General features: G+C 48.7%; 3 protein-coding genes across 4 annotated transcripts; 2 read left to right on the forward strand and 1 right to left on the reverse strand.

Annotated features, from left to right (window-relative positions):
* Positions 1–36,706: 36,706 nt before the first annotated feature.
* CHRNB4 (cholinergic receptor nicotinic beta 4 subunit) lies at positions 36,707–52,953 on the forward strand. Its single transcript, XM_019460523.2, is given in 9 exon segments — positions 36,707–36,866; positions 40,767–40,915; positions 47,200–47,229; positions 47,231–47,245; positions 47,348–47,395; positions 47,398–47,421; positions 47,423–47,460; positions 48,741–49,689; positions 52,589–52,953. Coding segments are annotated over 9 exon segments (1,449 nt in total). The 5' UTR covers positions 36,707–36,811; the 3' UTR covers positions 52,730–52,953.
* A 2,408-nt stretch (positions 52,954–55,361) lies between these two features.
* CHRNA3 (cholinergic receptor nicotinic alpha 3 subunit) lies at positions 55,362–73,614 on the forward strand. The gene is made up of 6 exons (XM_019460522.2): positions 55,362–55,546; positions 56,964–57,103; positions 57,217–57,261; positions 58,367–58,476; positions 63,535–64,546; positions 70,295–73,614. Exons 1-6 carry the CDS (start codon positions 55,438–55,440, stop codon positions 70,421–70,423), a joined length of 1,545 nt encoding a protein of 514 aa, XP_019316067.2. The 5' UTR covers positions 55,362–55,437; the 3' UTR covers positions 70,424–73,614.
* Positions 72,743–120,726, reverse strand: CHRNA5 (cholinergic receptor nicotinic alpha 5 subunit). 2 transcript variants are annotated; one of them, XM_053888587.1, is made up of 7 exons: positions 120,388–120,726; positions 85,829–85,980; positions 80,541–80,585; positions 79,325–79,434; positions 76,663–77,494; positions 74,293–74,322; positions 72,743–74,011 (listed from the first exon to the last, which is right to left on the reverse strand). In XM_053888587.1, exons 1-7 carry the CDS (start codon positions 120,512–120,514, stop codon positions 73,979–73,981), a joined length of 1,329 nt encoding a protein of 442 aa, XP_053744562.1. In that variant the 5' UTR covers positions 120,515–120,726; the 3' UTR covers positions 72,743–73,978. The 2 variants fall into 2 exon arrangements, with proteins under 2 accessions (XP_053744562.1, XP_053744563.1); XM_053888588.1 differs by lacking the exons at positions 72,743–74,011; positions 74,293–74,322 and having other exon boundaries at positions 76,964–77,072; positions 77,201–77,494.
* Positions 120,727–122,047: the final 1,321 nt, after the last annotated feature.

Here is a 122,047-nt window from a genome sequence, read left to right on the forward strand (position 1 = left end):
ATGACAGCCCCCCAAACCCACCCCACCAGCTTCCCAACTGCCGCCTGAGCCAGCCCCTCCCACCCTACGCCAGGCCCGCTGCTTAAGACCCACTGATCCTGTCACCACGTATCTCATGACCCCTCTCGTATCCCCCCATCCCTCCCGCATGAATGTCCTTCCTGACTCCGTTCTCCAGCTTCTCTCTCTCCACATGTCACCAGACGTGTGCTTCTCACACACAGATCACCTACTTTCACCTCAAAAACTTCCCCATTGCCTATAGAATAAAGTCCACCTTTTTTCTTTCTTTTTTTTTTTTTTTTTATTTTTATTTTTATTTTTATTTTTGGGACAGAGAGAGACAGAGCATGAACGGGGGAGGGGCAGAGAGAGAGGGAGACACAGAATCGGAAACAGGCTCCAGGCTCCGAGCCATCAGCCCAGAGCCTGACGCGGGGCTCGAACTCACGGACCGCGAGATCGTGACCTGGCTGAAGTCGGACGCTTAACCGACTGCGCCACCCAGGCGCCCCCACCTTTTTTTCTTTAATGTTTATTTATTTTTGAGAGAGTGTGAACAGGGGAGGGGCAGAGACAGGGGGAACCCTGAATCCAAAGCAGGCTCCAGGCTCTGAGCTGTCAGCACAGAACCCAACACGGGGCTTGAACTCATGAACCGTGAGATCATGACCTGAGCAGGAGTCGGAAGTTTAACCGACCGAGCCTCGCAGGCGCCCCATACATAAAGTCTTAACGAGGCTCCCGGGACTTGTATTTGGGTTTGTTTGCTCATTTGTTTTGTTTTTAAGTACGCTTCACACCCAACATGGACCCCAACTCAGGGCTTGAGCTCACAACCCCGAGATCAAGATTCAGACGCTTAATTCACTGAGCCACCCAGGCGCCCCTCCAAGGGCTTGTTCTAATCGCATGCACAACGTACAAGAAGCCCATTCCCTGGCCCTCAGCCCGACGGCTCCAGACACTAGGCCCGCCTTCCCCGACTCCCTTCCTCTTGACACCCCCTGTTCCAGGCTGCGCAACACCCCCTCCTGCAGCACAGTGCCCTGAGGGGTGAGGGGCAGCGGGTTCCTCCTGCCATCGCCCCTCGCCGGTGTCTCCATTTCAGAGTGTCTTTCATTGCCCTGGGCAGCAAGGGCAACAGCGGCAGCCAACATATATTAAACATTTACGCTTGTTCCAGGTGCTGGCCAGGTGCATTTACACGCAGGATCGCACTTAACCCGCACGGCCGGGGGAGGCAGTTTTCTCTCCATCTTGTAGTCGGAGAAGTGATCTGCCCAAGCAGGTGACAGAGCAGCTCCACTCTACGCCTTCTGACCCCGCGTCCAGGGCCGTTTCTCCTCCACTTCCTTGGCGAGGCAGCTCCGAGTGGTGAACCCTCTGGAAACACATCTGTCCTCTGCTTTACTGAAAGGGTCCTTGAGTCCAAAGCCAGAGGGCAGAGCACACACCCGGGATCGCTGATCCGCACTTGTCCATCCGCCCAGCCCCTGCCTTCCCCGTGCCCACTGGGAACAGGGCCCGGGTTCACGAGTCAGCAGGTCGACATCATTTCCTGAATGTCACCAACGGCATCTGTCGCCCCCAGCTTCCCAAAGGGCACCCGGGGAGGCTCTGAGCCATCTGGCCGGGGAGCCCCGCTGTGGAATCCCATTACCCCATTCAGCTAATTGGCTTCAAGGCAGCAAAGTAATTAGGGAGGGGGCTGCACACCTGTGTCCTCACAGGGACATGGGAGCACACTGGGCAGACGGGCTCTGATGGTGCCCTCATCTCTCTCCCCACGGGGAACTCCTCTCTTTCTAAATGCCTCCGGCCTCCTGCGGACTCGGCCGCCGTGGCAGAAGGGCAGCACCAGGAAGGATCCACACGCAGACGCACAGACGACTGTGGCAGGGAGCACATTTCGAGATGTTGACTCATGTTTCTGTCTCCCCTATTCCCCCATCATCCATGGGAGGGGTCTGGCAGAGTGGAGGACGAGCCCCCAACTTGCCTCTTCCACGGCCACACTGGGCTTGCCACGCACAGAAACGATGGATAGAGAAAATGCAGGTCTCGGTGGCAAACCGGGTGGAAAGGTGACTAAGGATAGATAGGTGTCTCCCCACCCAAGCCCCCTGACCTCACAACAGACCTCAAGACAGGGATGGGAAGTTGAGCTGTAGAACTCAAAGGCTGCCTTTGAGAAGATAAAGGCCAGTGATACTCTTGAGCACCTGAGACCTGGACTGGGATTCAAGGCCCATTGGGGAGCACCTACTGGGACCAGGGCCTCGTGTGAAGAGCTTCACATCCATTCTTAGTCCTCCCAGCAGCCCCCATGGCACAGATGGGTCCAAGGCCACGGTGAGGAGACGATGACGAAGGAGAAGCAGGCACCTGGAGCTGGAGGCTGGGCTGGGATCAGGCCAAGGACCTGTTCTGAGAGCCTCCCTCCCTCCCTCCTCCAAGGGCAGCACCAACCAGCATCCAAGAAGCCACCATGGGCCAGAGCTGGAAGAGTGGACACACAATCACACGCCCAAGGGCAGCACCAACCAGCATCCAAGAAGCCACCGTGGGCCAGAGCTGGAAGAGTGGACACACAATCACACGCCCTCCCCGGGTTCTGCGCCCTTGCCGGAAACTTCCCTTTGGAGGGACTTTTGTACCAAGTGCTTCCTTCTCCCGCGCTGGGCCTGACAGCACTTTCACTGGCCGTACCCTGCGATCATCATGCTGGCTTCAAGGATCAGGCCCACTTTCCAGTGTGTGCAAGGCAGACTTCGAGAAGATGTAGGAGCTCAGCCCCCGCAGAGCCCAAGGGGAGGGGTGTGAGGAGAGCCTCTGTTGAAGGCTGGCTGCCTCAGCTGGAGGATCAGGACCCAACTTCAAACAGGACCCTCTGAATGGGGCCACCCATCCAGGAGACCCCAGGGCTAGGAGAACAGAGCTGCAGGTCAGAGAAGTGATTTGAGAGCCTCCCACTGTAGAAGGTCTTACAAAGTGGTCAAGTCAACCCACAAAACAGGAAACCCAATATTCAGCTAATAAAGCAGAGACAAGACCTGCCAAAGACGTCTGTCCCTGAGTAATTCAAATGGAGCCAGGCCAACACATTACTTAAAAAAAAAGACAAAATCTCACTGCAAAAGCCCTGAAATGGAACATGAAGCATTAGTGGTGGTATCTTGGGGCTGTGGAGAAGGGGCTTACACAGCCCTTACATCATAGGACAAATGTCCCCAAGCACCCTCCAAGCACTTGTCCCTGCAATGTGTCCCTCCTGTCCTTGCCCAAATCCCTGTTACAGTTTTCTCTTGCTCCTTCCACACCCTGAGGCTGAAGCCTGCCCTTCCCCTCCCCCTCTCAGGGAGCCCCCTCCTCCCTCCAGGGGCTTCCCCATCTTTCCTCACGTGCATCCATGACTCTGCCTCTCGACCCTTCTCCCTTCATTACACAACTTTCCCAGGTAACCAAAAGCCCACAAGAGACCCTCCCTTTAGAGAGGGGCTGGGGGCGGGGGCGGGTGGGGTGGTGACTATAGATACATGGTTGTAACTGTCTTCCTTGAAGATCCTTTTTACACAGGCAGCACCGAGCCCCACCTGGTCCTGCAAAGATCCAGGACCAGCTCCTGGGGGGAGAGCGCAGGGACAAGCAAGGAGGGCCAGGGAGCCTTTGATGAGGACCTTGGCACCCCATTCTGCAGCCCAGCCATGCCCTGACCACTGTGCCTCCCTGTGCCCCCTCAGGCACTCCCTGTGTTGGCTTGCCCAGGGAGACCACTGCTGGAGGCCCCCGGAAGGCTCACCCAGAGCAGGCCTTATGACAGGAGATGGCTGGGCTTTGGGACCAGCCAGGAAGCTGATGTGGATGGGGTTGGCTCAGGGCTGAACGGTGGCCAAGCAGGCCGGGCCTGGAGCCCTCAGCGGTTCCCGCTCCCCATTCCTGCTTCCTCCTAGCATCTGGCCCCTAGGATCCCCCCTGCACAGGGCTGGGTCAATGGACTTCCGTGAGGGTGCTAGATGAGAGGTGCAGGGGCCTGGAGGTCATTGATGGGGTCCAACTTCTGTGCCTCAAGATGGAGATGCTGAGGCCCAAAGAGAGTCAGGGACTCTCAGAAGTCACAGAGCTTCTTTTTTTTTTTTTTTTTAATTTTTTTTTTTTGAAACGTTTATTTATTTTTGAGACAGAGAGAGACAGAGCATGAACACGGGAGGGGCAGAGAGAGAGGGAGACACAGAATCTGAAGCAGGCTCCAGGCTCTGAGCTGTCAGCACAGAGCCCGACACGGGGCTTGAACTCACGACCGTGAGATCATGACCTGAGCCGAAGTCGGACGCCCAACCGACCGAGCCACCCCGGCGCCCCAGAAGTCACAGAGCTTCTGACGGAAGGAGCTAGAACCTAGGTCTCCTGGCTGGCGGGCTAGTGGTTTCTGCACAACACAAAGGTATTCCCTGATTTCTACACTGGAGGGGGATGGGGAGCCGGTGTGTGGGAATGAATGAAGTTGAAAATGTAATTGCAGGTTCTCTTACAGTTATGTGCATTTTAAGTGGAACTCCAAGATGGGCAAACCCATGGGGACTGAGCCAGGACAGTGGTCGCCAGGGCCTCGGGGAAGGCGGTGGTGGCTCAGGACACGGCGAAGGTATGTAATGCCACGAAACTGTACATGTTAAAATGGCTAAGATGGTCAATTTTATGCGGCGTGTATTTTACTATAATTAACAAAATTTCTACTTGGCAGCGATAAACAGAACCTATGGCGAGGACAGCCAGGACCTTGTCTGGCTTCCTCCCTTCCCTTCTCCAGCCCTCCGGCGCCCGCCCTGTGCTGGGAGCCTCCCAGGCTGAGGGGCCACAGCGGTAAACAAAGAGAATTTCCCCGAGGATCATACGCTAAGAAACAGATGGAAGGAAATGAGAAAAGGAGGTGTTCCAGAAAAACCATCCAGGAACAGGGGAGACGGCAGAAATCAGACAAGCGGAGGGGGCCTGTGAGCCCCTGACGGCCAAGTGGGGACCCTGGCTCAGTGTGGAGACCAGCAAGGACTTCCTCACAGCCTCACAGCTACTCGGGAGCAGGCCACTCTGCCTGCGCCCCCGACCCTCCCCTGCTCACCCCTGTACTTCCCAGCCATACCCCTCTCTCCTCACCTCCTGAAGGCACTGCTTCCTCCTTCCTCACCAGCCCCGAAATAGAAAAACACCAGGAGCACGAAGTCTTTCACACATTTACTTGTTCTCTGTAAAGGTTTTCCTGGCAATTTCCCTCATCTCAACTCCTTTAAATGGCAAATATTCCTGTGGAGCCGGGGAGGGTGGGAGGGGTGCTTTTCTATTTAATCCCCTCACCGAACTGCCCACAGTGCCCAGGCCGTGTCCCGCACAGGCCAGGTGTGGGGGCTCTGAACCCCGCCCAGCCTGCTGAAATTGAGGCACCAGTGCAGGCAGAGGCCTCTCGTCACCCCCAAGCCGACCTCAGGGAAGCTCTGAAAATACCCCACAGGAAGGACTCCATCTGGGGGAAGGAGGGCAATGGGGTGATAGGTTTACTCCTTCCAGCTATGCTGGCCATCAGCTCTGGAGATCGGGGCCCTGAAGTCATGGGCAGGGCAGGGAGGTGGGGTGTCCACATCACCCCCAAAGCTACTATTTATTGGCTTTGCCAAGTCCTGGCCTCAAAGGCACTGATGTCCCCCCACCCCAGTCGGTGGGGCATTTTCTCCCTAAGACTCAGAGACGCACAGCATATGAAGTTGGGGGAGGGGTCTGAGGCCCAAGAGGGGAAGGAACAGGACGCGGCCCCCACAGCAAGCAGCCTGGCCCCCAAGGGTCTGTTTGCAGGACCGGTTCAGGGCAGTGCTGAGCCACCAAGGCCCCTCTGCTGCCCTGTGCGCCAGCTGTCGCGGTCTGGGATTCTGCAGCCAACAACTCTCAGCCCTGGAGATGGTGTATGAGTGTCCTGTGACTGCTGTAACAAATTAGCACAAACTTGAAACAACAGAAATTTGCTTACCATTCTGGAGGCCAGAGTCTGAAATCAAGGTGTCAGGACTACATTCCCTCCTGTGAGATAATAGGAAACATACGTGTCGGTTTCTGCCCCCAGCTCCCGACACAGGACTCCTGGAACCCTTGTGCTGTCCTGGGTGATAGGAGTGCCTTTTATTCTAACGAGATGACCCTGCTGGGCTCTGGATGGCTCCGGGCACCGGAAATAGCGAGCCTTGGTCACAAGTTTGGAATTTTCCGTCCTTCCTCCAAAAGGCTGGAAATGAAGGCTCCATAAAAAAAATCCCACTAGTGTGGCGTTCGGAGCACTTCCAGGTTGGTGAACACACCCATGTACCATGTACACCCCAAGTCCACGGGGATGGAAGCTCCTGTGCCCGGGACCCTCCCAGACCTCGCCCTCTGCCCTCCGCATCTCTGCATCTGGCAGTTCACCCGCACCCTTCAGCACACCCCTTAATAAACTGGTGAAAGTAAGTGTTTCCCTGAGCTCTGGGAGCTGCCCTAGCAAATAACCGAATTGAGGAGCAGGAGGTTATGGGAACATCCGATTTGCAGCAGTTGCGGGGAGCCTGGGGACCGCTGCTTGGACTGGTGTCTGAAGTGGGGACTGTGGCAGGAATGAGCCTCAGCCTGCGGGTGTGGTGCTCTCTCCAGGTAGGCGGTGTCAGGGGTTACTTGCAGGCCACCTGGCGGGCGAAAAATCCCCACGTCTGGTGACCAGAAATGGAACGCTCTGCAAAAAAGTACAGGAGACACACGGGAAAGGAGAGTCTCCCCCAATACGCCCTGAAGGACGTCTGGCTTCGGGCCGCCCTTGGCTTGTGGCTACATTACTCATGGTCATGTCGGTCATCTCGCTTTCCCTGTGTCTCTCAGGAGACATTGGATTTAGGGCCCGCCTGGATAACCGAGGATGATTCCATTGGGGGATCCTTAACTACCTGTACAAAGCCCCCCTTTCCAAATAAGGTCACGTTCACAGGCTCTGGGGCTGGGAAGGGGACGTGTCTCTGGGAGCCACCATGGAACCCACTGCATGTGCCACTGGGTTACCCGTTCCCCAAACTGCCATCCAGCCCCTGCTGTTTGCTCACTTTCAGTAGTAACAGCAATACTAACAGATAACATTTACTGAGGGCTTACTAAGTTCCAGGCACCATGATACTAACTCTTAATTGTCACCACGACCTTTCGAGGCACGTGCTGTCATCTTGAATTACAGATGGGAAGACTGAGGGTCTTCTAGGAGCACGCTGTAGATGACAGGCTGATCCAGCACGCAACCCCAGGGCTCCCCGAGGCCAGAGCGGACACAGAGAAGGGTAACAGAGTGGCTGCCCCCCTGCGCCGGACAGGGTGGGGAGCAGAGCAGGGTGTGGAGGGACTCTGGCAGACACTGTTCGGTCCCTCCAGCTGTGCTATCCCAGGCGGGGTCCTGGCTGACTTTGTGACCTTGAGAGTGGCTCTTCCTCGCTCAGCCAGCCATGGCTCAAGGACACTGGTCTTAACCCTAGATGCACGTTAGGATCCCTTGGGACCTTTTAAAACTCCTGAGGTCCAGACCGCCCCCGGCCAAGTACTGCAGCGTCTCTTGGAGGTGGGATCCAGGCACGGGTGGCCTTCACAGCCAAGGTGATTCCACCAGGCAGCCAGGTTCAGAACCCCTCCTCCAGTCTGTTCTGTCTCTGGCTCACCACGTCCACCAGGGACAAAGCTCTCCGTGACCTAGAAGTTCCGGGTGCAGGCGAGGGACTCTTGGAAGCAGCAGAATGGATGGGGTGGGGAGGGAGAATGTGAAATGGGTCCCTTGGGGTGGTGATGGATGCCTGTCAGACCCCTGGCATGAGCTCAGTTTCTATGGGCCTTTTGGGCTAGTCCCAGGAAGGGAAGCCTGAAGGCCTCACACATGACAAGTGTGAGGTCTCAGAGGGCAGGCAGGACACAGGACTCCCACCATGTGACCTCTGTGGTGAGGGGCAGACAGGAAACCCTGGGAGGATTCATGCTGATCGAGACCAGCCCTGACTGACCCGATCACTCAGGGCCACAGGGCCACCAGCCTGTCCACAGAAGCTCTGACAGGTCTGCAGGCCGACTCCCAGAAAACGCTGGCCCTGAGAATCTGTGTTGGGACTCGGGGCGGGGGGGGGGGGGGGGGGGGCAGCCTCACCGGACACAACTGACCCCCCAGCTCCATCCAAGACTGGACTTCTGTGCCCAGTGATGAGGTTTTGGGGGTGATAGTGGGCTTTGTGGGGTGTGGAATGGATGGCCAAGAATTCTTGAAGAGGTCTTTGGTACAAAAAGGTGATTTTATTAAAGCATGGGGATAGGACGCGTGGGCAGGAAATGCTGCCCCAGGACCATGAGGAGAGCCTGGGGGAGACAAAGTCCAGGGGAAGTTTCTGGTGAGATTTTCATGTGCTACACAACATTCCCAGGATCCTGGAGGCCTGGCCGTTGTCAAGGGAAGGTTGTTTTCCCTCCAGCAAAGCATCAACATTAGCAGGGAGTTCCTGGAGGAAGTTGACTCTGCCGGCCTCAAATATCTGTTAATGGGCTGCAGGGTATAAGGAAACTTAATTCTATCTGCCATTTCCTTCTGCCTTGTTCCTCACGTCACTACGGAGGGTGATGGAGACCCATGTCCTGGAGGCTTAGGTGCTGCGGGACTATGATCTCTAGCAGTTAACCATTTGGGTTTTTTGCCCCCTTTCCTTGTTTTTGGGCAGCCAGGAGTGCCTGAGGAATATCACACATAACCCACCTGGGGGTGGGGGTGGGGGTGGGTGTTCGCGGCCCATCAGCTTCCCTTACGCTCCGTCATCACCTGGGTTCCACTCTTCTCCAGAGGAAGTGCGGGCCCCCTCTGACTGGCCGGGAGCTGGGTTTGAGCCCAGGTTAGGGACTCTCAGTGATGAAAACAGAATGAAGGTTCTGATGCCGACAGTCACTAAGAGATAATAAAATTCAACACAGAAGGAAAGAAAGGTGCTCCTCGTCCTCCGCCTGAGAGCCTCTACCCACGCTGTCCTCTCAAGGACACGCTCGACCTTCCCCTCCCCAGCCACTGGCTGCACATCTGCCCTCCCCTGGTCCCTGTGACTGCCTCCACCTCTCTGGGGGACCTGTCTGCCTCCCCCTGCCCTCCATCTCTGTGTGCCCACGTCTCACGGGCTCCTTTTCTGTTCTCCTTCCCCGTCTCCCGTCTGAATCTCCTCTCCCCTCTTCAGATACCACTTTGCAGTGAATCTGTGGCTTCAGTGTCTCTCTCTCAGTCTCTCCGTCTTTCTTCCTGTTTCCCTAAGTTTGTCTATTTGGCTCACCGCCCTGCTCTGTCTCACTGTCTCTCTCTCTGCTGTTCCTCTGTGTTTCTGTTTTCTCTGTGTCTCTCGGCCTCACTCTCTGACTCCGTGTCACTGTGTCTGGCACCAAACTGCCACCCATTGCTGGAGGTCAGGATCATGGTGCCCCCTCTGGCCGGCAGAGGCCCAGCCCCACAGGGTGCCCTGCCCTTCCAGCCAGGGTCACAGCCTCCAGGCCCACGGCTCCGCCCTTCCAAGTCTTGTTTCTGGGAAGCCAGATTGAATTAGCTGCTAGACCCATCTGGACAGCCCTTGGCCTAATACCATTTGGCAGATGATACCTCAATGCCAAACCCAGCCCGTGGCCTCACGGCCAGAAATCTAATTTGCCACAGCTTAATTGAGCCCTGGACTCCCGGAGGCACTGGTCCTCGGGCCCTCCTGCCCAGCCAGCAGCAGATTTCCCGGTGATTAGAAGGAGGAAAAAAAAAGACCAGCAGGAGCCAATCTAATTTCAATTACCCTCATTTTTTCCCCTGGAGCAGCACAGACCCCTGGCTAAGTGCGTGTTTTTGTCCGCTGCAGTGGATGCTGGTAAGTGTTAAGTATTTTGAGCACTCGGGGTGCCCCAGACACCTCGCATTTACCGGCCAACTCTGTTCAGAGAGCTGACTGTGTCCCACCTGTTGACCCTCAGTATTTGGTCCCATTCTACAGAGCCCAGAGAAGCGAGCTCAGAGATGCCATCAACGCCCAAGCTGCTCTAGACCCGGGTTTGCCACAGTCACAGGCCTGTGTCTGCTTCTGATGGAACCAAAGACTGGGCTCCGGTAAGATGTTCCGACTCTGCTGCGAATCACCCCCTCTCCCTCCACCCCACCCCCACCCTCCCGGGAGCTCAGCCAGAACAGCCGCCTCTCCCAAGCTGGTCTCTTAGAAAGGAACGAGCTTGGCAGGAGACAGCCGCCTTTCCTATGCCTGGAGATGCCTAGGTCCACAGTGGGTCCCAAACTGTGTCCAGAGCTGCACTCTCAGTCCAACACTGAGGCCCAGAGACCGGAGGCCAGTTGTCCGAGGTCACACAGCAAGTCGGCGTGATTCCGGTGTTACTCCCCGTCTGACTGGGGAGCTAGCTGCTCCTGGGTGGGTCCCGCCCTCTGCGTGTACTCACTCGCCAGTCTCTGGGAGGAGTGGGCTCCAGTGAGGGGCAACCTCCGTGTCAGGCCAGGCCCACATATCCTAGCAGGTGGCTGCTTCCTGAACTCAGGAGCTAACAGGAACCTCCACATGCAGCTGTGGGGCCTCAGCGTCCACGCAGACACTCGCCATCTGCCAGGGTGGCCACTGGGCTCTGAGCACAACGACAAACACCAGGAGCCTCAGTCGGGAGTCCAGGAGGGTTCCAGAAGTGCAGCCCGTGAGATTTTGAGGCCAAACCAACGGAGAGTGGGAGCTGCCCGCAGGGCGGCAGCAGGCGGACCAGAGGCCCAAGTCACGAGCTGCCGGGTCCCCGGGGCTCCCGCCCCTTCTAGCCCAGAACTTCCCTGCTGGGGGCGGACTGGGATGACTGTCCATACTGGGCCTGGGGAGAGGGGCTCTGTCAGCGTCTGGTCCAGGGCCCGGGAAAGGAAGTAGGGCCTGAGAACAACATCAGGACAAGAGGAGGAGACAGGGGACACTTTGGCCACAGGTGCCACCTGACTCCTACCCACTGAGAGCGCTGGCGGGAGGCTGAAGGAGGTAATGAAATCTGCCCTGTGTCTGAACCTGCCAGGACTGGCCCAGACCCCAGCTTCATCAGGCTGCCTCTGGTCTGACAGTGGGCCAGGGGGCCTGGATCTTCAACAACGGGTGGGCCTGGCTGGAGCATCCTCCCCCACCCACAGCGGGTCCCCTGACCACCACCTCTGAGAGACCCCAAGGCAGCTGTCTCTCCCACAGGAAGACAGGCCAGCCCCAGGCGGCAGTGGTGCACTAAAAAATTACCGAGGATTTCACATGTGGAATCTAAAAAAGCCAAACTCAGAGAAACAGTCAGTAGAGTGGTGGCCCCCAGGGGCGGAGGGTGGGAGACGTGGGTCAAAGGGTACCAACCTCCAGATACAAGACTAAGTTTTGTGTATCTAATGTACAGCAAGGTAATTGTAGCCAATAATACTGTATCATCTACTTGAATGTTGCTAAGAGAGTAGATGCTAAATGTTCTCCCCACGAAAAAGAATGGTAATGATGTGACAGGATGGAGACATTGACCAATGCTACAGTGATAATCACTTTGTAATATACAAATGTATCAAATCAATATGTTGTATACCTTAAACTTATACAATATTATATGTCAATTATATATCAAAAAATCTGGGGAAAAAAACAATCGATTACAAAGAGGTTTTGTTTCTAAGAGATATTTCTGTTGATATTTACCATTTTCAATATTAAAACTGGTAAGTATTTGGGGCAGCTCAGTCAGTTGAGCATTGGACTCTTGGTTTCAGCTCAGGTCATGATCTCATACCCATGAGATTGAGCCCCGGCATGGAGACTACTTGGGATTTTCTCTCTCTCCTTCTACCCCTCTCCCCCACCTTCACTCTCTCTAAAATTAAAAAAAAAAAAAAAAAAAAACTAGGGGCACCTGGGTGGCCCAGTCAGTTAAGTCTTCAATTTTGGCTCAGGTCAAGATCTCGTGGTTCGTGAGTTCGAGCGCCAAGTCGGGCTCTGTGCTGACAGCTCAGAGCCTGGAGCCTGCTTCAGATTCTGTGTCTCTGTCTCTCTCTGCCCAACTCCTGCTCACTCACTCTCTCTCAAAAGTAAATAAACATTAAAACATTTAAAAAAAATAACAAACCACTATATGTGAATATAAAACATATTTTTATGCAAGCATATTTTCCAAAATAAGGACTGCCAGTTGTTTCCTGGAAAACAGTGGAGGCCACCCAACTTAAGTGCGGGCAGTCCTGAAGCACACGGCACATGGAGACACCCAGTGTTGCCCCCGGCCCAGCCTGTGGCAGATCTATTTCGGACACAGACCCAACGCAGGGAGATGCTGTCCCATATGCACCCTGTTTTTCGGGTGTTTTTAACACATCCACACAAATGAGTTCTCTGCACCTTTCTACGAGGTATGTGTGCAATTCTGGGCACACAGAGCAGGTCACCAAGATGTCCTGGTGGGAGACAATTCATCTGGCTTCTAGGACAGGATCAGTTATAGGGGACCAGGGAGACCCCTCCTCTGGTGATAGGACTATAGTCATCTGGAGTCTTGGGAACAAAGGCCCACCTGAGAGGGGAGGGAAGTAGGAGGACCGCCTGCTAACCAGCCTTCCTTGGCCCAGAGCAGGTGGGGGAGGGAGGGGGGAGCCAAGAGGATGAAGGACTTGCCAGCTGCCTGGGCACCAGCACTGCTGCCTCCATGGTGAGTGAGGGTCTAGCCAGGAGGGAGCTTGGACACCTGGCCTTCTGGAAGGGCTGAACGTGGGCTGTGCAGAAAGGAGCACGTACAGCCTGGGCTTGTTCTGACCTGTCCCTCTGCAGGCTCTGTGTGTTATCAGAGTGGGGTTGGGGGCTGGGGTGTCCCAGGAAACTGACACCATCCACAGACATTCTATACCAGGTACTAGGGGACTTCCCGAATCATAGCTCACGAAACAAGAAAAGACTGTGCTAAGGGTACAGGTGATCATGAAGGACAGAGGAGGGGCCAAACCCAGCCTGGCCGGCACTAAACGCTTTCCAGAAGAGGTGACCCCAGGGGGAAGAGCTCCCAGAAGAGCTCCCCCGGGGAAGTGGGTCATGAGGAGATGAGAGTCCTTCCACATTGAAGGAAGCACCAAGAGGGGACAGGAGTGTCCCTCCCCCAGCAGACAAATTTGAACCATCTGGGAATAGAAGGGGCGAAACCGCACGGCTCACTGAGAAGCTGCAAAGACATGAGGCTAGAGACACAGCAGAGTCCAGCTCACAAGGGCCTTGAGTGTCCCCTAAGCATCATAGATTTGATCCTGCTGGCCCTAAAGGTCAACTGAGGAGTTGACGCAGGGAAGCACCACGCTCAGATCCCTTTGGGAAGGTCACTCTGGCTGTGGCGGCGTGTGGTGGGGGAGGAGGGGCTGGGGGACAGAGCAGTGAGGCTGAGTGAGGGCAGTGGCTGTGGGAACGGGGGTGGGGGGCGGGGAGGCTAGAGGGCCCAACAGGTGGAGTCCCAGGTGGTACACAGAGAGTGGCCTCATGGAGCAGCCTGGTGATTGGCTGCTCAGGGGTTCAAAGCTGAGGCTAGTGTGGATCCCACCCCTGTGACAACCGGACAAGAGGTGGGTAAGGTCTCAGGACAGTCAGGGTCCAGTTCCAGGCACCGAGAAGTCACCTCATTCAAATGATGGATCAATGACCAAAAGGTTTAAACCCACAGCAACAAAAAGGACAGGAGGAGGCCAGAAGCACACAAGTGATCTCAGCACGGTTCTGGAAGATGAAGAGTAGGTGGGGGCCTTTGGGACAGAGGACGGGGAGCAGAAGTCCAGAAGCAGAGCCTCCGAGACCGGCACCACAGAGGGCCAGGAGGGAAGCAGGCTGGGCCAGACAGAGCCCATGAAGCTCCAAGTGCGGAGCTAATGCTGCCCCCACCCCCACTCGTGACACAGCCGGGTACTTACGCCCGAGGAAGAAATTCCCAGCTTCCTCTCTGAATAATTGAATAGGCTGCCCGGTGAGAGTGGGTATAGTGCTCTTGAAAACGTCCTGTGTGTGCTAGCATTTAGGGGCTCCCGGGTGTAACAACTGCCTCCCATCTGCTCACACGACCCCTGCCCACGCGCACTAAACCCCAGGCCTCCCTGTTCAAATAAGAAGGGACACCTGATAGCCCCACACATTTGACAAAAGCTTCCAACATGAAGGAGAAAGTAAAAGGAGTCCTCAGAAAAAACTCAGGGAATAAAAGATCACTTTAAAAAGAAAGAAAGGAAATCAGTGCCCCCAGGAGAGCTCAAGAAAATACCGCGTCGGAGAAAAAACAGGAGGTTAAGAAAAAAGGGAGCAATTAGAGAAAGGAATAACTTTTTAAAAACTGTGGTAAAATATTCATACTACCAAATTTACCATTTTAGCCATTTTTAAGCACACAGTTCAGTGGCATTGCATACTTTCCTACCGCTGTAAAACCATCACCCCCACCCATCACCAGAACTCTTTCCATCTTGCAAAACGCAACTCTGTATCCAACAAACACTTGCTCTCCATCCCCTCAGCCCTGGCACCACCATCGGCTTTCGGTCTGCAGGAACTCGACGACTCAGGCAAGTGGCGAGTGTCACAGCCTTGGTCCTTTTGTGACTGGCTTGTTCCTCGACCCTAATGTCTTCCAGCTTCATCCATGTTGTAGCAGGTGTCAGAATGCGCTACGGTTTTAAGACTGAAAAACGTTCCATTGACTCTATGTGCCATATTGCTGATGGACACTTGGGTTATTCCTACCTTTTGGCTACTGTGAATAATGCTGTTCTGACATGGATGTACAAATATAAAACAAATAATTTTTGAAATTAAAAAATAAACTTGCCACAGTAACTTTTAAGAGATGGTTTGGAAAATAAAGTTGGTGAAATCTCCAGAGTGTGGAACAAAATATCCAAAAGCAAAATACATGAGAGGAAAGATAATACTTAGAGGAATAATTCAAGAAGCTCAACATCCAATCAGTTGGAAATCTGGAAAGAGAGCAAAGGAAAATGAAGGGGATGGGTTATTGAAGGAGTGACAAAGCAAACTTCCTAGAGCCATGGTTGGCCACGTGGAGGCCCGATGTACGTTACGAATCATGCAGACCCTAGGGCTAAAAGTGACAGAGTCCTAGCTCATGGCCTTGAGGACCCTGGAGAAGAGAGAGGGAGGGAGAAACCGAGCAGCTGCATAAATTGATGTACAATTGCAACCTCTGGGATACGCCATGAAGGAGGCCGTGGAAGCTGAGATAGGGCAGGGCTTCTGAGACAGGGACGTCTCAGCCTAGAAGTAAGCAGCCAGGAGGGTTGGCAAAGGGGGTAAAGCCAAGGGGAACGCAATGAGGGTCTAAAAGAAGGCCCTGAATTCAGGCCCTGAATACTATATGACCTCTTCTTCCTAACGCCATTACTGATCTCAGGAGCAGGAAACATAATGGGTTTTTCTACCACAGAGAAGAAGGCACAGACTTAGACAAAATGTGAAGACAGACGAATTCGTCCCAAATGAAAGAACACGATAAGGTCAGGGCCAGAGATCTAAGTGAAACAGATATAAGTAATATGCCTGACGCAGAACTTAAAGCAATAATTCTAAGGATACTGCTGGGCTTGAGAAAAGAACGGAAGATTTCTGGGAGGTCCTTAACACAGAGGTAACAGAGTAAAAGACAATCAGGTGGAGCACGCGGGTGGCTCAGTCAGTTGAGTGTCTGACTCTTGATTTCGGCTCATCAGGTCATGATCCCAGGATTGTAGGATAGAACTGCATGTCAGGCTCCATGCTGAGTGTGGAGCCTGCTTAAACGTCTCTCTCTCTCTCTCTCTCTCTCTCTCTCTCTCTCCCCCTCTTCCCCACTTGTGTGCACACTCCCTGTCTCTCTCTCTCTCTAAAATTAAAAAAAAAAGACAATCAGGCAGAAATGAAAAATGTAATAAGTGAGATTTGAAACCAACTGGATGCAATGAACACAAGGATGGAAGAATAAGAGGAACAAATACTTGATACAGAAGATAAACTGTTGAAAAATAATGAGCAAAAGAGAGAAAGAACTATGGATCATGAGAATAGACTTAGGAAACCCAGTGATTCCATAAAACGTAATAACATTCATTCATATCCTAGGAGTCCCAGAAGAAGAGAGAGTAAAGAGGGCAGGTTTATTTGAGAAAATAATAGCTGAAAACTTCCCTATTTTGGAGAAGGAAACAGACATCCATATCCAGGAGGCACAGAAAATTCCCATCAAAATCAACAAAAGCAGGCCAACACCAAAACATATTGCCATTAAGTTTGCAAAATATCTCCATAAAGAAAAAATCCTACAAGCAGCAAGACAAAAGAAGTCCCCAACTTACAAGAGGAGACTCATAAGGCTGGCTGGAGATTTCTCAACAGAAACTCAGCAGGACAGAAGGAGTGGCATGATATATTCAGTGTGATGAATGGGAAAAATATGCAGTCAAGAATACTCTACCCAGCAAGGCTATCTTTCAGAATAGTAGGAGAGATAAAGAGTTTCACAGACAAACAAAAATTTAAGGACTTTGTGACCACTAAACCAGCCCTGCAAGAAATCTTAAAGGTGGCTCTTTGAGTGGAAAGAAAAGACCAAAAGTAGCAGAGGACAAGAAAGGAATGAAAGGGGCCTGTGTGGCTCAGTTGGTTAAGCATCTGACTCTTGATTTCAGCTCAGGTCATGATCTCACAGTTAGTGGGTTTGAGCCCCGTGCCTGGCTCTTCACTGACAGTGTGAAGCCTAATTGGGATTCTCTGTCTCCCTTCCCCTCCCTCACATACTCTCCCTCTCTCTCTCTCAAAATAAATAAATAAACTTTAAAAAAGAAGGAAAAAAAAGGAACAGAGAAAATCTCCAGAAACAATGACAAAACAACTAATAAAATGGTACTAAATACATATCTAGCAATAATCACTCTGAATGTAAATGGACTAAATGCTCCAATCAAAAGACAGAGGGTGTCAGAATGGATTAAAAAAAACCAAGACCCATCTATATGCTGCCTATAAGAGACTCATTTTGGATATATAGATACCTGCAGATTGAAAGTGGGGGGATGGGGATACATTTATCATGCAAACAGATGTCAAAAAAGGAGGTGGAGTAGCAATATTTACATCAGACAAATAAGATTTTATACCCAAGACTAACAAGAGATGAAGAAGGGCATTATATCATAATAAAGGGCTCTATCCAACAAGATCTAACAACTGTAAATATGTATGCACCCAACATGGAACACCTGAATATATAAATCAATTTATAACAAACATAAAGAAACTCATTGATAATAATACAGTAATAGTAGGGGGCTTTAACACCCCACTTACAACAATAGACAGATCGTCTAAGCAGAAAATCAACAAGGAAACAATGGCTTTGAATGACACATTGGACCAGATGGACTTAACAGATATATTCAGAACACTTCATTGTAAAGCAGGAGAATATACATCCTTTTTATGTCCACATGGAACATTCCCCAGAACAGATCACGTAATGGGTCACAAATCAGCTCTCAACAGGTACAAAAAGATTGAGACCATAGCATGCATATTTTCAGAACACAACACTATGAAATTTGAAGACAACCACAAGAACAAATTTGGGAAGCCCTCAAATACATGGAGGTTAAAGAACATCTTATGAAAGAATGAATGGGAGGAGCACCTGGGTGGCTCAGTCTGTTAAGCATCTGACTCTTGATTCTAGCTCAGGTCATGATCTCATGGTTGGTGAGTTCAAGCTCCATGTCAGGCTCCGCACTGGCAGTGGAGACCCTGCGTGAGATTCTCTGTCTCCCTCCCTCTCTGCCTCTCCCCTGCTCACTCTCTATCTTTCTCTCTCAAAATAAATAAACAAAAATTTAAAAAAGAATGAATGGGATAACCAGAAGATCAAAGAACACACTTTAAAAAATACATGGAAACAAATGAAAAGGAAAACACAACCGTCCAAAAACTTCAGGATGCAGCAAAAGCAGTTCTAAGAGGCAAGTATATAGCAATATAGGCCTACATAAAGAAGCAAGAAAAATCTCAAATAAACAACCTAACCTTACACCTAAAGGAGCTAGAAGAACAATAACAAATGAAGCCTAAAGCCAGCAGAAGGAGGGAAATAACAAAGATTAGGGCAGAAATAAATGATATAGTAACAGCAGCAGCAAAAACAATCAGTAGAACAGATCAATTTTCAAAACCAGTAGATTTTGATCTGATCTGATACCAAAACCAGACAAAGATTCCACTGAAAAAAAGAACTACAGGCTAGTACCCCTGATGAACACAGATGCAAAAATTCTCAATAAAATACTAGCAAAACGAACCCAACAATACATTAAAAGAATCATTCACCATGATCAAATGGGATTTATTCCTGGGTTGCAAGGGTGGTGCAAGACTCACAAATCAGCAAACATAATACACCACATGAGGAAAAGAAAAGAACCATATGATCCCTTCAACAGGTTCAAAAAAAGCATTTGACAAAAGTTTAAAATCCATTCATGATAAAAACCCTCAACAAAGTAGGGTTAGAGGGAACATACTTCCACATAATAAAGGCCATATACAAAAGCCACAGCTAATATCATCCTCAATGGGGATAGGAGCTTTTCCTCTATGCTCATGAACAAGACGGATGTCCACTCTCACCACTGTTATTTAACACAGTACCGCAAGTCCTAGCCTCAGCAGACAACACAAAGAAATAAAAGGCATCCAAATCAGCAAGGAAGAAGTCAAACTTTCCCTATTTGCAGATGACACAATACTCTATGTAGAAAACCCAGAAGACTCCACCTCAAAATTGCCGGGATTGATAGACAAATTCAGTCAAGTCTCGGGATACAAACTCAATGTACAGAAATCTGTAGCAGATTTGAATGAAGCAGCAGAAAGATTAATCAAGGAATCAATCTTTTACAATTGCACCAAAACCCACAAGATACCTAGGAATCAACCTAACCAAAGAGGTGAAAGATCTGTACTCTGAAACCTGTAAAATACTGATGAAAGAGATTGAAGGAGACACCAAGAAATAGAAAAACATTCCATGCTCATGGGTTGGAAGAACAAATATTATTAAAATGTCTATATTACCCAATGAAATCTACACATTGAATGCAACTCCTATCAAAATACCAACAGCATTTTTTAAATGGTTTATTGTCACATTAGCTAACATACAGTGTATACAGTGTAGTCTTGGTTTTGGGAGTAGATTCCCATGATTCATCACCTACATACCCACCCAGTGCTCATCCCAATGAGTGCCCTCCTCAATGCCCATCTCCCATTTTCCTTGCCCCCCAACCCCCAACCCCCATCAACCCTCAGTTTCTTCTCTGCATATAAGCGTCTCTTATGGTTTGCTTCCCTCTCTGTTCCAACAGCATTTTTTACAGAGCTAGAACAAACAATCCTAAAACTTGTATGGAACCACAAAAGACCGCAAATAGCCAAAGCAATCTTGAAAAAGAAAAGCAAAGCTGGAGGCATCCAATTCCAGACTTCAATTTATATCACAAAGTTGTAGTGATCAAGACAATATAGTATTGGCACAAAAAGAGACACATAGATCAATAGAACAGAATAGAAAACCCAGAAATGAACTCACAACTGTACGGTCAACCTATCTTTGACAAAGCAGGAAGGAAATTCCAGTAGAAAAAAGACAGTCTCTTCAACAAATGCCGGTGTTGGGAAAACTGGACAGCAACATGCAAAAGAATGAAATCGGACCACTGTCTTACACCATACACAAAAATAAATTTAAGATGGATTAAAGACCTAAATGTGAAATAAGAAACCATTAAAATCCTAGAGGAGAACACAAGCAGCAACCTCTTTGACCTCAGCCACTTCTGCAGGGCTTCTGCAGGAACTTCTGCAGAGGCAAGGGAAATAAAAGCAAAGATAAACTACTGAGACTTCATCAAAATAAAAAGCTTTGCACAGTGAAAAAAACAATCAACAAAACTAAAAGACAACCTACGGAATAGGAGAAGATGTTTGCAAATGACATATAGGATAAAGGGTTAGTATCCAAAATATATAAAGAACTTATAAAACTCAACACCCAAAAAAACAATCCAGTTAAAAAATGGACAGAAGACACGAATAGACATTTTTCCAAAGAAGATATACAGATGCCAACAGACACATGAAGACATGCTCAACATCACTCATCATCAGGGACATGCAAATCAAAACCACAATGAGATATCACCTCACACCTGTCAGAATGGCTAAAATAAACAACACAGGAACCAACAGATGTTGGCAAGCATTCAGAGAAAGGGGAACCCTCTTGCACTGTTGGTGGGAATGCAGACTGGTCGGCCACTGTGGAAAAGAGTGTGGAGGTGCCTCAAAAAGTTAAAAATAGAACTACCCTATGATTCAGCACCTGCACTACGTAGTAAATACTACTAGGTATTTACCCAAAGGATACAAAAATACTAACTCGAAGGCATACTTGCACCCCAATGTTTATAGCAGCAGTAGCAACAATAGCCTAATCATGGAAAGACCCTAAATGTCCACCAAATGATGAATGAATGAAGAATATTCCATACAATGGAATATTATTCATCCATCAAAAAGAATGAAACCTTGCCATTTGCGATGACATCGATGGAGCTAGAGAGTATAATGCTAAGTGAAATAAGTCAGTCAGAGAAAGACAAATATCATATGATTTCACTCATATGTGGAATTTAACAAGCAAAAACAAATGAACATGGGGGAACAGAGAAGAGAGGAAAAACAAGAAACAGCCTCTTAACTGGAGAATACACTGATGGCCATGGACTAGATGGGTGATGGGGGTCAAGGAGGGCACATATTGTGATGAGTCCTGGGTGTAACGGAGTGATAAATCACTAAATTCTACACACACCTGAAACCAATATTACACTGTACGTAATTTAATACATTACACTGTAATGTAACATACACTGTATGCTATTTAAATAACTGGAATTTAGGGGCGCCTGGGTGGCTCAGTCGGTTGGGCATCCGACTTCGGCTCAGGTCATGATCTCGCGGTTGGTGAGTTCGAGCCCCGCGTCGGGCTCTGTGCTGACAGCTCGGAGCCTGGAGCCTGCTTCTGATTCTGTGTCTCCCTCTCTCTGACCCTCCCCCGTTCGTGCTCTGTCTCTCTCTGTCTCAAAAATAAATAGACGTTAAAAAATAAATAAATAAATAAATAAATAAATAACTGGAATTTAAATAAAAACTTGGGAATGAAGGAAGGAGATGGATGATAGATAGATGGATGGATGGATAGATAGATAGATAGATAGATAGATGAAGGCTGGGGTAGTTGGAGCTACTAAGAGGCTTCCCAGTGGTGTGGGGGGTAAGGGGTGAGCAGCCCACATGGGGGGCTCTGAGGGCCCAAGAGCAGCCAGAGGCCAGGTCTTCGAAACAAAGCAAGCCCCTGGGGAGACAGGAAATGCTTCCTATTCCTTCTGGACACCAGGACCATGAGAGAAAGCACGAGGGAACCCTCAGCAGCTGCCTGCTCCCTCTGGTCCTGGTAGGCATGCCCAGCTCTAAGGGAAGGCCCTGCGGTCCACAGCTCTGGCGGCCGCCCCCCTACAGGGAATCACAGCCCTAAGCCTCAAAGCCTCAGGAACTGACCGGGGACGTGGAGGGGCATGTGCGCTCATGGACCCACGTCGGGCCAGCTGTCATTCCCCACGCGTGAGTGCCACTGCCATGCATACGCAGCCGTGTGTTACATCCGCACACCCGATCATTTCTTCAGGGTCAGTTTCGAGAAATGGAATTTCTGGTGCAAACAGATGGAAGGTTTTCAGGACTCCTGCCTGACAGACGGCTGTACAAAGTCACAGCCCCGGGCAGCAGTGTCGGTGTCTGTAAACCCACACTCTCCCTGCCCAGCTGTGACTTAGAAAAATGTCTTTCTAATCGGTGCCAGTTCGGCTGGCAAAAAGAGGTCCCTGGTGGTTTTTGCTGCATGCATTTCTTTCTTTCTTTCTTTCTTTCTTTCTTTCTTTCTTTCTTTCTTTCTTTCTTTCTTTCTTTCTCTTTCTTTCTTTCCTTCTTTCTTTCTTTCTTTTTTAAATCTTTTTTCATGTTTATTTATTTTTTAGAGAGATAGAGTGCGAGCAGGGGAGGGCAGAAAGAGACGGAGACCCAGAATCTGAAGCAGCCTCCAGGCTCAGATGCTCGACCTACTGAGCCACCCAGGCGCCCCTAGCTGAATTTCTCTTATTACCATCATCATTACGAATGCTTACACAGGCTCATTTGTATTTGCTTTCAAATTCCTGTCCGCACCATGCCCACGCCCTTCTGGGATGTCTTCTTCCTATCAACTGCAACAATATTAACCCTTCCTCAGACATACACTGTGTTCTACCAATTTATCATTTGCTTATAACTTCATGATATTTTTTGATGCACAAAACCTTTTTGCTATCACATCCTGCTGGTTTCTGCTTTCAGTATCAAACTTAGAATGGCCTCCCCAACATTGACATTATCTAAATATTTTCCTCTACTTTGTTATCTTTTTGGTATCATTTATTACTTTTAACTCTCTATCCCATTTGGAATTTGTGTTAGTATGTCGTTTGGGGGAAAACAAAATCCTTAATTTTCTCAGCCATATTTATTCATTTCTTACCTCCTTTGAAATGCCACCATGTTGTATTCTAAATAAAGTATATTTGGGACTTCTGGCCTTTTTATTTTATTACATTGGCATGTCTTTTATAAGTATCATAGCCTCCTACAATATATCCTTTTTCTTTCTTCCAATGTTTGACTATTTTCTCCCAGCTATGAGTGATGTTTACAATGGATTTATCAAGTTCACTACCACCCTCCTCCCCACAAACAATTCCTTTAGGTACAGATCAGAACTTACAAACTAACTTGAAGATAACTTCCCATTCACAGATTCGTTCTCTCTCAGACTCTGATGCCCCAATTAGACCACATGAGAAAGATCCAAGGTCACGTTAGAAAGATCCGGTGGGCTCCTGGCCTTGCTGGGAGTCCAGCTTCTCTGTTCCCCGGCCCCGGGAGCTGAAAGGCCCGATAGGAGGAAGCCATTCATCTGTCTTCATTATCCTCTGTGCCTTGTGGGCCAGGCCAGAGTCCTAGAAAGTAAAAGTAGGAAGGGCCTCTCCTCAGCTCTCCCCGCTCCACCACAGTCCCGCAGCAACAGGCCGCCTCCACCCTGGCGCAAGGTTGCAGAGAGAGGGAAGGAGCCAGCTGGCTGGCACTCTGGAGTCCTAACTGCGGGGCTGGGCTTCTCTGGACAGGACAGGAACACGGATGTCCCGATGCTCAGGAAACTCTCTTTATATCATTGGCAGGACACAGAGAGAGATTAAGAAAGGTTTCTAAAGACAATTTACAAGAGTAGAAGAGAAACACAAGTAGAACCGGAAGGAGATGGTGAGAATGAGCCCAAAGATGCCGCAGCACAGCCACCCAGACCTCAGCCCTCGCTCCCCCCACTCACTCCCACAGCCACGGCTCCCTCTCTTGACCCCGCCCTGCTCCCACGGCCACGGCTCCCTCTCCCCCTCCCCCATCACTCCTACAGCCACGGCTCCCTCTCCCCCTCCCCACCACTCCCATGGCCACAGCTCCCTCTCTTCCCCCTTCCCTGCTCCCACGGCCACGGCTCCCTCTCTTCCCCCCGCCCCACCTGCTCCCACAGCCACAGCTCCCTCTCCCCCCCCCCCACCCCACTCCCATGGCCACAGCTCCCTCTCTTCCCCCTTCCCTGCTCCCACGGCCACGGCTCCCTCTCTTCCCCCCACCCCACCTGCTCCCACAGCCACAGCTCCCTCTCCCCCCCCCACCCCACTCCCACGGCCACGGCTCCCTCTCTTCCCCCCACCCCACCTGCTCCCACAGCCACGGCTCCCTCTCCCCCCCCCCACCCCACTCCCACGGCCACGGCTCCCTCAAAAGTGTGGCAGGTGGATCAGCAGCATCCACATCACCTGGGAACTTGTTAGAAATCAGAAACCTGGACCCCACTTGGGTTGTGCTGAGTCAGAACCTGCATTTTTTTCTCCCCCCCACCCCCCGAACCTGCATTTTAACAGAATCCCCAAGTGATTCACAAGTGGTCTGCAATAGCATGGAGGGGAGGTGCTACGATGAGACTCCCCTGAGGCATCTCAGGGACACCTCTACAAAGATCAGGTTTCCAAAAAAGGTCACATTCCCAGGTCCTGGGTGGTGTCAAACGTGAGGCCGAATGCTACTTAAAGTGGTAAGAACAGACTCTTTGGTTATAACCATCGCAATGGGACAAGGATCCCCAACTCAGTGCCAATCTGCAGAGGTGACAGGCATTTTATGGCATGAGCCAGGGTTCCAGCAGAGACGGGGTTTGTTAACTGGTGCTTACGGAGGAGAAGAGAACCTCCAGGACAGGACATAGTAAAGCAAGGTGCACACTGGGCTAGGAGGGAAAAGGGTTATTTCCCTGAAGGTCTCCATTTCAAAGACACAGCTCTCAGGCCCTGGAGAAGGGGTTCTGGGAAGTGGAAGATCCACACTTCAGAGGGTTAGAGAGAAGGTTTACAACTGCACGCTTTCTGACGGAACTTCCCCGGGGGACGGGGGAGGCTCCGGAGGCCTGTCCATCACCAGGTTCCGGCTAGAACACACAGCGGATCTCCTGGCAGCCTGGCGTTCTCTCGGGCAGGCACTCGAAGCGGAGCTGGGTTCATGTTAGGCACGTGGCCTTGTGCTGTTAGAAACTCCTAGAAGCTACTCCAGCTGCTAGCCTGTGTTCAAGTCTGTCGGTGTCGGGGAGGGGGGTAGGGGTGGGCAAAATCGTTCAGGCTGAATCTTCAGTTTTTCTGGCCTAGTTGAGAGAGGCCTCGGAGGAGTCTGGGTGAACATGAATTTGGGGGGGATGTCGTCCAACCCAGCACACCCCGCAGCTCTCCCATGTCATTGAGTGAGTCATCACCCAGTTCACACCGAGGGGTCGTCCTTGACCCTCCCTGCCTCCTCACCTCCCCCACACATCTGTCCTCCAACCTCCAGCAGCTGTGTTTCCAGCGTGGACATTGCCCTCCGTCTCCACCTCTCCCACCCAGGCCCGAGCCACCATCACCTCCAGCTGGTCCCCTGCTACCACTTGGATGCCCAGACTGTCGTCTTTATCCAGCGGCCTGGACAAGCCAACTACAGCAACCACGTCACGACACTCCCCTGCTTAAAACCCTCTGGAAGAAAATCTAAACCCCGGCTCGACTGCAAGGCCTTAACTGAGGTGCTTCCTGTCCGCTCTCCCGATTCTGGACGGTTCTCCCCCTTGCTCACACCATGCCAGCCGCACGTGCCATGCCTGCTCTTCTGTGCAGAGGGGCCATCTTCTACCCCTCTGCCTGGATCAGCCTTTTCCCGGAGTCCTCCCCACCCCCCCCGTCTCCCTCACAGAGCCAGCACCCCCCACCCCCCATCATGCCACGTGAATCTGCTGTGCTTTCGCCACAATCAGACACTCTCCTCTTCATCTGTGTCTTCACTTGTTCATTGTCCCCCGTCCCCCCCAAACCTGAACAAGAGTAAAACTTCACTTTCTCCCTTACTATATCCCTGAGACTTAACACCAGCTGGGACACAGCAAGTGTGCAGTCGACACTTGCAGACAAAAAGAGGAAAGACAGGCTTCCTCTTTGCCCTCGTGAGGCTTCTGTGTGGAACCTTCCTGTTGGACTGTTCTGGAGACTGGCTGTTCACCACACCAACCACCCCAGAGCAGGAGTTTCGTCACCTCCAGACGAACACGTGAATTTCCAGGGGAGGCCTGGAGAATCTTTATGTGCAGACCACCGTCTTGGATGACCAAGAGCTGGTTCAGGTCAGGGTCCCAGGAGAGAGGCACGTCCCCCCAGTCCTGCGGCGGACTGTATGTGCTCTCAGAGGGACATTAACAGCCGTTGGCCATCTTCATTCATCCGGTTATCAATGCCTGGCACGCAGGGTGCACTTAAGAACCATTAGTTGGAAGGAAAATGAAATGAAATCTGTACTTGGCAGTCACATCTTTCCTGGTGGGGGCTGGACACAGTCTGGGAACCTGAATAACTAGGTTTGCACCCCAACATTGCTGCTTTCTCATCTATAATCAGAGAGTCCTAGTACTTAGACCACGGGGTTGTTCTCTTTGCTCAATCATGGACTCGTTCCTTCAAACGAATGTTGGGATCATCTGCATTCCAGGACTGAGCACAGGTGACATGGAAATGAAAAGGCAGCGGCCATCACAGGGAATAATGACAGATGTGTCCCCGGCAACAGAAATGCCCCCAGCCTGTCCCTGCTGGCCGCTGCGGTCTTGCTGAGGCCCCAGAGTGACGCAGCTCAGGCACGCAGAGCTCCATGGAGCTTTATTTCAGCCGTGATGCCTCCAGCACTGCGGGAACAGGCCTGGGACTTCCCAAGCCAGCTCACTGAGGCAGCTTCCCTGGAAGCTACAGGCCAAGAAAGACCACTTTCTAGACCACAGGCCTTCACTCGCTCATCCTTACAGCAAGTGCTTGTTGGGAACCCCTTGTTACCCCTCTTGGGAGCTGTAAAGGGAGCGCAGGATACAAAACAGCCTTGAGGGGAAGTAGAAGTTCGGCTCTGAGGGTGCCGCATTGGGGGGCGCTGTGGGGGGCACGTGCCTGGAGCCAGGGGAAGTCTCTGGGGGCTCCGGGGTCTCGGGCTCCTTGCTGTGCTCACTCCCTGGCAGGGAGCTACCCAGCATGGCCGCATTCACAGGCTGAGGTATGGCTGGCAGACGTCGGCCACGGGAGGCGGGCAGCTAACTGCACGCTTGTCGCTTAGAGATCTGAGCATCGCGGGAGCTGTGCCACACGGGAAGAAACACACCCAGCACCTGCCTGCCCTGCTCGCAGCACCGTTGGAGACACAGGATCTGACTAGCATCTAGGCCCCAGAGGCCTAGTGTCTGAAGAAGAAATGACCATCTTTGCCTGGGTGCCCAGGAACACCTGGGGGAGAGGGTGGCACGTGGGATCAGATATAAAGAATGAAATACTGAGTGAGGAGGACCGTCGGGAGCTGAGACCATAGAGACTGGGAGTAATCAGGGCAGGCTTCCTGGAGGGGACGCTGGAGGGGAGCCCTGAATGCCCAGACACGTCTGATAAACGGGAAGTGCAGAGGAGACCATTGAGGACAAAACAGGGCAGACACCTTAGACTTAAACCAAGGGTTAAAAGAGTTTGATTTCCTGCCTCCCTCAGAACTCCGAGACACAAACCCACATCATTAGTTATGACCCTGAGGGTTGAAGAAGCAAAAGTCAGGATTACTTCTTAGAAGGATAATCCAACTATTAAGCACCTACTGGGTGCCTGCAGACTACGGAAGAGACAGAGGAAAGAAGAGGGAAAAGGCTGTGTGCTGCCTTCTGAGCCCTTCACAGCCATCATGACCCCGACCAGCCCTGCAGGGAGCAGCTGTGATTATCATCCTCTGTCTACACATAGAAAAGCCAGGACCCAGAAAGATAGCTCACCCACAGCTGGTGAGCTTACCTGGGTAAGTTGCCCACCACAGCTGCTAAGTAGCCACACTGGGATCTGAACCCACGTCAGGCCGACCAAACATTCTTGCGCCTTTCCCAAGCCATAGCTGCCCCCCACCGGCCCCCCCACCCGGGCATCACTCCCGAGCACTAAGTGCCCAGTCGCTGTGCTCACCCTTGTCCTTCACACAGCTATCGGGACAGTCCTACGAGGACAGGGAGGAAGTAACCAGGAGGCAGGTAGCTCCCGAGTAGCAGAGCAGGATGGGAACCCCTGTCTGCCGACCCCACAGCCTAGCCACCACCCTACAGTCTGAAAGCCCCAGAGTCTGGGCCTGGAAGGACAATGGAGACCTGGCGAGGTGTCAGGCTAGCAGCGGGCACTGAGGTGGCACGGAGCCAGAGGCGAGCCCTCGGAGATGCCTGGGTCGGGGCGGCTGGAGGGGAAGGACCAGCAGCCGGTCCTTGTGGCTGCACATGTGAGGTCTCAGTCTGAGTCTGTGCCCCCAGGCCCGACTGTGTCCCTGAGCCCCAGCTGCAGAGCCAGGAGCATTGCTGGCTCTGCCCCCACACTGAACGGGGCTGCAGGAGAGAGGGAGCAGGTGGAGGGAAGAGGGAAGCGGAGAGCAGCTGGGTCAGGGAGCGGGCCGTGGGGCCCAGAGGCCAGGCATGGACGGAGATCAGGACTCCACCTCTCGCACCGGCTGTGGACACGTGGAGGGGCCATGGGCTCGTGCCTGGTAGTCCTGAGGCCACACACCAGCTCCGGAAACCACCCTCCCCTTAGTTTGCTGTAAAATGGGACAGCCAATTCTTGTGAGGACAAAACGAGAGAATTGATCGTAAAGTACCTAGCACTAGGGGGCCTGGGGGCTCAGTCGGTTGAGTGTCCGACTTCTGCTCGGGTCATGATCTCACAGTTCATGAGTTCAAGCCCCGTGTCGGGCTCTGTGCTGACAGCTCGGAGTCTGGAGCCTGTTTCGGATTCTGTGTCTCCCCCTCTCTCTCTCTGTTCCTCCCCTGCTTGTTCTCTTTCTCTCTCTCTCAAAAAAAAAATTTTTTTAATAAAGATTAAAAACAAAATAAAAAAAAAAAAAAAAACAAACGTAGCACCTCACAGAGGTCTGGCACATTGTGGCTTCCTCCCCCACCTACCCCAAGAAACGAGGATCAAAGAACCCCATCTGTCTGTCCCGGAGCCCTTTCAGGCTGGTAGGGGGAACAAACAATCCCACCAAGGGGCCCTTGAAACCAACAATCCCACCAAGGGGGCCTCTGGAGCCAGTCTCCCTGTCGAGCTGCTGAGGGACAGAGGGGAGGACGGAATATTCTAGCAGAGTGCCGGCCACTTCCACCTGCCTGGAGGGAGGGTCAGGGTCCCACCAGGGAAGAAACAGGCCACCAGGAGGGATGGGCCAAGGGATTTAGGGTAGGAAGTAGACCGCACGCAGCCGTGGTAGCGCGGGGACACAGAGGTGCCGGACCATCGGAGACGAGGTCACCAAGAGGTCAGTCGGAGAAGCCAAGTCCAGCCACCCTAGTGGGAAGCCCCAAGGGAAGCCCCGAAGGGGTCTGTGGGCGGCCGTGACTCCCCACTGTGAGCTGGGGAGCTCCCACACCTGCAGGTCTGCCCCGAAGCATCTGCTGGTGGCCTGGGGCCAGCGCCCGCCAGCAGGGCCAGCAGTCAGGAAGAAGAGCTGGACGCCCAGGGCACCAGTCCGCCTACCACTGGACATCAGCACGGCCGCCTGCAGTAGTAACGACTGCCTCCTCCCCCTTCCAAACCTCATGCAGATCCCTCTCTTGGCCCGCTCCGCCCAGAGCCAAACAGGGAGGGGGATTCTGGAAAATTCAGTGCCAGCTCAGCCACGCTGACACAGGATAAACCACACAGAGGACGAGTGCACCTAACAAGTCACTTTAGTGCGTGCAATTCATGGTATTTGGTGCGTTCACAGTTCGTGCAACCATCGCCCCCACCTACCCTGCCCACTGTCCCACTGTCACCACTGTTGTCATGGTCATCACGGTCATCACTGACATCACAGTCACCACTGTCATCACTGACATCATGATCACCACTGTCACCACTGTCGTCATGGTCATCACTGTCACCACTGTCACCAATGTCATCACTGACATCGCAGTCACCACTGTCATCACTGTCACCACTGTCACAACGGTCACCACTGTCACCAATGTCATCACTGACATCACGGTCACCACAGCCACCACTGTCGTCATGGTCATCACTGTCACCACTGTCGTCATGGTCATCACTGACATCACAGTCACCACAGTCACCACTGTCATCACTGTCACCACTGACATCATGATCACCACTGTCACCACTGTCGTCATGGTCATCACTGTCACCACTGTCACCAATGTCCTCACTGACATCACAGTCACCACTGTCATCACTGTCACCACTGTCACCAATGTCATCACTGACATCACAGTCACCACAGCCACCACTGTCGTCATGGTCATCACTGACATCACAGTCACCACTGTCATCACTGTCACCACTGTCACCACTGTCATCATGGTCATCATGGTCACCACTGTCACCACTGTCATCACTGACATCACGGTCACCACAGTCACCACGGTCATCACTGACATCACAGTCACCACTGTCATCACTGACATCACGGTCACCACAGTCACCACTGTCATCATGGTCACCACTGTCACCACTGTCGTCATGGTCATCACTGACATCACAGTCACCACAGTCACCACTGTCATCATGGTCATCATGGTCACCACTGTCACCACTGTCATCATTGACATCACGGTCACCACTGTCACCACTGTCATGGTCATCACGGTCATTACTGTCACTGCTGTCATTGTTATCAGTGTCATTGCTGTCACCACTGTCATCATCACCATGGTCACCACTGTCACTACTGTCATCAGTGTCACCACTGTCATCACTGACATCACAGTCACCACTGTCACCACTGACGTCATGGTCATCACGGTCACCACTGTCATCACTGACATCACGGTCACCACAGTCACCACTGTTATCATGGTCATCACTGTCACCACTGTCACCAATGTCATCACTGACATCACAGTCACCACTGTCACCACTGCATGGTCATCACTGTCACCACTGTTGTCATGGTCATCATGGTCACCACTGTCATCACTGACATCACGGTCACCACAGTCACCACTGTCATCACTGACATCACAGTCACCACTGTCACCATTGTCATGGTCACCATGGTCATCACTGTCACCACAGTCACCACTGACATCACGGTCACCACTGTCATCACGGTCACCACGATCGTCATGGTCATCATGGTCACCACTGCCATCACTGTCACTGCTGTCATTGTTATCAGTATCATTGCTGTCACCACTGTCATCATCACCATGGTCACCACGGTCACCACCGTCACTACTGTCGTCAGTGTCACCACTGTCATCACTGTCATCATTGCAGCAGAACCCCCCCCCCCAGTAAGGAGTCCCCAGTAAGACAATTTTAAGTAGAGACAAAATACAGGTGGGGGGGGGCGGCCTGGGCAGCTCAGTCAGCTGAGCATCCAACTCTTGGTTTCAGCTCGGGTCACGATCTCATGGTTCGAGATTTCGAGCCCCGCATGGAGCTCTGTGCTTGGGATTCTTTCTCTCTTCCTCTCTTTCTGACCCTCCCCCCACTCTCAAAATAAATAAATAGAACTTTAAAAAAATATAAAGGTGGTGTTAAATGTGCTTTATATATTTTTTTTTAATGGGCCATTACCCTGAACACCTATTCCTTTATATTCCAAAGAAGGAAATTCAAAACAACATTCTTTTTTTTAAGTTTATTTATTTATTTTGAGAGACAGAGATAAAGAGTGAGAAGGGGAGGGGCAGAGAGAGAGAGAGAGAGAGAGAGAGAGAGAGAGAGAGAATCCCAAGCAGGCTCCTCATTGTCAGTGCAGCCCTGACATAGGGCTCGATCTCACGACCCCGGCATCATGACCTGAGCCAATATCAAAAGTTGAAGGTTTAACCGACTGATCCACCCAGGCACCCCCAAAATGGCACTCTTAAAATGATTTATTTAAAATTTCAGCCCCAAGCCTTTCCCCCTTGAATTTAAGAAGAGTAGGACAGGGAGGGAGGTGATTATTCATCTGACTTCTTATAAAACAAGAAGAGAATTGGGGCACCTGGGTGGCTCAGTCAGTTGAGCATCTGACTTCAGTTCAGGTCATGATCTCACAGTTTGCGGGTTCGAGCCCCGCATCAAGCTCTGTGCTGACAGCTCAGAGCCTGGAACCTACTTCGGATTCTGTGTCTCCCTCTCTTTCTGCCCCTCCCCTGCTCGCACTCTGTTTCTCTCTCTCAGAGATAAACAAGAAGAAGGAGGAGGAGGAGGAGGAGGAGGAGGAGGATGAGGAGGAGGGAACCAAGTGTGACCTTCCTTGAGATAAGTTGTTAAATCAAATCCAGAACACCGGTCAAATCTGAGTTTCAAGTGAACAATGAATAAATATGTCCCCATGCTTATATCTGGGGCATATTTTGCTAGATTTGACAACCTCACATGGGTTGTGTGGAGAATCACTCGAGATGCCAGGAAACACAGCGTTTCTAAGTTTTGGTGCTTGTGGGGAGACAGCCTCTGGATGCTGCTTCCATGCCCCAGAGCAGCACCCTCCTCCTGTCCTAAGACTGGACCAGCACTAGACCCATCCCCCTGTCCCCCACCCCACCCCTGGCCTGGGGACTGCAGAGAAGTCACAAATGCTGGAGACTGCTTTAAGACTCTGCATGGCCTTCCCAGAGTTTTGTCCTGATCTTTTCCTGCTTCCTTTCATGCATCCCCAGCAGTGGTTGATCAGGTCTGGTTTGGAGGTGGTTTTGTTTGGTTTTCTTTTCCTTAATTTGTGCTGGTTGCTTATCACCTTTTTCCCCCCAAAATTTTACTATACACAATTTCAAACAAAAGAAAAGTTGACACAACTTGCAGTTTCAAAAGAAGACAGTACCCATCCATATCCTATCACGAATGCAGCCAAAACCCCTTGACCAAAGACAGAGAGAAGGCAGGCTGGCCAGGACCCTGCGTTTTCCTTCTGCCTGCTACACGCCCAGCTTGGAGCTAGAGAGGCCGGCAACTCGGAAACACCACTGGGCACAGACAGAAAAGTCTAACCATAAGGCTGTTCTCTGTAAGCACACGATGGGGAAAGGCATAGCCCTGCAAGACAGAAAGATTAACAGTGTCTGTGTTCTAGCCTCACACACCTGCCATTAGCAAACACCTCCATCCTTGCACCCCCACTGGGGAGGGTGACGGCTGGGGTCACTGAGGAAGAGTCTCCTCTCCCCCTCCCACCTTCCCAGCCAGACTGAGGTCAACCCTGTGGGCGGGCACCTGGGCGTCCACCCACCTAGCACGAAGATGCGCACTGAAATAAACTCCAGTTTCAAAACAACGCATGCGAATGTCCAGAACAAACCTAACACTCCCCCCCACCCCCCTGCCGTTGTACAAGCACCAGGAAGAATACAGTGTGAATGACAGAGACCAAAGGTGCCGGGGCACCGAGCTGACACGGACGCTACCACTCTCTCATCACGACTATCAAACAGCCTCACAAAATGTTTCAACCAGTGTTTCGACTGTGCTTGAAGCAAATATAAAAGTTAAAGCATGGGGCGCCTGGGTGGCGCAGTCGGTTGAGCGTCCGACTTCAGCCGGGTCACGATCTCGCGGTCTGTGAGTTCGAGCCCCGCGTCAGGCTCTGGGCTGATGGCTCGGAGCCTGGAGCCTGTTTCCGATTCTGTGTCTCCCTCTCTCTCTGCCCCTCCCCCGTTCATGCTCTGTCTCTCTCTCTGTCCCAAAAATAAATAAAAAACGTTGAAAAAAAAAATTTAAAAAAAAAAAAAGCAACTGATCTATGTTTAAAAAAAATAAATAAATAAATAAAATAAAATAAAATAAAAATAAAAGTTAAAGCATTTCACGGTGAACTGCAAACTACCCATCACTAGATTCACGATTAACCTCTCACGGCTCTTACTCGCTCGCCTCTCAATCCATCTGTCTGTCTGTCCAGCATGTCTCTGTGTCCCACCCGGAGCCTCGGGGGCAGGGAGACTTACAAGCCTCCACAGATGAGCTCTCCTTGGAGTGGGGATGGGCGAGCAGGCCTCTCGTGGCTGGATGGTACCCAAGAACACGTGTGCGCGAGTGTATGTGCACGCGTGTGTCCTGATGTGCACGTGTGCGGGCGGGCGTGTGCAGGTGTTCTGCGTGTGCATGCTTGTGCGCAGTGTTTCTTTCTCCATAAAGAGGAAAGGCTCCTCCACGTGGGGACCAGCACTGATGGGAAAGGCAGTGCAGGACGGGGGTGAAAAGGCAGGAGTTTGGAGCCCAGCCAGCTCACCACTATGACCTGGGGTTGGGGCCCACACCAGCAGCCACAGGCCTCGGGACCGACCCCAGACCCAGGGAGACTCGGCTGGAAGAATCCGCGCAGACCACGAAACCCACCACGTCACTGCAGATGGAGGAACCAGCCCTGGGTCTTGCTACAGGTTCGCGGCAGATCCCGCGCTGCTACGCTGTCGCTCTGGCCACAGCCTCCGCAGCCGGGCCTCAGCTGTGAGCCACCCAACCTCACCCACTGCCAAGGCGACTGCAGAGGGAGCACGTGGCGGTCGTGGGCAGAGTCCTGGCTAGGACGTCAGCCTGTCTGGACCATGGACGACTGCTCAGCCTGCAGCTGGGGCCAGGCCGTCCGAGGGACCAGGCATTCAGCAGGAGGGCCCTGCCATGTCCACGAGTCATTGTTGTCCTGGGCCCCACTCACCAAAAGCCACTCCTTTGACAAAAGACTTCAAACATACATAAATCTGTAGGAAATCCTATAATGAACACCTGGGTACCACTATCTGGCTTTATCAGAACTTACTAACATTTAGCCATAATTGCCATAGACCTTCTTTTCTTAAAGAGATAAAGCATTTTCTTTTTTTTTTTTTCTTTCCATATTAAATTTTTTTTTAATTCCGGGGCATCTGGGTGGCTCAATTGGTTAAGCGTCCGACTTCGGCTCAGGTCATGATCTCGTGGTTCATGGGTTCAAGCCCTGCCCTTGGGCTCTATGCTGACAGCTCGGAGCCTGGAGCCTGTTTCAGATTCTGTGTCTCCCTCTCTCTCTCTGCCCCTCCCCCACTCATGCTTTCTCTCTCTCTCTCTCTCTCTCAAAAATAAATATAAATAAATAAAATTTTAAAAATAATTCCAATATAGTTAACATACAGTATTCTATTACTTTCAGGTGTACAAGATAGTGATTTAAGAATTCTGTACATCGGGGTCAGTCGGACAAGCATCTGACTCTTGATTTAGGCTCAGGTCACGATCTCAGGGTTGTGAGATGAAGCCCCATGTCAAGAATTCCCTCTCTCTCCCTCTGCCCCTCTCCCCAGCTCGCTCATTCTCGCTCTTGCTCCCTCTCTCTCTCTCTCTCAAATAAATTTTTAAAAAGGAATTAATTATGTTATTAACATAACTCTAGATCAGGAGTCAGCAAACATTTTTGTAGAAAGGTAGATAGTAAGTATTTTAGGCTTTGCTACATTTGGTCTCTTGCTGCATATTCTTTGTTTTGCTTGTATTGTTGTTATTTTGATTTTTACAGCCCTTTAATAACGTAAAACCCATTCTTCTCAGCTCGGGCCTGTGCAAAACCAGGCCATGGGCCAGCCTGGGCTCTAGGTCCTATTCTAATGTATGAATATCCCACAGTTCATGCCTCCATGTTCCTACAGATGAACATTCCAGAGGCTCCCAACTTTTCACCATCACACACAGGACCATGTTCCCTTCTAAAAGTTTTTAGTTTTTCATTTCACAGCTAGATCTTTAAACAACCTGGCCATTTATCTTTGATATGATGTGAGCTAGGGATCTAACTGTATTTACTTTTCACATGGATAATCCCCTGTCCCAATACTATTCACGACGATTCCATCCTTCCCCACTGATCTACAAGGCAACCCCTGTCCATTTCAAGTGTCCGCATGTCCTGGGTCCATTGCTGTGTTCTCATTCTCTTTCCGTGGTCTATTTGTTCATCCCCTTGACAACACTTCACTGTCTTCACTTCTGTGGCGTTGTATCTAACTACTAACCACGTCTTAATAAGCTCCATTACCCACGGCCCCCATGTCACCTTTATTGCTTAAAAATGGATTCATTTGCGTTCCCCTAGATGCCGAGCCTGAGACAAGGATTTGGCTGCAAGGATTTTCTGTAGAAAGTGATCCAGGTGGACACACAAGAAGGTGGGGTCGTGAGACAGTGGAGGGCTGGGTGCCAGGGTGGGCCACGGGCTACAGGAATCACCCGAGGCCCTTTTAGATCCCGGACTCAGGCACCAATTCTGGCCAAGTCCACTGGTAGGGTTGGCTGCCCTGGTGGTCATGCCTGTCCCGTGAAGTCCCGAACCCCCAGGAAGGATCCCAACACCTGATGAGGACCACCAGGCTGGAGGAGAGAGTGTTTGCCCCCTTGAGTCACCTGAGCTGCCTCAGGTCAGGTCAGGTTGCAAGGCCGAGGCGGGAAGGGGAGGGGACACAGGCAGCCCACCCCGGGCTTTCCCAGCTCCCCAAGCTAGGTCAGGGGGCCCTGAGCTATTTCACCCTCCCCAATGGCACACACTTTTCCTGAGCGCCCCTTCGCCCCCGCCCCCTCGCCCGCGTCTGCAGAGAGCTGAGCCCCACTCCAGCCAGCTCATCTCTACTCCCTGCAACGCTCCTTCCTTCCGGCAAACCCCAGGGGTAGGACCCTCCTGGACCACAACCACATTCCCCAACAACGCAGGGGCCCCGCGCAAACGTCCCCTGGTCTCCCCACCGCACGAGCGGCGCGGGCGGAGTCCGACCCGCCTCGCGCGGGGAAGGCTACGCCGCCGGCGCTGCGGGGAGCCGGGTGGGGGCGACCACCCGCGGCCGCAGGTCCCGGAGCGCGAGCCGGCCCCGCCCCTCCCGGGTGGGCGGGGCTCGGCCGGGCTCTCCGCTGGGTCCTAGTGCCCGCCGGCGGCGCCGTCAGACTCCGAGGCCGGCACCCGCGCTCCCTCGCTGCTCGCGGCTCTCCCGCGCCCGGGTGGTCCGACAGCTGGGCTCGCCGAGGCTGCCTCTCCGGCCCCCGCCCGCCATGAGGAGTGCGCAGCCCCTGGTCCTTTTCTCCCTGGTTGCCCTTTGCCGGCGCGGTGAGTCTTTTTCGGGAAAGGAGGGAGGGGCGCCCGGGTCCGATGGCCACAGGTGGGAGGAAGGGGAGGGTGCCGGCGCCCGGGGGAGCGGCCGGCCGGAGGTCGTCCCGGCCGGACGGGAGCCTGGGCGGGGTGAGCCCACTGGCCGAGGCCTCGGGGGCGGGCCAGGGCGGTGGGTCTGTGAGGTTTGGGGCGGGGCGGGGGGGGGGGGTGGTGTGCACCTGCCCGGGCAGCCTCCGCGGCGAGTACCTTTGGGCTGAGCCGGGACCGAGTGGCACGGGCCCCGCACCAGCGCGAGGGGAGGCTGCGGGCCACCGATTTCAGGTCCCAGCAGGCTTGTCGCCTGCCAGGTGTAGACGCCAGGGAGCACACCCCACTGCTCGGCCTTGAGAGGGGCTCCCTGCCGTTAGGGTAGAGACCAGGGAAACTCAGCCCAGGCGGGAAGGGACTTGCCCAAAATCTCCAGTTTTGCAGTTGCGGGGAGGGTCTCCCAAGAAACACACTTTTAAGACACCACTGTTCCTGGTCACTGACCCTTGGGGCTGGGCTGGCTTGGATTGCACAGGGTCAGACTGGGTCAGGCTGGCAAAGTGGACCCTCTCCAGTCTCTGAGGGCTGAAGGGGAGACCCAAACAGCCCTTCCCAGGCAGAGTCCAGATGTGATTTGGACTGCCTTCTCTGGGCCTCAGTTTCCCCACCTGAGTTCCAACGACTCTTCCAGCTCCTATCGCCCCACCCAAGCTTGTCCTCTGAGCCCTAGTTAGCCTAGAAAACCAGGACTACACCTTCCTCGGACAGAGACACCCCACTGGGTGGAGGTAGGAGAGGACACATAAGCTCCTATAAGGAAACGAAGTTCTCGCCAAAGGTGGTGTCGCCGCTCAATGTGTCTGTCTGGGCTCCGTCACCACTTGCTGGGTGATCCCATGCCATTCCCTTCTCTGGGCCTCAGTTTCCCCATCTGTTCTATAGGGATAATACACCTTGCCTACATACTTGAGGACTCGGGTGTGTCAGCTGCTTCTTAAGCATGGTCCTGGGGCCACCTGCATCAGAATTACCCCGTGCAGATTCTTGGGCCCCACCCTAGCCTCACAGCATCAGAGTCTCTGGAAATGGAGGCAGGGAACCTGCCTTTATACAAGCATCCAGGTGATTCATACACATGACTGGAGAAGCTACTGATAATATATGGTGAGCTTTTTGTAAAAGGTAAAAACTTCGATCTTTTTTTAAAAATCTATAGCCACGTTTTAAAAATACAAATCTCTCGTTCCTTTCGTCACTTAAGACCACACGCCCCAAACTGAAAATCACTCTGCCTTTTGGATGCCAACATGCCAAGGGTATGCTGTTGGTCTTTTCTTCCTTCCCTAGTTTGTATCCAAACGGTAGGTGTTATCTTTTCAGTTTTCCTATATTAGATTTTTAAATCATGCTTTTTCGACCTGTATACGCATTCAACACAGTCTGGAATTCTAGCTATGGCTTCCTCTCAGACTTTAAGTCCCTTTCTGCTCTGGAGCAGTGTTTCCAGGAAAGGCCTCGGAAGGCCAGGCCCTGGACAGAGACAGGTCAGGCCTGGACTCATCAGAATCACTGGGTCATGACCGACCCCTAGTGGTGGCTTCTCTGGTTAACAGGGTATGCCCCAGGGCTGGGAGGTGACCCCCACTGGTGCCCTGGAGGCTTCCACTCATTCTGGACCACCATTGTCATGTAGGGATGAGAGGTCAGTCCCTTGTCCTTTGAACTCAGAGGCAGAAAAGAACAGAGTGGAAAACCTAAATATGTGTTGTTCTGGGCTCCCACAGACTTTTGGGGAGTACAGTCCAGCCCACAGCAGCCCTGCTGGTCATTCCCACCCCCTCCTACACACTCACACATACAAGCGCAAACACAGGCATGGGCATGAACACACACTCGGCTTTGGTTACCAATAGGGCCTCTGCAGGGGCAGTCTCCTTTGGGGGGAACTAGCGAGGGCAGGAAAGAAGGCACTGGGGGCAGGGAGGCCCCCTTCTCTGAAAGAGGCTCTGAGACCTGGCTCTGCCTCTAACTTGCTGGGGCTTCCCCTCCGTGGTCTTAGTTTCCCCAGCTGAGAACCAGGGAATTGGACTAAACGGTCTAAGGTTTTCAAAACCTTTAGCCCATCCTCAAGACTGGGGAGGGTCTTTCAGGCCAGCTGAATGCCCAGGAGGCAACACAGCCCCAAAGGGGAGCAGCCGGAACGTCCCAACTGGTCTCAGAGCTGGAACACAAGCCCCCACAGCCCACAGAGCAGCGCTGGCCTGTCAGGAACCCGGTGGACCAGCCTCCTGGGGCTGCAGAGATGTGGGTTCCAGCGTCCCCCTCCTGTAGGACCCGGAGCTGCAGATTCTGACCCCAGAACTGCCTCAGAAATGCCAGATGGGCTTAAGCAAGTGATACTCCCCCACTGTCTGAAATGACAGGTCAGCCCAAAGATACAGACTAAAGAGGGGCTCTGGGAAGGACCGAGCTTTAGCCTGGGGCTACAGACTGGCTTCCAGGGTATTCAAACAGCTGGCCTCTGGGAGGGGTCAAGGGTTTGAGAGGCAGAGCTCAGAATCTAGGCCGAGCATCCAGAGGACCCCCTCTGGACAGCCCCAGGCAGTCGGGGGGAGGGATGGCGGGTAGCAGGTGCACCCGGGAGCATCTTTCACGAGGCACTAAATATTGCATGTGTTCCAGATAGGCAGCGACTTGGAAAGTGCACAGAGCAGACCGGAGAGGCCGCTGCTCCCCAGGCCACGTGTCCAGCCCAGCCCCCACCCAGGAGCCCACCTCAGACTTGCTTAGCGGGCAATTCACACCACGGGCCCACCGGCCCCACCCAGAGGGAGAGATTTGGCAAAAAGCGAGCAGGCCCTGCAGAGAAGGATGTCATCTGAATCCCACCCTGAGGAGACCCAGCCCCTCCGGGCAGCCTCACGCCCACCTCCTCAGCCTCCCTATTCCCCGGTCCTCCTCCCACCTGCCCTCCAGCCCCCACTCTGCTTCCTCTGCACAACTCCTCCTCTTTCCCTGCTGCTCTCCTGCTCCAGTGTCCTCGACCTTCCTCAGAGTCTCTTTCCAGGGCACCACCCCCACCTCGGCCCATTGCTGACACATTCTCCCAGATGCCACAGTAAACAAGACCAAGTCCTGGAACCTCACCTTCACCCCCAGACGTGTGAAGGAGTTGGGACAAAGACCCACATACCGCTTGGCAAGAGATCTAGGGCCGCGGGGGCTCAGGGGGGCCCGTGGATAGGCCAGGCTTCCTGCAGGAGGCTGTATTCCCCGCGTCTTAATTACAGCTCTGAACCCAGGCCTCTCCTTTAAGCTCCAGACCAGGAGCCAAAGGGACCCCGACATTCGCTGTTTTAAAGGCACTTTGCACCCTGAAGGTCTGAACCCAGGAAATATCCCGTAGTCAGCCCTGCTCTCTCCTTGCGAAGGCACCACCATCCACCACACTCTGCACATAGAGCCCATAGTAACATCTCCCCACCACTGTGCTGGAAGCTGAGGCGGGAGTCATTTCTGGCTTTCTGCTTGGTGTTACCGAGGCACGTAACACGGTACCTGGCACAAGACAGGAGGGGCGGACGGGGAGGATGGACGCTTGGAGGCACCCAGTTTCTGGACTAACCATCTGCGTGCGGGCTGCCATTCATCCCAGAGGGAGGTGGGAGAGGAAGAGGCAGCTCACGGGGGACAGAGCTGAGCTCCACCTTGGATGCACGGGGTCCCGTGGAGGGGCGGGCCTGCCAGCACCTTGCTGCTTTGGCCAGCCCGGAGGGCGCCTGCACGCCCTGGCCAAGAGCTGGCCCCTTCACCGCCAGGACAGGCATCAACAGCTCAGGGCCCAGCAGGGCTGACTGTGTGTCTTCCCAGGGGACTGCCGCGTGGCCAATGCAGAGGAGAAGCTCGTGGACGACCTTCTGAACAAGACCCGCTACAATAACCTGATCCGCCCGGCCACCAGCTCTGCCCAGCTCATCTCCATCCAGCTCCAGCTCTCCCTGGCCCAGCTCATCAGCGTGGTAGGTGCCCGCAGCGATGGCTCCGCAGCCCCGGCTCCAGGCACAGGAGGGGGGTGGGGGGCAGAGCCGAGCCAGAGGGTGCAGGGTTTCACCTCCAGCTTTCCCAGACTCGTACACAAGCTCAGATTATTCATCCGCTCCTATTCCACATGCATAAATTAAGGAATCTGCCTAAACTCAGAAGGTCCCGACTGCCTCTAAGTCATGACTTTTTTCTTCCAGTCTGTGCCTTTGTGTGTGTTCTTTCTGCTGGGCGTGCCCTGCCCGTCTGTGCACACTAGTCCACAGCTTGGAGCCACCTGCTAGCCCATGATCTCTATATTGATGACAGTGCCTTAACTCCCCAGTCACAGGACATCCGAGTACAAGTGGCTAAAACAGTAAGGACAACCCAAGAAAAGAGCAGGCCAATGGTGTCAATGTCAGTGTCAGAACCCGAGGCTGCTGTCCGTGATGGCAGGATTCTGTGATTCTGTTTCTCCCCCATGATCGTAAGACTGTGGCCACCGCTCCAAACAGAAGATCCTCACATGATAACATCTGTGGCGGATCCTTTCTTGGGTGTCGCTTTCAGTCTGAGGAAAACAGTCCCAGAGACCTGCCCTGTAGGCACCCGGGGCTACAGCTCATGCCTGGGCCTTACCCGGAGTTGGCTGAGACTTGTGGATACATGGCAAGGAGGCTGGAGAAGGGTCCGTGAAGCTCATGAGTGTCCGACATCTAACAAAGTCATGGTTTTGTTAACAAAGGAGATGTGGAGGGGGAACGACCGTTGGGTAGACAGCCAACGGGCTTGCCATTAGCAGATGGGCCTCCAGCATGGCCAGAAACTCCTCCTCGTCCTCGAAGCTCTACCCTATTATCGCCTCCCCTGGCCTGTTCAATAGATGACCTCACATTCCCCCACTTGTTGGGGGAGGTGGGTGCTGGGCTGTGGGAACTGCCTGCAGAGGCCCAGGTGGGACAGGACCAGCTGCTGTATGGGCCCAGCCAAGTGGGTGAGAGTCCGGACAGAGGAGGGCAGCTGTGCAGCCCTGGAAAGGAGGAACGGGTTGCAGAGTTCACACGTAGGTTGTCAGCTCTTGATGTGTGGGTGTGGGGCAGGTGTAGGGGTGCTGAGGAGGCTGAGATATCAGGGAGCTCCCCTTCCCCCCCTGGCCTCTGAGCTGGGGGTGTCCAAAGGAACCATGGTCCACAGTTAACCTTCCCTGTGTGGGTGCGTCCCCACCCACGGGCTTGGACCCTGTCCCGAGCAGTAGCTCTGAGGGGAGCATTGTAAGGCGCTGTGTCTCATGGGAAGGAGATAATCGAGGGGCTGAACCTCCTGGGGACAGGTGGCTGCCTTCTCTCTCCCAAGCATAACCGGCCCCCACAAACCCGGCCCCTCCAAGCAGAGCCCTGGGAGGAAGCAGAGCCCGAGAATGGGGGAAGGACAGAAAGCCTCTCTGTCCTTCTTCCCTCTGCAGGCCGACTGAAAAGAATAAGGGCTTCAGGCCAGGCCCAGGCTCGTGTCTGTTACTGTCCAGCCAAGGGCTTTTTGCTTAATGGGGTGAGCCCAGCTGCCACCATGCAGCTGTTGCCCTGGTTAGGGGAAGCAGGCAGGTGGCTCTGGTCATGCTTTCAGGCTAAGGCTGCCCCCTGCCAGATCTACTCTGTGGGCCCCGTGACATAACAGAAGTTACCAGAAGGAGGGGACATAGCCTCCAGCCCTACGCCTGGGAGTGTCCCCCTGTGTGCTGTTATCACCCTGAAAGCTGTGCACAGAACGAATATTCAGTTCTAGGGGTTTTACCTTCTGTATTCCAGGGTCTGGCTTTCGAGGAGGGAGGATTATGGGCATGACCAGTTTAAAGATGGCAGTTTCTAGAGGGAAAGCAAGGAGTATGTGTTGGGTGAGGCGGGCAGGTCCTCAGAAGCAGCTCCCTGGGGTGGCTGGGGTCTTGAGCTGGTATCCTCAGGTGTGTTCAGCAGCCACTGGGGAGTGAACGGGAGTGAGGGACAGGAAGAGGTCCACGACAACTTTCTGAGTGATACGTCTTGAAAGGAGACGGGCTGTGTGGGTAATATGTTTGTTAAAAGTCATCAAACTGTACAGTTAAGACCTGTGCGTTTCACGGTGTGTAAATTATGCCTCAACTTCAAACAAAAATGTTTTAAAAGACACCTTGTCCATGAGAACAACTAGAAAAGCTGTGCAAAAATGCCTCCCCCTGCAAAAAACCGTCTGAAGTTCTTGAGAGCTCAGCCAGGACTTGAGGAACCAGGTTCTGGGAGGGGATCCTTCGGTCTCTGGTACTTTTCCCCACATACGAAGAGCGGTAAACAGCCCAGGGCTGAGGGGCTAAGAGGTTGGAAGCCAAGTTGAATGTCTGGTGCTCTCACAGGGCTGGGGGACACATGCCAGAGTTTGAGCCCCATGAGATGGGGAGATGGGGCCTTGGTGGAGACCCTGCAAAGACCACCCATAAGAGTACAAATGAATCAAAAATAGACCAGACCTCGCAAAAACTAACCCTGCTTTGAACCAGCTCAGTCACAAACTAGATTAAGATGATCTACTCCTCCTGTAACTGCCTGCCAATAAGCCAAAGTCAGCACTCCCTGGAGGCATATAAAGTCAGATAAAAATGGACCAGGTACACAAAAAGACAAGATGAAATAAGAAAAGACAGAAAAAGGAAGATAATGGAAACAGACCCACAGACGATTCAGATATTGGGCTGATCAGGCACACACTTTGAAACAACTCCCATTAGCACGGCAAATTTTATGTTATGTGTATTTTACCACTATTAAAAATAAATAAATAGTAAAGAAATTTAATAATAGGTTAATTTTTCTAAGTAAATAAATATTCTTAAAAGGAAAATAATACTTATACCTTCAAGAAAATTATAATATGGAGAATTTAAAATTCATTACGTGGTTTTTTTTCTTAAAGATTTTGTTATCTTTAAGTAATCTCTACACCCAACGTGTAGAATTACTTAATCTGAAACTTACAACTCCAAGATCAGGAGTCGCACACTCCACCGACTGAGAGCCAGGCACCCCCATTGGATGAGTTTAATAGCAGATTGGTAATGTAGCACAGGAGAAGGTTAATGAACTGGAGGAGAGGCAAATAGCAAATAAATCAACAAGTGACAGAAAAAAAGGATGGCAAACACAGAAAAGAATATAATGTAGTACACGACAAAAGGGTCAGTTCTGTCACATGTATTTGGAGTTACAGGAGAAGTGAAAATAAAGAATAAGACAGAAACAGTGTGTGAGTGACGCTGGCAGAATTTTCCAAAACTGGCCAAGGACATGAGGCTACAGATTCAAGAGTCTCTGTGAACCCCATGGGGGATAAATGTAAAGAAAACCATGCCCAGGTTCATCTTACTCCAACTCCCAACAACCAAAGACAAAGAGAAAAACATAAAAGTGGTCCCCGCAGGGAGGATGGGGGCAGGGTGGGGGCAATAATAACACCAACAGATAAAAACGGAAGCCAGGAAACTGAATGACATCTTAAAAGTGTTGCAAGAAAAAAAACTGCATGCCTAGAAGTGGATACCCAGTAAGAACTTCAAAAATGAGGGTTAAGTAAAGATGTTTTCTGAGCAAAAAATAGAGAATTTAACATAAGAAGACCCAGTATAAAGGAGGCATTAACCATAAAGGAAAATGACCCCAGAAGGAAACACAGAAATGTAGGAAAGGATGAGCACAACAGAAAGTGTAAATGTATGGGTGAATTTAAATTAATATTGACAGTATAAAACAATAACTCACAAGGTTGTAATTAAATACAGAAATTAAATAATGACAACATTAACCCACAAGTCAGGAGGGGACAGATGGAGCTGAAATGTTCTAAAGTTCTTGCCCCTGTTCTGGAAGTGGTAATCACTAATCTACATTAGATTCTAACACCATCAGGTATATGTGTATTGTAGTCACCAGGGTAACTACTAAGAGTCATGGAGTGCCTGGGTGGCTCAGTCGGTTTGAGCATCCGACTTCGGCTCAGGTCAGGATCTTGTGGTTCATGAGTTCGAGCCCCACGTCAGGCTGTGTGCCAACAGCTCAGAGCCTGGAGCCTGCCTAGGATTCTGTGTCTCCCTCTCTCTCTGCCCCTCCCCTGCTCGCACTCTGTCCTCTCTCTCAAAAATAAATAAAAACATATACAAAATTAAAAAAAAAATAAGAGTCATGTTAATATACAGAGAAAATGGGGCGCCTGGGTGGCTCAGTCGGTTGAGCGTCCGACTTCGGCTCAGGTCACCATCTCGCGGTCCACGGGTTCGAGCCCCGCGTCGGGCTCTGGGCTGATGCTCAGAGCCTGAAGCCTGCTTCCAATTCTGTGTCTCCCTCTCTCTCTGCCCCTCCCCCGTCCATGCCTGTGTCTCTCTCTGTCTCAAAAATAAATAAACGTTAAAAAAATTTTTAAAAAAATATACAGAGAAAATGGCATAAAATAATTAAAATACAGCAAGAAAAAGAAAAGGGGAATGTACAGGAAATAGATGGTAGGTTTAAACCCAAATATAATCAGCACTACATTAAACGTAAATGGTCTAAATACTCTAACTAAAACAAGACAACTGGCACGCATCCTTCTCTTGCTTCTTCCCACCTACCCCTGGAATGTGGACACACATGGTTGGAGCTCTAGCAGCCATCCTGAACCATGCACTCTAGGTGTGGTAGAGAAGAGAGTTGGAAGGAACATGGGTATCTAAGGGTTCTGTAGAGCAAAACCACTATATATGTCCAAACTGTAAACTTTCTCTAAGCCGGTGTTACCCTGGGTCTCTGTTAGTCACAGTTGAAACTCATCCTACTGATATCTTTACCCAGGTGGGGGTTCAGGAAAGGCTCTTTGTGGAAGTGACTCCCAAGCTGAGATCAAGGTGCTAGAAGTTATCTTGGTGAAGAGAAGGCAGGGAAAATGGTATAGACTGTAAACACATTCACAGGGAGAAGGAAGGCCAGGGGGTGGGCAGAGCACAGAATAAAGGGGCATGGGGAGGCGAAATGGGGCCGAGACAGTTGGCAAGGCCTTGCAGACCCTCTGAGGGAGTTAGATTCTTATTATGTATGTGAAGGAAGCCACAGAAGTGACTCGAGCAGGGACAGGATGAGAGGGAAAGTTTACCTGGCTACACAGGGAGGACGGATGTTGGGAGTGCGGGGTGCAGAACAGACACAGACCACTTGGGAGGGGTCTTACGGTGGTCTAGGTGAGAGATGGATTATGGTGGTCTGAATGACTGTGGTAGGACTCTTATGCCCTTCAGAAAATATTCATCAAGTATCTGACACATCCCAGGTAGCCCTCCAGGTGCCCTCTGTCCTCAAGGAACTTAAATTCTATGGCAGAGAGCACACACATAGATGGCATCCAGCAGCCATGGTGTCCAGAGCCATGAAGAAAAATAAAGCAGAGTAAGGGGGAGAGAGACAAGGTTCTGTGTTGTGCAGGAAGGTCAGGGAGGACCTGAAGAAAGTGAAGACATTAGCTGCCTGGGTTTCCAGAAAGAGGGAACGGCAGGAGCAAAGAAAGAAGCTGAAGCAGGATGAGCAGATGGGAGGGCATGAGGTTCTAGAGCTGAGGGAGGAGGGCGGGGAGGCAGACGGAGAAGGGCCATGGGGCCCTGAGCAGGACGTTGGCTTTTACTTTGGGTGGGATGGGAGGGAGTGCAGGGTTTCAGTGGAGCAACATAGTCTGAGACGTCGAGAAGAACCTTTTAAAAGCATCACCCTGGGGGCACCTGGGTGGCTCACTCAGTTAAGTGTCCGACTCTTGATCTCTGCTCAGGTTGTAGTCTCGGGGCCATGAGTTCAAGCCCCGCGTTGGGCTCCATGCTGGGCGTGAAGCCTACTTAAAGAAGAATAAAAATAAGAATAAAAATAAGAAAAAAAAGGATCGCCCCTGCTGCTGAGTAGAGGCTAAAGGCAGGCTGGGGCAGAGCAGGAGGACCAGAGGGAGGCCACTAGAGTAGTCCAGGTGACAGATGGTGGTGGCAGCCAAGACAGGAAGAAGCAGACCAGTCTGGCTTGTGGGGGTCATGGCTGGGGGTGCCGTTCACGGGGAAGGCAATGCCAGTGGACGACCGGATCTGGGTGACCGTCACAAGCTTTGTCTCAGACGCGCTGGGTGTGAAACCCTTCTGAGCCACCCGGGAGGTGGTGTCGCTCGGGGGGGGGGGGGGGGGGGTGGTGCTCACACAGCCCTGGAGCGAGCGTGAGGCCCCTACCTGCGAACTCATAGCCCCCATTTCCCTCCCCAGAACGAGCGGGAACAGATCATGACCACCAACAGTCTGGCTGAAACAGGTAAGTGTCCTCCGGGCCCCGCAGCGCGGGGGACGTTTCCTCCAGGGCCGCCGCTCGGTGGCTCCGGACCTCCAAGTGACAGGGCCTTGCCTGTCTGCCCAGGAGTGGACCGACTATCGCCTGGCCTGGAACAGCTCCCGCTACGAAGGCTGGTGAACATCCTGAGGATCCCTGCAAAAGCGCATCTGGCTGCCTGACATTGTGCTTTACAACAAGTGAGTGGCAGGGTTGCCGAGGCGGCGAGGGCCAGGCGGGGGCAGCAGCCCCAGCCCCTGGGGGTCGGCAGGTCGTGAGTCAGCCCCGGCCTCTGCTGTGCTCCCCTCGCTCCTCTAGGCTGTGAGGCTGGAAGAGGAATCTGAACGAGCAGAGCCGGCACCCTCTGTCGCCAGCGGGGAATTGGAGGCCCCGAGAAGCGGAGGGCCTCGCTCGCTCATCCAGCACAGCTGGGGGGCCAGGGCTGGCATCTGCACCCCACCGCAGGGCTCTCCCTGCCCTCCATACTGTCTCGTTGACCCTCAGTTGCTTTGTCAACGTTGGGCGTTGGGAGCGTTGGCTGACGATGCGTAAATAGCATACTACAGGGAGCAAGAGACTCTTGTGAGGTCAGCGTTACCAGTGGACGCACGAAACACGTTTGTGGTCTGGGGAGACAGACCTGAGTTGGGATCCTAGCTGGTAGTCTCACTTCACTTCCCCGAGCCTCGGTTTTCCCATCTGTAAAATGGGGTAACCACAAAACCCAGCTCCTTGCTGTGAGGCTCAATAAGCTCATGCAGGTGAAGACCCCAGCCGGGGGTGGGGAGTGAGGGGGGTGGGGGGGGGTGGGGAGTGTCGGGGGTGGGGAGTGACGGGGGTGGGGGGGTGGGGAGTGACGGGGGGGGGGGAGTGACAGGGGTGGGGGGGTTGGGGAGTGACGGGGGGGGGGAGTGACAGGGGTGGGGAGTGACGGGGGGGGGGTTGGGGAGTGACGGGGGTGGGGAGTGACGGGGGGTGGGGAGTGACGGGGGTGGGGGGGTGGGGAGTGACGGGGGTGGGGAGTGACGGGGGTGGGGGGGTGGGGAGTGACAGGGGTGGGGGGGTTGGGGAGTGACGGGGGGGGGGAGTGACAGGGGTGGGGAGTGTCGGGGGTGGGGGGGTGGGGAGTGTCGGGGGTGGGGAGTGACGGGGGTGGGGGGGGTGGGGAGTGACGGGGGAGGGGAGTGACGGGGGTGGGGAGTGACGGGGGTGGGGGGGGTGGGGAGTGATGGGGGGGGAGTGACGGGGGTGGGGGGGTGGGGGGGGTGGGGAGTGACGGGGGTGGGGGTGGGGGGGGTGGGGAGTGACGGGGTTGGGGGTGGGGTGGGGAGGGCCTTCTGGAAGGCGGCCTTTTCGGTGAGGGCACCAGAGGCTGGAAGGAAGGATGACCCGTGAGAAACGATCCTCAGGGCCAGTGGGCGAGTTCTGAGAGAAGGCCAGGCCTGCGGACTTCACGCCGTTCTCCTGTCCACGCCTCTAGCGCCGACGGGACCTACGAGGTGTCCCTGTACACCAACGTGGTGGTCCGCTCCAACGGCAGCATCTTCTGGCTGCCGCCCGCCATCTACAAGAGCGCCTGCAAGATCGAGGTGAAGCACTTCCCCTTCGACCAGCAGAACTGCACCCTCAAGTTCCGTTCCTGGACCTACGACCACACGGAGATCGACATGGTTCTCAAGTCGCCCACGGCCAGCATGGACGACTTCACCCCCAGCGGCGAGTGGGACATCGTGGCGCTGCCGGGGCGAAGGACGGTGAACCCGCGGGACCCCAGCTACGTGGACGTCACCTACGACTTCATCATCAAGCGCAAGCCCCTCTTCTACACCATCAACCTCATCGTCCCCTGCGTGCTCATCACCTCGCTGGCCATCCTCGTCTTCTACCTGCCGTCCGACTGCGGCGAGAAGATGACGCTGTGCATCTCCGTGCTGCTGGCGCTCACCGTCTTCCTGCTGCTCATCTCCAAGATCGTGCCGCCCACCTCGCTGGACGTGCCGCTCATCGGCAAGTACCTCATGTTCACCATGGTGCTGGTCACCTTCTCCATCGTCACCAGCGTGTGCGTGCTCAACGTGCACCACCGCTCGCCCGGCACCCACACCATGGCGCCCTGGGTCCGCCGCTGCTTCCTACGCCAGCTGCCCACCTTCCTGTTCATGAAGCGCCCGGACAGCAGCCCTGCGAGGGCCCCCCGGCCCGGCCAGCTTCGCCCGGCCAGGCTCGAGGCCGCCAGCACCTCCAGCCTCTGCGGGAGCTCCATGTGCTCTGCGGCCCCCCAGTCCCCGGGCGGCTCGGGCTCCCGCACCGCAGGCCTCCAGGATTTCCGGCCAAGGTCTTCCGGGAGGTTCCAGCAGGATGTGCAGGAGGCCTTGGAGGGCGTCAGCTTTATTGCCCAGCATATGAAGAGTGATGACCGAGACCAGAGTGTAAGTCCCTAGCCCGGTCCCTGTCCCCGCCCGTCCCCCACTCCCCGCGGCGCAGTCACAGGGGACGAGAGAGCCCCATCTCTGGGCTGGAGTACGGAGTCCCAAACTGGCCTGAGTTTTATCGCAGCTCCGTGCATTGGGAAAGAGGAAGGAAGTACCAGGGCTCCCTTTTTGTTTCGGGTCCCCAAAAGCAGACACTGAGGTGAGGGCCTGGACACACGTTACCTGAGAAGCGAGCTCAGGAAGCACAGTGAGGAGGAGAGAGACTGCGGAGGGCGGGCCGGTCGCTGGTTACTGCCCCGGGCTCCGGGGGCTCAGTCCACGGGAGGCCCTCTGAGGGGGGCATCAGCACCCACCCCTAGGGCTGAGGGTGGCCCCAGGGCATCAACTCCCCATCGCTTCCAGGCTGTGCAGCCAGCAGCCCCGCGCTGGAGAAAGCCCCGGGACGGAGGAGAGGCAGGAGCCCCAAGTCAGCCCCTTAGGGACGAGGGCGGGACGGACACCAAGGGCACCGGCTCCCATCCTCGTCTGGCTTGCCCAGAACCCCTGCAAACACGAGGGCTTTCAGGAGTACAGAAACATCGATTAGAACGTTATCATCGCTACGTTAATAACGTAACGGTGTCAGGTAGGGCGATGACAATTACAGACTTTAAAAGGAGGTGAAGTTGGCTTTCCCAGGGCGAAGCAACAGGCGCTAACGCGTAGGCGTCTCAAGCGATTTTGCTCTGAACCAACGACACTTCACAGGATGACCCTGTGATCACCAAACGCAGAACGCAGAACGCGATGGCGACGGCTGGAGGCTGTCACACATCCCCACACATCCCACGGTGCTGGGAACATTCTCACTTCAACACCTCCTCAGACCAGGCTCTGAACAGGTCTGTACAACAGGCACACGGCTGCACAAACACAGAGGGCACATCCTAGTCTCACCTCCCACTGGCCGCACGCTCGAGGGACACGCTGGTCTCCAGTAGCACGAGGAGACAGGAGCGGGCCCGGAAAACTCCAAAATCACACCGTGAAACAGAAAGGAGAGAATCGTAAGCAACAGAAAGCGGGACGTGAGCGTGAGCGGCTCGGCCTGGGGTCCTGGGCGTGAGAAACGCAACCCCGGCCCCGCTGACACGGAGCTGCGTGTTCACCGGATCCCACGAGGCCACGAGGCCACGAGGCGCACAGCCCGGTGCCTAAAGCCCCAGAGGAGCATCAGATTTCACCTTCTCAAAAATTAATTTGATTGTGCTCCCTTTAAGACCACTGGGTGGCTCAGCATCACCTGATTTATTGGGTCCCAGATGTTAATACACAGCATGGGGCCCTGCTGGCTAAGTGAGAACCTCTGGGTGACTTTTCACAATTCGGGGCCACCCCCCACCCGGAGCCACGCTCTGAGTGAGCCAGGGCCTGTGCAGGAGGCACCCAGAGCCGGCATTTTAAAGCAGACCCCCAGGGGTCCCGGTGTATGTGCAGGTCAAGCAGCACTGGTCTCCCGTGCACCCCGCCCTGAGTGCTCTCTTCTGAAGCTCTCGCCACCTGTGACACTCAGGGCCCTCTGGCCATTTCTAATTCAATTAATTAAAAGCCTCTTGTGGGGAGCAGCCAGGCAGGACCCCCCCCCCCCCATCATCATCGCGGGTCACTGAGCTGCAAGCACACACGAGGGGCCCTGCCAGGACCTGACAGGATCCCTTGGAAGTGGCACGTACTCCGACCTCATTTCACAAGGGGGAAAGCCGGGTTCAGAGAGGCTCACTGACTTGCCCAGGGTCACACAGCCGGCACAGGGCGGAGCCAGGCTCCACATGCAGATCTTTCTGATGTCCTTCAACTTCCCTCCCCTGCACTGAGCACACGTGCACTTACTGGGTGGTCCACATTCTCATGCTGGGCTTTCTTCCGCCCCCCCCCCCGCCGAGCACGGCCACCCCAAAGCCGGCCCAGGCTGCACAGCTCGTGCTCAGCACTTCTACCCGCCTGGTAACCAACTGGTCACTATAAATAGCACACAAATATAAAAAGAGGGGAAAACACGCACACACTGAAAAGGAAGTCATCCGAAATTGGGGCTGTCAAAACGAAACCCAAGAAAGCCGGAGAGAGCCCGCCTGGAGAGCCGCTGCTGTTGGGGACAGGCGGCGTGAGCGTGGCTGGGGTGTGGGGGCTGCCTGACACAGGACTATTCTGCAGGGCAGACGCACACCCCTGAGGCACCTGGACAAACTGGGTCACTGACGTCAGCTTGTCCGCTGCTGCCCACATCTCCAATCCCAGAGCCTCTGCTGGGTTCTGATCAGGCCGCTTTCCAGCGGGGAAGACAGGCAGAGTGGCCACACGGGCAAGGCTGTGAGCCTGGGGCCTGGGGGGGGAGGGCGTTCCGGGGGGACAGAGCAGGCCCCGGGTCCCCCAGGCAAAGGTGGCGGTGCCTCTGGAGGCCAGCAGGGTTCACAGCAGGCCCCACACCCCACGGCGGCCTGAGAAGATTCCGTGGAGGCAGAGGCTGGGCCCCAGTCACAGGAACTAGTGAGCAGATTGAGCAGCAGGGCATCCAGGGGTCCTGCAGGCCCCACTGCCTGCCCCCCACACGGCTCAGGGTGAACGTAAGAGAGGGGGCCTTGCGTTCCCGGGCCGCGTCCCTCTTATTTACAACAGATTTGGGCTCTCGAGTCACAACGTGTGGTATTAATAACCTTTCTAGCCCAGGCTTCCTGGACGGTCGGGGGCCCTGCCATGCTGGGGGGAGGGCATTGAGGACCTGAGAGGCACAGAGGTGACTCCGGCTGTGGGGGAGGGGGGGGCGGGGCCTTGCCCAATAGTGAGGGCCCAACTTGAACGAAGGAGTGGAAGCAGGGAGGTCTGGGCACCTGTAACCAGCCCCTCTGTCCGCCCACAGGTCGTTGAGGACTGGAAGTACGTGGCCATGGTGGTGGACCGGCTGTTCCTGTGGGTCTTTGTGGTTGTGTGTGTGCTCGGCACAGTGGGGCTCTTCCTACCGCCCCTCTTCCAGACCCACACACCTTCTGAGGGGCCCTAAGCTGCCCTGCGCGCCCCAGGGCCCCGGGGTCGTGGGGTGAGATGACATGAGCGGCCACGTGGGCAGTTTCCCGCTTCCTCCTGAGTGACGGCTGAGGAGGCCCCAAGTACCTGAGTCCATCAGCCATCAGCCCCTTCAAACAGCCACGGCCGGGGGAGGACAGATGGGAGCCCTGGACTGTCCTCTCCGAAGGCCTTGGAGGAGCTCTTGCCACATCCCGCCCACCTCTCACCCCATCACCCTCCACTCCCCCAGCCCGCGAGGCTCGCTGGTCTTCTCTCAGACCCTCCCAGCTCAAAGCCCTTGCATCTGCTGGACCTTCTACCCAGACCTTCTTCCCCCGGTGCCTCCCAAGCTCCGGCGGTGGCTGCCCCGTCCAGGGCCCTGCTCCGATCCACGCTTTGTGCCCCAGTCACCCCAGCTGCCTCGAGCCCTCCTCAGCTCATTGTCCACACGTCACCCACTAGAGCATGAGCTCTGTCAGAGCAGGAACCTGGACCTTCGTTCGCGTGCACCGTCCCCAGGGCCTCGGACGCGGCTCCGCACGCAGCAGGTGCTTAATAAATGTCTGTTGAGTGAATGGATGACTCCTATTCCTCCTTCAAGCTCCGATGCCCCTCCCCTGAGCAGCCACCCCTGGCTCCCCTCCTGGAACAATGGCCCTCCCCACAGCTCTGGTCACGTTCCGCTTTCTATCAAGGCCAGGTTCAGGGGTCTCGCTCCCAGATGCTCTGACTGGTCCTTCCACCTACTGCTTTTGCCCAGTGCCTGGCACGTGACAGGCTCTTAAAGTATCCGTGGAATAGAGGAGGGCTTTTAAAGATTCCATTTCTTAAATTACATAATAAAAGTGACTTTCTATGTGTCGTCCTCTGAATGTTAACACGTGTGTAGATTCGTGTAATCAGGACGCAGGAGGGCCCCATCACCCAGATGCCTCCCTCCCCGCCAAGCCCCTAGCGACCACTGACGCCTCTCCATCCCTGTGGCTTGGTCCTTCCGAGAATGCCATGCCGATGAGTCATCCGTGTGTAACCTCTAGAGAGTAAGCAGCTTCTGTCCCTCGGCACCATGGCCTCTTTGAGACTCAACCACGCTGCTGAGGGTAGCAAGGGTTTGTCCCTTCGTCTTGCGGAGCAGCACTCCGTCCCGCGAGGGCCGAAGCACCAGCTTTCGGCAGCTACGAAAAGAGCCGCTTCAAACATTCACACGTGTGGGAGTTTGTGTGAAGCGGCGTTCTCATTGCTCAAGATAAATACCCAGGAGTGCGATCGCTGGGTTATACGGGGACGTACGCCTAACTGTCACTCTGTCACACTACCTGCTGTTGCAGCCGCGCCAGTTTGCACCCCCACCAGCAAGGTGTGAGAGAGACGGCTGCTCTGGCCCCTGGTCTGCCCTCCGTTTTGATTTGTTTTCGCCATCGCAGTGGCCGCACGGTGGTGCATCAGCCAGGTTTCCATTTGCTTTTCCCTAATGGCTGATACTGAACGCTTTTCATGTGATCTATTTTATTTATTTAGCCTATGTATATCCTCTCCGGTGAAGTGTCCAATTCTCTTTTTGCTTATGGGCTTTAGTTATTTTAGTGTTGAGATTTTAAAAACAACTTTATCAAGGTATAACGTACATATTATAAAACTTGCCCATTTTAAGTGGACAATTCAATGAGTTTTAGTAAGTTGATCACCATAATCCAGTTTTAGAACATTTGCACCCCCACCAAGACCCTCATACCTATCTATTCTTACTTCTGAGTTTTGAGGACTCTTTATATCTACTGGGTACAAATCCCTGGTTGTATATCTGATTTGCAATCTTTTCCAAATGAAGGGGATTTTGCCCTGAGAATGAGAACGCTCCAAATGGGGGCCTGAGACATTGGCCCCAATTCTTATATTCTGAGTCCCGTACGATGTCTCCTTCTGTTTGGTTTTAATGGGGGTAAGCAACCCATTCTGGACTCACCTGCAGGCGCCGGAGGTGGTCCGGCCCTGGGGGGGGGGGGGGGGGTCCGGAGGCCTGCTCACCGCAAGCCCTGGGGCAGCGCAGTGTCGACACCGAGGAGGCTCTGCAAGCCCCGCGCGCAGTGTAGACGCGGAGAAGGAGGCTCTGCAGGGAGCGGGGCGGGAGCGCAGGCGCCGCTCTGATGGCTCCATTTCGAAGCCTCATTTTTTTCTGTGTGTCTCTCCTTTCTCTTTACCGTTCATCAAGGAACATTCCAAACGTATTCGAAAACAGCGTGGCCTAAGAACCCGCAGGTGCTCCGCGTCGAGCCTCCACTGTTACCAACTCAGGGCCGACACTGCTTCCGACGCCCCCGCCCCCTCCTAAACTACCGGCGAAACACGAACCCCAGTATCGCACCCAATACACCTGGCACTTACTGAACGGCGGCGTCGGAGCGCGGAGGCCTCGTTCGGGGGGCGTGTCCGCGCGCAGCTCCGGGAGGGGGTGGGGGCGCGACCCCGCGGGAGGCGGACCGAGCCCGCCCCCCGCGAGCGCGCGCGCGCGCCCCGCCCCCCGCCCCCCGCCCGCCTCCTCCGCGGAGCGCAGCCCGCGGGCCTCGGGCGCCCACGCCGGCGGGAGGGGCCAGGGCCGCGCCCCGCGTCCCGCGTCCGCGTCCGCGTCCGGCTCCGAGCGGGCGGGCTGCGCCGGGAGCCGCCGGGGAGTCCGCCTCCGCCTGGCCGCGCCCGCCCCCCGCGAGCATGGGCGCCCACCCGCGCGCTGCCGTGGTCGCGGGGCTCCCGCCGCCCCGAGCGCTGCCGCTGCCGCTGCCGCTGCCGCTGCTCCTGCTCCTGCTGCTGTCGCCGCCAGGTACGGGCGCGGGGCCGGAGGGCCGGAGGGGCGAGGCTGCGGGGGGGACGGGAGGGAGGGCAGAGAAGGGGCGCAGGCCGGGCGGTGCGGGGTCGGGGAGGCCCGTCTCCCCTCCGGCCACCCCTCCCCGGGTCGTCTGGGTGCGAGCCGGGAGGGCCGTCGGTTCCGCTGTCTGCATCCCGCCCACCCCCTCGTCCTGTGAATAGATGGCGAAACTGAGGCCGGAGAGGGCTGAAGACTGGGCGGGTGTCACCGTCGGGAGAGGGGCGTCGCTTCGCGGCTGGGGGGCCGGCGCGCCCGCCTCTCCGCGCCCCCGGCGGCGCCTCCCTCCGGCTGTCGGGTCTCGGAGAGGGGCGCGTCCCGGACGAGCCTGCCCTGACCCCGCCGGAAGGCCTGCTGGCGGTCTGGGAGGGCGGCAGACACCGAGGGGCCCGGGATTTGGCTGCAAGGGGAGCCTGTCGGGAGCGCGCGGTTTCTGACCCCTGGACGCTGAGGACCCCACCACCGCTCGCGCAGCTTCTGTGGCCTCTCCCGGGTGTGGGAGGGGGGAGCGGGCAAGACCCCATTTCAAGATTAACCCGACTTCCCTGAGGATTCCCCTCGTCCCTCCCCCCCCACCCCCCCCCCCCCGCCCCAGTTTATCCTCAGTTCTGTAACTGGGAAGGCACACAGCTGACTCACGTGGCCTGGGGTGTGGCTAATGAACAAAGGGGGTCCCCAAGGTTTCAGAGAGGTAAGGTCTTTGCTCAGCCTGTAAAGACACACTCAGCAGGAACCACGGGTCTCAGTCCAAGATCATGGGGGCCATGCAGACACCCAGTTTCTCAGAGAGTTGGTGGCCAAACGTCCATGGGGTCCTGGGCAGATGAAGGACAGCCCCAGACCTGGGCTGCAGAACATCTGGCCCCGGGTGACCCTGGGCGGCCCTGGCGTGCGGAGTGGACTGGCCATCTCTCCATCATGGAGGTAGCAAGTGGCCGGGCCTAAGCTGGCTGCGTTTGCATCCCACCATGCCCGTAGTGACGTTGAAGGTAAGGGTGGTGCTTGAGCTCTTACGGCGTGCTAGCACTGAGAACTTCACTTAGAACGACCCTGTGAGGTGGATGCGTTTTTATAGGCAAAGACAGCGAGGCTCAGAGAGGTTAAACCCCTTGCCTGAGCTCACACAGCTTTCAAGTAGTTTGGCAGGATTCGCACCAGATCTTTCCAAATTCCAGCCCAGGCTTGTGACCACAGTTTCTCCCTGGAGGAGTGTGACCTCATGTGTCTTTTGGCCTCAGTTTCCCAGCCCGTAACTTGAGGGAGTGGGGCTCGTCTGGGAGTCCGGAGCTCCACAGAGTACCCCCAGCACGTGGTAAGGAGGCTGTAGGTGGGTGGTGTCCCTGGTGAGGGGAAAAGGGACCATTACTTCCTGCAGTGGCCATCGCCTCCGAGGCTGAGCACCGTCTGTTTGAGAGGCTGTTCGAAGATTACAACGAGATCATCCGACCTGTAGCCAACGTGTCTGACCCCGTCATCATCCAGTTTGAGGTGTCCATGTCTCAGCTGGTGAAGGTGGTGAGTGCTGGCACCGCAGGCCATGGCCATGGGGTGCGGGGCTTCTGGAAGAGGCTTCCCCAGAACCAGCCTCCTGTTTGAATTCACTGTGCACTTTTTCTCTCTCCTTCTAGGACGAAGTAAACCAGATCATGGAGACCAACCTGTGGCTCAAACAAGTAAGTGAGCGGACCCTGGGCGCTGCTGCCCCCTGGTGGTGTCTTTTGTATTTGCTGTGCGGGACCCACAAAGAGCCCAAACAGCCAGCTTCACTCTGGTGAACCCAGATCGGGGTGACTGCCTAGTATGTCTCTTCCTGGGTTTGGAGTCACGTGCACTACTCCACGCTCCCCCTGGAAGTCAGCCCCCCAAGTCACAGATGACAGATCGCAGCTTGGAGGGAGAGACCTCCTCAGCAACACAGCAAACTAGGACAGACCTGGGCCTGGAGCCCAGCCCCTGACTTTGGGCTGGTGCCTGAGGCCACCTCCTTCCCTTCTTCTTGCCAAAAATTTGCCCTTCAGTTCAAATCAGATGCTGTTGCTTTCTTTGGTAGAGTGGGAGCAGGGGCTCTGGATTTTCCTGTCCAGATTGAGGCCAAAGAAACAGGCTTCCACATGCCCCCCCCCCCACCCCGCCAGGAAGACTTTGCCCAGATCTAGGTAGATACCTCCCTGGACCAGTGTGACCCTTCGACAGCCCACACAGCCTTTCCACACCCAGAAGGCTGGAAAGCCAGGAGGGCATGGTGCCCGTTCAGCACTCTGTCCACAGGCTCACCTGTCTCTCCTCCCATCTCCCAGCCTCTATTCCCACACACTTCTCAGGCCCCGGTGGGACCATGGCTCCTTCCCCAGAACCCTTCAGACACCAGCCCCACTTAACCTGGAGGTGGAAGAGGGCTGTGTCATTAGCACCCTGCTCCTGCCAGTGGGGAACACGTCTGAAAAAGCTCCCGGAGAGCTGTTTCAGGGACGTAAATGGCAGGTGCTTACGGCACGGACCTGGCCAGCACCAGCACTGACTGGAGGAAGCACTAGTGACCCTCGCTGGTTGGTGAGGGGCTGGGCTTGCCCAGCCACGGAGGCAGTGTCTCCGGGTAGCCGGGAAGCAGCTCGCACACCCAGCCCAGTGCCATCTCCCCCACAGGCGCCCACATGAGAAGTGGGGCTCCTGGGGTCTGCAGCGTGGAGGTGGGGGCTTCCCCAGAACAGCCGGTTTCCAGGAAGGGGACCGTGCTGTCCTTCCGCTGCTGCCTCCTCTCTCCCTGCCTGCTCCCCGCAGATTTGGAATGACTACAAGCTGAAGTGGGACCCCTCTGAGTATGATGGGGCAGAGTTCATGCGTGTCCCCGCACAGAAGATCTGGAAGCCGGACATTGTGCTGTATAACAAGTAAGGGACTGCCTGGCCTTCCTGGGACCTTTCCCAAGAGGGCTTCGTTGATGTGTTAATTCCACAGGTGTTTACTGAGCACCTGCTATAGGCCAGATGCCGGAGAGAGCCACCCTGACTCCAGGACTTCACCACACACCGGGGGACAGGCATGAACTGTGATATCCAAATGTGCAGTAACAGACCGGATTGGGGCGGGGGGGAGGAAGGGCGGTCTGCTGCCAGGGCCCTCACTGGCACTTGCCCTTCCCTGTAGGTCAGGACCACGGACCACTGGGTTCCTCTGCCCCCGGTGACTGAGCCCGCAGTTTCAGGAAGCCTCTCCGCTGTATCTCACAGCGTCTTCCTCTCCAGGCGCAGCCTGCCCATCATGGTGCCCCCTAAACTGGCCTCTTTCCACATTTAAGCGTTGTTATTCGGCAAACATAAAATTTAATGGATGTTTTACAGTATGTACTAGTTTGTTCTCTGGGTATTGAAAAACATCATTTTTATACCTGTGCTTTATCTCTAAGGTTATGTTTTAACCATTAAGCACTTATCAGCAGAGCACTTCCTATAGAATTAATCTGATTTTAACGATTGAAAGCATTTCCGTGTTTAGGTTTTTATGCCAGATTAGTACAAACTCATATGCTTTAACTATTAGGACTGCAGAAGCTATGTTTTTGGCTGAGTCCCACTTTCTGGTCACTGACTAAAAGAAGGGTCTTTAGCCACTCCAAAGATGGGCCGTGTTTTATTTATTGGCTTTCCAAGGAAATACATCATTCACAAATGTTTCTTTCAGGCAACTTGTATTTATAAATTTAGTCCTCACAGAACTGGGACAAGGTAAACTCAAGTGGTTTGCAAAACATGAGCAGTCTTACCAGTCTTCTGATCCACAGGCTCTTAGGGAACTGGGCAGAGTGTTGAGAATTTTAGCTAAGCTAGAATTAAGAAAATGTGCAAAAATTTTAATGTCATGATTTGAATTTTTTTTTTAACGTTTATTTTTGAGACAGAGAGAGACAGAACATGAACAGGGGAGGGTCAGAGAGAGAGGGAGACACAGAATCGGAAGCAGGCTCCAGGCTCCGAGCCATCAGCCCAGAGCCCGACGCGGGGCTCGAACTCACGGACCGCGAGATTGTGACCTGAGCTGAAGTCGGATGCCTAACCGACTGAGCCACCCAGGCTCCCCGTGTCATGATTTGAATTTTATAGCTGTTTCCTAGCCGGCAATCTTTTTTTTTTTCCTTTTTAAAAAAATTTTTTTAATGTTTATTTATCTTTGAGACAGAGAGAGACAGAGCATGAACAGGGGAGGGTCAGAGAGAGAGGGAGACACAGAATCGGAAACAGGCTCCAGGTTCTGAGCAGTCAGCACAGAGCCCGACGCGGGGCTCGAACTCACGGACCGCGAGATCGTGACCTGAGCCGAAGTCGGATGCCTAACCGACTGAGCCACCCAGGCTCCCCGTGTCATGATTTGAATTTTATAGCTGTTTCCTAGCCGGCAATCTTGAGTGAACAGCTGGAGGACTTCAGGCTGTGAGTTTAACGCTGCTGCGTCACAGTGAAATGATTCAAATTGAATGTGGTGAGGAGCAAATAGCGTAAGGAATTTCCTTTGAGTCTGAAACTGAAGATAGGTTGTAAAGAAAGTCACCCAACCCCTCCAAGTTAGAAGTCGTTTCTCGGGACCGATCCTCCGTTGAGAGCCTCTTCGTGTTGACAGGAGAAACACCTTTTACGTCCTCGTGCCAAAGCTTCCCCTATGGTTTGTTTTCTCAAGTTCATTCTCTACCAGGATCCTCAGAAAGTGCTCATGGGCACAAGACGCCTTATGTTCTTACATGTTTATAATTCACTGCAGCCTTTTTAGAGAATATGTTCAGGTTACTTAGCTGGATAGAGAAACTCCTTGGCTGAAATCTTCCTTCATGAAAATCCTCTAAAAATGCCGACTGCTCCAGTATGAAGTGTCGCTGTCAAAATCTGATGCCAGTCAAATTGGGTGACATTGGAAGACAAGGGGCACTCTGCCGATCAGCATGTGGGGACCACAAAGTGAACCAGCTCTGTCCTGGGCGAACCGGGAGGCACAATCCTGGCAGGGGGTGTTCTTTCAGCTCAGGCACCCAAAGGCTTCTTCCTTCATCTGGAAAGTCAGCTGTTTGACTCTGTGCCACAGATGTGACACGTCTTTACTCCAGGAAAGCTGGTTTCAGGTTCTGGGTCTTAGGATTTGTTCTTTTGCTTTGGCTTTTCTCTCCAGGAACTCCATCTTTGTGTACGTCAGAACTTCACCCACATTCTCTGTTCTTGCTCAAGTTCTTGTTTCTGTTTGATGTAAAACCTGCTCTCTCTCTCTCTGGTTTCATTCCTGTGACTGCGCTTTCTCTGGCACCTTGTTTCTTTTAGCCGTTGCTTCTAAGATGGTTTTTGACTCTTTCCTAAGTTGCCGGCTCTTGATACACCTGCTGTTGTCTGGCCAGGTTATTTAACATTTTCTGATTATGCTGCTCCTTCATGGCTTCCAGAGATCACTTAGCACTTCTTAATCTGTAATCCCAGGTAGGCTGTCACTGTCACCTGTTCTGGGCCTGTCCTGTTGGGGTATGGCTTCTCTGCTTGTGATTCAGATATTCATCTTCACGCATTTCTCACAATATTTCTTACGATACAACCTAATCCTTTTCCACTGCTCTTGTTGAAATAGGTGGCCTTTGCTAAACGTTTAGGACAGGCTCCCAGACGGAACAGGGTGGGTGGGGGTCTCTTTTCATCAGCTTGAGGGCCCCTGGGAAGGCAGGCTTCTGGGCCTGAGCCCAGCCGCTGCTGGATGCCTGCTTCTCTAGCTTGTAACCCATATTTCTCTTCTCAGCCTGTTTCTGACCTGGTTTAACTTGGGTCCTACCCTAAGCAGTGTTTTTCTGGGCGGGTCTCAGTCCTTCCAGAAGGGAGTCTGGGCGGGGCGGGGGGGGGAACCCTCGAGCCCACACCAGCCCCCGAAGGCCTTCCCTGCAGACCGCCAGTGGGCCCCACCACCTTTTTGGTTCCCTCCCCAAAACTGGAAGCTGTAAGGCCTGTGTTTCACTGTTCCCCTTGCTGAGGAGTCAACGCAGACTGAGGTCCTCTTTTCTGAGGGACAGATGCTTCTTGGTGGCTTCTGTGCCTGGGGCTCTTTCCCTGGCGGCCACCACCTCCAGCTGATCCTGCATGGTCCAGGCAGGCTGCCCTGGGGTTGCTCACTGGACCCCACCCGCTCGTGGGAGGCTGCATGTAACCTGGCTGTGATGACATGGTCACAGGCTCTTCTTTGCTGGGAACTTGGAGAATGTTCACACCACTCACCACCCTTGCCTGCCCCGAAGCCCAGTCTCCCTTAGAATGAGCCCTCAGCTGGTTGTGTGCACCCTCCTGGGCGTCTCTTTTTTGACAGCCTCGCACATGGGCTCCTGGACCCCTCCCACCCCCGCTGGCTCTTACTGCCGACCATCCCCTGGACACCCCAAGGGCGAGACCATGGATTTTCTGGTCATTCTTTTTAGTCCACGAGACCCACCAGGTGCCCTGTCTGTGGCTGAGGCTGTGCCACACCCCAGGGCCCAGCAGGGTCTTGGCCTTGCCCGTCTACCAGTGGCAGAGAGCAGAGGCCCTGCGCTCTGACCTTTTGATCCCCGGTCAGTAAAGCGAGGGGCTGGACTAAGGCAGGTGCTGGCATGGGGCTCCTGTGAAGGACTGGGTCAGTGTTTTACATCTGTGGGCTGGCCTCTGCCTCTGAAAGCAGCCTCCCTGTAAATGTCTTCACAGAAGGGGCAGGCCTGCGGGCCGCACTAAGAGGTCCCCTTCTGTCCTGACGTTTTGTTGACCCAGGACACTGTCTTCCAAGGCAGTGAGGGCTGCGTGGGCCCTCCCCGCACCCCTCCCCTTACCATGTGAGGACGGAGGGCACAGCAGGACTGTTGTCAGGACCAAACATGAACAAAGCCAGCAGGGCCCCTCTGGACGAACCGGCCGACCAGACAAGAGGGAGGCGGCAGCCTGGGGTCTTAACTGGTAGCATCTGTCCTCCACGGAGGCACAGGAAGGGGAGGGCCAGACAGCAGATGGAGGACATGGGCAGGACACGTCCCCTCCTGTCTCCACGTGTTACTAAATCACAGCAGGAACACACGGAGATCCCTGCATGTTTGGGTCTGTCACGTGCGTCAGCTCTTCAGGCAGATGGGTGGTGGCTCCTTCTAAAGGGTCTGAACTCTATGCCGCCAGCAGAGCTGACCCAGGGACATGTGTGGAGCCTGCCCCGGGCAAGGCCACCACTTGAGGGCCGGCTGCTCTGACTCTCAGATGCAGGACTTGGTACATCGGTCTCTGCATAAAAGGAGAGTGTGGGTATTGCAGGGAGACGAGACCTGGAGAGAAACCAGGGAAAGATCAGGAAACTGAAGGCACGGGAGCCCGTTGTGCTGGATTTGAAAGACAAGGCATCAGAAAACATGATTGTTCAACCCGGGGGGGGGGGGGGGGGGACACAGGGTCACAGTTCAGGTCTGGTGGGAGCCCATCTGCCAGGGCTCAGTATGGTGGGAGCGGGCTCCCCACAGCTGGGCCTCACGCACGTGCGTGCACATACACAGGAGGTGCCCATGCGGAGACTGAACGAGGCTTTAACGGGATCCAAACCGCAGCAGAAGGAGGGCCAGATATCCCCAAAGGTTTCCTGCCTCGAGGACAACATTCATCTCATTTCTTTAAAGGGGAAAAAATCCCTTTCTGGCACTTGAGACGGTCTCTGTCGATATCAAGGCCAAGTTATATTGAAAACAAACCAGTGACCTGCCAGGGGTGGGGGAAGCATGTCCGATTGTTGCAGGAATGGAGCCTCGGGCCTCAGTGTCCCCGTCGGTCAGTGGGGAGGTGAACCGGGTGACCGTGCATGGCACATGGGGCTCTCCCGTTCTGTGGTTTTATAAGCCACCACTTGCTGCCTACTGCGGGTGGTGTGAGAAGCTGGCCCGGGCGACCGCATGGTAACGACTGTGTGTCATTTGCCACCTGTCTCTGCAGTGCTGTTGGGGACTTCCAGGTGGACGACAAGACCAAAGCTTTACTCAAGTACACAGGGGAGGTGACTTGGATGCCCCCCGCCATCTTTAAGAGCTCGTGCAAAATCGACGTGACCTACTTTCCATTTGATTACCAGAACTGCACCATGAAGTTCGGCTCCTGGTCCTACGACAAGGCAAAAATCGACCTGGTCTTGATCGGCTCTTCCATGAACCTCAAGGAGTACTGGGAGAGCGGCGAGTGGGCAGTCATCAAAGCCCCGGGCTACAAGCACGACATCAAGTACAACTGCTGTGAGGAGATCTACCCCGACATCACGTACTCGCTCTACATCCGACGCCTGCCCCTCTTCTACACCATCAACCTCATCATCCCCTGCCTGCTCATCTCCTTCCTGACCGTGCTGGTCTTCTACCTGCCTTCCGACTGCGGCGAGAAGGTGACCCTCTGCATCTCGGTCCTCCTCTCGCTGACCGTGTTTCTCCTGGTCATCACCGAGACGATCCCTTCCACCTCGCTGGTGATTCCCCTCATTGGCGAGTACCTCCTGTTCACCATGATTTTCGTGACCCTGTCCATCGTCATCACCGTCTTCGTGCTCAACGTGCACTACAGAACCCCGACCACGCACACCATGCCCGCATGGGTGAAGACTGTTTTTCTGCACGTGCTTCCCAGGGTCATGTTCATGACCAGGCCCGCGAGCAGCGAAGGCCACACCCAGAGGCCAAGGCCCTCCTACAGTGCTGAGCTCTCAAATCTGAACTGCTTCAGCCGCACGGAGTCCAGAGGCTGCAAGGAAGGCTGTCCCTGCCAGGACGGAATGTGTGGCCACTGCCACCACCGCAGAATAAAAATCTCAAACTTCAGTGCCAACCTCCCGAGAAGCTCCAGTTCTGAGACTGTCAACGCTGTGCTGTCCCTATCTGCTCTGTCACCGGAAATCAAAGACGCCATCCAGAGTGTCAAGTATATTGCCGAAAATATGAAAGCACAAAATGAAGCCAAAGAGGTAAGGATGTGTTATTACATCAGTCGTTTGTTCATTCGACAAACATCTGAGGTGGGTCAGGAGTCAGCAGCCTGTGCTTGGACCGGCCCCTCCATTTACCAGGTAGGGGTCCCTGGACGTGTGCCTCACTTACCGGAGCCAGTCCCCTCGTGCGCACAGTGGGACGACAGAGCCCGTCAGTGTGCCCTGGCGTTGGCCCCTGAGCTGCCAGCCGTCTGGGCCATCAGGACAGTGCCAACACACTCGGTCAGGAGATGAGCCGGAAAAGGGCACGAGACCAGCCGGTTTGACAGCTTTTACTTTCCGATTGTGTTTTTTCCCTTACTGAGGTATAAAGTGTATGCCTGTTAAGTGTACACGTCTTCACATTAGGTGTTCTCCCATGTAACCCTGAGTGCAGCAAGCACATGGGATGTGTCCCGTGCCCCTTCCCAGGCAGCAGCCCCTCCCCCTTGCTAATCACTGATCTGACCTCCTCGATTGGTTAGTTTTACCTCTTCTTGAACCTCATGTAGATGGAACTCCATACTACAGACCCTTTCACATCTGACCTCTTTCATTCAACAAAATGCCTTGAGGCTTATCATCTTCGTGGATTTTACTGGTGGATAGTATTCTACGCTAGGGCTGCGCCACCTTCTGTCTGTTTATTCTACAGTTGTTGGACATGGGCTATTTCTAGCTTGGGGCTGTTGTGAGGGAAGCCTCCATAAATATTCTTACACGTCTTTTGGTGAACACGTATACTCATTTCCCCCGAATGTACACCTAGGGGTGGGATTGCTGGATCACTGGAGAGATGTATTTTTAACTTCAGCGGCTACTGTAAGGTTTCCGAAGCGTCTGATGCATTGATACCCCACCCTGGGCAACGTTTGAGAGTCCACTTGCCGCACATCCTCACCCACATGTGTGAAGGGGTCCCTCATCGCCGTTTAATTAGCTTTTCCCTGTTGAGTAACGATTAGGAATCTTCTTCCTATGCTTACTGGCCATTTGTACATCTTCTTTTGTGAATTATCTAGTCAAACTCTTTTGCTCATTTTAATTGGGTGAACTTCGATTTCCTCCGAAGATCTTATGCTAGAATTAATGTCAAGTATTAGGAATAGCGAAGTTTTACACTTAATAATATCAAATGTCTGGCTGCTCCCTGACCCTGTTTACCCCCAAGGTTATCAGAATCAGATCTGATAATTTTATGAGAAGTTTTGCTTTAAAATTAATTGGCTCCGCCTTAAGCTGCTTATTAGCAAAGAGCTAATTAACTGATCATTTCGGCTCCTCACACACTGTAGGTGATTACCGTTGACAGGGAATGACTGGGGCCTCTTATTATACCCTGAATGGCACATGAAAGTGAAGGAAACAGGAGGGAGAGAGCAACAGCTGTCTGTCCATGCACCCCCCCACCGGCACAGTTGTGAGCCCACCATGTGACTCTACAAAGGCAGAGCCTCCTGCTGAGCCTGTAATTTAGCCAACAGGTCACGCACACCTTTAACTTCAGCTGAAGCAACCGCTGGAGCGTAAGTAAATGATCCGTGAACATCTCTCGTTTGTGTAACACTGACAACGTTTGCAGGTGCTCTCTACCCCTTTCTTTGTCCATCTTGAAAAGAATCATTCCAGGTAGCAAAAATTTAATAAAGATTGAGATCTAAATACTGAAGACTCCATCAAGTTACTAGAAATTAACTCTATTTCAAAAATTACTTACTAGGCACCTGACAAAGTGTTAGTTTCACGAGGGTCTAAGACCTATTGTACAAAAGGACATTTTAAAGATCGTTACTAAAAGGGAAGCCACAACCAAATGCCAAGAAGATACATTAGTGGCAAACTGTGGCAAGTGGTTCATCTCAAGGGGCAACCACAGCTCATCTCTGGTCATCTGTCATCACAGGGGACTTGGGCCCAGTCATAGCTCTCCCATTTTTCCAGAAATAGAAATTGGCCCACAGGCCAGCAGAGCGCAGTCTGTCCATGCCGAGAAGACTCGAGCTATCGGAAGAAGGTCTTCTTTGCCTGTGTTGTGTGACTGCCACGCCACCAACACGGTTTTCCAGAGAGGCTTTACCTTCCTGGGTCTACAGCTCAGCATGGCTGGTTCGCACTGTGCGTGGCCCCCAGGAACCTCACTGAAGGGCTGCTTTCCCAGGCCGCCTCCTGAGGGTGTGGGGAGCCCGTGTGTGACTGCCATGGCCCTCCCGGCAGGGGAACACCATGGTGGCTGCCTGCCTTGGCTGTTCCCTTCTCCGGGCTGTTCGTGTGGGTCACTGCTTGCTCACGTTTGGCCGTATTAGTAAGAAGTTTAATTACTGTTAATACGCAAACTGGGGTCGCACGGAAGCGCTCTTTGTTGGCGGTGTGTCTTTCACCCTGGGGCGGGCTCCACCATGTGAGCAGTTCTCTCAGTCTTGGAGGTGTGCCCAGGCCAGAGCCACGGTCTTCTGAGCTGACATTCTGAGATAGCTGGCTTCCTGTTGGGCTGAGACACACATGCAGACACATACAGATACGCCTCTGCGTGTCTACATCTGTATACAGGTGTGCACGTGGATCTCTACGCGCATATTTTCATTCCTTCCAGAGTCTGACTTTTGATCAGTGATTTGGGAGTTCCCATTTGTTGTAACTACTGTTTGATCAAGGCTAAATTTCTGTCATCTTACTGCATGTTTCCCACTCATTTTTCTTCTTTGCCTCAGTTCGTGCTGAGCACTGGGAAGTCTGAATTGTTTCTGCTGGCTGGAAAGCCATGTGTTCCGTTTCTGTTCTGGAAGCTGTGCCTCAGAGACTTAGACCCACGTGCGAGCTCTTCCAGATCAGTCTCCTCACTCCTTTGCATCTTGCCCCTGACCCCACTGTCCTCCCCTCTGGTCTTCCTTACTGCCCGGCCACACTGGATATGACCAGAGCTTCAGTTGTGGATTTGGGGGAATACAGCTTTGGGTTTTGCCAACCCTTTCTCTAGTCTATATCATTTTTTTTTTTTTTTTACGTCATCTTCACTAAACCACTGACTTACCCCCCTGCCCTCCTGGCTTTCTCTCCGCACTGACCCACCTTGATCCCAAGTGTTCATGGTTAAACCTTCTGAGGCCTGTAGGCTTAAAAGTGTAAAAACTCATTTTTAAGGGAGTTTAGCTGGATACAAAATTCTAGAAGTTCTTTTTCTTAAATACTTAAAAAACCCTCCTCCGTTGCCTTTTTGCTTCAGTATCACTAATGAAGTTTTAAGTTAATCTGAACGCTGTTTCTTTGCGATGAATCGATTCTATCTGGAAGCTACTGGAATTTGTAGAGAAATCCAGTGACCTCAAACACAGTCTGTTGGTGTGGATCTCTCCTAAACTGTTCGGCATCCTTAGGAGCCATTTTATCCTGAGGTTTTTCATCTTTGGTTCTGAGGGAATCGAGGTTTCCTCCGTGAAGATTTCCCATCCCCCATGTCTCTCCCTGAACTGCACACGTCTGCTTCCAGCCCCCCACCTCTTCCTTCCTGCCACCCTCACCCCTCCTCACGGGTTCCTTTCTGCCAGCTGTCCCCATCCTGAGTCTTTTCCTCCACTTTTCTGTCACATTTTTACTTGGTTCTTCTGTGACATTGCTTCATGTTCCCTATGCTCTCTCTGATCTCTGGGGTGTCCTCTGTAGTTTAAACCCTTAACCTGTCTGTCCTGTGAATTTCCTTCCAGATAGTTATGTTTGTATTCTGAGGCCTGTAAACTCACTTTTTCAGGGGCATCAGCCTTGCTGGATGGTATTTGGGGAGGCTCCACAAGGCAGGAGGCCCATGTGGCCAGACTGGACTAGGCCTCCCTTCAAAGGTGCTTCCTTCCCTCCAGGTGACCTTGTCCCTCAAGGGATGTCTCTCAACCTCCCAGCTTTTCACCTCAGCCAGGCTGTCCTCACTCACACATTACCTGCGTCTCTGGGCTGGGACCAGGCAGGGAGCAAAGAGGCAGAGCCGTAGGGGTGAGAACAGCACAGCCCAAATCTCCCCGACCCCCGCCCTGTCCCTGAGGCCCTCCTCTGGCCGCCCCCTAGTGGAACCCGGCGGGTGCCACAGCCTCTAACATACGGGCTCCCCTTGCTTCTGGGACATCTCTAGGGCCGGGCGAGAAGGAGCCAAGAGCTTGCACTAGTTCCCCGTTTTGCCTGACGCTTCTCTGTCATCATTAGTCCCAAAGTTTCCGGGCCCATAGGATGCCTTCAGGACTTTCAGAGTTAGACACAAATTGTCACCCAGCTGTGTTTGTGCAGTACATTTGTGCTCACGTGGAAAACTCGAGTCCCGTCTGTGTTCGCCAGGCAAAGCCGTGCAAATTGCTGTCAGAGGAAGATCTGTGGTTGGATGAGGGTCATCTTTTTTTTTTTTTTTTTTAAATCAGTGTGACTATCGATAGGTACTATTCATTAAGGACTCTGTGCCAGAACATTATTTCACTTAATCCTCATCATAACCCTCTGAGGGGAGTACTGTTCTTATCTGCATTTCACAGATGGGGAAACTGAGGCAAAGAGAGGTCACATAACTTACCCAGGTTCTCAGACGCTGCGATGAAAATCAAAGCCTACCTGCTACAGCCTTAGGAGGGTTAGCTGGTAGGGGTGGGTGGGAACCACAGGTTCATTGTGTGTTTGAGGCACTTCGAAACCAGTCTTAGGAATTCACACAAAGTACTAGCGTTATAATTCTAATTTTAGCCAAATTCCTTAGTATCTTCAGGAGGACACATCTCCAGTTCATGGCAGTAAAAGAAAATCCTTGTCTCCCGGTCCCACTTCAGTGTATTTAATTAAATCACTAAATCACATGCTGCCTCTTTTTTATGTGATTATTTCTTCAAAATCAGTTGATTCATTGGTTCTCTCTTCCTCAATTCAATTACAGTTTCCTTGTCTTCCCAGTTGTCTAGGAGTGTAATTAACATACAATTCCCCTTCCTATTTCAAGCCTGAATTAGGGCTGTATTATAGACAATTAGTCTTGCTCTTTCTACCGTCTTTTACTTTATTGTCAGCAATTATTTCTGATTTTCAGCCTGTCCTCTCACTGTTCAGAGTTCCACGATACTTTGGCCTTAGTGTTGAAGAAGATATTTGGTTAGCTGGGCAGGGCCAGGGGGCAGAGGGAGAGAGATGATGGCCTTGCCCTGCTTTACTTATTTCCTTTTGGAACAGATGTTAAATGGAAATTAGTATCTAACACTGGATAAGAACCAGCACTTTGAAGCAATGGTAAACGATGGTTGGATTGTATTAGTTATTCTAACAAAGTCCAGGAGTCCACAAGTCAAGTAACTGGTTTTCCTAACTTTATAAATTAGAATACAGTTTAGAAAAAAATAGGTTATGTATACATGAAGACATTTCTGGTTGTTTCATTTTTTGTTTATTTTTAAGTAAGCTGTATGCCCAACTCAGGGCTTGAACTCACAGCCCTGAGATCAAGAGCTGTTACACCCTACCGCCTGAGCCAGCCAGGCGCCCCAAGAAATTTCTGATTCAAAACAGACCGAATGTGAATATTTTATACCTGCCTCTTGTAATGCATAAAGGGGGACTCGAGAACAGTGTTTCCTCAGACTCCATTAGGAAACAGGGTTTCTTGCAGAATGGCTTCCGCTGCCACCACATATTTATTCGCTATTCAGTTCTGAAAATGTGTCCACTCTGCCCTTCCCTTCCTGCTTTACATTTTCCTCTTTCACAATTTTTGCTTTTGTTTTTGTTTTCCAGATTCAAGATGATTGGAAGTATGTCGCCATGGTTATTGATCGAATTTTTCTGTGGGTTTTCATCCTGGTGTGCATTCTAGGGACAGCAGGATTGTTTCTGCAACCTTTGATGGCAAGGGATGACGCTTAAGCACCAAACTGTGTTTGCCAGAGGCCTCCTGGCATGCAGAGGGGCACTCGTTTGTTTTTATTGTGTAAAATACACTTGGCCATAAAATGTACCATCTTCACCGTGTTCAGGCCCACAGCTCGGTGGTGTTAAATAGTCATCGTTGTGCAGCCGCCACCGCCATCTCCAGGACTCTTCGTCTTGTAAGACCGCATCTCCGCACCCACTGAACACTAACTCCCTGTCCCCTCTCCCCCTGAAACCCACATTATACTGTTTTGACTACTTTAAGTACCATATAAGCAGAAGTGCACACTATTTGTCTTTCTGTGATCGGCCAGTTTCATTCAGCATCATGTCCTCCGGGCTCACCCATGTTGGAGCAGGCGTCAGAATCTCCTTTCTTTTTAAGGCTCAGCCGTGTTCCATTGCACGTCTATTCATGTTGCTTATCCGCTCATCTGGCAGGGGACGCTGGGGCGGCCCCCACATTTTGGCTGTTACAGATACGTGTGCATCCATGTTCACAGCAACATTATCTGTTTGAGACCCTGCCCTCGATTCATTAGGATATATGCCCAGAGGCGGAATTGTTGGGTCCTGTAGTAATTCTATTTTCAACTTTCTGAGGAACAACCGTATTGTTTTCCAGGATGGCTGCACCAGTTTGCATTCCCACAGGGGCTCCAATTCTCCGCATCCTCATCAACATTTGTATTCTGTTTTTTTTTTACAATAGTCATCCTAACGTGTGTGAGGTGGTATCTCACTGTGGTTTTGATGTGCATTTATGTAACGATTAGTGATGCGAAGCATCTTCTCCTGTGCTTATTGGCCGTTTGTGTGTCTCTTTGGAGAGGTGTCTGTTCAGGTCCTTTTCCACTTTTTTTTTTTTTTTAAGCTTATTTTAAAGAGCACAAGCAGGTGAGGGGCAGAGAGGGAGGAGACAGGATTTGAAGCCAGCTCTGCGCTGACAGCAGAGAGCTCAATGCGGGGCTCAAACTCACAAGCCAAGCTATTGAGATCACAACCTCAGCTGTGAGTCAGACGCTCAACTGACTGAGCCACCCAGGCGCCCTTTCTTTTCCACTTCTCAATTGGGTTAATTGTGGTTTTTAGTTAAGTTTTAGGAGTTCTCTATATGTTCCAGATATTAATCTCCTATCAGAAACAAGATTTGCAAATATTTTCTCCCACTCTATGGGGTGCCTTTTCACTCTGTTGATAGTGTCTTCTGATGCACACAATTTTTAACTTTTCATTAAGTCCAGTTTATCAACTTTTTGTTAGCTGTGTTCTTCTGTGTCATATCCGAGAAATCACTACCAAATCCAGTCTTGTAAAGAATCTGTCCTGTTTTCTTCCAGGAGTTTTACTGTTTAACTCTTACATTTAGGCTCTTTCTCACACTTTCTATCATCAAGTTACTGGCACTGTTTTTAGCTTTCAAGGTTTACTTATTTATCCATTTGTCTTGGTTTTTATCAAAAGAGATTCGTGCAAGAAAAAAGTCGAGAGTATTTATTATAGATAACTGAACATTTAACCAGCCTTTTTGGTAAGGTAGAGAAACATCAAAATATAGTTCTGCAGTGTGAAGTAATATACTCTACTAAGGAATATGTAAATATGGGCTAAATATGAAAACTGTTTCCCCTTTGTGCTGGCTGAGGCATAATTGGACAGGAAAACTTGCTGCTCACAAATGTGGAAATCCATCTGGTTCAGTATCACAACAGATTTCCCAAGGGTTTTCTCACTTGGCCTGTGATCTCCTTGAAGTTTTGTACCATTTCAGCAATGCCCCACCCACTACCATTTCCTCCCATGCACTCCTTGTTCATCATTGGTTTCCAAGAGTGTGAGGGCCGTGCCTCCTTCACAGAACGCCTCAGCCTTTATCTCGCATCATCCTAAGGAACTATGCTATGAAAAGGTATGCCCAGTCACACATTCATTGCCAGTAAACCTTTGGCGCAGCATTTCTCAACCGTGGCACTATTGGCATTTGTGGCCAGATAACTCTGTGCTGGTGAGACATTGTAGGATTTTTAGCCTCCATCTGGCCTCTACCCACTAGATGCCAAGAACATACCCCCGGGTCCCTTGCCAGTTATAACAACCAAAAATGTCTCCAAAAATTAAGTGGTCCCTCAAGCACAAAACTGTGCCCGATTGAGAACCACTGCTGTAGACAGATTATTAAGAAGACAGTATTCCAGTATGGAGTACTGCAGTTCTGAATCTGAATAGGTAGGAGATGAGGGTTTGCAGAGACCATTTTAATCTTCTCACTAGTCATTTTGATGTTTTGGCTTTGCGAAAATAAAACTGACAAAATTGCAGCCAACTGTGACTCATGTTTTGGTAAGTCAAAGGAAGATTTCTACAAAATTTACTCACCTATAGAAATTTTAAGTAACAGTAACAGAGGTAGAAGAATCAGGGATATATACGTGCTAAGAGATCTAACAGGCATTTAAACTCATCAAACCAGACTTTCACTCATTAAATGACATTACACATGTACCTACAATAAAATACAAATGAGACAGGATCCCCTCTGCCTTCCAAAGAGTTTTGACCTGACCTTAGATGGGTTACTTACTATAAATAAGGCATCTGTTCTCTCAAGGGCTAAGAGTTCCAGATAAAATGCAGAGCTTCAACAGTGTTTTATTCCTGATCGTAGCTGAATCAGGGCATTCAGAGATGGAATCTCACTTGTTTACCTGTGACGCGTGCCACTACGGTCCTGAATGAGCAGTAATCAGTGAGACTGCACCACACCTAGAGGCCCTGCAACTCTATGGCTCCAGTACTGTGACTGCTGGAAAGAAGGAGATGAACCTATACGTGACAGCCATGTGACAATGAGCTTCCACCTAATTAGAAACCATCTTCAATCTTGGAAGATGGTTTTTCACAGTATGATTTGGTGGCATCCATGGACGTGTTTTTAAAATGGGATTCACTTAATTGTAGAGGACGCCTTCTAAGATGAAGGGTACAGAAATGCTACGGTTTATATAGAAGATGGTTAATTGTGGAAAATGTGGATAAGGGGGTTGAAGTTAATGTTAAGAAGATACTAGTGCATGTCCACAAGTTACCTATTGTGTGATTTTACAATTGAAGGTAAGCTACAAAAACAGGTAATACAATAATTGTTCAGTTTAAGCATCTAAGAAATAAAGTAAGCTTTAAAGGAATTCCCATGTTTCATTTTTTACAAGGTTGGCTATAGAAAAGCAGCATCACATTAAATTGTTATCATACCAAGGAGTTAGCTTATTTAACATAGCAGTATAATATTATGCAGAGATTGGCAGTTACTCCGTGGATACAGGACAGAAAGAAAGAAATTTAAAATGTGTACCTTTACCAAATGCAGAAAAAGTCCTGAAATCAGTCTTCAAATACAACAGGAACTTTCCAATACAATCAAAAGATGAGCTTCACCGTTGATTACGAATTGGTACTGTTTGCCGGGACACCAACATTAGGTTTTCACTAGTACAGTTCAGCTAACATTTTGCTGCTATTTTTAGCTCAAATGCTGAGTCAGCTATCACTTCAGTCATGCGGGTAAAATGTTCTCAGGGCAGTCTATTAAGATAAACCAAAGTTAGCAACTGTTAATCTGACAAAGCTTGCTTCAAATTTTAAACACAATTTCCATTTTCTAATTTTAAGGGTGCCAGAGGCATAGGTGCCTTTGGTAACTAAATTCCTACTAGGACACCACTACGGAAGGATCACTTATTTGCATCTCCAATATGAACTGGTACTATTATATTTGCCCACTTATAAATAACAGGAACGAAAAGCCCAAGAGATCCAACAATTGAAACCAGAAGAAAAGTCCATAGAAACATCCGATCAAGCACCTGTGCTATGAATTTCCAATCTTCAACCACCTGTTGCAATAAAAAAAAAAAAAAAAAAATTTTAAATACATAATTTAAAATTGTGTAATTACTTTAAGATATCACACACTGAGTCAGAGGCCAGATCACTTTCTGCCTCCCGCTACTGCCTCACAACGTAAGTGACCTTGTACTCGGAGCTCAGGGACAGACACTCCCCTGACAATCTCTAGAACATAGAGCCTCCACAAGCTTTCAGAGACGCTACACAATCTATTAATGTACTTCTTGACTTGTAATATATTACAAGTGACATTTTTTATAGACTTTTAATAAAATTAGAATATTTATACTACTTGGATATTTTATAATAAACTAAAAAAATCACTTTTATTCATATTACATACAGTTATTTCTGTCATTTTTTCTTGTCCAGCAGTGCTTACTTATTTTAATTTCCAAAGAGAATCCAGCCTGGGATTAATCTCAAGCCAAATTAACAACTGGTTGAGAATGATTAGAGGGCGCCTGGGTGGCTCAGTCGGTTAAGTGTCCGGCTCTTGATTTTGGCTCATGATCTCACAGTTCATGAAATCTGACAGTGGAAAGCCTGCTTGGGATTCTCCCTCTCTCTCCCCCCCAAAATAAATAAACTTAAAAAAAAAAAAAGGATAATAGGCATTAGCTATTAATCTTCTCACCCCACCATGTGCATCATTTGGTTTTGGATTCCCCAGGTGCTATTTTAATCTAGGCTCGAGAATCCAGATCTGCTGGCTGGACCTCATTTCGCCCCCGCTTTGCAGCCTAAGCAGGGAGCCGGCTCAGCAGTTCCAAGTGACCTCGAAGGAAGGGCTGAGACAGGCCCTGAACGCCAGAGGCTCCCCTCACAGGGCCTTCCCTGGCCCCTGCCTTTACGGAGCACGAGGTCCCCCACAACAACGCTGCCCCCTCAGCTATGAGAGAACGTGGACTCTAGGTAGCCGTCGACACTCTACTGCTTTTCTAAGTACCCCCTGAAGACAAATGCCATTTGCTGGCCCTAGGGGGATGAGCCCTGGCCCTTCAGCACAATACTTTGCAGACATTTATTAACCCAGATATTATATAATCCGGATCATTATTTAACTAATATCTATATTTTAAAGACTCCATCGATAGCTTCAGACCTTATATACTAATCGTACTACCATGAAATAGAAATTTTACAAATCCACAAACATTTAAAGTCTTTCAGAAATCGGTTATATGTTCTTTCTGTGAGGAGGACTGTAATTTTACCAGATTCACTTTGCTTCCCAAACCTGCTAGAAATTTTTCCATTTAAAAAAGGTTTGGAAATGAGAATTCATACAATTGTAATGGGGACTATTCAGAGCAAATTCAATTATGAAAATACTACTATAGTCCTAGCTTTAAAAATATCACACAGTAGGGGGCGTGTGGGTGGCTCAGTGGGTGAAGCCTCAAACTTCAGCTCAATTCATGACCTCACAGTTCATGGGTTCAAGCCCCGTGTTGGGCTCTGTGCTGACAGCTCAGAGCCTGCTTCAGATCCTCTGTCCCATTCTCTCTCTGTCCCTCCTTGCTCTCTCTCTCACACTCTCAAAAATAAACATTTTAAAAAATTTTTAATAAAAATATTACGCAATAGAAATATAGTGACGAGATTAAAATTTGACATGTTTTGAAAGAAAATTTAACATCACATTAGTAAAATGTATTCATGTTCAATTCTTACATTGTAAATATTGATCTTAAGCCAATGAGAGTTATTTTTCTATAATAAAGTTTTAAGCAAATTTTTGGTTTTAAGCAAATTAAGCATATTACTAAGCACTATTTCTAACTTTCACATGAACACTTTGACATATGATATATAACATCCAAGAATATCTTACTGCTTTCAAGTTCACTGACATTCTCTTATAAATGAACAAGAAAAAGACATATTCTAGAAAAAATACCTTGGCTGAAATTTATAGAGCCTACATTAGGCTCATTTTTTAAAAAATAAAATAGCTTTTGATAAATTATAATGCCCATCGTGCCTACAGATTACAACAGAATTCAGAAACAAAGTTACAGAAGATAGAATTAAAATAATAATGTCAGAGTCAAAAAAACAAATGGCAGTATTACCACTCTTTAGAATAGAGTAACAACAGTCGGCACAAGGCAAAGTTGCTAAGGGGAATGGAGAGGTGAGATCTGCATAGATGCCCACTGGCAGATGTTTTAACTGAAACAGATTTTGGTAAAGATCTTCCACCAAACAACGTGTCAGCAATTCTGGCCCTCAACCTACACTGAGTCTCAAGGGCCACGCTGATTACTCCCAAACTCAGAATGGAAGCGGATGAGCATTGGTAAACACAACATGTCACAAACCTCACGGACGTCATTCTCCTTCATGACGTGTCTTGTAATGTAGCGGATGGAATCAAGCGCAGCTTCCAATGCGTTTCTAGAAGACTCTGGTCTACTACCGCCCTCAGTTTCCTCTTTCTGAGTGAAGTACCTGTCTACGTGACTCCTCATGCACAGCAGTTTGGGAAGCTTGTGGAGAAACACCTTGCGGACCCAAGGTGCCATTGCATCGTGTGTTGAGGAAGAACGATGATGGATATTGATAGCGAAGACAGTCACCATGATTGACAGCGTCACAAAAATCATGGTGAACACCAGATACTCTCCGATCAGAGGTATTACTTTGGAAGACGAGGGTATGATCTCTTCAATAACCAGAAGGAAGACAGTCAGAGAGACCAGGACTGACGTGCAGAGACTGAGCTTCTCACCTTCGTTTGAGGGGAGATAGAAGACAAGCACGGTTAAAAACGAGAGCCCGATACAGGGTATAATAAGGAACAAGGTGTAAAAGAGAGGCAGACGCTTAATTACAAATGAGTAGGTGACATAAGGGTACCAGCAGGAGCCATCCGTTCTGTTTCCTTTGCTTCCCGTTGCACTCACAATCTCCCATTCTCCATTGTCAAAAAAATCTCTCTTGTCCACATCTTGGTCCTCTAAAATTAGATCAACCTGTGATCCATCGTAAGTCCAAGAACCAAATTTCATGGAGCAGTTTTGGAGATCGAATGGGAAAAACGTGACATCTATGGTGCAAGAACTTTTGTAGTTTGCCGGTGGAGTCCAGGTGACCGTGCCATCATACCTGATGACCGCTTTCGTGCTGGCCCCTTCAAAACGTCCATCTGCACTGAAATAAACACACGCACGTGACAATGCAGAGACTACACAACGCAGGCCTTCACAAGCCTGAGATGAGAGAAAGCCGACACCATGGTGTGAGATACTTTTTAAACTATTATGCTTGAGATATACCTGCTATGTGCAGGGGACTCTGTCTTAGGGACATCTTATGTAAATATCCGACTTTACTAGAACTGAACTCCTTCCACATCTACTCCAGGACTGACAGTCGATCTCTATCTCACAGAATCCTGAGATTTTAGAGGCCGAAAGATTTCCCTTTACATACAAAATATAATTAGGCTATTGAAACAATAAAATATTGGCCAGAACCTGAATCCACATTTCTAGGCTCTCCACACAGTGCTCTTCTCCTCCATCACAAATACTGGACAGTTACTACAGGGGCAGGAAGGAACATTAGCTCTAAGCTGTGCCTCTCGAGTTCTGCCCCCATGTGAGCTCCTATACTGGAAAAGTCTAGTAGGAACATAAGATTTCTATAAAATACTGTTTTTTATCTTAACACTCATGTGACTTTCGCACACTACTGTTTTATACACTCATGTTTATGTAAAAATGTTTTTCAGAGACTGGGGCGCCTCAATGGCTCAAGTCAGTTAAGCGTTGGGCTCTTGATTTCAGCTCAGGTCAGGATCTCCCAATGCGCAAGTTCAAGCCCTGCATCAGGCTCTGCACTGACAGTGCAAAGCCTGCTTGGGATTCTCTCTCTCCCTCTCTCTCTGCCCCTGCCCCACTCACATGTGTGCGCTCTCTCAAAATAAATAAATAAACTTAAAAAAAAATGTTTACTAAGACCTAGAGTAAAATGGTGCTCTGGGAAGCTATATCCTGCTACCTTATAGTTTTGTTTCCTCTTTACCTATTGAGAAACATGGAGGAAAAAGGTGTTTAGAGACTAATATTTTTCACACAGCATTTGCTCTGTCTTCATGCCAAATGCCTGCTTGCAAATAATACACGATGCTTTAGGATAAGCACAAATTCCCAAGATTTACCCTGGGGTTGTCCTAGAAAAAAATGAAACTCACACCCAGAATCATCCTTTCCCCAAGTTAAAAACCATCCTCAAAGTACACCTAGGTAGGGTGCCTTTAAGATGAGTTCACTCAACATTCCTCATCATGGCATAATCATAATACAGAATTTGAGCAAAATTAGAAGGATGCACATTTGAACATAAAGTATGACTTCAACTATTTTTTCAACGCCCCAAAATCTTGAAGGCAATCTGCCAAATATATAGTCTATTAAATAGGAGGATAAATAGGGATGCCGGGCCGCCCTAGTGTGAACCCCACCCTGCCACATGCAAACGGTGCGACCTTGGACAAGGTTATAATGCCCTCACCTGTTGGACAAGGTTATAATGCCCTCACCTGTTTCCTCCTCTGTCAGAAGTGCCATTTTAAAGGTACTGTTGGGGATCAAATGAATGAAGCAGAAAGGTACCGCACATGCGGCCAGGCACAGAGTAAGTTCTATGTGTGAGCTCGTGCAAATGGCTGCCTCTAATGCTGGAATGAATAATGCGACTGATTATAGGTGACACCCCTCCCCCAATTTTACACCTTTCTAGACTTCCCAAACGTTTTACACATTTTGGAAAGCAAAGAACACTTTAATGATCAGGAAAAAGACACCAAAAACAGGAGAGGACCCAAAGAACCTATTTGGAGGTTCACAACAGAACACAGATCAAGTCTTTTGATTTTATACGTAAACAATTTTCAGAAGGAAGAAAAATTACTAGTGGCTAATATATAAGCGTTTTCTTTTGAAAACATCAAGTAATATTCAGTAAATAAAAACCTACTTATCAAACAAAACAATGTCTGGGGTCCAGAGAGAGTCTGAAGGGACGCGTATAACTTTTATTCCGCCATAGTCGCCAGGGCGCCATCTTAACTTTACATCTCTCCACTCCTGCAGAGCAAAGACAACAGGCTCAGTTTCGATGAAATTGATAGTCATGAGTCATAAAAACTTTACTCTTTATGCCAAGTCCAGAAATCCTAGACATAAAATCATCTCTACTCGCCACAGAGAAAATTCACCTCCAAGTCCTCCTTAAGAGTACAGAAGCATAGCCCTGCCCCCGTGTGGTGACTCCAGCCCCGGTCCTCCTGAGACACAGGTGTGCGCCGTGGGTGTGTTCACAGCTCTGTTCAGCACCTCCTCTCACACCAACTGGCCACACCCAGGAGCCGCAGCCATGGGCATCTAAGGTCCAGGTTTAAGGCCTTAAACCTTTTCCATTGTCTTTTCCAGGTGCATCGTCGTGGGCTGGACTGGTGCACGCCAGGGGAACTGGATTTATTACATAGCCCACGTTTCAACACCTTGTCCACGCTCCACATGGTGACAATTCTGTGATCACGTCAAGTTAGGACTCGCACACCAAGAAAAGCATACGTGCCTCGTAGGAGTTAGAGTCAGGGAACTGGTAGCAGGTACTAAAATTAGGGATGATAAAGAAAGAGCAAAGGGAAGCACATAACAGCAGCTGAGGACAAAGCTATGATGGCATCGAAGAAAAAGCAGTCTTTTCTAAAAAGGGGCTACGTACGTAGAACTCATTCATCGCCCATTCCCATCCAGCTCCAAGTAAACACCACAATCCTCACAGAGGCCTAGACGCTGCCTACACCGCTGGCTTGCCACTGCTTCTCTGACCTCATCTACACACCCCTGCTCACCTCTACCCACAGCGAACGTGTTCTTCTCCAAGCCTGTCTACTTCCGAGGCACTGTAACAGCTTACCCGTTCCTCTTCCCCAACTCGAATGGAGTTCTTGCCAGCCGGGACTTCTGTCCATTTTGTTGCCCGTTTCCCCAGTGCCCAGAACGGCGTCGGGCAGACGGCAGCCACTCCAGTATCGCCTGAACGAATACGAGAACCCCACCCACCCTCCACCCTCTGCATCCTGCCGATCCACCAAGACCACATGCTCGTGTTTCTCTGTGCTGCAAACCCTACAGGCACAACAGCACCCGTGATCAGTCAGGTGCCTTCTGAGCTTCATACACACCTGTTTCAACCAGACATTCGTTGTCATTAACTGATTTTTCTCATCCTGTGAAACAAAAATTTAAATAAGGCTGATTATCTCAAGGACAGAAGCAATACTTCTTCAAATACGAATTTTCACAGTTTTACATAAACATGCCTGTCCATATAGTACCTATATCCTGTTCATTGGTGCGGCTGTCTGGAAACGCAGGATCGTTTTTCCAGCCTAATTTCACATTATCCCTTTCCAGATGCTCTGAATTTCAGCTGAACCGCCCTGCAGTACACACCGCTGGCATTAGATTTAACATTCATACACTCCACCACTCTACATCCTGAAATCTAAGATACAATCTAAGAAACAGGCGCGCACATTAGTTTATGTACTTGGCACTAAGAAAGGAAAAGGCTGACAATGAATTTTAAGTTGCCATTAATTATAACACACATCTTGATTTCAGAAGTGCTGAAATGTGGAAGAGTGTGCACATCAGAATGAGAGATACACTGTTTCTGTGCCTTCCTGCGGGACTGTAACTTGCAGTTATGTTCCTCTGCTGAGGCAGGGATTTGAATCTCTGAGGAGCTGCTATGTAGAAAAAAAATACTGGGGCCACTGTCCGGAGTGGCAGCTTCATAAGCTTTCACAGCCTGCTTTTCTAGAAAACTGGGGTCTTTGATATTTGCTACTTACACCTTTCTGCCATTGTATCTTTGCTAAGACCAGTTTTTCACTGAATTCTCAAGGCCTAATTAAAGAGATAGCTCAGGACGCCTGGGGGGGCTCAGTCGGTGAAGCGTCCGACTTCGGCTCAGGTCATGATCTCACGTTTCGTGGGTTCAAGACCCGCATCGGGCTCTGTGCTGACAGCTCAGAGCCTGGAGCCTGCTTCAGACTCTGTGTCTCCCCTCTCTCTCTGCCCCTCCCCCGCTCATACTCACTCTCTCTCTCTCTCTCTCTCTCTCTCAAAAATAAACATTAAAAAATAAAAATTAAAAAAAAAAAAGATAGCTCTTCCATTACATTTTACTGAAATATCATGGAGCCAACTGGACCAGTACAAGACCATCATGATGACCAAACACAATTCCACCGTGGGCAGGACAGACCCACAGAAGGATAAGGCAATCCCCATGGCCGGGGACAGAGGACAGAGGTTTAGATGGCTCATTCCAAAACACATGAGTGGCCCAGGAGAAAGAAGGAAGACGGAGGAAGCACATCCCTTGAGATAAAGACATCTGTGACGTCCCTACATGGGAACAATTACTAGGAAATACAGCATGGCCATCACTCTTACACTGTGGTTCCAAAGGGCAATTGTCCTTGAGTAAAACACTAGAGCTGAAAAGGACCTATAGATCTCATCTACTTAAATCATTCATTCTGCAAAAAGAAACTAGCCCAATGAGGCAACTTGCCTAAAATCACTCCACCAATTGGTAGTAGAACTAATGTTAGACTTCAAAGCTCCTGAGTTTAAACTCTGTGCCACCAGCTCTACTGTCTATCCCAAAGGCACACACCATCCAGAGAAAGTGCCGACCTCTGCATCAGAATATTCCTAGTAGGCAAAAGTTCTAAACAGAGGCATTAACAATTAGGAAAGTTCCGGTATACTTATTACCTGTGACGCTGTAAGGCAATAGGTCATCTTTGAGAAGCTAATGAAAATTATACACCTTTTCCCCAGAAAAATGTGAACACACATAAATTTTGCACTATAGAGTAGGACCCAGTCAATACTTAGTATCCTCAACAGGAACACAGATACAAGAACAATACCTAAGTTCACAACTGGCCCCAGATGTGAGGGTTAGCCACTACCTTAGGGGATACAGCCTAACTTAAGGTGACCTCAGGTATCTCCCAAACACCTATAATGTGCTCAGCACAATGCAGGATGCAAAAAAACAAAACCAAAACAAAACCTAGGACGAAGGACAAACGCAGGACTGCACCCAAGAGGACGAGGCACATTAACACAGAGATGTGCCCACACGTAAGTAGAGCAGAAAAGTTTTAGGGGTTTTTTTAAACCCCGAATAGATTTTTTAACCTGACCATAAAACTAACATCCAACAAGCAAGCCGGCGTGGGGATTTGAGAGACAGAGAGAGTTCGAACATGTAGGACATAAGGCAGGAATCTGAGCGAACTTTGAGGAGGAGCCCCCAAACATGACCACAAGCCAGAGGGGTAAGAGCTTCTCAGTTAAAGGGACATAAAGCTTCTACTCTCCATGTCCAGGGCCCTCGCCTCCTCTCCCTCTGCTCTTGTCCTCTTTCTCTCTCATCGTCACTGACCTTACACGTCCTGGGCTCTTCTCACAGGAAGCAACCCATCCCCGACTTCTGTTCTGGGCTCATCCTGCCTTCGCCACCTTCTATGAATGTTCCTCAGGGATCAACTTGCCTGCATTCCCTGCTCACTTTAAAACTCCTCAGTCCAATGTTTTCGATGCTCAGCTGGGCCAGGGTCTCCACACTGACACCCTCAGCTCCTCTCTGCCCACAGAGCAGCATTGACTTTCCAAGGGCCTCAGGAATGTGGCACAATCACCTGCCATCACAGCGGAGAGCATCATCTTCCCTGTCCTACCCCACAGCAACTGATTCCATCTTCCAGATCCGTCACTCTTCTCTTCTAACCACTCAGGCTTCAAAATCTGATGCCTCCCTCGGTGCTCATTGGTCACGACCTGCTCTTGCTTCTGCCTGGCCTTCTAACCAGCCTCCGAAGCTCCTCTCTCTCTCACTCCTCAAAACCACGTATTTAACTGACCTGCAGCCCTTCCTAAAGCACTGCTGTGACCACATCTGTTGCCTGTCACATCTGCCACTCACTCAGCAACTGCCATGTGCCAGGAACCACTCTGGGCTCTGGGACGGAAGCAAGGGATGAAGCTTAGCCTGCTCTGAGGGTGCCGTGCCAGGGCACACAGGTGCCAGCAGTGCAAAGGGCTACGTGAACAGAGGAGACTGTCTTAGGAACTCTGGAAAGATTTCACAAAGAGTCAGACACATAAATTGGGTCTTGAAGGGTAAGTGACTTCTTCCAAGAGGTAAAACTCTCCAGTCGAAAAATGGCAGGAGAGAAAGCACAGTGCAGTCCCCTCCACCACCCATCAGATGATCCCAGGGAGTGGCCTCCAACAGTGACCTTCTGATCCGAACAGCTGAACAGAAAGGCTCCGTCTCACTGCTCAGCCTAGATCATACTGCTCCTTGTTACCCTCCTCTCCGCGTGTCCGATCCTACACTCCAGACAAGGCCAGCTGGAGGGCCTCCGCCTGTGTTCTTTAGTGACCTAAATAATCGAAGTCTGAATCCCCAGATTTTTGTGGTATCACAATTTAGTCCTGCAATGTCCTATAGTCACTCCACTTACTTGCTGATAGTCCCAACTGGAAAGACAGGTCTTTGAGAGGGAGCCCCACTCATCCTCCTACTTCTCTATTTGTACTTATATTGAAAATCTCCCAGCAGAGGGTGAAGGACACAACACAGTCCATATTCACGGATCTTTCTGGAGGCAATTAAGGTGACATCATCAACACACTAGACTTTTTAAAATGTATATCCTTTGGGGTGCCTGGCTGGCTCCTTGGTCAGAGCAGATGACTCCAAGCCTCATGTTGGGCATGGAGCTTACTTTAAAAAATAAAAATAAATAAAAAAGTATATCTTTTGATTCATTAACTGCCTTTCTTAAAGAAAGGAGAAAACCAGACATTTGTGTACAAATATATTCATCATTGTCATTTATAATAGGAAATCCTGGGAATTAACTTCTGCCAACAAGAGAATATTTAAATAAATTATAAATGGGATATCATATAGCCATTAAAATTATATTTGAAGATTATGTAATGACATAGGGAAACGTTCTTCATTTAACAACAAGAGAGAAAACGAGCACTAATACGTAGAAGTGTTGGATCACTAGATATTGCATACCTGAAACTAGCACTGTATGTTAACTAACTGGAATTAAAATTTTTCAATTTTGGAAAAGAAATTGAAGGGAAAAGATTCTTCATTACGTCTAAATTAATACTCCAATTTTAAAACATACACACAAAGAAAAAAACGGCAAGAGAAACAGCAGAATGTTATCATTAGGCATCTTTGGGTGGTAGAATTGCAGTCAATTTTTATTTCCTTATTTGTATTTATTCGCACTTTCCAAATTCTCTACAAAAATTATGTAGAAAATAAAGGCATGCCTATAAGTGTTATTGTACAATCTCTCTCTCTCTCTCTCTCTCTCTCACACACACACACACACACACACACACACTGTTTTGGGAACTCAGCAGGGAAATAACTATCGACTGACATGATCAGAACAAGAAGGAACTAATTTAACAATTAGCATGAACTTTTTAGTTTAAATAGAAAGGATCTCTTGACAGTCAGAACGAGTTACAAGGGAACTGATACTCCCTGGGGGATGTCATACTGAAAAATCTCTGGTATAGTTTAAGTGTGATATTGAAACAATGATCTGAGATACTGTTTGGTCCTAAAAATCTACAAATCTACTCTTGGACTTTTTCTCTTTAAAATGTTGACTTTTTATCATATCTTTAAACAAATTTAATAAGAAACTTCCATATAAAATGTTTAATATCAGGGCGTCTGGGTGGCTCAGTCGGTTGAGTGACCAACTTCAGCTCAGGTCATGATCTCTCACGGTTTGTGAGTTCGAGCCCCACGTCGGGCTCTGTGCTGACTCTGTGTCTCCCTCTCTCTCTCTGCCCCTCCCCCACTCATGCTCTGTCTCTCTCTCTCAGAAATAAACATTAAAAAAAATTAAAAAAGATAAAATGCTTAATATATTTCAACTTATTAAAAATAAACTTATTACTTGGGGCACCTGGGTGGCTCAGTTGGTTGAGCATCCAACTCCAGCTCAGGTTGTGATCTCACGGTTTGTGGGCTTGGGCCCCACATCAGGCTTTGCAATGACAGTGCAGAGCCTACCTGGGATTCTCTGTCTCCCTCTCTCCTGCCCCTCCCCTGCTTGTGTGAGCTCTCTCTCGAAAATACATAAATATTTTTTGAAAAATTTTTTAAATTGACCTATTACCAAGTAAATGGTTTCTAATATACAATATTATATAAAAAGTGTATTTCTATGTCTATTGAGTAATAATTATCCTTCCCTGCTGAGTTCCTTTAGGAAAATGACTACGTCTCGTTCTCCTTTGTAATCCATGCCTCCCAACACAGTGCCTAGGCACCCGTGATGCTCTCAGGAAGCCTGTATGAAATTGAGTATGTAATGATATGCACACCTACCACATCCACTAATTGAGATATTGCCAGGCCAAACTTTATTTTTATTTTGTCATTCAGGTGTTCCACAGGACGAACCCATCTTTCGTAGTCTTGAAATAAATCCTTTAACAAACTATCTTCATGTTTTGCAACAAAGGATGGTTCAGCTAACCCTGTACAACAAATTTTGAAAAGTTAGTGTATCAACTTCTCTCCCACCAAATACCTCTACTTTAAAAAATGTTTGGCTTTATCAATGAACCAAACTACTATTTAGGTTATTAATGGAGCTCTTAAAATAAAACACTGATACAAATGTTTATGACCAATAAGGGACGCTGTGGTTCAGATACATTTCTTAGTTAAATCAGATGACTCACATGGAAGTACACTGAGTTCCTCAGGAAACATTCAGTGCTTAATACAGAGTACTGTAATAAAAGATTTTAAGCTTTTAAATAAGTTACCAGGGCTGGAGGGGTTGCTTGTCATAAAATTCCAAACCTAGAAAATAGGTATGTTCCAGTAAAGTTCACTTATCAACTGTAAATATAAAATACATAAGCTTTAATTTACATGATTTTAATATACAAACATACAAATACTGAATGAATTATTCAGATTCGTCATACCTTTGTTTGCTATCCATTTGTATAAAATTACCTTAGGACCTAACACTTAAAAGAGAGAGAAACAAAATTTTAAAAATTTTAGATGCCATAGCCAAAGACTGGTTAGATTTATGGGTCACAGTTATGTTCAGACTTCTATGGAGCTTAGTTAAACATCTCTGAAGAAATGAGAGTTTCAGTGTTGAATGGGTTGGAGTCTCTGTTAGGATACCTGAAATGTGTGAAATTCAAGCTTGACATTGACTCAAGACCCATGATTTTACAAAGAAAAAACATTTACTTGAACCAAAATATCATTGGCTTATTTATCATAAAGTCCACATGCAGGGATTTATAGCTCATTACGGTCCTTCCCCAACCTCAACAAAATGGTCTGACAGAGAATTAGCACTTTCACAGAATCTTCTCTCTTTATTCTAACAGACCATGTTTTCTATGTGCAGCTATCAAAGAGCATCTCATTCCTCCAGCCAGAGGAAATGCCTATTTCTCCATCAGGAATGCAGCTTATTCCTAGAGCTTACGTCTCGCTCCCCTGGGCAATTTAGGATACTTGATTTAATCCCTAAATACCATAGATTTTGCACCATGCCTCCCATAAAAGACTCCTTATGTTAAAACGCACAGCGTTGGTGGGGTGCCTGGGTGACTCAGTTGGTTAAGCGTCCGACTTTAACTCCGGTCATGATCTTGCGGTTCATGGGTTCGAGCCCCTCCTCAGTGTCAGGCTCTGTGCTGACAGCTCAGAGCCTGGAACCTGCTTCAGATTCTGTGTCCCCCTTTCTCCCTGCCCCTCCTCTGCTCTCTGTCTCTCTCTGTCTCTCAAAAATGAATAAACGTTAAAAAAAAATTTTTTTTAATGCACAGTGTTGAAGAGATTTCAATTCAACTAGAATGTTTGTATTAGAGAGTCATTCTTTTTAATGTTTAAAAGCCATTAATTTTAGACCTTCATGTTAAAATACCATCACTGGGGTACCTGGCTGGCTCAGTGGGTACAGCATGTGACTCTTGATCTTGGGGTTCTGAGTTCAAACCCCACGTTGGGTGTGGAGCCTACTTAAAATTTTTAAAAATTTTAAATCAAATAGAATTACTGAAACATTTCTCCTTTCCTAATCCTATTTAAAAATTTTATGGACTCTGAAAAAAAAAATTATAGCCTCTGAAACACCAAAAGTTTGAGGTTGTTTGAAGGATAAAAATAACAAATAATATGTATTTTCATACCACCTAAGAACCTTTTGCCTTAGGGGAAAAGATACTAGCTTGAATAGCCACTTCAAATCTTCTTTGGAAGAAAGAAGATAGGACATAAATAAATTGATAAATTAATCCCAACATTCTACTAATGATAACCCTTAAGATACTGCCTTGTAAATATCTTCTTAGTACATTCAATATTATAAATACCATTTTTTAACACAGTTTTACACAAATGGCAGATACTAATGTCTGTGGTATTTTAGCACAAAACCTTAATCATGCATTCAATTCTTAGAGAATTTTCAGCTGGCTCTAAATGTCTTAGGTTTATGCTGCTCATAAACCTCAGAATGTTAAAAAGGAGAAGATCCAGTTCATTCCCCTCACTTCAAAACAAGGATATATGACCAAAGATGCCAGGACTAGACAGCTGGTTAATGGCGGAGCTGTGAAGGGTACCCAGGGCTCCCCTCCGCCTCTTGCTCCTTCCGCCCTAACCTTTTCCACCTGTGACAACTCTGTCAAAGTGCTTAGTTGGCGCTGCACTCTCTGAGAGCTCCAGCCCATACTAATTTTTGCTCATTCAACAAATATTTATTGGACATGTGCCTCATATTAGGCACTATGCCAAGTGCTGGGAACACATGGACAAACAAAGACAGTAGGAAAGACTGACAAAGTATGTGTGATACTGTATGTAAGCTGCATTCTATAGAAACCGAATCAGGGGCCTGGGTGGCTCAGTCAGTTAAGCATCCAACTTTTGGTTTCAGCTCAGGTCATTATCTCACAGTACGTGCTTGGAATTCTCTCTCCCTCTCTTTCTCTGCCCCTGTCCCACTCACTCTCTCTCTCTCTCTCTCTCAAAATAAATAAACTTAAAAAAATTTTTTTAAAGAAACTGAATCAAACGGAAATATTCTTTTTAAAAACTTGTTTTGAATGTTAACATTTGCTCATTCTACTCAAAATAAATGACTTAAATCAATTACTTTTGAACCTCGCTTCCTCAGAGTCCCAGGGCATTTCTTTTTCATACTATTTTTGACCAAGATTGTATACTATTTAGCATATACCGTTCTATGCTGTTTTCCATTATATCACATAAGTCTTGGATCTCCAAAGAAACCAATGTCCTAAAAGGTAAAAATCATTTCTATACTTTAGCATTTCTACAGCCCTAAGTATAATGCTGATCACAATAGTTCCCTTAATACATTTTAGTTTTCCTTCCCTTACTGACTTAAAAAGAGAGAACTAGGAGAAAGTATTTGCAATCATTTATATAAGGGGCGTATATCTAGAATACATAAAGGACCATTACAAGCCAATAATAAAAAGGCGAAATAACCCAATTTTAAAATGAGTAAGGGGTCTGAATAGACATTTTTCCAAAGAGGAACAGCCAGTAAGTATCTGAAAAGATATCCAACACCTTTACCATCAGAAAAATGCAAATCAAAGCTACCATTTCCCACCCAGTAGGAGGGCTGCAGTCAAACACAGAGACAGCAACAAGTGTTGGAGAGGGTGTGGAGACACTGGGACCCTTATACACTCCTGATGGGAATGTAAAATGGTGCAGTTGCTTTGGAAAACATTTGGCAGTTCCTTAAAAAGTTAAATATAGGGTCACAACACCTAGCAATTCCATTCCTGGTACCCACCCCAGAGAAATGAAAACAGCTGTCCACGCAAAACTTGCACCCGACTGTTCACAGCATTATTCATAAGAGCCAAAAAGTGGAAACAACCCAAACGTCCATCAGATGACAAATGGATAAAATGTGGACTATCCAATGGAATATTAATTTGCCATTAAAATTAATGAATTAATGATACATGATACAGGTGAACTTTTTAAGTATTAAGTATTATGCTAAGTAAAAGAAGCCAGTCACAAAGACTATATATTATATTATATGATTCCATTTACATGAACTATCCAGAATAGGCAAAGAGGATGGTCTGGGGGAAGAGGGAGGAAAAAAATGTTCAAATGTCAATTTTGGTGACAGTCACACTAGCCTGAATATACTAAAAATCAGTGAATCATGCACTTTAAATAGGTGAACTAAATGCTGTGGGACTTATATATGGATAATGCTGTTACTAAAAAGAGAAACTTACAGCACTTTGGTGGCTCAGCCAGTTAAGCAGCCTACTCTTGATTTCGGCTCAGGTTGTGATCTCACGGTTTGTGAGTTCAAGCCCCACGCTGGGCTCTGCACTGATAATGGAGAACTTGCTTTGGATTCTCTCTCTCTGCCCTTTCCCTGCTTGTATTCTCTCTAAATAAATAAATAAACTTAAATATATATATATATATATATATACACACACACACACACACACACACACACACACACACACACAAAGAGAACCTCTTTATGACTGAATTATGACTGGGAAATACATGTACAATACAGCAGTGAATCACAGTTGAGAACATGTAACAAGCAATATAACTATAACCTTTGGAAAATTTTTATTTGAATAGTTATTCCACAAGTTTTCCTTTGCAAATAATAAAAATAAAACCAAATGTGCAATGCCACTGCACTTATTTTCTTTATTTCTTTCTAATATTTTACACCTTTCCTAGTAATAGTCTATTTTTTTTTTAAATTAAGACTTTATTCCTCTAAACAAACACTGGTGAATTCTACCAAACATTCAAAGAAGAATTAACACTAACCCTTCTCAAATTCTTTCAAAATACAAAAGAGGAATAAACACTTTCAAGTTCATTTTCCCAGGCCAGCATCATCCTGATACCAAAACCAGACAAGGACTCCACAGAAAAGAAAATCAAATCCAATCCAAAGATCAATATCCCTGATAAACACATATGCAATAATCCTCAACAAAACACATTAGCAAATTGAATCAACAACACATTAAAAGGATCATACACCATGAATGGGTGGGATTTATTCTAGGGATGCTACATGGTTCAATATCAACAATATCCACAAATCAATATGATAAACCACACTTAAAAAATGAAAGATAAAAACCATCCGATCATCTCAACAGATGCAAAAAAAGAATCTTTTTTTTCAACATCCATTCATGATAAAAAAAAAAAAAAAAAACCTTCCAACAAACTGAGTAGAGAGGAAGCATACTCAATATAAGAAAGGTCATATAAAGGAGAGCCTGGGTGGGTCAGTCAGTTAGGCATCTGACTCCTGATTTTGGCTCAGGTTATAATCTCATGGTGAGTTCGAGCCCCATGTCAGGCTCTGTACTGACAGTGTAGAGCCTGCTTGGGATTCTCTCTCTCTCCCCTTCTCTCTCTGCCCCTCCCCTGCTCGCTCGCTCGCTCTCTCTCTCTCTCAAAATAAGCTTTTAAAAGTGAAAGTCCATATATGACAAGCCTACAGTTAACACCATACTCAAAAGTGAAAAGCTGAAAGTTTTTTTCTCTAGGATCAGGAAAAAGACAAGGATGTCCACTCTCACCACTTCTATCCAAAACAGTACTGGAAGTCCTAGCCACAGCGATGAGGCAACACTAAGGAATAAAATGTATGTAAATCAGGAAGAAGTAAACTGTCACTATTTACAGATGACATGATGCTATATATAGAAAACCCTAAAGACTCCATCAAAAAAATGGTTAGGGGGCACGTGGGTGGTTCAGTTGGTTAGGCATCCGACTCTTGGTTGCAGCTCAGGTCAGGATCTCAACAGTTTGTGGGTTCAAGCACCACATTGGGTTCTGCACTGACAGCACAAAGCCAGCTTGGGATTCTGTCTCTCTCCCTCTCTTTCCACCTCCCTTTCTCACTTTCTCTCTCAAAATAAATAAATAAACATTTTTTTAAAAATGGTTAGAACAAATTCAATAAATCAATATACAAAAATCTGTTGCATTTCAATTCTGAACTGATAATGAACTATCAGAAAGAGAAACAAGTAAATAATCCCACTTACAACTGCATTAAATTATAGTTATAAACTTAATCAAGGAAGTGAAAGATGTGTACACTGAAAACTATAAGATATTAATGGAAGAAGTTGAAGATGATACAAATAAATGGAAAGATATTCCATGCTCATGGATTGTAAGAATCAGTATTGTTAAAATGTCCAAACTATCCAAAGCAACCTACAGGTTCAATGTAATCCCTATCAAAATTCCAATCGTCTTTTTCCACGGAAATAGAATAAATAATCCTAAAATTTGTATGAAACTACAAAATACTCTGAATAGCCAAATCAATCTTGAGAAAGAACAAAAAAGCTGGAGGCATCATGCTCCTTGATTTCAAACTATATTACAAAGCTACAGTAAAATATAATCAAAACAGTGTGGTCTAGGTATATAAACAAACATAGATATCAATGGGACGGAATAAAAAGCACAGAAATAAATACATGCAAATATGATCAATTAATTTATGACAAAGAAGCCAAGCCAAAAATATACAATGGGAAAAGCACAATCCTTCAGAAATTGTGTTTGGAGAACTGGACGGCCACATGCATAAGAATGCTACTGGACCACTATGTTACACCATACACAAAATTAACTCAAAATGGATTAAAGATTTGAATGTAAGACTTGAAACCATAAAACTCCTAGAAGAAAACATAGGTAATAAGCTCCTTGTCATTGATCTTGGCGATGATTTTATGAACTCAACACCAAAAGCAAAGGCAACAAAAGCAAAAATAAATAAGTGGAACTACATTAAACCAAAATTCTTCTGCTCAGCAAGGGAAACCATTAACAAAATGAAAAGGCAACTACCGAATGGGAGAAAATATTTGCAAATCATATATCTGTAAAGGGGTTAATATCCAAAATTTAATTTAAGGAACTCCTACAGCTCACTAGCAAGACAAACAATCCAATTTAAAAATGGGCAGAGAATATGAATAGACATTTTTCCCAAGAAGACATATGGATCACCAACAGCTACGTGAAAAGGTGCTCAACATCACTGACGATCAGGGAAACGCAAATCAGAACAACGAGATACCACCTCACACCTGTTAGAATGGCTATCATTAAAAAAGTCAAGAAAAAGACAAGCGTTGGCAAGGATGTGGAGAAAGAGAAACCCTCATGCAGTTGGTGTGAATGTAAATTAGTGCGGCCATTCTGGAAACCAGTATACAGATTCCTCAAAAAATTAATAATAGAACCACCACATGATCCAGCAATCCCACTTCTAGGTATTGATCCGAAGAAAATGAAAACACTGATTCAACACTAACCCAACCCAACTCCGAAGAAGGAAATCTTGCCATTTCTGACATCATGAATGGACCTTGAGGGTATTACACTAACTGAAATAAGTCAAAGACAATGTATGACCTCACTTCTATATGGAATATTTATTTTTAAAAGGTCACAAATGCAGAAAACAGATTGATGGTTAACAGAGGCGGGGGTGGAACGGCTGGACAAAATGCATAAAGGGGATCGAAAGTACAAGGCTTCGGATATAAAGTAAAATGTCATAGTGATACAATACGCAGCACGGTGACTGTACGTAATAATACTGTGTTGCATATTTGAAAGATGCTGAGAGGGTAGACCTTGAAAATTCTCATCAGAAGAAAAAAAATTGAAAGTGTGCATGGTGAAGGATGTTAGTTAGACTTATTGTGATCATAAAAAATAATTTAAAAACTGTTTTTAAGAGATTATTTTGTAGAGCAGTTTAAGGTTCATAGCAAATTTGAGGGAAAGGGATAGAGATTTCCTACATATTCCCTGCCCCCCAACACGCACAGCCTTCCCGTTACCAACATCCCCCACCCGAGTGGCACATTTGTTACAAATGATGAACCAACACTCATACATCATTATCGCCCAAAGTCCATGATTCACATTATGATTCAGCCTTAGTCTTATATATTCTATGGGTCTGGACAATGTATAATGGCATGTATCCATCATTACCACATCAGAGTGAGTATTTTCACCGCCTTAAAAATCCTGTGTTCTGCCTATTTGGCCATCCTCGCCACAACCCCTGGCAACCACTGATCTTTTTTACTGTCTCCATAGTTTCATCTTTAACAGTCTATTTTTGAGGACTGTTTTGACAAATAGAAAATGACATTTGCTATGGTCTGAATGTTTGTGTCCCTCCCCCTCCCCCCACATTCAGGTTCAAATCATCACCCTCAAAGGTGATGGTATGAGCAGGCAGGGCCTCTGAGAGGTGCTTAAGTCATGAGGGTGCAGCTCTCATGACTGGAATTAGTGCCTCATAAAACAGTCTCCAGAGAGCTTCCCAGCCCCTTCTGCCATGTGAGGGCACAAGACGTGTCCTGGAAGAGGACCCTCATCTCGGACTCCCAGCCTCCGGAAGTGTGAGAGATACATCCCTGTAGTTTACGAGCTGCCCAGTCTGTTACACTGTGTTACAGCAGAGCCAACCGGGACAGCACAGGAGTCCCGAAAATGTCATCTGCACACTCAACGTCAACAGCAAAAGCGCAGACACCCTTCACAGGTGAACAGGCTGAAGCGTGAGAGGTTGCCCAGGATCGTACACCAAAAGGCTGGGAGGCTGACTTGTCATCAGGCTGTGAGGCCGGATTTGTCACCAAAGCCCATGTTTTCCCACATCAACTGATTGCACCTGCTTAGGTTAAGTGCCAGTTAATAGAACTCTGCCACTCAGGTCAGTCCTCTTTCCTCTTAGGTTTCCTGAGATGATAGAAATTTGAGAATAGGGATTCTTTATGCATTTAAATGTTAAGCACTAACATATATAATGATATAGAGAAATATCTTTATGTTTTTTAGTCATAGATGTGATCCCTCCCCTGGGAGGGGATCCTGATGCCTTCCCGATGCCAATTGTCCCAGAATTACATAAAGAAGAATACTATCGCTCTCTCAAACATTACTGGTACAAACGACAGTGTTACTGCCTCTTTGAAAAATAATCTTGTAATATTTCAATCTTGCAAAATGTATCAGAAAGTATATATCCCTCTGATCCAGCAACCCCACACCTGAATCCCAAAGCAATAAAAGCACCGATACACTGGGACACGCTTACACCAAAGTTTACCTCCGTGAACATTACAGCAAATACCTGGAAACAACACAACCAAAGAGAGTGGGGTTTGTCCATGACATACATGATGCAGTTGTTAAAAGGCTTACAATGGTGTCAAGAGCACTCATAATGGGGAAAGGACAGTTTCTTCAACAAATAGTATTGGGAAAACTGATATCCACACACAAAAGAAGCTGGACCCTTACCTTACACCATATATAAAAATCAAAATGGATTTAGTTACATTTAAATGTAAGAACTAAAACCATAAAACTCCCAGAAGAGGGGCACCCAGGTGGTTGATTAAGCCTGATTTCAGCACAAGTCATCCACCACCATGAGACTGAGCCCCATATGAGCTCCGCGCTGAGCATGGAGCCTGCCTGGGATTCATTCTCTCTCTCCCTCCCTCTCTCTCTCTCTCTCCCTCTCTGTCTCTCCCTCTCTCTCCCTCTCTCCCTCCCTCTCCCTCTCCCTCTCTCTCTCTCTCTCTCTCTCTTTACCCCTCCCACACTCTCTCTCTCTGCCCCTCCCCTGCTGGTGCATGCGCTCTCGCTCTCAATCAATCAATAAGTTTTTTTTAATTTATTTAAAAAAAAAAAACTCCTGGAATAAAACACAGGGCAAAAGCTTCATGACACTGGACTTTGTGATGATTTCTTGGTTATGACAACAAAAGCACAAGCAACAAAAACAAAAATAGACAAATGGGACACCTCTAACTCAAAAACTTGTGCACATCAGTGGGGGGATAAGACTGATAGTGCTCAAGGGTACAAACTTGTAACAAGCAGTAAATAAGCCATAGAGATCCAAAGTAAGGTATGACACATATAGAGGATAGTACTACACAGTAATTTTGTCATGTGATAAATATTGCTTATTACAACATATAAATGTATCATAGTAACATCTGTACATCCTCAGTTTATACAATGTTAAATGTCAAACTCAGTTAAAATAAATATCTTTTTTAAAGTTTCAAAATAAAACTACATCAAAGGACACAATCAACAGAGTGAAAAGGCAACCTACGGGATGGGAGAAAATGTTTGCAAATCATGTATCCACTAAAGGGTTAATATGTAGACTACAAAAAAAACTCCAACTCAACAACCAAAAAAACCCACAAATAATCTAATTTAAAGATGAGCAAATAGACATTTGAACAGACACCTCTCCAAAGATGACATTAAAAAGGGAAACAAGGGGTGCCTGGGTGACTCAGTCGGTTACGTGTCCAACTTCAACTCAGGTCATTTTCTCACGGTCCGTGGGTCTGAGCCCCAGGTCCTGCTCTGTGTTGACAGCTCAGAGCCTGCTTTGGATTCTGTCTCCCTCTCTCTCCCCCTCCCCCTTCTCAAAAATAAACATTACAATTTTTTTAAATGGTGGGCAAGCATGTGAACAGATGCTCAATATCACTGATCATTAGAGAAATGCAAATCGAAATCACAAGGTATCACCTCTATCAAAAAATAAAGAAAGAAAAAAAGAAAGAAAAACATGTGTGGGAGAGAACTGGAGAAGTTGGAGCCCCAGTGCCCCGTTAGTGGGAAAGTGAAATGATGCAACAATGTGGAAAATAGTATGGAAGTTTCTCAAAAAATTAAAAACGAATTACAATAGCATCCACAAATCCCACTTGGGCATATATATCCCAAAGAACTGAAAGCCAGTCTTGAGATAACTTGCACACCCACGTGTAGGCAGCACTAGTCACAAGAGCCACGTGACGGAAGCCCCCCAAATGTCCATCTGCAGATGAAGAGATGCACAGAATGTGGGGCACACAGCACACTGGAATATCATTCAGCCTTAAAAAGGAAGGAAATACGGACACCTGCCACAATGCGGATGAAAACTGAGGACATTATGCTCAGTGAAACAGGCCAGTCACAAAAAGACAAATACTGCATGATTCTACTTATATGAGGCATCTGAAGCAGTCAAACTCATAGACACAGAAAGTAGGATGTGGTCACCGGGGGCAAGGAGCGGGAGAAACGGAGACTTTTTGTTCAGTAAGTACAGAGCTTCCATTTTGCAAGAGAAAAAAGTTCTGGAGATCCATAGCACAATGTGAGTATACCTAACACGCAGTACTGAACCATATATTTAAAAATGGTTATGATGATAAATCTTATGCTATATGGGTTTTTTTTTTTTACAACTAAATACTTTTTTAAACTCTTTTTTAAAAACTCTAATTGAAACTATCACCCACACAAAAGACATCTCAAATTTCAAATGCAAAAAAGTTTGTAATAAGCCGCATCAAATAAAAAAATGACAAAGCGCAACAAAAGGCCGATGTGAATTTCCATGAGGCACTGCTACAGAGAAAAAGGTACAGAAAAGACTTGTAAAGCCATCCGTGATTAAAATCCACCTAGCTCTATGATTCTACATGCCTGAAGAAAAAGGAGGGAGACAGAAGAGGTGGGGAGGGGGGAATACAGACAAGAAAGGGGGAAAATACTGCACTAAATTAAAAACATAATTCTCAAGCAGTCACTCTTCACATAAGCTACAAGTTTCTTAAACCTTCCCACACCTTCATATGTGCTCGGCACACAGGCAAAGTGCTAAGTTTAGGTAAATTTTAGGTATCAGTTATTAGGAGAAAAGTGAAGCAGAATTTCTACGTAAGAACTGGACTTTAGGACTGAGCGGATGGCCCCTTCCTCTCACATGCCCAGCTTTATAATGGTGGTTTGAGCCACGGCTCAGGCTTCTGCTTAATGAATACCCTTTCCTACATTGCATTTCTACTAAGAAACTTCTAACTCATAACTACGTGTTATCAGGAACAGAAGCAAGTGGTGGTAGATGTGGAAATTCAACTCAGGTCCCTGAAGAGTACTCTGAGCCCGCGTGACGCTTAGATTGGCTGTCATCCCAGCGTCCCCTCGGCCCAGGGCCTGCACACTCCGGTGCCGGCATGTATCCTCTCGCTCTCTTCTCTCCTCGGTCTTTTCCTCCGCTCAGCAAGGGAATTATTTTCTCCTGTCAAGTAGCAGCTTTGTTCTGATGAGTAGTGAAAGGGTTAACAGCACGCAGGGACAGACAGGGGCCCCGGGGAGGGGGACTGGCTGTGGCTGTGGGTGGGGGGCTGCAGGGCAGCAGGTTTGGGGGAAGGAAAAAAAAAGGATAAATTCCACAGACCTGCCTGTGCTGTCTGCCATGAGCAGTCTCACAAACTGTTATCCAGTTCCTGATAAGGTCCCCCAAAAAAAGGGACAAAAATCCTTGGCATCAACCCAGTGGGGACCCCTGTAACTCTCAGAGTTTTGTGCTTTCGCTCAATAAACTGCCGCTTTGCTCACTCTCTGCTGTCCCAACATTCACTCCTCGACCCCAGAGACAGGGACCAGCGTCTCTCCCACCCTCCTGTAACACTGCCATTATAGCGTGTGTACCAAGTCCCTTCTGTTCCCCATGGCGGACTAGGTTTTACAAACTAAAAAAAAAAAAAAAGGCAAATTTTAACTCCTTATGTCTGTTTGCTGTCACATCCTGCTTCATCTCAAGTATGAGCACAGTACTACCTGACTGGAGCAGGTAGGAGGAAGGGCCAAAGCGTAAAAACAAACAAACAAACAAACAAACAAAAAAACCAGGAACAACATAAAAGGGGCATTTCATATTTCAAAAATATTATCTGGTCACACTGATCTCCTCAAAACTAAAAATCACATTTTGCCCCTCGAATACCCAACTCTACCTATCAAGAAATGACTGGATCAGTGAGCTATGCTACTTCCAACATTTGAAACCAGAAAAACGGCTTTGTCAGTGTCATGAAGAAATGTCTCTCTCAAATCCCCCAAGTTTAAGAACTGGCGTGTGCTCTTTCCCCTGGAGAGTCGAGGTACCTCCGTGTGGAAAAGCAGAGGCTTGCATACAGCGCCCGCCTCTTCCTGCAGCAGTGACGGACACACTTGGTGCCTGTGACTTGACCTTATTTTCAGTTCCTTATTGTCTCCGACACGGTCAAAATCAGGAAGCACACTGTTTCCACCAGCTGCTACCTGCGAGCGACGGCACACGACGGGCATTCCCGCGCAGCCACCTCCTCGTCCAACAACGCCCTTCCCTGCTGCCCACAGAGCCATTCTCAACACCTTTCCAGTCTACACCAGCGATCACAAACAATCCTAACTAAAATCAAAATCTCTTATTCTAGGAGTTCTTACTGATAAAAATAAAATGCTGTCAGGCACACCTCCTTCGTGTACCATGAACAAGCCAGAAGGTGATTCACACTCTACATTAGTGGTTTTGTCTGACCAAAAAGTAAAAAACTAGAACACACACACGCGTTGACAGTAATAGCTCTCAGTCATAGCGTGCTAATATGATATCCAACATGTCACTTAATAGAGGAATTTTGTCATTAGTCACTCCTGCTTTCTTTTCAAGGAGAATAACTTTGTGCCTGGGTTTATGACCTTCTTACCTACAGTAGGCCTTAAACCCAATTTTGTCACATAGAATTCATTCTATTTTGAATGATGTCTCTGGGATCTTGGTCTCTCTTCTTGCTTTGGTAACAAAATTCATCAATTTTATATTATTTATTCAAGAAAAGAATTGGTTCACCGGAGAGGGCACGGTCTTTTGCAAACATCATAATGCTTTCTGGGCTGCCATTATTTGACAAAGTTTCACAGTAAAATAGCCCTAGGGTACTGGGGAATGGATTACTGATATGGTTAAATCTGATTTTCAGATAAGCATGGTTTTGCTTTCCTTTTTGGGGAGTACATGTGACATCGCTATATTTGCAGACTGATTTATCTGACCACATACAGACTTACACTCTGTATGCACACTGCATTTATGGCAAAATTATGAATTGTACATTACTATTTATTTTCACTGTGTTAGCCACAGATCCTTCTCATAAAAGGGGATATATGCAAAACGATAGTAACAAAAAAAGCAAACTAAGCTAACGTCAATAATAATCTTTAAATTACATGAAGTCTAGCTAAACTCCACACCATTAACGTGTTAGGTAAGACAGTCAATTCACTCAACGCACATTCCTTAAGAAGGCAAATACTAAGAACACAAAAAGGGAAAAACCATAGCTAATCTTACATTTCAAGTTTGTGAGTGGTTTGCAAAAAACTCTAATTCCAGTGCTGACCATCGGACAGACCTCAGAAACGCCGATCCAGCTACAGTCTCCCGGAAGCTGCTGGCACGGGTGCCTCCAACCCTTACTTACAGAGACTTTTGTTTCAAGGTACCCAACAATTACTTGCAGAAACGTTTTAGGAGGCCTGTAAAATCGCACTCAGCAATGGAGATCCTAAGAATTCTACTCTAGCTCTCCATTTATTTATAACAGACAATCCCAAAAGGTCATTTCCAAGGATACTGCAACTAAAATGAACTTAAGGAAAGACCACTCGTGAGGCACCTGTGTCTCCGACACAGAGCGCTCCTCTGAGTCCACACCTGAATGTCCATTTCTCATTCAAGATAGTGAAACCACATACAGTTTCAAAGAAATGTAACCTTGCTCCCTCATTTTAGCGTGCTCAAGAGGGAGGGATGCTGCAAAGCCAAAAACCTTAATCTGCACACTCGGCACCGCTAAACCCCCCGTTAACCTCCATTTGCCACAATTCTCTAATCTGTGTGAAACAGGCACATGGTAAAGGGACCACAGACTCAACGTGCACATAACCAAATACACGACCTTCCCTGTCCTGCCCGTTGCAGTGAATGCTTCCACCATCTGCCGAGTTACAACTTTAAAACCTAGGAGTCGTCCTTTACATGACCTTCTCCTCACGTGCATATCCAACCCATCAGGAAACCGTTGGTTTCACCTCTAAACGTTTCTCAGATCCGTGCATGTCTTCTCACCCCACTGCCGCTGTCCTAGCACGAGCTGTCTGCGTCTCTCATCAGGGCCAGAGCAAGCCTACTGCCCGAAGCAGGCTCCTCAGCCCCCGCAGTCAGTTCTCCATGCAGACAGCCAAGCCATCTTTCCAAACACAGATCTGACGGTACCTCCTTGCTTAAAACCCTTCCGTGGTTTTCATTAAGGCAGACCAAATCCTTAAGGCCACATCCCACCCGGTCTGTCCCCACCAGCCTCTCCTGGCGTGACTCTCCCCTGTGCTCTCTGCTCGAACTCACCACGGGCTTCCCTCCAGCAAGCAGTGTGCTTCTTCCCTGTCAGAGACACTCTCCCTCCCCCTCACCTACCCAACTCCCACTGGGCCTGCAGGTGTCAGCCCAGGCATCACTGCCTCAGGGACCTTCCCTGCCCCCAAAGTCTCCATTAGGATCCTCTGCATAAACCATGTTCCTTACCTGGGGTGCACTTACACAATCCTGCATGTGTTTGATCAATGTCTGTCCTCCCCACTATGGTGTAAATTGATGGCAATGGGTGGTTTATTCATCATATCCCCAGCACCTGACAACATAGTGGCACATAATAGGTGCTCAGTGTGTTGAATATATGAATGAATAAATGAATCAGCACCATCTGACAATTCCCATTTATCTCTAATGATTCAGCAACGATTACACAGCTACACAAATTTGCTCTTAACCACCGAGTCCCTAGACATAGCTTCTTGAAGTTAGAGATCCCACAATCACTGATTTCTACCTAAAACTTCCTCAATACCCCAACAAAGATGATCTTCCTGCAGACTACTCTAGGCAGTAAAACCTTGCAAAAGCAAAAGGAAGCAGTTTTCTGTGCATTGAGCACTCTAGACACAGTGCAATGACAGTTCAGTTAGAAGCTTTCCTCAAATCTATATGCTGTAAAGCTAATAATAATAATTAGAAAATCAGGGGCACCTGGGTGGCTCAGTCGGTTGAACATCCAACTTGATTTCAGCTCATGTCATGATTTCACAGTACATGGGTTCGAGCCCCATGTTGGGCTCCTGGACAGAGCCTGCTTGGGATTCACTCTCTCTCCATCTCTCTCTCTCTCTCTCTCTCTCTGTCTCTGTCTCTGTCTCAAAATAAATAAATAAACTTAAAAAACAAAACAAAAAGAATCTTCTTCCCCCCCCCCAGGAAAAAAAAAAGAAAAGAAAAGAAAAGAAAAGAAAAGAAAAGAAAAGAAAAGAAAAGAAAAGAAAAGAAAGGAAATCAACCTATGTAAAGATCCTAAGTCACATCTCAGAAAAACAAAAGGAACCAAGGAGTGAAGCACACTAAAAATAAGATAAGAACAACAACAAAAAACAAATGGAGCGACCCTTCCAAAGTAAAGATACAACTAGTAAGGGAAAAACTAAATTGAATACCTGAAAAGTACAAATATGGATAATGTAACATTCTGAAGGATTTAAATTTGGGTTTTACAAATTCAGTTTTAACTCTGAACATCATTACTCCAGTATTGTCTCAAGTTGGAGGAATTATGAGAATGTCTTACCAAAAGAATTTCACTTTCAAGTTACCCAACGAAACCACATACATTTTCAAAAAAACGTAACCTTTCTCCTTAATTTTTAGTCGGATGAATAGGAGAGGACACAGAACTTCAAAGCTGAAAGACTCAGTCTACATACTTGACACTAATTATCTGTTAACCTCCATATGTCACCATTTTCTAAAATAAGGATATCCGTTGGCAAAATGTCAATAATTGTTAAAAGTGTATGGTGGCATGCCTGGGGCTCAGTCAGTTGAGCGCCTGACTTGGTTTGGGATCAGGTCACGATACCACAGTTTGTGAATCTGAGACCTGTGTTGGGCTCCATGCTGATGGCACGGAGCCTGCTTGGGATTCTCTCTCTCCTCCTCTCTCTCTCACTCTGCCCCTCCCCTGCTCACATGCTCTCTCTCAAAATAAATAAATAAACTTAAGAAAAGAAAGTCTACGGCAAAAACTCTTCAATCCATTATTCTTGAATATTCTTGTGTATTTTTCAGCTTTTCCACTATAAAACATTATAAAAAGAATACCTTCCGCTTTGCTGCCTCACTGTTACGCAAAGTAAAATAATGTACATTATTTTACAAAGTCAGGCAGTGTCTACAGTTTAAAATGTTTTTAAGGGGCACCTGACTCACAGTTGGAAGAGCATGCAACTCTTGATCTTGAAGTCATGAGTTCGAGCCCCATATCGGGTGTGGAGATTACTTTAAAAATAAAAATAAATTAAAAATAAATTAAAATAAAATGATTTTAAAAAGTCTTCACTAAACTCAGTATGCAGCCAAAAGATATCTAAGGCTAATGATTAAAAAAAATTTTTTTTGGCGGGGGGTCGGGTGGGGCACCTGGGTGGCTCAGTCGGTTGAGCAACCGACTTCGGCTCAGGTCATGATCTCACGGTTTGTGAGTTCGAGCCCCACGTCAGGGTCTGTGCTGATAGCTCGGAGCCTGGAGCCTGCTTCGGATTCTGTGTCTCCCTCTCTCTCTCTCTGCCCCTCCCCTGCTCGCACTCTGTCTCAGAAATAAACAAACATTAAAAAAAAATTTTTTTTAATATTTTCTAAGTTTATTTTGAGAGAATGCAAGCTTGAGAGGGGGAGTGGTGGGGTGGGGGAGAAGTTCGAACTCATGAACCTCGAGATCATGACCTGCGCCAAAACCAAGAGTTGGACACAACCGAGCCACCCAGGCGACCCTAGATAGCTAGGGATTTTTAAAACCGATTCTAGGGGCGCCTGGGTCCGAATTCAGCTCAGGTCACGATCTCACTGTCCGTGAGTTCGAGCCCCACGTTGGGCTCTGTGCTGACTGCTCAGAGCCTGGAGCCTGTTTCAGATTCTGTGTCTCCCTCCCCCGTTCATGCTCTGTCTCTCGCTGTCTCAAAAATAAATAAAAATAAACGTTAAAAAAAAATTTTTTTAAAATTAAACCGATTCTAGAAAGATAAGACACAATAGTGTCCTTAACTGACATTCTTTCATGAGGAAACATGATTTTCTTATCAAAAAGCGTTGGGAAAAGTGAACCAAGGTGTTCTACAGCTACATATGTATATCAGCAGTATTTGTCAGTCCTCAACTGAAGATAAATTAGCAGACATCATCTGCTATAATTTTAAGTTTCTCCTTAAATTCTTAAATCTTCAGCATCTGCTCCAACCTGAGTATAATAGAGCCTACGTGGGATATCTAGTTAAATTCCTTCATTCGTGTGGCTGCTTAATGTGCCAGCCTCTGGGCGAGGTGCTAACGATAAAGCAGAAAACTCCAGTGCCTGCCCCCTGGGGTACAAATTTGCATGTTTATTTTTCATTTGATAATAACTACAACGTTGCATGGTGTGCAGAGATTTCCTCACAGTGTGAATGGCATTCCCTGATACGGTCAGAGGCACAATCTGCATACCTGAACATGGCTGTAGCCCTGCAGTCTGACACAGGATTTCTTAACTCAGTACCTCCCAATTTGGAGCTGGGTAATTCTTCGTTACGGAGGGGCCGTCCTCTGCACTGCTGCACTGCGGGAGGTTTGGCAGCATCCCTGGCTTCTACCCGCTACATACCCCTCTTGACAACGTGACAACCAGAAATGTCTCCAGACGATGCCAAATGTCGGATGAATGGCGAAGGGGTGTTGCGAAACTACCCCAGATGAGAATCGTTGGTCAAACACAAGTAGCAGGGGTAGAACTAGGACCCAGTTTGTTTTCGATTTTCTCAAAATAGTCCTTTAATTACAAAAGTAATATATGATCATTGTCAAGATTCAAACCTGAAGCACATAACAAGTAGGAATTCTCATCCTCCTCCCCATATCCCTTCTTCCAAGGGTAAACACTGTTAAGTTTGATGTGTACACTTTAAAAAAATTTTTTTAATGTTTACTTTTGAGAGAGAATGAGAAAGAGAGAGGGGAAGAGAGAGAGAGAGAGACAGTATGAGTGGAGGAGGGGCAAACAGAGCGGGAGACACAGATTCCAAAGCAGACTCCAGGTTCTGAGTTGTTAGCACAGAGCGTGGCACGGGGCTCGAACTCACAAACCTAGAGACCATGACCTGAGCCAAAGTCGCACACCCAACCGAGTGAGCCACCCAGGCGCCCCTATGTACACACATTTTTAAATACACACGCAAAAGAGCAAATGTTTTCCTCTTTTTAAGTCCTGTGACTTGCTGTTTTCATCCAGTATTATACATCAATATAATCCTTCTCCACTCTTCCTTCTCCACTCCACTCTTCTCCACTCTTCTCCACTCTTCTCCACTCTTCCTTCATAAGCTGCAAAGCAGTGTGCATTGTGAGTGTATCATAATTTATTTAAGCTTTTACCATTGATGGGCATCTGTGTAGTCTTCAATTTCCGGTTATTTCTAATAACACTCCAATGGGAAAAATGCTGTGTTGGCATCCTTGTACATCTATTTTTCCACACTTATACAAGGGTTTCTATGGCATTGACTTCTTAGAAGCAGAACTGCTGAGTCAGGGGTATACACATTTTAAATTTTGCGGAGTACTGCCAACGGCATCCCTTTCTTCTTCACAGGCAGCCACAAGAATGAAATACGATAATGCCCCTGAAGAGGCTTATAGAAGTGACGTACAATGTATTTACACATCCCTAGTTCATGGTTAAACCATTGCTGGGGCAGTTAATCCACTTTTCCAGGCTCCTTGTACTGTTTAACTTAACAAAAAGTGACTTGTATTCCTTTAAAAAAAAAAACAAAACAAAACAATAAACCTCTTTACAGCAGTCCTAGGAGGGTTATTTTAAGCAATAGCAAGATAAAGCAGTGAACATAATCAATCATTTTGTAAATGAGAAGAAATGTGTGCTGTATCCAACATTCTCAATGTGACAAGTAAGTATGCTTACCAATCACTATTTTAAGGATTACAGATGAAATGCAGAGGATTTTTTTCACTCCAGGAATTTCATTACATTTTCTATTGATTCTTATAACAGAATTATAGGATAAAGTTTCTCTGTAACTGGTAAGCTTTAATAAACCTAATTTAACATATTTCCCTGACTCTCGGAAAACCTGCAGTAAGAAAATGACCTTAGACAGTGTTAAATTTAGGTCCAGTCAATAGTTCTCAAGGAGAGAACACACTTTCACACAAAAAAGAAAGTTTGAACATCATCAGATCAGGTAAATGCAGAGTTCACTGTCTTAATTTGACACCCTAAACCTCTCAACAGGCAAAGATGTGTATTATGAGCTAGTGTGTTTACAGTATTATAAATTATAGCACCTGGTGGTATATGAGTTGCCTCAGTTTGCTACAGTCTAGATGACCTTGATTTGATTCTTGCAAATCTCCTCCTCAGAGCTCTCTAATTGTGAATGAACATTGAGGGCTAGAAGGAAGCAGGGAAAAGTGAAGGCAGCTGCTATTTGTTAGGATGGAGGGATAGTGCTTGTTTTCTTGGTTTCCATTGGTCTCATGTTGTTTGGGCTATAGTTTACTCTCAATTCACTATTTCCATAATTATTGTCATCGGATCCTCTTGAAAATTCACTCAATTGAGATGATGGAAAGCTATCGGCGAGCTTGCTAATCGGTGTGGAAATCTGACCAGCAGCACCCACAGCCCGAGTGCTCGTTAGAGATGCGAATCTCGGGCCTGCCTCCACCTACCGAACCAGCATCTGCATTCTCTCTTCTTTTGTTTGTTTTTGTTTCAGTTTTTATTTAAATTCTAGTTAGTTAATATATGGTGTAATATTGGTTTCAGGAGTAGAACTTAGTGATTCATCACTTACATACAACACCCAGTGCTCATCCCAACAGTGCCCTCCTTATTGCCCATCTCCCACCTAGCCCATCCCCCACCCATCTCTCTCCCTCAACCCTCAGTTTGTTCTCTATTGTTAGAGTCTCTTACGGTTTGCTTCCCTATTTTTAGTTTCTTCCCCTATGTTCACCTGTTTTGTTTCTTAAATTCCATGAGTGAAATTACATAGTGTGTCTTTAACTTATTTCACTTAGCATAATACACTCTAGTTCCATCCATTTCATTGCAAATGGCAAGCTTTCACTCTTTTTTATGGAGATATATATACGTTTATACACACACACACACACACACACACACACATATATATGTATATAATCACATCTTCTTTATCCATTCATCAGTCAGTGGACATAGGGGATTCCAGTGCACATTGTTTGGGAAGCCATAGTCTGCAAGACTTACAGCAGTGATTCTCAAAGGGTAGGGGTGAGGTGAACAATTTTGTCCCTTAAGGCACATTTAACTATATCTGGAGACATTTTTTGGTGGGTGCTACAAGCATCTTGTGGATAGAGGCCAGAAATGCCACCTCACAATTTACAATGCACAGGATTATCTCCCATAAAAAAGAGACTCTGACTTAAGAAAAAAAGAGTCTTGCCCAATTCCATTTGTACACTGTTGATCGTAAAATAAAGAGAAGTAAAAACATCAAGGGTTCATACTGTGAGGTTCCAGTTCACAATAGTGATGTAGGAAGATCCTGCACTCACCTCCTCCCACAGACACACTGAGTCTACAGCTGGATATGGGACAATTTCTTCCTAAATAAACCTAAAGGCTGGCTGAGTTATGACTATACATAAGGCAAATGAGAAGAAAACCACATCCAAGAAGGCAAGACAGCCTGGGACACGATCTTGCCATCAACCCCAACCCTGCAGAGCAACCCATAACCAGGAGAAAACTCAAAACCCAGAGCTTCCCCACAAGGAGCAAAGGATTCAAATCCCACATCGAGCACCTTAACATTTAGACCCTGCAACTGAGAAATGAGCCCCCAAACATCTAACTGAAAACCAAAAGGCCTCACACGCTGAGACCCACAAGACTGTAACAATTTGGAAGACAGCTCTCATCAGGGCCTGTGCAAGCAGACTTACCCAGTCCAGGGAGCAGCTCAGAGGCAGCCCATTGCCCAGACTTAAAGTGAAGGAGCCTCACTGGCTTAAAGCACTGTTCTGATGGGTAGGCATCTGATGTAACACATGCACCTGGAGGCTACTGGAATAGTCTCCAGGGATGCAGACTGCCGGGGGCCATCTTTGAGCTCTCCTGTTGTCGTGATGCAGAGCAACAGTACCCTCGTGCGTGCACGCATCTGGTCTCCCGTCTCTGTGGCTGCCACCCAGGGGACGCTTCTTGACTGCCTGGCTCTAAAGGCCAGTGGAGCCTGCTCTCCTGGTCCCGTGGGGCTGTAACAATTGGTGCCACCCAAAAAGTAGTTCATACTCCTGTCTGATAACCCTGATTTTTGCAGCTACTGACAAGGGACATCTGTTCATCACCTGTCTCTGGTGGCCAGTGGGGCTTGTGCTGGTGGGTCCTGCAGGACTGTAAACGCTTGAAAAAGAGTTCTCAAACAGCTACCGCCCCCAAGCCATAGCAAGAGGCGACAGAACCGTGAGCTTAGTCTTCCTGTGAAAGAGGCTTAACTAGCTAACCACCATGGCTATGGCCTGAGAGGCAGATTTCTCATTAAACACTCATCTAAGGGCTGACTGTGAACTCTTCCAGAGACCTCAGAGGGGAGGCACTATCTTCGCTCTCTCTCTCTGTTGCACTCCAGAGGACCAGTGTCTCATCTCCTGGAAGGAGGCTCTACACATGGCCGGTGACCTTTTACAGCTGGTGCCCAGTTTTTGCAGCTGCTGCCCAGAGGATGCCCCATGATCACATGGCTCTGGGCGAGGGAAGAGATGAAGAGTGTTGCATTCCTGGGTCTCATGGGACCATGGCAATGGAAGAGACAGTTCTTGGCAGACCACCACCCCTAGGGCACTGCCCAGACAGCAGACAGACAGAAAGACAACATGTTCCCCCAGTCTTTCTGTGAAGGAGGCCTCTTTGCCTCTCCCAGAGCTTTACCGTAAAAGACAGGCTTCAGGTTTAGCATACACCTAGTGGACTATGGATGCTCTTAAGGAACACTGGCTATGTACAACATCTTGGTTCTCTCCCTCTGCCTTGCTCCAGATGGCCAACATCTCCCAGAAAAGAGCTGGTACACTCATACGGAGCCCTGGTTTTTACAACTGTCACCCAGGGGACACTGCCAGATCACCTGGCTAAAGGGGCTAACTCTTGTGGTCCCACAGGACTATATATATTAGCATGCTTTTAAAAGCTGCTACCTGAGAGGCACTTGGCTGGCTCAATTGGTAGAGCATGTGACTCTTGATCATGAGTTCAAACCCCACAATGGGCATATAGCTTACTTTAAATAACTGAATAAACAAATTAGTTAAATTATTAAATTAAATTAAGTTAAGTTAAGTTAAGTTAAATTAAATTAAATTAAATTAAATTAAATTAAATTAAATTAAATTAAATTCTGCTACCTGAGGGTCTGGCTACCAAACACTCTGAATGTAGGTACTAAGATCCTCCCCTTAGGTATGCTGACAGGTCTTGGGCACATCTTCACCTACTGGAAGCTATTAAAAATATAACAGGCTGCTGGGGCACCTGGGTGGCTCAGTCAGTTAAGTGTCCAACTCTCGATCTTGGCTCAGGTCTTGACCTCAGGGTCGTGAGTTCAAGCCCCATGTTGGGCTCCCCACTGGGCATGAAGCCTACTGGAAAATAAAAAACAGTGGCTCTAAACTCCCCTAACCTGGGGAAGGAAACAGACATCCCAATCCAGGAAGCCCAGAGAGTCCCAAACAAGCTCTAGCAGATTTTTCAGCAGAAACTTTGCAGGCCAGAAGGGAATGGCATGATATATTCCAAGTGCTGAAAGGGAAAAATTTCCAACCAAGAATATGCTACCCAGGAGATTTATCATTCAGAATTAAAGGAGAGATAAAGAGTTTTCCTGACAAGCAAAAGCTAAAGAAGTTCATGACCACTATATCAGCCTTACAAGAAATGTTAAAGGGACCTCTTTAAGCTGAAAAGAAAGAGCACTAATCAGTAACAAAAAAATATATGGAAGAATAAATCTCACTGGAAAGATAAATATGTAGTAAAAACAGTGGATTTACTTATAAAGCTAGTATGAAAGTTACAAGACAAAAATAGTAAAAATAGCAATGTTTACAATAACTAATTAAGGGAAACCCAACATAAAAAATTGCAAAATGTAACACATGGGCCAGGGAAAGAGTGAAAATATTAAGCTTTGGAATGGGATCAAACTTAAGTTGTTATCAATTTAAAATAGACTGTTATACACATAAGTTGTTTTATGTAAGCCTCATGGTAACCACAAAGCAAAAACCTATTATAAATATATAAATGGTAAAGAGAAAGGAATATAATATACCACTAAAGAAAATCATCAAACCACAGAGGAAGACAGCAAAAACAGAGAGGAACTACAAAACAATCAAATACGATTGTTACATAATGATAAAGAGTACAATCCAAAAAAGGATGCAACATTTATTAATATTTATTCACCCAACTTTGGAGGACCTAAATATATAAAGCTAATATTAACAGATCTAAAGGGATAAATAGATAGCAACACAATAATAGTAAGAGATTTTAATATCCCACTTACATAAATGGATACATCATCTAGACAGAAACCAAGAAAATATCAGCATTAAAGGATTCATTAGCTCAGATTGACTTAGCTATGTACAGAACATTCCATCCAGAGCAACAGAATACATATTCTTCTCGGGGCGCCTGGGTGGCGCAGTCGGTTAAGCGTCCGGCTTCAGCCAGGTCACGATCTCGCGGTCCGTGAGTTCGAGCCCCGCGTCAGGCTCTGGGCTGATGGCTCGGAGCCTGGAGCCTGTTTCCGATTCTGTGTCTCCCTCTCTCTCTGCCCCTCCCCCGTTCATGCTCTGTCTCTCTCTGTCCCAGAAATAAATTAAAAACGTTGAAAAAAAAATTTTTTTTTAAATAAAAAATAAAACAAAGACCAATGAAACTAAGAGCTGATTCTCTGTAAAACTGACAAACTCTTAGCTAGACTCACCAAGAAAAAAAAGGGAACCCAAATAAATAAAATCAGAATTAAACAAGAAATGTTACAAATGATACCACAGAAATACAAAGGATCACAAAAGACTGTTGTGAACAGTTATATGCCAACAAATTGGACAACCTAGAATAGATAAATTCCTACCAACATACAATTTACCAAGACCGAATCATGATGAAATAGAAAATCTGAGCTGACTGATAACCAGTAAGGAGATTGAATCAGTAATTAAAAGCTTCCCAAAGAAGAAAAACCCAGAACCAGATGGCTTCACTGGTGAATTCTACCAAATATTCAAAGAAGAATTAATATCAATTGTTCTCAAACTCTTCAAAAAAAAAAAAAAAATAGAAGGAGAAGGAACACTTTCAAATTCATCCTATGAGGCCAGTATTACCCCAATACCAAAACCATACAAGGATGACATAGAAAGGAAAATTACAGGCCAATATTCCTAATAAACATAGATGCAATAACCCTCAACAAAATATGTGAGCAAACTGAATCACTAACACCTTAAAAGGATCACTCAACATGATCAAGTGGGATTTATTCCATGGGTGCAAGGATAATTTAAAATCCACAAACCAGGGGTGCCTGGGTGGCTCAGTCAGTTAAGCACCCAGCTCTTGATTTCAGTTCAGGTCATGATCTAGTGGTTTTCAAGAATGACCCCCATCAGGCTCTGTGCTGATGGCGTGGAGCCTGCTTGGGATTCTCTCTCTCTCTCTCTCTCTCTCTCTCTCTCTCTCTCTCTCCCTCTCTCCCTCTCTCCCTCTCTCCCTCTCTCCCTCTCTCCCTCTCTCCCTCTCTTCTCTCTCTCTCTCTTTCTCTCTCTCTGCCTCTCCCCTGCTCATGCTCTCTCACTCAAAGTAAATAAATAAACTGTTTTTAAAAACCCACAATCCAGTAAGGGTGCCTGGGTGGCTCAGTTGGTTGAGCATCCGACTTCAGCATAGGTCATGATATCATTGTTCATGGGTTCCAGCCCCACATCGGGTTCTGCACTGTTGGTGCAGAGCCTGCTTGGGATTCTCGCTCTCTTCTCTCTCTGACCCTCCCCCACTAGTGCTTTCTCTCTCTCTCTCTCAAAATAAATTTAAAAAAATCCACAATCTAGTCAACGTGATATACCACATTAACAAATTAGAGGACAAAAATCACATGATCATCTGAATACAGAAAAGCACTTGACAAAATTCAATGTTCATTCATGATAAAAACTCGTACAAAGTGGACACTGAGAAAATCTACCTCAACATCATAAAGGCCATATATGACAAGCCCACAGCTAACACAAAACTCAATAATGAAAAGCTGAAAGCTTTTCCTAAGATCAAAAACAAGACAAGGATGCCCACTCTCACCACTTTTATTCAACATAGTATTGAAAGTCCTAGCCAGAGCAATAAAGCAAGAATAAGAAATAATGGGTGCCTAGGTGGCTCAGCCAGTTAAGCACTGAACTTCGGCTCAGGACATGATCTCACAGTTTATGAGTGCAAGCCCCACATCGGATGAGTTTGAGCCCTGCATTGGGTGAGCTTAAGCCCCACACTGGGTGAGCATAAGCCCTGATGCGGGTGAGCCCCACTTCTCCCTCTCTCTCTACCCCTCACTCATTTGCACCCTCTCTCTCTCTCCCTCTCTCTCTGTCTCTCAAAAAAAAAAAAAAAAAAGAATAAGAAATAAAAGGTATCCACATTGGTAAGGAAGAAGTAAAACTGTCACTATTTGCAGATGACATGATGTTATATATAAAGACTCCACCAAAAAAAACTGTTAAAGTTAAGATTTAAAATCAGTTAGATTTAGTTAAGCTGCAGGATACAAAATCAACACACACAAAAACATGTGCTACATTTCTACATACTAACAGCAAACTATCAGAAAGAGAATTTTTTTAAAAAGTCTCATTTACAACTGCATCAAAAAGAATAAAATACCCAGGAATAGATTTAACCAAGGAGATGAAACACCCATATTGAAAACTACATGACGGGGCGCCTGGGTGGTTCAGTCGGTTAGGCGGCCGACTTCGGCTCAGGTCACGATCTCGCGGTCCGTGAGTTCGAGCCCCGCGTCGGGCTCTGTGCTGACAGCTCAGAGCCTGGAGCCTGTTTTGGATTCTGTGCTCCCTCTCTCTGACCCTCCCCCATTCATGCTCTGTCTCTCTCTGTCTCAAAAATAAATAAATGTTAAAAAAAAATTAAAAAAAAAAAAGAAAACTACACGATATTAAAGAAATTGAAGACAATAGAAATAAATGGAAAGATATTCCATGCTCATGGATTGAACACATTGTCAAAATGTCTATACCACCCAAAACAATCTGCAGATTCAACACAATCCCTATCAAAATTCTAATGGCATTTTTCAAAGAAATAGAGCAAATAATACTAAAAAAACATAAAAAAAAAACCCGAATAGCCAACGCAACCTTGAGAAAGAAGAACAAAGCTGGAGTCATCATGTTCCCTGGATTCAAACTATATTACAAATCTATAGTAATTAAAACAGTATGGAATTGGCATAAAAACAGACACACAGATCAATGGAACAGAATAAAGAGCTCAAAAATAAACTCATGCTTACATGGTCAATTAATTTATGACAAAAAAGCCAAGAATATACAAGGAGGAAAGGACAGTCTAATAAATGATGTTGGTAACGGGCACCTGGGTGTCTCAGTCTGTTGAGTGTCTGACTCTTGATTTCCACTCAGGTCATGCTCCCAGGTTCTTGCGATCCAGCCCCATGTCAGGCTCTACACAGAGAGCGTAGAGCCTGCTTAAGATTTTCTTTCTCCCTCTGTCTCTGCCCTTCTCCCATGCCTGTGTTCATGCATGTGCTTGCTCGCTCTCTCTCTCTCTCTCTCAAAATACACAAACATCTGGGGGGTGGGAGGGGGTGTGGGTGATGGGTACTGAGGAGGGCACCTGTTGGGATAAGTACTGTGTGTTGTATAGAAACCAACTTGACAATAAATTTCATTTAAAAAAATACATAAACATCTAAAAATAAATAAATAAATGGTGTTGGGAAAACTAGACAACTAGATGCAAAGGAATGAAACTGGACCACTTCCTTATACCATGCACAAAAACTACCTCAAAATGGTTTAAAGACTTGAACATAAAAGCTGAAAACCATGGGGCGCCTGGGTGGCTCAGTCGGTTGGGTGTTGGACTTCGGCTCAGGTCATGATCTCACAGCTCATGGGTTTCAGCCCCACATCACGCTCTGTGCTCACAGCTCAGAGCCTGGAGCCTGCTTTGGATTCTGTGTCTCCCTCTCTCTCTCTGCCCCTCCCCTGCTCACGTTCTGTCTCTCTCTCTCAAAAATAAATAAATGTTAAAAAAAATTATTTTAAATAAATAAACAAATGTTAAGAAAAAAATTGGGGGGCATCCAAGTGGCTCAGTTGGTTAAGCCTCCAACTTCGGCTCAGGTTATGATCTCACAGCTCGTGGGTTCGAGCCCCACGTCAGGCTCTGTGCTGACAGCTCAGAGTCTGGAGCCTGCTTCGGATTCTGTGTCTCCCTCCCTCTCTGCCCCTCTCCCATTCGTGCTCTGTCTCTCTCTCTCAAAAATAAATAAACATTAAAAATAATTTTTTTTAATCTGAAACCACAAAACTCCTAGAAGAAAATGTTGGTGGTAAGCTCCCTGACACAGGTTTTGGTGATAATTTTCTGAATCTGACACCAAAAGCAAAATTAACATAAGCAAAAATACGTAGAGCTACACAATACTTGAAAGCTTGTGCACAGCAAAGGGAACCACACATGCATAGAGAAAAATATGAATGGACTAATACCAAATTGTTAGCAGTTACTAGCTGGCACTTGCAGGTGTTGGTGTACGAGGGCAAACTCTCCAATTTCTTTTTTTTTTTGCATTAAACATGTTAAACTCCTTGGGAATGCAAGCTGGTGCAGCCATTCTGTAAAACAGTATGGAGGTTCCTCAAAAAACTAAAAATAGAACTACCCTACGACCCAGCAACTGCACGACCAGGTATTTATCCAAGGGATACAGGTGTGCTGTTTCAAAGGGACACGTGCCCCCCAATGTTTACAGCAGCACTATCAACAATAGCCAAAGTATGGAAAGAGCCCAATGTCCATTGATGGATGAATGGATAAAGATGTGGGATGTGGGGTGTGTGTGTGCGCACACACACACACACACACAGGAATATTACTCGGCAATCAAAAAAAATGAAATCTTGCCATCTGCAACTACGTGGATGGAACTAGAGGGCATTATGCTAAGTGAAATTAGAGAAAAACAAATATATGACTTCACTCACATGAGGACTTTAAGATACAAAAGAGATGAACATAAGAGAAAAAAAATAATATAAAAACAGGGAAGGGGACAAAAGAGACTCATAAATATGGAGAACAAACAGAGGGTTACTAGAGGGGGTGTGGGAGGGGGGATGGGCTAAATGGGGAAGGGGCATTAAGGAATCTATTCCTGAAATCATTGCTGCACTATATGCTAACTAATTTGGATGTAAATTTTTAAAAAATAAAATTTAAAAAATAAAATAATATAAAAGGTTGTTTGGAATCAAAATGTAAAATGAACTGTAGCATGCTTTGGATTTATCCTATAGACATGAACTTTAAATAAACAAAAAGAAGAAGGGGAAGAAAGGGAAGAAGACAAAGACAAAGAAGAAGAGAAGGAAAAGGAGGAGGAGGAGGAGGAAGAGGAGGAGGAGGGGAGAGGGAGGAGGAGGGGGAGGAGAAAGGGAAGAAGGAGGAGAAAAAGAAGGAGAAGAAACAGAAGAAGAGATAAAAGGAGAAGGGGAGGAGGGGGGAGGTGGAAGGAGGAGGAGGAAGGAGGAGGAGGATGACAACAAGAAAAACCAGAAGAAGAAGAAGAAGAAGAAGAAGAAGAAGAAGAAGAAGAAGAAGAAGAAAGGAAGAAGGAAGGAATACTAAGAGTTCTGCTAATATTGTTAAAACTATTAAGTACTAATTTCAAAGAGGTTTGAAAATTTGCAATTTATCATTTTAATTCTGTTCACTTGAATATTTCATGTGTATTTGAGATTTTATGTTGTATAAATTTGTATTTTCAAATTCAAAAACTTTCACACTTTCTATGTTATATGTTCTGGTTCTAAAATAAGTCAATGCTGATTCAAAGAATAAAAAGTCCATACTATGCCTTAGGAAAAAAAAAAAACAAACATGTAAACTCCTACTAGAAAAGAATACTCTTTTCAAAAGTGAGAAAAACAAGAGGTAATGGTGTGGATGTAGCAATAGAGTACTAGCATACCCACATTCCAGGCTCCACCATATATAAAAATGGGGCAAAAAGCAGCATTTGAGAGGGCTACAGAGAAATCTGTTTGAGGTGAGCCAGGCTGCTAAGACCTAGAGGTGGAGAGAATGTTTTGTAGAATCCTGACCTCACTTTCCGTTGAGACTGTTATGCCTGGCATGTTTCTACTAAAGCCCCTACCACACTTCGGTGCAAATGTTTGTTTATGTAACTGTCAAAACATATTAGATTACACTCCTCAAAAAAAAAGTCCGCGCTATGCTTTTTGTCAGAATTCAAATATTCATATTTAATTCCTATTTTTACTGGTAAAAGGCTTTATTTTATAATTCTACTTAAGAAAAAAAGAGTATACATTTTCTGAATTAAACACAGGAGAGATAAGATCATGCTTCCCTAAAATGGAAACTGACCATTTAAATTAAAATTTTAGTTAAAGACAGAAAAGGATCATTAAAATAACCTCTTCTATCCTACTGTCATTATAAAACTATACCTATCCTATTCTGGGGAGCAAACTTCTAATCAAACAAGTTATAAGCTTTTTTTTTCAGAAACTATTCCAATATTTACCAACTCACATTGTCAAGACATGCTTACTTACTATTAAATTTAAAATTACATCTGAAAAAAATTAATTTCAATTCTTAAGGGAGAAGAATAATATTATTAGAAGAAAAATGTTCTGAACTAAAATTACTATACTAAAAACCCATATCCTAATTATAAAAAATTACCTGCTAGATCTAATTTGTAGATTATAAATGGAAAAAAGCCCATTCTGACAAATGACCGAAAACCTTTCAAAGCAACATTGATAGACTACATTAATAAACTCAGCTACATCAGGAAATGTACAGACAACCCTACCTTCCAGGTGTTCGCACTCTAGCTCATAGAGCATGTTCAGTATTTGCAAGGAAACCAAAATAATTTTTAATTATAAACAGTATGAAAAGTTTGCCTAACGACCTGAGGCACCTAGAGACTCTTTTGGATGTAATCACAAAAGCAGAGATGACAGCCACTCTGTGTGTTTCTGTCAGCTTCTGAAAATATTAATGAAAATAACTACAGATGAGAAGAAAAAAAATCTTTCCTAGCTCTCATTTTCTACTAAATAGTTATTTTAGTTCCCTCTTAATGACAGAACTCAGTGACCATGCACACTAAAAATAAAGTTTCAACCATTTAAAATGTCACACAGCTAAGAAATATAACTAATGACTATTTTCCATAAATCACTGTCCCGACGATGGTCAGGTCAGTTTAAAAGGCTTGTATTACCTTAATGCATAATTATTCTTTTTTTTTTTTTTAAGTTTTTTTATTTTTAGTAATCTCTACTCCCAAAATGGGGGGCTCGAACTCATGACCCCAAAAGCAAGAGTTGCATGCTCTTCTGACTGAGCCAGCCAGGCGCCCCACTAATTATTCTTTAATATAGACAAAATTGCCTCTTGAGCCACTTTCAAACTCTGCAATCTTCCATTACCCATGTAAGTATGGCTGCTGGCAGACAAGACATTTTTTTTTTCCCCGAGGACTGGCTCACATAAAACCATAAGAAAGAGTGACTACTAAAACTCTAAGATAAATATAAAAACAACAAAATGTAATTGTAAAACTAATTACGACTGAAAGGACATACGCGTCTACTACCACCTTCTCATTTTAAAGAGGGAGAAATAAAAAATCAGCAAGGTCAAGTTATCTGCCCAAGGAAACAGCAAGCTAGTGGGCAGGTCTCCAGATAGTACTTTCTGCCACCCTACATTCAGAGGCGGTTACACACACATCCTATCAACTTTTAGGAGCAAGTGTGCAATTCCGTCATCCACTTAATATCACTGTGTCCACAAATGATCACTGACTAAGAGCACACGGAGTCTCGGAATGTTAGAGCTAGTGCTGGGGAGCCATTAACGGTCCCTCATCTTACACATGAGTAAACTAATACCCAGAGAGAGATTTTTACTGCTGCGTTTTCATCCACAAGCATTACGGGACTCCTACAATAAGCCAGCCCTTAGAGACACGAAGATAAACAGGGTAAGATCCCAGTTCGCACTCTTAACTATAGAGAACAAACTGATGGTGACCGAGGGAGGTGGGGGGAACAGGTGAAACAGGGGCAGGGGATGAAGGGTATACTTATGATGAGCACCGGCTGACGTTCATAATTCTTGAATCGCTCTATTGTGCATCTGAAGCTAATGTCGTATGGTACGTCAACTGTACTGGAATGAAAACTGAAAAAGAAAGATCCCAGCTCTTAAGGAGCTCGTGTGGGGAAAAGGGAAAAGAGAACATAAGAGTGATACCGCATGAAAGCTATTTATTTTATTTTTTATTTTTTTATTTATTTTTTAATATATGAAATTTACTGTCAAATTGGTTTCCATACAACACCCAGTGCTCATCCCAAAAGGTGCCCTCCTCAATACCCATCACCCACCCTGCCCTCCCTCCCACCCCCCATCAACCCTCAGTTTGTTCTCAGTTTTTAACAGTCTCTTATGTGAAAGCTATTTTAAAAGAGACGTTTGCTAAGTAGCGTGGGGGCAGAAAGGAGGACCTGATCAGCCCTGATTGTTTGACGGTAACACTGAACAGCAGGCAGGAACGCACAGCCACTGGCCCTCGCTAATGCTTGGCTGCAATGGTTTATATTAAAACAGGTAAGGGGCGGGGCGCCTGGGTGGCGCAGTCGGTTAAGCGTCCGACTTCAGCCAGGTCACGATCTCGCGGTCCGTGAGTTCGAGCCCCGCGTCGGGTTCTGGGCTGATGGCTCGGAGCCTGGAGCCTGTTTCCGATTCTGTGTCTCCCTCTCTCTCTCTCTGCCCCTCCCCCGTTCATGCTCTGTCTCTCTCTGTCCCAAAAATAAATAAAAAACGTTGAAAAAAAAATTTAAAAAATAAAATAAAATAAAACAGGTAAGGGGCGCCTGGGCGGCTCAGCCGGTTAAGCGGGGGACTTCGGCTCAGGTCCTGGTCTCGTGCTTCCTGGGTTCAGGCTCTGTGCTGACAGCTCAGAGTCTGGGGCCTGCTTTGGGTTCTGTGTCTCCCCCTCTCGCTGCCCCTCCCCTGCTCGAGCTCTGCCTCTTAAAAATAAATAAACATTATTAAAAAAAAAAACAAAACAAAACAAAAAAACAAAAAAACAGGAAAAGTTCCACTTGCACCAAAAGATGCAGGGAAGCACCATTTTCCGGAACTGTCAGGCCACAGCACCTGGCATTTCACACATTATTACTTACTTCTGACGATGACTCAGAGGTAAGCGATATTATCCCCATTTCTGCAAAGGAAGCCAACCAAACAAACAATACACCGCTCATAATTTGAGCCCAGGTGTGTCTGGCTCCAAAATTTTTGTATTTTTTTTTTTTAATGTTTATTTATTTGGAGGGACAGCCTGGGCAAGCAGCGGAGGGGCAGAGAGCGAGAGGGGAGAGAGAGAGACAGAGAGACAGAGAGAGTCCCAAGCAGGCTCCGCACTGTCCGCGCAGCGCCCAACGCGGCCGAACCGACAGACGGAGACGGTGACTGACCGGAAACCAAGAGCCAGACGCTTAACGCCCTGAGCCCCGCGGGGCGCCCCCGCCCCGGAGTTTCTCCAAATGTCTCAATCACCTCCACGTTCTCTCTCGTCAGTCTGGGGAGGCGGTACGTCCTGCAGCAAACAATTCTCACCTTCCAGATCATTACTTCCTAGAACCGGAAATCAGCTTAAAAAGCTGGAGACAAGGAGAAGCCTCTCCCCACACCCGAGTAACGTCTCCTCTAAGAAACTAACGCCTAAAAACTGAAACACTGATGTGACCGTCGGCGTTCACCTCCCCCGGGGCATTCTGACCTTTCCTGTGTTTAGACCACATCACAGGTGCTGCATCGACGGTCCTAGTTTTCCCGAAGACACTGGGAGGACCCTGAAACGTGCCAAAGCACTGGGAATCTGAACAAGCATTTTCTTTTGCCGTTTCTACTGCCCAAAGGGTCTGAACACGCACGACGCTCTAAGGGGCTAAGAAGACCTCGGGGGGTGCGGGGGGAGTGGGGGCGGCGGGGGCCGGGCCGCCCCGCCGTCCACAACTGACACCTGCCACCCTCGTGCGAGCTGCCGGGACGAGCGCGGGAGGAGGCCGGCGGCGAGGGGACGAAGACCACATCTCAACGCCTGGGGCCAAGCCGCAGACCGGCCGTGAACAAAGTCACAACGTGCGAAGCCCGGCTGAGAGCCCGAGGGGAACAGTGGCATCCGTCCCCGAGAAAGTTGTACCGAGGTGTACGCTCTGCACCCCGCAGTCCGCCGTGATGCAGGTCAGGGAACAAAACCCCAAGTGGCCTTCTCGGCATTTAAGTGAACGCATCTGGCCATTTAAACCGAAACTGCACTCAAGCCCCAGCAGAAAACCGCGCTCCGCGACAACGTCTTTCGGCCCCGAGCCGCCCCGCGACCCCCGGCCGCCCCCCCCCCCCGACGCCCAGGCTCACCTCCAGGCGCGCCGCCCCCCGCGCCGGCCGGGCCCCAGCGCCCCGCGACCAGCTGAAACAGGAGGAGGAGGCGGAGCGGGCGGGACGCGAGACCCAGGACCGCGGGCGAAGAGCCCCACGCCGACATCGCCGGGACCCACGCGGGAACGCGGGCACACGCCTCACGACGGCCGCGCGGGAAAGGAACGCGGGCTCCGGAGGGTCGGAGCCGGGAGGCGGGCGGGAGCCGAGGGAGAGCGGACGCCGCCGAGGAGGGGCCGCTCGGCTCCTCAGACCCCGGCCGGCGAGGCCACCTCGGCGGGGAAGATTCCGGCGGGCTCCGGGCGCGTGAGGAGGCTCGCGCGCCTGGCCCCGCCCCTTCGCCCTGGCCCCGCCCCGTCTGCTCGGAGTCCCGCCTCCCTCCCCCCGGTCCCGCCTTTGGCCTCGCTCAGCTTCGAGCTAGAGCCCCGCCTTTTCCGCCCCTGGCCCCGCCCCCGTCTGGCCCCGCCCCCGGGCCCGAAAGCCCGCCGAGAGGGTCCTGCGTTCGGGCCCAGGAAACAGAAGACGAGAGGACGGTGCAGCTGGTCCGCCGGCCGGTGAGACGTCCGGCCTCCGGCGACCCGGGCAGGCCCCCGCCTCCCTGTGTTCACCACCATCAACTAACGTCTGCGTTGTGCTCACCACCCGGGGAAAGCAGACGAACAGACTGCGCCCAGCGGACTGGAGGAAGTTTCTGCCCCAGAACAGAGCTCTTGGCTGAAGCTCTGGGGGGGGGGGGGGGGGGGGGGGGGGAGGAGTTGGCTCTCCCCCTGCCCGCTCCCTCGTCTCTGAAGCGAGGCGGGGGGACCAGAGGGCCCAGCCCAGACCCTCCTTCAGACGTCCCAAAAAATGAAGTGCAGCTCCTCAGCACAGGCTGTGCCCACCACCCCCACCCCCGTGTGGCCAGCAGTCAATGTCTGTAACCATTGCCCCACCCCATGTGGCCAGCAGTGAACGTCTGTAACCAGTGCCCCACCCCACGTGGCCAGCAGTGAACATCTGTAACCACTGCCCCCCACCCCTGTGGCCAGCAGTGAACCTCTGTAACCAGTGCTCCCCACCCGTGTGGCCAGCAGTGAACATCTGTAACCAATGCTCCCCACCCATGTGGCCAGCAATGAACGTCTGTAACCACTGCCCCACCCCACGTGGCCAGCAGTGAACGTCTGTAACCAGTGCTCCCCACCCGTGTGGCCAGCAATGAACGTCTGTAACCACTGCCCCACCCCACGTGGCCAGCAGTGAACGTCTGTAACCAGTGCTCCCCACCCATGTGGCCAGCAGTGAACATCTGTAACCAGTGCTCCCCACCCGTGTGGCCAGCATGTGAACATCTGTAACCATTGCCCGCCCCCCAGCCCCTGCAGTGTGGCCAGCAGTGAAGGTCTATAAAGATTGGTGGCTCCATCCACCAGACACGAAGCCACTTGGAAGGTGATTGGGGCTGACGGCTGGAGGACTGTCTCTTATCTCTGCAGACCCAACGTTTCATCCTCTCTGTTCGTAATTGATTCGAAAGCTTCATTTGGCTGAAGAGATTCAGGCAAATTAACTTTAAACTTCCATGGCAGAGCGTTTCACTGATTCTTCACAGAAAGATTTATGGAGCTGACACCTCTAACACTCCTTGTGAGCAGGAATT

This window comes from Panthera pardus, unplaced genomic scaffold (genome assembly GCF_024362965.1).
Source record: "Panthera pardus isolate Hobbes unplaced genomic scaffold, ASM2436296v1 HiC_scaffold_23, whole genome shotgun sequence".
NCBI lineage: Eukaryota > Metazoa > Chordata > Mammalia > Carnivora > Felidae > Panthera > Panthera pardus.

What these genes read in the sequence shown, in the direction of transcription:
- CHRNA5 (XM_053888587.1), bottom strand. Translation starts at nt 120,514, where the DNA reads ATGTCGGCGTGGGGCTCTTCGCCCGCGGTCCTGGGTCTCGCGTCCCGC. An exon ending in TATCTCAATTAGTGGATGTG is followed by an intron (nt 80,586 to 85,828) that starts GTAGGTGTGCAT and finishes TTTGTTTCACAG; the next exon opens with GATGAGAAAAATCAGTTAAT. An exon ending in ATTGGAAATTCATAGCACAG is followed by an intron (nt 74,012 to 74,292) that starts GTGCTTGATCGG and finishes TTATCTTAATAG; the next exon opens with ACTGCCCTGAGAACATTTTA.
- CHRNA3 (XM_019460522.2), top strand. Translation starts at nt 55,438, where the DNA reads ATGGGCGCCCACCCGCGCGCTGCCGTGGTCGCGGGGCTCCCGCCGCCC. An exon ending in TGTCTCAGCTGGTGAAGGTG is followed by an intron (nt 57,104 to 57,216) that starts GTGAGTGCTGGC and finishes CTCTCCTTCTAG; the next exon opens with GACGAAGTAAACCAGATCAT. An exon ending in GACATTGTGCTGTATAACAA is followed by an intron (nt 58,477 to 63,534) that starts GTAAGGGACTGC and finishes CTGTCTCTGCAG; the next exon opens with TGCTGTTGGGGACTTCCAGG.